This window comes from Oryctolagus cuniculus, chromosome 1 (assembly GCF_964237555.1).
Source record: "Oryctolagus cuniculus chromosome 1, mOryCun1.1, whole genome shotgun sequence".
Taxonomy (NCBI): Eukaryota; Metazoa; Chordata; class Mammalia; order Lagomorpha; family Leporidae; genus Oryctolagus; species Oryctolagus cuniculus.
The window spans coordinates 66,283,136-66,404,333 of record NC_091432.1 but is presented as its reverse complement, the minus strand read 5'-3'; the positions used below and the strand labels follow the sequence as shown (position 1 = coordinate 66,404,333).

Genomic DNA, 121,198 nt, shown 5'->3' with positions numbered 1-121,198 from the left:
GCCACCTGGTCAGGCAGAAGGCATGGGCGGAGTCGGGACCAGGTGGAGAAGAGCCAGCATTGTAACAGATACCATGCTGTAAGGAAGAAGCCCACCAGGACTCCAGGAAACGGGTTCTATATGAAAAGCAACTTTTCAAACAATCCCTGTAAGATATGGTGCAGCTCCTGTCAAAGCGTGGCCCTGCCTGGCCTGTGGCGCCTGGGCAGAGCAGGGCGCTGGGAAGACAGTGCCGCTGCAGTCGGAGACCTGACCTAGAGCGTTTGCTCTTTAGCCCGTCCAGATGGGCTGTATCAGCCCTATTCCCGAGCCGGTAGCGGGATTTTAATTGGGGAAATCAGTGGCTAAAACGCTGGGCGAGGTGGAAGGGAAAGTGGGCTGCTAGGGGAGTACAGCAGGAAGCTGTCACCGCTTCTGGGGTGGGAGGGTGAGGGCAGGAGGCGGGGCTGCCCCAGCAGGGGCCCTGGGTGAGGCACAGGCTGCCCATGGTGGAGACAGTGGGGAGCGAGTCCTGGTTCTCCCCTCCCCAGCAGCCCGCCCCGTTCATGCCGGTGCCTCCCGCTGGCAGACTGTCATTAAACGCTACCTGTGCAGGGATGTGGGGCAAACTGCATTGCCCAGCCATAGAGCAGAAGGCCAGGGGTTTCTGTCAGAGACAGAGGCAAGCCATCCGCTCCTCCCCCAGCTAAAAGTGACTGTTGCCCTAGTTATCCCAATTCAGAGCCCCCCCCCGCCCCGGGAAGGGGGGCATTGCCATCGGCTCTCACCTTTCAGCTCTCCTCTCGCACGCCCAGCTGTGCTGCGCCGTTAGCCTCCTTTCCTCTTAATTGAAAAGCGGAGAGAGGGAGACACAGAGAGCCTCCCTCTGCTGGTTCACTCCTCAGATGGCTGCAATGGCCAGGGTTGGGCCAAGCTGAAGCCAGGAGCCTGGGGACCCCATCCCAGTGTCCTCTGTGGAGTCCCCTCCCCACGCCATCAGTAGGTCAAATCACCCTTAGTCAACTGACCATTACCATGGAGACATTGGCATTTCAACAGCTCTGTGAGGTCTGGGGAGAGAAGTCCTTCTCAATCCACATACGGCCCTTAGGGCAATAGATGCAGAGAGGGTACTTGACAATGTGTACCATTTGCTCACACATTTAAAATCGTATTCATTCATTTATTTGAGAGCAGAGACGGAGGGGAAGAGAAACCCGTCTGTCTGCTGGTTCAGTTCCCCAGTCGGGGCTGCAGCCTGGAGCTGGAAACTCAGTCCGGTCTCCCACGAGAGTGGAAGGAACCCAGCTGGGTCATCACTGTTGGCTCTCAGGGTCTGCGTCAGCAGGAGGCAGAGCTAGGCAGCACGCCTGGGCACCCCGAGGTGGATTGTGGGTGCCTGAACCAGGTGGGCCATCTTAGCCACGTTTTTTAAAAAACTGGACAACTCCGGTGAAACTCCCACAGTCTGGTGCAGGGCATTTGCAACATGCTTGCAGCTAACAGGACTCACGTGGAGCCTGAGGCTCTCCTCTAATGCGGGGGCCAGGTCCGGGTGGTCACCCTCACGCCCCTGTTCCACCTCACTGTGCTGGAGGTCTCAGCCAGCATGATGAAGTGGGAAAAACAGATAGTAAAGGCCTATGATGGTAGAGGCAGAAATAAACACTGCCTCTACAAACTACATTGAAGACCCCCAAGGAATCACCAAAATTCTACTAAATTAATAAATCAAGTTGTAGGAAATATGATTATACAAAAATCAATTCTACCTCTGTATATAAACACTGAACAACTGAAATGAAAAAGATAATCCCACTTGTAATTGAATCAAACAACGAACTACTTATGTATAAAGTTAACACAATCTGTATATAATTTCTAGGCTGAGAAGCAAAAAATACTAATGGCAGTCATCAAAGTGGATCTAAACAAACAGCCATATCACATTCTGATAGCAGATCGATGCTGTTAAAATAGCCAGTCCTGCCCCAATTTTTAAAAAGATTTATTTGAAAGAGTTACAGAGAGTGAGGGAGAGGGAGAGAGAAAGCTTCCATCTGCTGGTTCACTCCCCACGTAGCTGCAACTGCCAGGGCTGGACCAGACCAAAGCCAGGAGCCAGGAGCTTCTGGATCTCTCAAGTGGCTCAGGGGCCCCACCACTTGGGCCATCCTCTGCTGCTTTCCCAGGTGAATTAGCAGGGAGCTGGATTGGAAGTGGAGCAGCTGCGACTCAAATCGACACCCTTATGGGATGCTGGCACTGTAGGCGGCAGCTTAACCTGTTGCACCACAGTGCCGGCCCCACTAAACAATTTCTAAAAAGAACAAACTTGAGGGACTGGCGCTGTGGTGTAGCGGGTAAAGTTAATGCCACTTTCGGTGCCGGCGTCCCATATGGGCGCCAGTTGGCGTCCCCGCTGCCCCACTTCCGATCCAGCTCCCTGCTGTGGCCTGGGAAAGCAGTAGAAGATGGCCCAAGTCCTTGGACCCCTGCACCCATGTGGGAGACCCAGAAGAAGCTTCTTGCTCCTGGCTTCAGATCGACCCAGCTCTGGCCATCATGGCTAATTGGGGAGTGAACCAGCGGATGGAAGATTTCTAATTTTCTTTCTCTCTCACTCTCTCTGCTTCTGGCTCTGTAACTCAAACTTTCAAATAAATAAATCTTAAAAAAAACTTGAGGGACTCTATCTATTCTCAAGATTTATATAAAGTACCAGTCACTGGAGGCTGGTGCTGCCATGCAGTGGAGTTAAGCCATTGCCTGTAATGCTGACATCCATATGGGTGCCACAGGCCGCTCCACTTCTGATCCAGCTCCCTGCTAATGTGCCTGGGAAAGCAGCAGAGGATGGCCCAAGTGCTTGGGCCCCTGCACCCACGTGGGAGATCTAGATGAAGCTCCTGGCTCCTGGCTTTAGCTAGGCTCCACCCCAACTGTTGTGATCATTTGGGTTAGTAAACAGTGAATGGAAGATTCCTCTCTCTCTCTCTCTCTCTCTCTCTCTCTCTCTCTCTCTCTCTAACCCTGACTTTAAAATAAACAATATTAAAAGAAGACAGGGAATGTGATAGCATTGAAAGAATAGATATGACGGGGAATGTGATAGCATTGAAAGAATAGATAGTTACATAATGAAACAGAGCTGGACCTCCAGAAACACATGTTTCTGGATGTGCTCAACTGATCTTCCACAAAGACGCAAAAGCCACTCGATTACTATTCTCAACAGTGTTGGTGGAGGGACTGGGACTCGTGCCTGCTGCTGGTGGGGTGCATCTGGTATGGTCACTTTGGAAGACGTTCAGCATTTTCTCATCAATTCAGACATACTGTTCCAATCCCACAGTACCAAATGAATGCTGATAGTGGCTGCCCCACAGCTGTCAAAGACTGGAAACCCAAACGTTATTCTGCTGAAAGTGTTGTCCGGCCATACTGAGGACTTCTCTTCTCAATAAGAATGAACCCAAAGCCGTAGCTTCGACACTGTCTGTGAGCGTCAGGTGCATTGCATTCAGTGAACCTGTGTGGCATTCTGGCACAGGCAAAACCACGGGCCTAGAAAGTGCCACGAGCTGCCTGTGGCTGGGGCTCGGGTGAAGATGGCCACAGGGGCAGGGGAGGGACTTCCGGGGGGCCATGGAACTGTTCCCTGTCACCCTCATCAAGGCTCAGGGAGCGGCTGGCGCTGCGGCTCACTAGGCTAATCCTCCACCTAGCGGCGCCGGCACACCGGGTTCTAGTCCTGGTCGGGGCCCAAGATTCTTTCCCGGTTGCCCCTCTTCCAGGCCAGCTCTCTGCTGTAGCCCGGGAAGGCAGTGGAGGATGGCCCAAGTCCTTGGGCCCTGCACTCCATGGGAGACCAGGAGAAGCACCTGGCTCCTGCCTTCGGATCAGCGCGGTGCGCCGGCCGCAGTGTGCCAGCTGTGGCGGCCATTGGAGGGTGAACCAATGGCAAAAGGAAGACCTTTCTCTCTGTCTCTCTCTCTCTCACTGTCCACTCTGCCTGTCAAAAAAAAAAAAAAAAAAAAAAAGGCTCAGGGAGCGGTGTGTCCCCCCACAAGTCGATTTTACTCTCCACAAATCGTATTTCAGTGAAGAGCAGAAAGGAGCTGAGTGGTGCCTGGCTCACAACTGGACACCCGGCCAGGCGGCAGCAGCCCTTCCCCCAGGTCACTCGCAGACTCGGGGTGGGGTAAGGCATGCACTGGCTGCCCAGCGGCCCTGCGACAGGACCTGCCATGTCCACACAGCCCGCCACAAAGCTATTGCAGAAGGAGGGGCCCTCAGCCAGCGGGGATGGCTGACACGGGGACCTGGCTGGGTTTCCGATGGGAGGAAGTGCTCGGACTGAGCTCTGAAGGGCAAGCAAGAGTCAGGAGTGGAGGGGCTGTGGACACGCCAGGCAGCGGGGACAGAGTATGGGGACTTCAGGGGCTGAGGCTCCTAGGGCCTTCAGGGCACTTCAGGGACTTCCATGTGGCTGGGGGGAGGAGACGCGGGGGCTGGCAGCAGATTGGACTATGGTGGGAGGCAAGGGACAGATACTCCATCCAAAGAGCCCAGTTTTTATCCAGAAGACAGTAGGGCGAATCAATAAATAGATTTATTTATTTGAAAGGGTGACAGAGAGAGAGAGAGAGAAAGAGAGAGAGATCTTCCATGTGTTGGTTCACTCTCCACCAAAGCCCACAGCAGCCGGGTTGGGGAAGGTTGAAGCCAGGAGTCCAGAATTCCATCCAGGTCTCCCCTGTGGGTAGCAGGGACCAAGCACTTGGGCCGTCAGTCACTGCTTTTTCGGGGCGTGCATTAGCAGGATGCTGGGTTGGAAGCAGAGGAACAGGGACTCAAACTAACACTGTGAAGTGGAAAAGGTTTGCTCCTCAGCGCCCGCTCACAGGCGCCGCGTGTCTCCACGCTGCTTTTGCTTTGCTCATTTTCAGGAGCCCCAGTTCCTGACTCTTCTGCAAGCCCTCAAAGTCTCCAATTCTGCGCCTGCACTGTGGCACACACAGTAGGCTAAGCCTCTGCCTGCGACACTGGCATCCCACATGGGCATTGGTTTGTGTCCCGGCTGCCCCTCTTCCCACCCAGCTCTCTGCTATGGCCTGAGAAAAGCAGCAGAAAATGGCCCAAGTGCTTGGGCCTCTGCATCCAGGTGGGAAACCTGGAAAAAGCTCCTGGCTCCTGGCTTTGGATTGGCCCAGCTCCAGCCATTGCAGCCATTTGGAGAGTGAACCAACAGGTGGAAGATCTTTGTCTCTCCCACTCTCTCTGTAACTCACTCAAATAAATGAATAAAACATATTTTTATAGTGTTCAATTCTTGGGGCCGGTGCTGTGGCTTAGCAGGTAAAGCTGCAGCCTATAGTGCCGGCATCCCACATGGGCACTGCTTTGAGTCCTGGCTGCTCCACTTCCAATCCAGCTCTCTGCTATGGCCTGAGAAAGCAGTAGAAGATGGCCCAAGTCCTTGGAGACCCAGAGGAAGCTCCTGGCTCCTGGCTTCAGATCAGTGCAGCTCTGGCCGTTGCAGCCAATTGCAGAGTGAGCCAGCAGATAGAAGACCTCTCTCTCTCTCTCTCTCTCTCTCTCTCTCTCTCTCTCTCTCTCCTTGTTCTCTCTGTGTGTAACTCTTTCAAATAAATTAATACATCTTTTAAAAAAAGGTCTCCAATCCTTAAGATGAAAGACAAAGCACAGAGGGTGTGGGAAGAGTTTGTGGCCAGATCGGAAGAGAGGCTTATCACTCATCCGCAGTGGCCTGGCCAGAGCTCAGTCCCAGGGCCATGGGAATGCAAAGGCTGCTGGGGAAAGAAAACGGCGCTTTCTACCATGATCATGACCATCTGCTGAGTCCTGGGACCATGTCTGTTTTCTTCAAAACTCTGTCCCCAGCTGTTTCCAACCTAGCGCTTGGTGCATAGTAGGTCTCAAATACTCCTGGGTTGTTGTCTAATGGAGAACTTTCCCATCTCCACCTGCAGGCGGCGCTCGGATGCAAGGTTGACGCTGGCTCGCTCCGACTCGGATTGGCCACCAGATGTCGCTGGAGCACTTCAGGGCGAGGGACTAACGGAAAGCTCTTTCAAGCCCTGTCCAGACAGGGCCCTGAAAGTCTTCTAAATGCAGGGCCAGAAGGCTATAACCTTACGTGATAGCCGAAGGGAAGTGGCCAAGAGTAACTTCTGTTTTGCATGTCTGCAGTGCCCTGCGAGACGCCTCTGCCCCCGCATTTGGTCTGGCCACGTGCAGGTTGGGGGTCAGGGCTTCAAAGATCTCTGTGCACCAGGACCGGGAGCCCGGAAGCAAACCAGGCACAGCCTCCGTCCTGGAGGAGCTCCCGCAGGAACCCTGCGCGGATCGCTGTGCTGAGGCGGGCCAGGAGCTGGAGCTGAGTGGCCCGGGAGAGCTCTGTGTTCAGCAGACCGCGGAGGCTCAGGGAGAAAGGATGTAATGTCCCCGCAGCCTCAGAGCTTGGGGCTCCAGAAACAGCCCCTGGCTCCCCGCGGGGAGGGTGGATGCGACTGCCAGCAGGGTCACAGCCTGCAGGAGGCCGGGGCGGGACCTGCAGTCCTCCCACTCCTGTCACTCACTTTCGTTTCTTCATCTCCAAGCTGCCACAGGCAAAGTTAGGAGGCACCGGGGCAGGGCAGCGGAGCGGAAGACCTGGGGGCACCTGCGGCTCTGGATCTGCTCCCGACACCCTGCAGGGCCGGGATGGGCTCCTGCCCTCTCGTGGTGTCATCCAGTAAAGGGTTGGCTGCGGTGGTCCGCGGGACCTGGCCAGCCAGGCGGGGCTGAGAGGCGGAAGCGACCCCGCAGGTGGCCCAGTGCGCTTCCATGGAGATATTAACTGTACCGGGTGCTTCTCCCGCCTGGGGAAGGCCATGCCCATGAATCAGGGCCTCGAGTCTGCCAGGCAGAGGCTTAATGAGGAAGGAGATGGACTTCAGTGAGAGCACACAGTGCCCCAGAGGTCACATGCCCAGCCCTGCCTGGACACAAGGAAGCTGGAGCCAGAGGGAGGCAGGTGTAGCCGAGGTCAGAGCGTGGGGGTGGCCAGGAAAGAAGGGGCAGGCTCTGGATCCCCTGCACCCAGCACCCCGGGAGTCCCAAGCAGCCAGTCGGTGCTGAGTTCAGACGCAAACCCAGCCCTTGGACCCTGGCAGGGCCCTTCCTGGTCCCCTCCCCAGATCGCAGTCCCTCTCACTCCTTGGGCTGCACTGACAGCTGTGATTATGGGGGGAGGAGTGGGAAAGGAAGGCTGGTTGGGGGCCCAGGGCACCTCCAAGAGGGGCTCTGAAGTGATGGGTGTGGTCAGCTGGACATCCTCCTCCAAGGTCTCTTCTGGGCTCCCACAGTGGCCCCTTTCCTTACCGCCCCCTCCTCCCCACCGCCCGTGTGGCTCAGCTGCAGTCTGATTCCTCTCTGTGTCTGCAGATCCAGCCCGAGGCCTGGCACCGAGGTGGGGCAGGCAGAAGGAGCCTGCAGGCTCTGGGAGCCCCACGGATCACAGCTCAGCTTCCCTGAAGTCAATGCTTCCAAGGGCAACAGGCCCCTGATGACTCTCTGTGGGGAGCTGGGAGCTGTGGCCCCCACCCCACCCCTTTCCACCGACCCCCAACCATTGCTGCTCCCCTCCAGTTCTCAGAGCAGCAAGATCTTCCTGCCTCCAGGGCTTTGTGCAAGTCAACGCCTCTGATCTCTCTCTGTTCTGCACATTCCTATTCATCCTTGGAAACTCAATTAAAATGTGACTTCTCTGAGAAGTCTCCAGGCTGTGCCAGGAGCCCTTACTCAGAGCTCTCACGGTTTCCTGGGCTGTCTTTTTCTAGACCTTGGGTCATTAGCTTCTCAGTAAAGGCTAGATCTGCAGAACAGACAAGGCTGGGGACCCTGGGACCCTTTGGTGGCCCCACAGGCCAACAGTCACTGACAGATCCCAGGCATGCGGGGGGGGGGGGCGCAACCCAGAGATGACATTAAATGGGCATCAGCCAATGGCACTAGAGGTAAACGGGAAGCAATCAGTAGGCACTCAAGTCCTTGTTTTGGACAACACTAACTTGATACTTAGCAGTAGCTCTCATAATAGAGCTTTGAAGATTTTTGCTGACAACAAACTTGCAGCTAATAGCATGTTTTATTTGCCAGGGTTTATAGCAGACTTAGGCTACATTACCGGAGGGCACGTGTTTGGAACCAGGGAGGTAATCTTTTAGAGACACGGATCTCTGTGTTCGGCAGACAACCACTGCTTGGTCCTAGGGAATTGTCAGGGTGCTCTGTGAAGGCCACTGACAGAGGGGAGTGCTCCTCTTCTCATGAGAGAAGGGCCAGGGCACTTGCTGGGGTAGGAGACTCATGCACTATCTCCTCGCTGTGCGGCTCCATCCTGGTCCCTGGGCAGAGCTGGGGCTGTCAGGGGCTCCCCTTACCCAGGCTCCTCTGTCCCAGACAAGGGTGCTCAGCGGAGGAGTGGGCGAGCTCCCCATTGTTGGGGGAGCCCCTTGAGGAGGCTGCCCTGCCATGCTTACAAGGCACAAGCTCTCAAATGGTGTGGGCCTAAGATTCTAAGATGCCAGAGTCCCAGACTTCTGTAACCCCAAATGCCAACAGAGTGAGCCTGGAGAGCTGCAGGGAGGAGACAAGACCCCCATCCCAGCCCTCCTGCCTCAGAGCCGCCAGGGGCCCCGGCTCTCCGTGTTTGATGCACCCCTCACCTCTAGTTGCTGCTTCTCACACACCCAGCATCAGTTCTTGCCCCTGTAGCCAGGAGGGACCTGGGACACGGAGCGTCAGAGGGTGCAGCAGAGGGGTGATCCCTCCCTGTCTGGTTAACAGCAGACCTTCCGCCCTGGTGGCCTGGCCTGAGGCTGGTGTCTGAAGTGCAGGATCCCACCCCGGCTGTCCTAACCCCATCTCAGACTACCTGGTTGGGCATTGCCATCTCAGCGGGAAGTCCCTCCTCATATCCAGCCCCATTCCTGCTTGGCACAGTCAGAGCCCATTTCTCCTGCATTCCAGAACCACACCCCCGCACCTCAAACCCAAACTGCTTCCTCCCAGGCGTCTCCCCCACCCCCCACCCCCAGCGCTCCAGGGGCAGCAGGAATGACACAGCACCGCTTCCAAGGGTAGAGGGTCCAAGATTATTGCAGACTTTATAGAAAACTGCCCAAGGGAGATTCAGATTTCTTGGGTGGGGGCAGAAAGGCAGGCCTCAAGCCAGGATGTCAGAGGAGGGAAGGGGACTTCCTGTGTGCAGAGGCAGCACAGGCCAGCCGTTCTGCCTGACCTAGGGGTGGGAGGCAGGGAGAGGCGGGCCCTCCCCACTCCGCACTTGTGCTTTGGGATCATGCAGAAGGCAGGGCGCTGAGGCTCTGGCCCTGAACAGGAGGGCTTGTGCCTGAGACAAGAGCAAGGCCCCTTTCCCTTCCAGGGGCAGGGTGCAGCTCGGGGGTCCTGGCGGCAAGGACTCCCCAGGGAGGACAGCAGTCAGCAGCCCCTAGTCCTTCAGAGCCCCCAGCCCTCCTCCGAGCCACAGTGCATGGGTGACCCGGGCTCTCAGGCCGCAGCAGCACACACCCAGGACTCTCACTTTCCCACAGGGATCTGTCGGTAGGCTCTGTGGGTGGCTGGCACCCGCACCTGTCCGGAGGACTGCAAACCGCATCCCGGGAGGACAAGGGGAGGGGCTGAGCACATCGCAGCGGTGAATCCCTCACCGCACCATGACCCCTAAATGTGGGGGTAGGAGGGGTGGTGAGAGCCTGAAACTCGGGTGGGACAATGAAGCTACGATGGGGGGGGGGGGGGCTGAGAGGCTGTGCAGTGAAAGGGGTGGGGGAGATGGCGGGAGAGGCTCCGGATGGCTCCACGCTGAGGCTGGAACGGGGTGCCTGTCCCCGGAAGGAGAGAGACAGACTACGCGCTGAGCCCTAAGCCTGGGAGAGACCTGAGCCGGAGCTGGGGTGGTGGGTGTCGAGGGAGGCAGGGGCACGAAATGCACCCAACCCTGAGAGCCCCAGGATGTTGGTCTCCACACAGGACAAGGGTCTCCGGGTCCACGAAACCTTCTGATGAGACCAGGAGGCGTGAGAGAGCTCCAGGCCGGGGCCAGGGCTGGGAGTCCGTAGAGCCTCGTTTGCGGCGCCGGAGTGCCAAGCACGGGTTGGGTGGAGCCGGTCTCCGTCTGAGCTCTCAGATCCAAAGATAGGGGCCCCCCCGGCAGGGACCCGGGCTTTCTCGGTCTCTGTTTCAGAACCTGCGGTGGGCGGGCAGGCGGGGTTTCTGCAGTTCGAAGGGGCGTCTCCGGGTCTCTGACCGTGGAAGCGCACGGAGAACAGGACGAGGGGTGCAGCTCGGAGCGCTCCCCAGCAGGGAGCCTGCCATCTGGGCCCAGGCGGGCCGGGGCAGGCTCCAGGTGGAGGCGCTCAGAGGCCGGAGGCGGGGGAGGCGGCGCGCGAGGCTGTGGGCGCGGCGGGCGCGCGGCGCGGGTCGGCGTCCTGCTCGTAGCGGTAGTGGTAGCCCTCCATCTGGTCCCGGCACGCCTCGCGCAGGTTGCGCATCCAGCGCTGGATGCCGCGACGGTTTAGGTAGAGCACCATGAGGAAGATGAGGCCAATGAGCGCCAGCACCAGCCCGAAGAACACGTAGGAGGCCTCCAGCTCCGGGCCAGCCGCTTCCTCCTCTTCCCCGCGCCCGTCGGGGTCGCCGCGGCCGCAGCGCAGCCGTGCCTCATCCAGGTCCAGCAGAGGCCGGTCGTGCAGTGCCCGCGGGCCGGCGCAGCGAAGGCGCCGCGCGTCGGGCGCGCGTTCCGTGGCATTGCGCAGCCAGGCCAGCAGGGGGCGCACGGCGCAGCCGCAGCGCAGGGGGTTGTCGGCGAGCAGCAGGCGCGGCCCGGGCTGGCCCGTGTCGCGTTCGAGCGCGCGCAGCTCGTCGGGGCCCAGGCCGGCCAGCGCGTTGAGGCGCGCGTCCAACTGCTCGAGGCGCGGCAGGCGCAGCGCGACGGGCGGCAGGCGGCTTAGCGCGTTGCCCGCCAGGCCCAGCAGGCGCAGCTCGGCCAGCGGGGTGAGCGCGGCGTCCAGCGTGTCCAGCAGCCCAGGGCCGCCCCGCGCCAGCGCGTGGTTGAGCTGCAGCGAGCGCAGCGCGGGCAGCCCGCGGAAGGCGCCGCCGCCCAGCACGCGCAGCGGGTTGTGGCTGAGGTCCAGCGCCGCCAGGCTGGGCAGCCCGTCGAAGGCGCCGTCCTCCACCACCTGGATGTTGTTGTGCGTGAGGCGTAGCGCGGTCAGCAGCGGAAGGCGCACGCCCACCGCCGCCGCCGCCTCCTCCCCGTCCGCGGCCGCGTCCCCGTCCCCATCCCCGCCGGCGAAGGCGGCGGCGCGCAGCACCGTCAGGTTGGCGCCCACGATGGTGAGGTTGCGCGCGTCGGGTGGCACGTCCCGCGGCGGCTGCCGGAGCTCGGCGCCCGACGCGCAGCGCAACAGCAGCTTGGGGCCGCCGAAGCAGTAGCACTGGAAGGGGCAGGGCGCGGCGGGCCGGCTCAGCGCCGCCGCCACGAGCAGCAGCCCCGGCAGCATCGGTCGCTGGAGCCCCGGCTGTCCCGCGCGCGGGGCCATCGCGGCCGCCCCCGCATCCAGCGCCCGGGTCCCCGCGCTCACCAGTGAGTTGGGAGCGCCTGGTGGTGGGGGGGCACGGGTGGGGCAAGTCCTTGACCCGGGGCGGCCGGCAGTCGCGGTTGGTTCGTCCGCCGTCTCCAAAGCCCGAGAAGCCTCGGCTCTCCTGGCTGGGGGGAGGGGGAAAAGAGCAGGGTCGAGGCGCGGAGCGGCGCCCCCCGCCCCCGGTGCCCTCTCGCCCTGCGCGCCGGCCTCAGACTTGCGCGGCCGTTCCGGGCTCCGAGCCGAGTGGGCAGGGTTTGCCTCCCCCCCCCCCCCACCCTCCCCGCCTCCCAGCCTCCTCCTCCGCCCTCAGCGGAGTCTCCGCGCCCTCCTCGCCGAGGGAGGCGGGGTGGGAGGCTCCGGAGAACCGGGGTTCTCGGCCGCCGCGCCCCCAGGCTCCCGCGCCGGGCTCTGGGGCCGCGGCGAAGTTTGGCTCCGGGAGGCTCCGGCCGGCCCCCGCCCCCACGTTTCAGCGGGTGCCTGGGCACGTGCGGGGCGGGGCGGCCGGCCCGGCCCAGCCCAGCCCAGGAAGCGAGAGTTCTGCGGGATGGAGGCAGGGATGAGGGGTGGGTTGAGAAAGTTACTCCTTTTTTCGGCCTCTTCCAAGTCTCTGTGAGCAGAGAGAGGGCGCGGAGGGACTGGGAAAATCCCCAGCCTCGTCCTCCTCCCCTGCGACCCCATTCCATTCAGCCCAGCCTTGTCACCGCCCCTGCAGGTCCCGTGCGACCACCCTCCTCTCTATCTTGTCCCACCCCCCGGGGAAGTCTGCCGCCCCTCCCCGCACCGCCCGGCTCTCCGCACCTCTGGCTGCTCTGCCTGGGCCGGGAGCTCTCCCGTCTGGTCTCCTCCGCAGGCTCACTGGTCTCCTGCCAAGCTCTCGCCTAGGCACAGGGACCCCGAGCGTGTAGTGATTCAGCTGTTTGCTTCGCTCCCGGCCCCAGCACCTTTGCACCACGCAGGACACTGCCTACCCGCCCCTCCTCCGCTCTGGGCTTCCCCACCTGTAAGTGGTGAATCCGGGAGGAGGCTTGGGGTGGGGGGTGGGGGGATGGGGGGGCGGGAGGGTGGGAGCACAGGAGCAACCTTGGCAGCGGGGAGTGGTCTCAGGGGGGCCTGGGGCTGAGGTGGGGGCTGAGCTGTTTATAGGTTTGTTTTGTTCTGGACTTGTATTTATTTATTTATTTTTTTGCAGAACTGGGAAGCTCCAGACCTGATTTAAAGAGACAGGCTCCTGAGAAGGGCGCATTCCTGGCCTTGGCATGAATTATTCAGGCTGGAGAAGCTGACACTTGATCCGCAGGCCATGCGCATATCAGCAGAGCTGGCTGGGCAGGAGGGCACCCTCCCCCAGGAACCAGACTCTTTGTCCTGAATTGGGTACGGTTGTGACTCCTTCCCCGCGGTTATATTTAACAGGTCTACCAACGGATCGATGCCACTTAAGGAGAAGAGGCAGCCCCTGCATTGACCTGGGGTGTGGACCAGACCCAACGTAAAGAGGGGAGCTGAGGCTGCTGGGGGTCCCCCAGCCCTCTCTCCCCTTCCCCTTCCTCTCTGGCTCCCAGGTGTTGGCACAGGAGAGCAGTAACTTGCTCATGCAGGGTTGGACACGTCTGTGCAGAGGCACTCATGAGGTTGTACACACGGGTATGCTTGTACACGGAGAGGCGAGGTGTGAGCTCATAGTCTCATGCTTCCTCGGACGTGCGTACACGCGCCCGGGAAGGCTTGCACACACTTGTGCACAGTTCCAGGCAGGCGCAGGTATGCTTTCTGCAAGCATATGCAGGCACGTTTGCACACGGGTGCATGTGCGCAGAGCGTCGAGTGCATCAGGTGTATGTCCACTTACACACTTGACAGTAACATTTCTTGCATTCTTAGTTGGGGCCAGCTCACACACCCGTGCAAGGAAACATAAGAGATTTGCCCTTGGTCTGTGGAGGGGCCTGGCTGGGGTACCTGAGGGCTCAAGAAGATGCCCTTGGGAGCTGGGCCCCTGGCTGTTGCGCTTGCCTCAACTCTGCCCCCTCCCCCATGCCCTGGCTCTGACACCCCCCTCCCCCCCAGTGAGAGGCATGGAGTCGTCTTCACTGTTGTGTTTGTGGCACACAGGCTAGCACAAGGGAGTGCTCACGAGTCGTGTGGACCCATGGAAGGACACACAGAACAGCGGAGCCCATGCCGTCTGTGTTTTGCAAATGGGGAAACTGAGGCTGGAGGGTCAGGGATCTGACCCAAAGCCAGTGGCTGATAGGGCTTGTCCTGGGAACCTGCCCAGCTTCTGCCCAAGGTGGAAGGCTGCAAGTGACAGAGTCCTGCACAGGGAGGCTCAGCCTGGCCCCAGGGGATGGAGATCGGAACAGTTGCCAAGGTTGGGCTGGTGTGACCTTGGACCTCCTCCCTCTGCACTGTCAGATTCCTCCTCTGTGTTCCTCTCAAGGCTGCCGTGATAAAGTGAATTGAAAGTGTTTTGGAAGAAGAAACTCCCCACCCACTAGGGTCTGCGAGCCTGGCACCTATTACCTGTGATGTCACCCGTTGGCCCCAGGTAAGGTGTTGTTCCTTTTAGGAGCTAAGTTGGCTCCCATGCCATTTTACCCTGTTCTGTGTCCCTCCTTTCCCCTACTCAGCAAGCGGGTGGTGGGTAGTGAAATGGGCGTCTCCCTGCTTGCCTCTGTGCATGGCCTGTCCCGCTTCCTCCCCTCTCTTCCTGCTTTGAGCAGGTGTTTCCCTTCCCAGTGCTCCTGGAACTGGGTCTACGAGCCATTTAGGGGAGTCTCTGTTCTCTGGAAGCAAAACCCTCACAGTCTTGGGGTTGTTAGTATTCAGTATGCAGTAGGTATTTAATAAATGCATGGCAAGTTGATTCCGAGGCTGTGTTTATTCTCTGCTGTATCCAGAGAGATTGTTCGCTCCACCTGGAGGACTCTCCCCTTGACTCTGTCCAGTCCAGCTCATGGCCCTCAGGGCTCAGCATGAGTAGGGCCTCCTCCAAGAAGCCCCCGTGGCTGCCTTTCTTCCTTTGAACTGTGTTTAGCAGAGGACGAGGGGCTGCCCTCAGCTATTGACTGTCAGCAACTGGGGCTCCAGGTAGTTTGACTTCCGGAGTTGTTAGCTCACAGCTCAGGGCTCAGCTCAGAGAAGGCATGAGGGAATGATTGCTAAGTGACATGCACTGCAGAACCCCAGACTTGGTCTTCCCATCCCTGTGAGGCGAGCTTCACCCCAGGAGACAGGCACACAGAAAGGCTGAGTGCTGCTGCCAAGGCTGCACAGCTGCCTGGGACCCGAGCCTGAGGGGCGTGGGCTCCCTGCTCACCTCTGTGGCAGCTGCAGCACTGCCCGGGTAAGCTCCCTCTCTCCTGGGCGTGTGGCAGGGTCAGACCCCAGGGGAACCTGTGGGCAAAGAACTCAAGTGCTGGGGATTTCCTTAGGGCTGAGGGGCATGTGCAGCCCCCCATTTGCACCCCAGCAGACTGATGGTCTGCCCGTGCCCAGATGAGAACCCCTGTGTCAGCCACACTGGACCTCACTGCTCTATTCCCACTCAGTCCCAGAGCCCCACCCTGAGCCTCCAGCTCCTTCTTTGAGTCCTTTTCCACTGAGCCTTGGCAGGGAGCCCAGAGAGGTCTGGGGACCTCCCCGAGGTGACCCAGCAGGTAGCCCTTCCCCGGTCAAGTGCAGCTCCGTGTCGTCATCAGAGGTGTCTCAGGACCACTGCCTTTCCAGACTTCTGCAGAACTGTGTGTGTGGATGGGATGGACAGGGGTGGGGGGCTTTCAGTCCCGTGCCCCTTCACTTTTTAGGGGTGGGGGTCAGGGAGGGGGAGGTACTACTGTGATTTGCCCAAGTTGATGCCCTGCCTTCTAGATGTATGACCTTGAACTGACTCCAGCCTAGTGAGGATCTTGGTTCTCCCATCTACAAAGTGATGGTGGGGTGGTCTGGGGTCCTTCCAGACCTGTGATCCAAGCTTGCTTTGTCTCCGGAGCCCTCATGCTGCCCCTCCATTCTTCCTTCCTCTGAGATGGGAGGAGGCGCGATGGGTGGGCCTGATGAGATACAGGTCAGCCATCTGGTGGAGGGGAGGCCCCGGATTCCCTCCTCCTGCATAGTGTCTGCTCGCATGGGGAGGGAAGACTTCACTGTGGGCCTCGCTGCTCCCATTTCTTACTACTCCCTCCCCTCCCCCGCTGCCTTGAGACACAGGAAAATCCATAGGCCCAAGATTCATTTTCTCCGTTGAGTCAGCAGAGGCCACGCTCTGCTTGTGAGGGGAGGGCAATGGGCTTTTAAATAACTCTCCGATATTTAATACCCTCCTCCTCCTCCACGCTGCGGCCCGGGCCTCTGGGGAAGGGCTGGAATAAATGAACTGGATGAGAGCTCTGAAAGTCAGGAATGCTCTTGCCCCCACCTCGGTCCTCTCCCCCCCCCCCCCGGGCCTCCCAGGCCATCAACAAAGCCAGGTCCCTCTCTGCCGTGGCACAGAGCTTTCCAGTTTACAAATGGTGGCCCAGGCTGGTTATCTCACTCACACACACACCATTGGGTTAGAACTGGAAGCTGAAGTGTAGAAGAGGGCGGGACTCCACTTCATTTTTGGTCTTGGTCAGTTGCTGGCTGGCTGTGTGACAGTGAGCAGGTCCCTGTCCCTTCCTGAGTGCTACAAGGTGGCTCAGCCAGAGGTCACCACCAGGCCCACACTAGCTGTAAAATTGCTTTGCTATGCTGTTCCACATTGCCTTCTCTCTGAGAGCCACTGTGTTTCCATGTTGCTCTTCTGGGAGCAGCTAAAGAGTGGAGCAGACTGAGGCTCAAGGCCAGGTAGGTGCTGTGTAGACTCCATTGAGTCAGGGGCAAAATCAGCTCCCTTTCTTCCCTTCCCCCTCTCCCCTGTCTGTCCTTTCTATTTCAAGTGAAGGTCAGTTTATACCCAGGCCAATAACCTATTTGAATCTTGATTTTCTTAAAACCCAGTACAGTGGGTGATGGCAGCCAAACCCTCTTCCTCAGCTCCACCGTGGCCCAGGCTCCTGCCAATGGAGGTCAGTCTCCTGGCTACACCAGTGGTCCTCACCCTTCAGAAGATGGGGATTGATGCCTTGGTTGGCTGTGTGGGACACCAGGGGTTTAACAACTGGGCTTGGGGTCACCCCAGATTAATGATGGCAGAGGGCCTGTATTTTATATTTTATGTTTCCCAACTTGGTGCTCATGCCACTGCCTGAACCAGGTGGGAAGTTGGGGGCTGAAAGATGGGAATGGAGAGACAGGTGGGTTCCTGCTCAGATCTGGGAGTGGCTGTAGTTTGCCCAACTTCCTTAGCTTCCTCTTGAGTCCTCATGATCCTCCTCAGCTGTCCTAAGGCTTCCATCTCTAGAATCACAGAATCTTTGAGTCAAAATCTTGAATTCTAAGCAACAGACCATAGAACCATGGTCTCTTTGAGTCAGTTCCGAGATTCCTGTGGTGTTAGTACTAAGAATGGCAATGAACAAGACACTGAGAGCCATGGTAGCCATACTAATGTATGACAGTCTTCCCAAGTGACTCCTGCCTATCCATATCCATGTTTTTCTGCTATCCCTATCACAGTGACTTTGGCTTGGCTGTGTGACTTCCTTTGGCTAGTGAGACATCAGCAAATGTGATGCAAACAGAGCATTAAAATGTTCTTGTGAGTTGGGGCTCCCCTTTTTTTGCTGCATGGAGAGGCCGTGTGCAGAAACTAAGCAAGCTTCTTAAAGGAAGACACCAGAAATGAGTCATCTCCGCTGAAGCCCCCTAGACTCCCAGGTTATTTTCTACCTGGCTCCAGCTGCCTGAGTGACAGCAGGTGGGACGGCAGAACTACCCAGCTGTCCCACACCCAAAAGTGCTGATGCACAGAAGCTACTAATTTTGGGGTGGTGTGTTACACAGCACTAGATAACTGATGCAGAGACATAGAATTGTGGAGTCTGGCTGTAGGGTGTGTATTCCCTAACAGTCACAGCGCCAGCATCCTGGGAGCATGAACTGGAGCCACTGATATAGAACCAGCGGAACAGAGGGGTCCTGAAACCTCACTTTTTTTAAGATTTATTTATTTATTTTCAAAAGATTATTTATTTGAAAGTCAGAGTTACACAGAGAAGGAGAGAGAGAGAGGAAACGGGAGGGGGAGGGGGAGAGGGAGAGGGAGAGGGGTCTTCCATTTGCTGGTTCACTCCCCAGATGGAGCTGTGCCGATCTGAAGCCAGGAGCCAGGAGCTTCTTTGGGGTCTCCCAAGTGGGTGCAGGGGCCCAAGGACTTGGGCCATCTTCTACTGCTTTCCCAGGCCATAGCAGAGAGCTGGATCAGAAGTGGAGCAGCTGGGACTTGAACTGGGTCCATATGGGATGCTGGCACTGCAGGCGGCAGCTTTACCTACTGTGCCACAGAACTGGCCCCAATATTTATTTACTTGAAAGAGTTACACAGAGAGAGGAGAGGCAGAGAGAGAGAGAGAGAGAGAGAGGTCTTCCATGCACTGGTTCATTCCCCAATTGGCTGCAACGGCTGGAGCTGCGCCGATCTGAAGCCAGGAGCCAGGAGCTTCTTCCGGGTCTGAGACCTCACTTTATTCAGCTCCCACCCATGGCTGCTGTCCGCCTTCATGCACAGACCAGTTGACGCACTCACTTCCTTTCAGCACCGAGCCCTCCCCCCACCTGCAGGGGTCCTGTATTCTTGGTGCTCTGTGGCAGGCAGTCCTCTTGTCCCCCTCCTCAGCTGGCTTCTCAACCCTTTTCCTTCTATTCTTCCTGTGTTGAGCTGCTTGCTGTGGTCCTGGGAGCTAAATGTGGACTTGGTAGAGATTTATCCTGATATTCAGCCCAGTTCTTTGCACAGCGCCTGGCACCAAGCTTATCCTGAAGAAAACCACGACTGCCACCCCCGCAAAACCCTCCTCACCTCTTCTGCCCCAGCGGCAGGGAGGAGGACCTGTCCATGGTGCTGAACGCCTTTCTCTGTATCAGAATGACTACTACTTACCAAGCCAGGGATTCTTCCCACGTCCTGGTGTTCTCTATTTTCCTCCCCCTCATTCCCCATGCAGATCATTGGCCTGGACTATTTCATGCAAAATAATATGTGATAATGATGAGGTATAATAACTAGGATTCGGTTCAACTGTATAAATCAGAATGCCCAAAGTAACAGTCTTATGATACCGAACCAGAGTTCTTTTTTTGTTCCCTCATAAAGGAAAGTCTAGATGTAGTCATCCGGAATCTGAATCTCCACAGTCACGAGGAAACCAGGCTCCTTCCAGCCTCCCACTCTGCCTTCCCTAGGATGTGATCTCATTCTTGTAGTCTAAATGGCTGCTCAAGCACCAGACATCACATCAGATAGAAGATGGGGGAAAAAATGAATACAGGTATCCTTTCTTGTATGGGTACTCCCACGATTTCATCTAACATTTTCGTTTGCATGGCCACACCTAACTGGCTTCAAAGGGTCTGGTAGATATGAGGAAATGTGCCCCGGAAATCACTGTGGTTTTTATTATTGTGGGAGAAAGTGAAATATGGGACAGGTGTTGTGGTATAACAGGGTAAGCCACTGCCTGCAATTCTGGCATCCCATATGGGTGCCAGTTCTAGTTCTAGCTGCTCCAACCCAGCTTCCAATCCAGCTCCCTGCTAATGTGCCTGGGAAAGCCACAGAAGTTGGCCCAAGTCATTAGGCCCCTGTACCCATTTGGAAGACCCAGATGAATCTCCTGGCTCCTGGATTCAGCCCTGTGCAGCCCCAGTTGTTGCTGCCATTTGAGGAGTATACCAGTGATGGAAGATATTCTCTCCCCACCCCACCTTCCCCCCTGCTCTGTAATTCTGTCTTTCAAATAAATAAAATACTTTTTTTTTTAAAAAAAGTGACATAGCTATTGAGAAGAACTAGAAGTCTCTGATGTTAGTCATGGAACAGTGGTCAGGGTATTATAGATATACTATTGACAGTAACAGCAGCTATGATGATGGTTGAGGTGATATTGGTGGTAGGGATGGTCATGGCAAGGAATGACAGGGAGGAGCGCGAGGATAAAGCTGCTGGTGACTATAAGCTGTGGTCCAGGAGCACCACTCACTTAAGCATGAGCTTGGACCAGGAGAGTATGCAGGAGATGGATCCAGTGACCACAAAGCATCTGGAGCTTTGGCGCCTGCTCCAAGCCACAATTTCTAGCACCTCTCTAGCTTTGCAGGTCATCAGCTGCTAGCCTTCTGCCTTCTTGAGTGCAAGCTACCCCTGCAGGACATGAATCAGATTCCTCCTGCTTAGGCTGGAAATAACTGGAATGAAAACTTGAGGCCTTGGGGAAGTGAAGCAGGAAGGGCAATATTGGACTTTCATTTATTAGACAGTGATGGAATTTGTTGTTATAGTACAGGAAAGCTTTGCTGTGGAATATACAAACACAGGGACACACACTGGTAGCTTCAAAAATAGAGACAAATCACTAAAAGACAGACATTCCAGGGGAGAGTTGCAGATACGCAGACAGGAAGGGACCCACAGTCACAGACACTTGACAGGTGTAGCTGTACTTCTCACAAGGATGCAGCGGGTCACCTTCTCACCATCACAACAGGCAGGCCACCTAGCATCTTAGTCCAAAGGAAACCTTTCAAGTGACCACCTGGGTCCCAACCTTGAAGATACCAAGGAGCCAGAAATGATGAGGATGGGGGGCTCAACAGCCAATCAGAAGGAGGCATTCCGACCTTCAATGCCCTGTGGAGTGGCCATGCCAGTGGACTATGGCCAGCACCAGGCTCTGGCTGAAGGTGACCAGAGGGGTGGGACTTGGGTAGGAGGGGGTGTGTCCTCCAGGCGGTCTCCCCTCAGGGTCCCAAGGACACACCTGGAAGCCGTTAGCAGAGGAGCCATCTAGCAGCAGGCTGTGGCTGCAGCTGCGGAAGCGTGATGAGAACATGTGGCAGCCTCCTGCTCCCAGCGCTGGAGCAGGGAGGACACCTTGGCCCTGAGTCGTTCTGGCACCACTGCCGCTGCACCCCCAGAATGCACAGCCAGGCACGACGTGGGCCCTGGAGCCCAGGATTGTTGCTGAGCACCCTTCCTGAGCCTCCGACGCCAACTCCCCTAACCCTCACGGTGACACTCCTCTTCCAGGAAGTGCTCCTGATGCTTCCTCTGACCCCTGCTAGTCTCTTTCTCTGCTCTGCTCCTACAGGACCCCACCCCGACCCTCCCACCCTTTCTATTGACCTGTGTGTTTATGCAGGTAGTGGCTCTGCCGGGTGCCACCCAGCATGCCCTTCTCTGCCTGGCGGGAGCAGCCTTCCTCCACTGCAGTCATGGTCTTTTCCTAGTGGTGTGACATTTGGGTCACGTCTGGGGTTTCAGCCCACCTCAGCATTGGGGCTGCTGTCTGGCAGCAGTGAGCAGTGGAGCGCCCAGCCGTGAGAGCCTGCTCATGTTGACAGACCGTCCCTTGCCACCAGCTGAGACCTTGAGAACTGGAGGCTCCCGCCATCCCCAAGCCTCTGGTCTCTTCCCAGCCTCAGCTTGGCCATTTGCCAGGATCGTCTATCGCTGGTTCTAGCTCTCTGGATTTCCCTGCCCATGTCCCAAAATGGCCAGGAAAGCATTCATCCCCAGGCGAGGGCAGCATTTCCCTGGGGCCTTCGATGGGCACCTCTCTCCTTGGTAGCTGTGGGTGGGAAAGACTGGCCTGAGCACTGAGAAAAGCCTGCCTCCCACAAGTTTAGATTAGCACAGGACCCTCAGGACAGCCTGGTGGACAGAATGTTCAGTCCTGAATTACTTTGTTGGGGCAGCCCCAAACTCTGTGCTTCCTCAGCACCCTTCTCCCACACTGCCTGCCACAGTCGAGATGAGCAGCTCACCGCCATCCTTAGCACAGGGCCTGGCTATGGCAGGGGCTTTAGCTTAGCCCAGCCAGTGTGTCCCAGGCCCTCCCTGGGGAAGGAAAACAGAAGCGAGTTGGAAGTTCAGAAAAGGAAAGGCTAAAAAGGAGCCCATAATGGGCACTAATTAGCCACTGGGAGAGAAAAGGAGGTCAGAGGACTGAAGCTACTTGGGAAAGAAAGCAGGGGGCAGGCGGGGCAGGGCTGGCCCCCCACAGGCCTATCGCCCGCAGGCTTCAGGACTCCATGCGTATGCATAGGCTCTCACAAGCCCTCTGGCCCTGGGAGGCCGCGTGGGCTGAAGGGAAGCGGGCAGGGTGGGGTGCGCAACTCTGGCGAGCTTCCGCTTTGTGCAGGGCACTGAGTGGAGCGCTTCACACACGACTGTGCTTAATTATCACGATGGCCCAGAGGTGTGGGTGCCTCTGAGTTGGCACTCAGGTTAAGTAGTTGACCCAAGACCCCACAGCTTAAAAGGGGCCGGGTGGAGAGTCGGGCTCAGGTTGCACTGTCTCCTTGCCCCCTGTGCTCAGCCCGGGGAGGGCTAGGCACATGAAATGTGCTGGGAAGGGCCATTGAACTTGATGGGCAGGAGAGGCTGAACCAGGGAAGGACACAGAAGAGGCAGCCAGGTAGAGCAGGCACTGTGGAGGCAGAGAGAGGCAGCACATGCCCATCTCATGGACACCAGGCAGAGATGCCTGGAGGGAGCATCTCTGGAGCCCAAGACTATGTCTGATGGGACACACGCAGCCTTGTGCCCGACCACAGGATGGGGAGGGAGAGGAGGAAGTGCGGAAACAGTGGGTTTCTTTTCCCCTCTCTACCAGATGGTTAAGCTGAAGTGAAAAACAAAATGAAGAACCTTTAGCCCTTGCTGGAGCCAAGCCACCCCTGCTGGAGCCGGGCGGATCACCAGCAGGCCAGCTGGCCCAGGGCCAGGCATGGTCCAGAGGAGGGGTGGGGAGATGTGGGGAGGAGAAGGCAGGAGAGGCAGGGCCTTTGTGGGCACCGTGACCTTCCATCCAGGCTGCATCCCCTAGCAGGGTCGCAGGTCCCCAGCCAGGCAGGGAGGCAGGGGCAGGCGTCTGATGTTACGATGCTGATTGGGATGCCTGCCTCCCATATCAGAGCCTGGGCTTTGAGCCCCAGCTCTGCTTCCAATTCCAGCTTCCAGGTAACATGCACGCTGGGAGGCAGTGGGTGACGGCTCCAGTGCTTGGGTCCCTGCAGCCCACTTGGGAGACCTGGATGGGGTTCCAGGATCCTGGCTTTGGCCTGGCCCAGCCCTTGCTGTTGTGGGCATTTGGAGGAGTGAACCAGTAGTTAGGCAATCTCTCTCTCTCTCTCTCTCTCTCTCCCTCCCTCCCTCCCTCCCTCCCTCCCTCTCTCTCTCCCTCTCTCTCTCCCTCTCCCCCTCTATCCCTCCCTCCCTCTCAAATAAGTAAAAATAAATATTTCTAAAGATTTATTTTAGTTATTCGAAAGGCAGAGTGACACAGAGAGAAGGAGAGACAGAAAGAGATCTACCCACTGGTTCACTCTGCCCTGCCAGTGGTTGCAACAGCTGAGGCTGGGGCAGGCTGAAGCCAGGAGCCAGGAACTCCATCCAGGTCTCCCAAGTGGATGGCAGGGACCCAAGCACTAGGGCCATTCTCTGCTGCCTTCCCAGGTGCATTAGCAGGGAGCTGGATTGGAAGCAGAGCAAGTGGGACTCAAATTGGTGCTCTGATGTGAGATGCTGGCACCACAGGTGGCACCTTCACCCGCTGTGCCTCAACCATTCTTTTTCTGGGAGAGAGGCATCAGTAGGGGACAGAGAAGGGACCCTCCTTTGTCCCTGCCCGTGTGCACCCCAGGAGCACCTGGGGAGGAGAAGCGACACGTCCTGGGTCAGGCAGACTGCACACAGCCACTGACCCAGTCCCTACACCCAGCACCCGAAGGTGGTAATTCCCAGGCCTGATTTGAGAAAAGAGGATGCGGAGGCAGAGAGAGGGTGAGTAACTTCCCTGAGGGTGCCAACTGAGTCAGGGCTTTCACCCTGGCTGGGGTGGCTCCAGGCCTGCTCCTTAATCACTGGGACCTGAGAGCAGCAGCGTGAAGCTCGCTCGTCTGCACCCACCGGCAGTTAGGGACCCCTCGGTGTTGAGAAAGATGCTGGCGGAGTGTCTGATTGTGCTCATCAGAGCCCAGCGTGGGCACACGCGCGTCTTGGAGATGGATCGCATTACCTTTGGCTGAAGGGCTCCGTGGGGCTTTCTAATTACAAATGAGTCCTCGGGAAGCCATTATGTTTCCTCTTATCCTGGCTTTTTGTATTCTCAATAATCTTAAGAAAATTTTGAAAATCATGATCAACCAAGCTTATTTTCTAGGTCTTAAAATACACAGCAATCCTTTTGTTAAGACCCAACATCATTATACTTTTAAAAAAGTGAGAGCTAGATTCAATGCTGTAATGCAGCAATTATTTAAATTCCAGCACCCACACCCATCACCCAGTAAATCTGAAGAGCAGGCTGCACATTTCTCTTTTGCTATAGAAACCCTCATCCAGTTAGGAAGCAGATTTGTGGCAGGAGGTTTCCACGTAAGTGGCTTCTTTATTTATTTGTTTTAGATTTACTTGAAAGGCAAAGACAGATATTGAGAGGGAGGGAGGGAGGGAGGGAGAGAGAAAGAGAGAGAGGGAATCTTTCATCTACTGGTTCACTCCCCAGTTGCCTGCAATAGGTAGAGCTGGGCCAGGCTGAAGTTAGGAGCCTAGAACCCAATTTGGGTCTCCCACATGGATGGCAGGGGCCCAAGTACTTGACCCATAAGCTGCTCCCTCCTAGGATGCACATCAACAGGAACTGGATTAGAACCCAGAGCTGGGACAGAACTAGCACTCTCATATGGGGTGTGAGCATCCCAAGTGGCATCTTGTTGCTGCACCAAATACCCACCCCCACTTAAGTGTTTTAAGGGGTTTTGGCTAATGCCAACTGTTGTAGGAAGTATCCTGCATTAACTTTCTTTCTTCTCTCTCTCCCTCTCTCTCCCTCTCCCTCCCTCCCTCCCTCCCTCGCTTTCTTCCTCGCTTTCTTTCTCTACCTCCCTTCCTTTCTCTCTCTCTCTCTCTCTCTCTCTCTCTCTCTCTTCTCTTTCTTTTGCAGATGTATTTATTTATTTGAAAGCCAGAGTTAGCGGGGAGAAGGAGAGACAGAGTGAGAGAGAGGTCTTGCATTTGCTGGTTCACTGCCAGCAGGCTTGAGAAAAGGTATTTGGCACATCTTCCAAGGCACAGCACTTTCACGGGATGCCCGGGGAGGGTTTTCACAGTGACACCCTGAGGAATCCCTTGCTGATGGCCAGTGAGTTGGGGAGACTGGGTCAGGGAGACCACAACACGGGGGGACAGACCAGTGTGCTGCTTGGGGCCGGGCCCCTATGGGCTCTTGCTCAATCTGACGTCCTCCTGAGGGACCTGGATGCTGCCAGCTGGAACACGCTGACCAATGTGCAGCCAGCAGTGATTGTGTCGGACGGTGCCTGGGTGGCAAAATTATCCGGCCTCACTCGGCCCGTGGATGGGGGCCATGTCTGGGGAGGGGCTGGAAGGCCATGTAGGGCAGAGAAGAGAGTGCTGAGCCCATCTACGGCCACAGCCTAGCACAAAGCAGCTCACCCGATGGTGGAAATCTTCAGGATGTCGGTCTCGTTTCACGTGGGGAGGAACTCAAGTCCGGAGAAGTTCACCATTTGCTCTGGGGCACACAGTGGGGAAGAGAAGGGCTTAGATGAAACTGAGGCTTGGCCGGCACCGCGGCTCACTAGGCTAATCCTCCGCCTGCGGCGCCGGCACACCGGGTTCTAGTCCCGGTTGGGGTGCCGGATTCTGTCCCGGTTGCCCCTCTTCCAGGCCAGCTTTCTGCTGTGGCCCGGGAGTGCAGTGGAGGATGGCCCAAGTGCTTGGGGCCCTGCACCCGCATGGGAGACCAGGAGAAGCACCTGGCTCCTGCCATTCGATCAGCGTGATGCGCTGGCCACAGCGGCCATTGGAGGGTGAACCACCGGCAAAGGAAGACCTCTCTCTCTCTCTCTCTCTCTCTCTCTCTCTCTCTCTCACTGTCCACTCTGCCTGTCAAAAAAAAAAAAAAATGAAGCTGAGGCTCATCAGACTCCACTCTTCCCAGGGAATGGAGCTGAGCTACAGAGTGTGGAAAGAGATGGCAAACACAGCTGTGGCACTAGTCCCGAATCCAGCGGCCAAGTGTGGCCTGGGCCCTTCTTTTGGGACCTGCCCTGAGCCAGGCTCAGGTGCGCAGGGGAACACTCATGGCCTCTGAGGCTCCTGATCGGAGGGCGAAGGAACCCCCCATAGCGGGTGACTTAAAAGAGCTGGATGCTGCAGCCTCAGGGAGTCCCAGCACATGCAGGGAAGCAGTGCCTAGCCGAGGTGTGGCGTCCCAGGGCGCACATGCGTCCTGGGGCCAGGCAGAGTGAACCAGTCAGTCATCAGGGGCACTGAGGCCCCATCCTATGGCCCAAAAAGGGGCAGGCTCCTCCTAACCTTCGTCAGCCCAGAAATGAGGGAGCAGGAGGAGAGTAGCAGCTCAGGAAGGCATCTGGGAGCCAGGCAGGGGTGCTGGGGGGTTGGGGACCTTGGCCTCCAGACACGCCCGTTGCACTGCAGCCCCTGCTGTGTCCTGCAGCTGTTCCTTCAAGTCTGAGGGCGGGGGGCTCGTGTCCAGGAGCAGTGGCTGCTTCAGGAACAGATGTGCCAGCGTCATTTGGAAGAGGGAGATGGGGCCAGCCCCAGCGTTTGTGCCCGGGGGTAGGGGGGAGATAGCGCGGGGACCAGGGACAGAGGCTTCAAGGTGGGGAACAGGGCAGGTGGGCTGGATGCTGAGGTCAGGAGACAGGGCCAGGGGTTGTGGCTGGAGCTACCATTGGCACTGCCTTGCCCCCTGCAGGCCTTGTGGGAGACTTTAACCTTCATCCCAAAGGCAAGGAGATGCCATGCAAGGCTTTTAAGCAGTGAGGTGACACAATTGGATTTGCATGTTGGGAAGATCACTCTCGGCGCATGATTGAAGGGGGCCAAGTGTGAGAAGACAGACGAGATGCCGAGAGGAGCGCGGGTGACAGACGCTGGCGCTCCAGCTGCGTGGGAGGTGCGGGTGGGCTGCAGGTACTGTTGCCGGTGACAAACTTGGATCTATGGGCTGGCTGCAGGGGGGAGGGCCCTGGATTTCTGGCAGGTGGAAGGTAGGACCTTCGTGGAGACTGGGAAAGGCGGGGTGGGGTGACCTCAGCCTCGACCCTGGCAGCTGGGTGTTGTCGGGACATCCCAGGGGCTGCATCAGGGCTGGAGCTGCAGAGCCGAGCAGGACCTGCAGCCACAGAGCGACCCTGGCCATTCATTCAGGGCATCTGGGATGCGGTTCTGACCCCTCCACCCCCCCCCCCCCAGCTCTGGCTCCTAGTGCCTCCTCATCACAGCACCTGCTATACCTGAACTGTCAATCAAGCTTCCTAAGGGCGGGAACCATGTCACCTCTGCATTCTGAGCCTGGCACAGGGGGTCCTTGGGGACAGTTTGATGGCTGACGCATAGATGATCCACCCGTGGTGAGGGCTGCTGTGGGAGCACGCCAGCGGGTCTGCAGTGAGTGGGGGAGGGGGGGTAGTCCCTCTGCACAGCACGAACCCTCTGGGGACCTGCTCAGCCTGGCCCCTGGTTTTGCAGGACCTGTATTGGTTCACCAGGAGGTGGGAGGAAGCGTGATTTCACTTACCACTGAGTCCAGGGCTTGGGCCCAGGCTCTCTGTGGCCTCCTCCTCCCTCGCAGAGGTTTCTGGAGGCTGTGCTGACCTCAGCAGAGTGCCCCCTCCCCCCATGAGCCTCTCCAGCCCCGGGGCTGCCACCCAGGCGTAGAGGCCTCGCTAGAGTTTCGCAGAAGCTGCTGAGGTAGCTCTGGCTTGGGCTGTGGGGCTGGCTGGCTGCCCTGCCCAGTCTCCCCAGCCTCAGCCTTGGCCTGGGTCCTCCTCCTCCCCGGCCGCCTCCATTCTACACCACTGCGTCTCTCACTGCGGCCTTGGCCACGACAGCCAGAGTGGGCCTCTGCTTGGAGGTTCTTGGGGCCTGCAGGAAGGGGGTGTACCCAGAAGGAGGGGGAGGGGGGCAGACGGGGAAGGTGCTGTGAGGGGAGGGGTCTGAGCAGGGGTATACAAGACACAGGCCGTTCCCACTGTGCTGTGAGACTACCCAGTCTCCTATTGCAGCCCTGGAAACGGCTGAGGTGCAGAGAGGTGGAGTGACCTGCCTGAGGATGCACAGCATGTCAAGATACCTCCTTGGACTTGGGAGGAGGGAGTGAAGGACCCTGGAGGCCAGGGGGTCATGACAGTGACTGGAGAAGGGGGCAGGGAGGCCCAGGGGCCTGGGCAGAAGATCAGGAGTGCGGATGGACGGAGGTCAATGTCTCTCCCTCAGCTCCCACCTTCTCCTGTCTTGTCTCCCTAGCCTGGACAATAAAGACAGTCTCTTTCATCAGATTGGGACATTCCTAAGGCAAGGAATAGCTCTCCCCTGGGACAGGCATCTCCCCAAGACAGGAGGCCTGGCTCCCCTTCCACACTGGGGCTGGGACGGACCCACGTCCACATCCCCTGTCCATCCACAGCCCCCAGCGGGAGGCAGTGCAGGGAGGCAGGGGTCGGAGTCTGCCACTCCAGACAGGAGGGATCTCGAAGTCTGCTGTGGGAGAGAACACAGCAGACGAGAGGCCAGCGGTCACTGGAGCTGGCCTGTGAGTACACGTTGTAATGGGAGGCAGGAGTGCGGGGCTATCCTACCCTGGCTCCGTGTGCTCTGCCCCAGGTAACCGCGGGTCACTGCACACTGCACCAGCTCCGACAGCAGCACTGCAGGAGCTGCCGGCTGCCCCAGAAAATTCACAGCCGCCTTTGCTTCCAACCCACGGTAGGATCTGGCTATGAGACAGGACCAAGACACCTGGTCAGTAGCGTCTCAAAAAATGTGGGATTTTTTTCTACTTTATTTGAAAGGCAGACAGACAGACAGACAGACACACACACACACACACAGAAAGAGAGAGAGAGAGAGAGAGAGAGAGAATCTTCTATTCGTAGGTTCATTCCCCAAAGCTCCACAACAGTTGAAGCCAGAGCCAGGGACTCCACCAGGTCTCACACATGACTGGCAGGGACCAGTGCTTGGCCATCACTTGCTGCCCTCTGAATGCACATTGGTGGGGACCTGGATCAGAAGCAGGGTACTCCAGGCACCCCAACAGGACACGTGGGTGTCTCAAGCTGCTGGGCCAAACACATGTCTCTGTCAGTATCATTTTATGCTTGGTTTTGAAACAAAATTGTTTTACTTTTTGGGACATATGTGTGTTCACTACAGAAAATTTGAAAAACTGAAGTTGAAAGAAAAATAAATGCACTCAAATTCAAATGGATGAATTTCCTTCTGGTCTTTTTTCTATGTATATTTTCTACTCTTTCTTATGTGTATTAAACTAAAATATACTCTATATTTTTTTAAAAGAAAAGCACAGAAAAACATTAAAAAGGCAGGAAAAAACCCGGTTCTGTGGTCCCTTTAGCCTATCAACCATTGTATGAAGATGTTGGAAGGTGAACTTGTAGTCATTTTTCTGTGCCTCACACTTTTTTTTTTAATTTATTCTATTTGAGGGGGGAGAGAGAGCAAGTGAGAGAGTGAGTTTCCATTTGCTGGTTCACTCCCCAGATGCCGGCAAACAGCACTCCCCCCACTAACCTGGGAGCCCAGAACTCACTCCAGGTCTCCCATGTGGGCGGCAGAAGTCCAATCACTGAGCCATCACCACTGCTTCTTGGGGTCTACTTTGGCAGGAAGCTGGAGTGAGGAGCCGGAGCCAGGCATCAAACCCAGGCTCCCCAGTGCGGGGCAAGGGTGTCTTAACTCTAGGCTGATCGCCTGCTCCCTCACCCTTTTTTCTTCCCCCCAGCAGGGCCCATATGAATGAATGCTTTGCATTTACAATATGGAAGGCAGCACTACATATTAATGACAGCAAGTAACCAATCGTTGTTCCAGTGCTGGCTCCGTCACTAGCTGAATGACTTTGGGAGGGCGACCTCATCTTCATTAACCTCAATTTCCTCAGCTATGAAATGGGGTCAACCATTATCTAGCTAATAGAATTGCTTTGGAAAATTGTGTATATAAAGTTCCTGGCAATGCATCTAGCACTTAGTAGGTCTTGGGCATTTGTCACACTCTTGCTGCACAGGACTAATCCGTTGCTTTGTATTTGAGTCCATCTTCCATGAGGTGAGTCCTACCTCCTGTTTTGAAGTCATAGATGGCCACATCCCGCTCCCAGTCCTTGGCAATTTGGCCAACAGGGTGCCTGGTTCAGGTTTTGGTTTGAGAGTTGGTGAGGCTAGGAGGAAGCTGTGTTGGGGTTCATTTCTGCTCATATGATGCAGTGGTCTCAATCTGCAGTGGGGGCACTGTTTGAGGGCCAAGGCCATGCTCTGTCGAAGCACTGGGACCAGCTCTTCCTATGGTGTGAGCTTGGTCATGCATCCAGCGGCCACTTGTTGGGTTCTCTGGCTTTCTCATCCTTCTGTGCTGCCCAGTGGAACTGCCAGTAGGTTTTTTTCTGTTCTCCTAGTGTGAGTTAGTTTCTGTTGCTTGCAACTATAAGAGCAACTTCCTAAATCTTTTCAATAATGAAGTACATTCAAAGCACTGGCTCTCATTCCTACCCCAGATTTTCATGCAGAGGAGTTGCAGATGTGCCAGCACTGGTGCTCAGTACTGGCCTTTGGGATGAATAACGGGGTGACCCTCAGATCTGTGTCTCCCTGCTCACTCAGAGCCGGTCTGGGAAGAGGAGGCACTCAGAGAGAGCTGTGGAAAGAAAGAGGAAAAGAAGGGAGGCAGTGGAGCGAGGGAGTGAAAGGGGGACTTCCAATGAAGAAGAAAGCTTGGGGGCAGTGTGTGCGTGATCTGCCCGAATGCCTTAGGCTCCTGGGCTTCTGCTTGATGGATCTTGTGATTGCAGCTATTCAAACAGTCTTGATTTATCTTCTTCCCTCCTGCCATCATACCCCCCTATGTTTCTGGCCCTACCCGAGACAAAACCCCTTAATGTCACCCAAGGCCCTTCCGTTTCTCCTCTTCCCCAGCATCTGATCAGTCCTGGTGAGTCCACCCCTAAACACCAGTCCATGCCTTGCCCGCAACTTCAGTTCACCCACCATCATCTTCCATCTGTCTGTATTTGTCCATGGGGCCTTTGCTGTATTTCAGGATCTGGTGTAGAGGAATATAGGACATGGCAGTCCCCTCTCTGCCCACACCCACGCCTTAGAGGCAGAAGATGCAGCTGGAGCGGTTGCAGGGTTTTGAATGCCAGGCTAAGGAGAGAGGCTTGGCTAGATTTGCATTGTTGAGTGATCCTGGTGGCTGGGACACCCTCATTTGAGGACAAGATAGTGATTTTCCAATTTGGACCTCTTCCAGCCTAGAGAACAGGGAGTTTGTTCTCTGCAGGAAGAAGGAAATGGGCCTGGGGTCCCTACTCCCCTGTCTCCTCTACATTCATTCCCGAGTCCAGGAGCCCCTTTCTAAAGGCCTGGGGCCTGGGATCCACCCCCACTACTCAAGGGCCAAGTCCAAACCTCAATCCCCTGTTATATAAGTGAATTATCTGCTGTCCCCAACTAGCGCCAGCCAGATCTCCTCCTCCTCCTAATTGATTTAATCTTCTCATACCAGAGAGCTGGGCAGGGTTGGGGAGATGGCGTTGATCAGGAGCCAACACGTCAGTGACGTAGATGCATTAATTACAGGGAATCTGGGTCACGGATTGGCTCCGAAAGGCTCTGATCCTCCTCCCCACTCATTTGGGTCTAGGGAAGGGCATTTTCATCAACTCCTCTTTGTCCTGCATGTTGAGATAAAGATCCTGTCTCTCAAATCCTCCCAACTCTCAGCCATGGACAGAAGTGCCTTGCATACCAGGATGAGCATAGGACACAGAGAAACTTACTCTTTTAGAATGAAAAGATGAACTGAATCTTAGGGTGGAAAGAGACCCTAATTTGCTTTCTTTGCCAAGCAAGTCTCCACTTTTCAGCTTTCTTGATAGAGGCTATCCAGTTGTGTACCTTCAGGATTGGGGAGCGCACTCCCCTACAAGAGCTCTGGCTTCCCACGGTGGTCCACCTGGGAGAAAGTCACTTCTTACATGGGGCTGGGATTCCAGCCTCATTACCTTCCCCCTGGAACCCAGCTCTGCTTCTGAAACTGCAGGACATGCCCCGGATAGCCAGCCAGATCACAGGACACAGATCACCCTCCCACCTCCCCCAGGTTTTCTCTTTTCCAGGATGAGCACTCCTGGCTCTTTCACCACTTCCTCACTTGGTGGTTTTTATGGATTACTCCCTACGGTATCTCCTGTATGCACAATCTGTGGCTGTCACCATTCCTGCGGATGCACAGAGCATAACACAGATGCAGGGCAGTGTGAACAGCTCAGGTGAGGGCAGGGCCATCACTCTTGTTGATCTTGTTATTAGATTTCCATTGATACAGGCTGAAATTGCCTGAGATCTTTCGGGGTCTTTGCACATAACACTTTCAGCTCAGCTGAAGCATTCAGCTCGCCCCCATAGGCGTTTTCTTAGCAGAAGCAATGGAAAGTCTCTAAGAAGAAGACCTCTGTGATATTAGGAACATCTCCATGTTTTTTCCCCACAATTCTTGTCTCCACCTACTCTGACATTTATCTTTCCATACAGTAATACAGTTATCCATCCAATCATTCATCTACACAACTATCCAATTATACATTAATGCATCCATCTACCAGCCCCTCTAACTACTTACCTAACTTTCCATTCAGCTGTTCACAGGTTCCTTCATTCATTTGCCTATCCAGGTAGCGATCTACCAATCCATTTCCTTTTCATTCAGTTTCTATCCTCCCATCCACTCATGTACTCTTCTGTCCATCTATTAATTAACCCACCAATTCACCCAATATACCCACTAACCTATGTGCATATCCATCCTTTCATCTACCCTTCCGCCCAGTCACCCATATATCAGTACTCATCATCCATCCATCCATCTGTCCATCCAACAGTTACCGAGATCCTATTACAAGTCAAACCTTGTGTTGAGCATTTGGAGGGATCCAAAACTGAATAAAATACAATCTTTCCCTCCCTCCGTCTCTCTCTCCCCGCCCCCACTTCTCTGTCAGTCTCCTCCCATCCCTTCCTTCCTCTCCCTCCCTGAGCATGTAAGAGGCAAATGATACTAAACAAAGAAAATGCTTGAAATATTCTGAATGAGGTTATGGAGGCTTTCCCGGCAGGGGAGACATGGGTTTGGGCCTTGATGGTATAGCTGTATTTGGACAAACATAGGTGCATTGGAAGTCATTCCCAGCAGAAGAGAAAGCACACCACAGATATGATGCCTAGAGAGTAAGATTCATGTCTTATTTCTTTGATCCCTGCCAGAACACTTTAGGAACCTAATACATACTTGCTGATGGGTATTATCCCTTCTTTCCTTTCCTGACAGGGGCATCCCCAACACTTGACTGGGACCGGAATTCATTATTTTCTTTTAAGGCTGGATGGCCTTGGGAAAGTTACAAAACATTTCTGGGCTTCTCTGAATTCAGGGGTGAATTTCTGTCTCTATCAGGTGATCCATTTCTCTTAATCTTAATTATTTATGCTCTGCTGTCTGCTCTCTTTGGAAAGATCAGCATTTCCACATATCTTAAATGTTATTTTCTTCTGTTGGCACCAATTAACATAATTCCTCCTGTCTTCATTTTTCTCCATTCCCAGGCAAGAAATTCTATGAAGCAGATGAAGGGGCAAGTTCTGTGCAGGGGAAATAATCCTGGAGTAGAAGGTGGGAGCTGTGAATTCAAGCCTGGCTTTGCCATGAGTTTTTTGTGACCTTGGGAAAGTCCCCTTTCCTCTCTATTTTAAAGGCCCTCCCCACCAGGTCTTAGCATTGAATGTAGCATTTGAGATTGTCCAGTCCAACATTATCATCTTGCAAATGAAAAAACAGGCTTAGAAAGAAAGGGCATCCCACTTGCTCTGGATCATGTCTTGATGAGTGGGAAAAACCAGGACTAAACTCCTGATTTCCAGTTCAGGGGTTTCTTTATTCAACCCCCACACTTCATTTGCCGTTCTCAGCCTCCGCACATCTTCAGGAGAATTTCCTTTCCCACCCTCATTTCCCAGGAAGAAGCGTGCACGTCTTCCAAGCGTTCTGGCTTTGTTACTGATTCATGCTTGGGTGGGGGCTGGGCAGGCAGTATTTAAGAGCAAGTCTTCCCAGCCTAACGGAGTTAATTATGTTCATCAGGAAGGGAGAAGAGAAAGGAACAAGGCGCTCTGGTTATCTACTGGGCTTTAATCAAATTGAGAAATGAGGAAATCCATCACCCGGAGGCTGAGGCAGTAGGAGAGCTTGCCTTCCGCTGGCTGAGTCCTGTAATGGGCTGGGCGCTGTCCAAGGTGCTGACATCTTCACTTGCCCCGAGTTCCTGGGAGGAGCTAGGAGAGGCCCACTCTAGGCAGAGGGACCGCAGCTTCTAGGACAGAGCCCAGCACAGACCAAGGGAGGGCCTGGACATGCTGAATTACTAGTCTGTCTCCCGATTTCCCTTTTCTGCATTCGTCTGTCTGCTTCATGGAAATTATCTCCTCTGAGACCTGGGCTGGGACTGAAGTAACATGTAGACAGGGGTGCGCCCTGGATTCTTTGATGTCAAGGAGAGGGGCCCCAAGTCTGAGGGTGGAGGCACATCCCTGACCTTGAAGGCCTCTCCCTCTTAAGGGGAAATGTGGCTCTGGTTTACAGACTCCTCAGGCCACTGGCAGGGGAGTAAATTTGACTGTGGGAACTCATCACTCCGGTGGAAGAGGATCAGTCTCCCTCTAACCCAAGTACGATATAAGTGAGGCAAGGCTTGTGCCTACATGGAGACCCAAATCTGACTGGGAAGACATGATCCTACTCAGAAATCTCCCAATCTGATTGAGGAGACATTTCCTGATTAAGGGAGAAATCTCATATATAAATAGGGTGACAGAGTAGACAATTGAGTTACAGGTGGGCACAGTTGTCAACCAAAGAGCTCAATTCTTCACACTTGTGCCTGAGGTTATTTGTGTTAGATATTTAATGTTAATCATGGAAGTCTTCCTGGTGGAGGCTTACTAAATCCATCTGGACTTAGAGGAAAGTAAGGGGCATTGCCTATGTCCCCTTTGGAATAAGTACAAGCCTGGTCACAGGGAAGGCTCTTGTTTAGTTACCAACCAACAGCAGGTAGGGAGCGATTGTACCCACTTGGGGCTTGAGAGATGGCAGAGTGGAGGTGGCACAGGGATCGGGCAGAGGGTTGCTGGAATGGGGAGCCAGGAGCTGGGTGGTGAAGGAAGTGGGGTAGATGATAGGGTGGGCAGAGGGAGCAGCCCAATGTGTGCCCAGGTCATAGAAACACACTCTTTGGAGCAACTCCCTTATGTTTTTGGAGCTGGTGAGAGATGCTTTATTGAATCTTGAATTGTTAAAGCTAGAGACTATTAAATTATGAAATCAGAGACTGCTGATCTTGTCAATGCACACAATAATGGAAAGTCAGAGAATTAAAAACGTGGCAACCCAGCAGAGCAGAATCTCAGTTGTGGAAAAATGGTAGAACTGTAGAATATCAGAGCCACAGAGCCCCAAAACCGTATCAGGAAATCTTCAAACCCAAGAATCTTAGCATCAAAAAGAAAAGAGACAGCAGTTAATTGACCCCTTCTGTTTGTGGTGCTGGGAATATCCTTGGAGTTATCCCATTTAATACCCACCCAGAGTCGTAAGCCAATCAGCTCCCTCCCTGCCCAGTGCAGGACTTCTGACAAAGGCTTATCAAACGCTGACTCTCACAGCCTGCCTGCCAGGGAGTTGTTCCGTCTGGGTATAGCTCTGACCCCTGCCAAACAGCAGCTAGAAAGTTCTCTCTTATATAAGCTGTCCTCTGTCTCCCTGGTGTGCTCCCACCCTGGTCCGGCTCATGTCCTCTGAGCCACACTGAGCAAGTCTAATCTCCTGCTCACATGACAGCTTTTCAGATGGCTAAAGACAGTCCTTATTTCTTTCTTCCCTGGGCTAAGCTGGCTTGTTGATCATGTAGCTATAAATGGGACAGCAAATCAAAGAATGCTTGAGCTGGAAAGGCCTTTATGGGTCACCTTGTCCAGAGACTTCTTTCACCACTGGGCAATGTGGCTGTATGGTCGGGAGCCTGATCCTCAGGGAGAGTAGAGCCTGGATCTGGAATCCAGAGCTGCAGCACTCGCCTGCAGTGCAACCTCATGTCTCAGGGCCCCAAGGCCCATGATCCATAACGTAAAGAGAGAAGGGATACCGGCCTGATGGGGTGGAAGTGAGGATGAACGAGACCACATAAAGGAAGCTCTCAGCAGCGAGCAGTTGATAAATATTAGCTGTAGTTATTGGAGGCCCAGAGCCGGCAGGGGCTTGTTCCAGATCACAGAGTAACGCAGAGGCAGAGCTGGGGTGAGACCAACGACTCCTGCCTCCTGGCCCAGGGCCTTTTCTGATTCCACTCTTCCCTTTGTCTTTCTCACAAGAAGGAAATACTCCCAGAGGGAGGCGGGGCTCTTTGCTTGCTCAGTCATTCAGGATGCAAGGAAGAAATAAACTGCTCTAGACCAGCATAAACCTTTCATTTCCCCAACAAGGAGGCCCAGGGAGCTGGAGCCAGGATTGCCTGAGGATTCAACGATGTCGCTGATGATTCAGGCTTTTCCCATTCTGGCTTTGAGGGAGCCCTTCCTTCTGATGCCCAGGCGGCTGGGGTGGCATCAAATACCACAACCCCCAGCAGGGAGAGAGGGCGCGGTGGCAAACGTCGACTTCTCCTCTCCTGCCACTCTCTTATCCAGAAGGAAGCTTTCCCAGCAGGCCACTCCCTTACATCTCATTGACCCAAACAAACCTGCACCTGCTCTTAGATCACATACTTCCAGGCATTTCCATTGCTGGCTGGGATCGCCCCTGTGGCTGGGCCTCTTGGTACCAGAATGAGGAAGAGTGGAGGGGCTGTGGGAAGGCAGCCAGCAGTGCCTCCCACACTCACCTTCTGTCTTCTCTCTGATTGCCCTCCACCCTCCTCCTCGCCTGTGCCGAGAAGTCTTCCTGGGTTGCCATCCCCTGTCCAGCGCATCCTCCTCTCCCAGGTAATTAAGTACCACCTAATTCAAGTTGCATTCACTTTGCCAGCTCTCTCGTCTTTTCATGTCTGAATCTTCCCTTTCCAGCCAGACTGTGGTCAGGGTGAGAGTGACAGCAGCTACTAGTGAATAAACGCCTACTGTGCAGTGGGCGCTCTTCTTGGTACTTGTGGTAGCTGCTTCCAAATGGACCCCAGTGGGCCCCATCTCCTGACTTCCCCTTTGTGTTCCCTTCCTGCATCACGCCAGGGGCGGTCCGTGTGAGCAGTCCAGTGCGACAGAGGTTACGGTGCGTCACTTCCAGGACTAGGTTCTCAGGGACAGCCTGGCTCCCATCTTGGCCGCACAGATTCTCTTTCCTGGGTCGTTCATGCTGGGGGAAGTTAGCTGCCCCGGCACTGGCAGCCCTTACGGAGAGGCCCACGTGAAAAGGAACCGAAGGCCTTGGGCAACTGCTAACAGCAACGGAAGCCTGACAACAACCACGTGGTGAGCTTGGAAGTTGCTCCTGCAGCCCCAGTGGGGCCTTCTGATGCATGTACCCCTGGCTGGGGTGTGCCTGAAACCTCGGAGACCCTGAGCTGGCATCACCCAGTGAACCCACGTGTGGGTTCTTGGCCCTCAGAAATGATTTAAAATGGGGCTGTGTTTGGCGAAGTGGTTAAGCTACCACGTGGGACACCCATGCCTTGTATCGGAGAGCCTGGGTTCAAGTCTTCACTCCACTCCCATCCCAGCATTCTGTTAACGCACAGAAACAGCAGGTAATGCCTGTAGTTGTTGGGCCCCTGCCACCTGAGGGGGAGACCTGGCTTGAGTTCCTGGCTCCCGGCTTCTGCCTGGCCCAGCCTTGGCCAATGCAGGTATTTGAGGAGTAAACCAGCAGATGTGAGATCTCGTCTGTATGTTTCTCTGCATTTTAAATAAAATAAAATGTGTGAAATCACAACTGTTTGTGTTAAGCTGCTAAATTGTGGGTCTGTTTGGTGCTCCACAGCAGACAGCTACTCTAGTGCTGCTCTATCACGTGACACCCTCACACTTCTGATGGGTGGAGCTTGCTTCTCCATTATACAGAGGAGACAACCGAGGCTCAGCGGAGTAATGACTTCCAGCCCTGTATTGAGCAGCAGAGCTGGGGTTTGCCATCCTGTTAGGTTCCAAAGCACAGAGGACCTGGCTCTGCCTTCTGGGCTGGGAAGTTCCAGAAAGCAGGGACGAGGGAGGTCTTGTCTGTCTCTGATGTGTTTGCCTGCCCTACCTCCCGGGTGTCACTCCAGCCCCACCAGCTGGCCTCGTTCGTGATTCCGGAGCAGAGCTGCAACAGGAGCCGTGGAGGAGTTTAACGGGATGCCTGGGTTCTTGAGTGACCTTGGACAAGTTCCTGTACTTTCTGGCCCTCCAGTGCTTTATCTCCTTCGTGGGAAGAGTAATCCCTTTGCTGCCTGCCTCACTCGTGGGAGCCGGGAAGGGATTCTGTGACACGTAAGGTGTGGCCAGCAAAGGAAGTTTGTTGGGAGGAAGCCCCGCAGTCTCCCTCTGCTCCCACCTGGTTCCACGTGCAGGGAATACGGAGGACCCCGCAGGGCCCCGCCCAGCCCCGCAGCGCCCCTCCCCTCACCGCGTGGCTGCCCCGCGGCACTAGTGGAAATTTCCCCTCCCACCAGCAGCCGCCGCGGTGCGCCCAGCCTTTATCTTGCCGCAGCTTCTGCCTGGGCCGCCCTCCCCAGCACTCTGCCTGTGCACTCCTGCTCATCTTTCAAGATTCAGCTTGGATGTCCCACTTCCAGGACGCCACGCTGGCCTGGCTCAAGGCCTCCTGCTTCTCCTGCATGGGCTCCCGAACCCCTGCTTCCTCTTCCACTCCAAGCCCCCGTGGCGCGGCCAGTAGCCTTCTCAACTGCAAATCCAGTCCTGTCCCTCCCTGCTTAAAATAACCAGTCAATGGAAGAATCCATCAATCAATGCTTCAAGGGCTTATTCTGGCCCTCAGGAAGGCATCCAAAGCCCTCAGCGGGAGCCCAAGGCTTGCTCCCTGCAGGTCTGTCCAGCCTCAGCTCTCCACTCTCTCCTGCTGCCCCTACCCAGCTGGCAGCCTCCAGCCACACGGCTCCTGCCGCCCTGTCTCAGACACGCCTCACCCTCTAGCTCTGCTTATTTTGTTGTTTCTCCTTCCTGTCCTCATCTTCTCTACCGGAGAAAAGCATGCTTAATTTTTAAAGTCAGCTCTGGTATAGCCTCCTCTGGGAAGCCTTCCCTGATGCCCCTGGGAAGAGTCTGTGGCTTCCTATTCTTCCCCCTCCTGTAGGGTGGGAGTTTGTCATTTTGTCTGCTTACACGGGGAGCTTCCTGGTCATGCGCCCAGCAGTGTCAGCACAGGGGCAGAGCAGTCAGGTAGGATATGCTGGTTGGGGAAGTGGTTGAGTGAGTGAATGAATGATTGAATGAAAGTTGAATGAACCCATCCTGAACCTCCGCTTCCTGGAGAGCCTCAGAACTTCTGTTTCCCAGGGCTAGCCCATTTTATAGCCAAAAGGGAAGCAGAAGGAAGGGACTGCTCTGGAAGAGAGAAAGAAAATCAATAAAAATGTAAATCTGGTGGAGCAAAGCTGTCCCAGGCTGGCTGTGGGGAGAGATAAGGCTGGGCCAGCTGAGCCCTGGCTGACAGCGGAGGAGATTAGGGACAAGCGGAGCTGGGGCCGGGGCAGGGCCAGGGGTGGGCCTCCTCCCCCAGCCTGCGCCTCTCCCCTGGCCCGCTTCAGTGCTCATCCCCGGCTCTCTCGGGGACGGACAGGAAGGAAACTTACCAGTCTCACCCAGCAGGTGCAGCCATGGATGAGCACATTATTCATGTGTCTCTACCAGTTCCTGGAAGCAGAGACCAGTCCAATCTACCGCCCTTTACTGGCAAATAAATGGGTGCAGAGATGTTACATCATTCGTTCAGGGTCACCCTGAGAAAAAGTGGCAGAGTCAGGATTTGAACCCAGATCTGACGATATCTGCAGCTCCAACCTTTTCACTCCACTTAGGGGTTCTGCTGGGACCCTGGACTCAGAGGAGGTCTACACCTGGGCTTCAGCAGGTCCTCAGCCTCTGAACTCGGAGTCACAAGTGTGTTTTTGTGCTTTTTGTTTTGCTTTGTTTTTGTTTTAGTAGTGAGTCTGTGTCAGGTTCCCCAAGGTGACTGTCGCCTGCCCCCATTGCCTATCCCCCAGAGTGGAGCTGCCTCCCTAGAGGTGGCGACCTTTGAGCTGGACCTGGAACTCTCAGTAGGACTTCATGAAGTGGGGCTGGAGAGACCACAGTGGGGTGGGCACGAGGAAGGTAGTGTGGGCAGAGGGAACAGCAGGTTCGGGGAGAGGACGCAACGCCTCCAGGCAGCGGTGAGTGCCCATGGGCTCTGGCTCTTGTCGCCAGCGTGCCATTCATGGTTCCTTGCCCCCAGCTGCTGAGGCAAAAGGGACTCGGGGCCAGCAGGCGGTGTCCGTTCCGGCCCTTGTTCTGCCCTCCACTCTGCTGGAACTTGCTACTATTGCTGTTAGAAGAACCTAGCGGGGAGACTGGGATGTCGTCTCCTCCCACTCCCCAGGGACAGGCTGGGAAGGAGAGCTCACAGATGCAAATACTTGTTGTGACTTCATGACCAGGGACAATGTGAGGGGAGGGGCCACTTCCAGCCCCCCTCCACCCCGCTCCTCCCCTTAGTTCTCTGCTCAGTCCATGGTTGGTATCTCTTTGAGGACTCCTGGGCACCCCCACTCGACCACTCCCAAGTGCTCCTCTTCTTCAGATCTCAGAGGCAGCCTCTCCGCGGAGCCAGTGCTGCCGGAGGAGCCGCGCCTCCCCGGCACGCAGTGCGTTTGGTTGTGCTTTGATAACGTTTGCAGAGGGAAGGCACCTTAACCACAACCGCGATCGCTGTTTCCACTCCCGCTTTCCCTGGGTCACAATTTTCCTTTCTCTGAGGCCTGGGATCTGGCTAAGGGGCGTCTAGTTGGAAAAAGATTTAGTTCGGATTCGTTGGGATGTATGTATGTGGTTTTCCGTGATCTGTGTGCCTAGATAATGACTGCCAGCCACCCCTGTGTAGAGCTGGCTTCCAGGAATATCCCTACCCACTGTCCACTCAGCACTGTCTCATTAAGGTGCCACATGCAAAGGTCACGTGGGGATCTGAGTGTTTTATGCCACCTGACTCCAGAAGTACATTGTCCCCGATACCCTGGGGCGCAGATTCCAGGAGCCCCAGTGGATACTAGGAATTGTGGGCCTCGAGTGCCTAACATCTACTGGTACAGGATTTGCAGAGAACCTGCACCCGTGCTCCTGTGTGCTAACTCAACCCTAGATGGCCGTCGATGCCCACTTTTATGTACAAGCAATGTAAATAATTGTTGCATTGTCTAGGGAATAATAACAAGAAAAAGAGTCTGCATGTATTCAGCACCGATGCACGTTTTGAAAAATTTATTTCCGGGCCAGCGCCATGGCTCACTAGGCTAATCCTCCGCCTGCGGCACCGGCACCCTGGGTTCTAGTCCTGGTTGGGGCACCGTGTACTAGTCCTGGTTGCTCCTATTCCAGTCCAGCTCTCTGCTGTGGCCCGGGAAGGCAGTGGAGGATGGCCCAAGTGCTTGGGCCCTGCACCGCATGAGAGACCGGGAGGAAGCACCTGGCTCCTGGCTTCGGATCAGCGCAGCGCCAGCCGCAGCGGCCATTAGGGGAGTGAACCAATAGAAGGAAGGCCTTTCTCTCTGTATCTCTCTGTCACTGTCTATAACTCTACCTGTCAAATAAAAAATATTTTAGAAAAAGAAAAATTTATTTTCGGGGCCAGCATTGTGGCACAGAGGGTTAAAGCTGCCACTTGCGATGCTGGTGCTGGTTTCAGCTGCCCCCTTTCTGCTCCAGCTCCTTGCTAACGTGCTGGGGAAAGCAGCAGCAGAGGGCCAACTGCTTGAGTCCCTGCCACCCACGTGGAGTCCCAGATGGAGTTCCAGGCTCCTAGCTGAGGCCTGGCCCAGCCCAGTCATGGTGGCCATTTGGGGAGTGAACCAGAGGATGGGATCTCTTTCTCGCTCTGTTTCTCCCTCACTCTGTTACTCCATCTTTCAAATCAATCAAGAACTCTTTAAAAAAAAAATTATACATGTAGATATTTTTCCATCCGTGGTTGGCTGAATCCAGGGCAGTGGAACGTGGAGCGGGTGGAGGAGCAGCAGCAGAGAGAGGGTTTGCAGAGTGCATGGCCACAGGCTGGCCTGGGAGGAAGGACCTGGGGGCGGGGAATGTATTTGGGGAGTGTGCAAGGCAGTTTCAGGTGCAAACACTGTGCTATTGTTCCAGAATGTGTGATGAATTTGGTCCCTTTTCTCACTAACTTTGTAGTCATCATTTTATATTCTTTTTCTGCAAGAGGGTTCCTGAGCTCGTGTAAGCTCCAGTTCCTGTCAGAGCCGGCTCCAGCCCTGGCCCCACCGTTTATTTGCCGTGTGATCTTGGACAGTTCCCTTACCTTCTGGACCTGGTTTCTTCTGTGAACTGCCAACGGCAGTTCGGGCAGGTGAGTGCGCAGAGGCCCTAGCCACCCGAGTCCGTTTTGGAAACAATCACTAGGGGAAGTAACCCAGTCAAACAACAATTACAGCAGGATATGAAGACAGGCAAGGATGTCATCCACCGGAAACGATGGCGAGCAGCGAGCCCAGGAAAACCTGAATCTCAGTAACTGGAAGTAATGTGCTTGCTGCCAACCTCTAACGCAGTTTGTAAGAGGATTTTTCTAACAGACGAGACATTACAAGGCCAGCGTTGTGGTGCCACCTGCAATGCTGGCATCCTATATGGGCACCATTGGAGCCGCAGCTGCTCCACTTCCCATCCAGCTCCCTTCTAACAGCGGAAGATGGCCCAAGTACTTGGGCTCTTGCCACCCAGGTGGGAAACCCAGATGAAGTTCCAGGCTCCTGGCTTTGGCCTGGCCCAGCCCTGGCTGTCGGAGCCATTTGGGGAGTGAACCAGCATATGAAAGACCCCAGCCCCTCCCCTCTTTCTCTCTCTCTCTCTCTGTCTCATCCCACTAACTCTTTCAAATAAATAAATACATCTTTAAAAAACAATAGAAGAGACATTATACAAGATGAAATTTTAGCACAAGCTGTATCCACAATTCCAGATTACTTCTGCAGATCCTGGGAAACAGGAGGGAAGGAGAAGGAATCAGACAGACTGGAAGCCTCTTCTTGGAGGAGACTTTGACGTTCTTGGCATGGCTGAACTGACGCTGGGACATTTGCTAAACAGCGGCAAGCAGTGACCAGGATGAAAAGGAAGGAGAACCTCCGCGCCTCCTCCTGTTCTTTCACGGGGGGAAGCCTCAAAGTCATGGTGCTGTGGCTGCTCCAAGGGCAAAGCCACGTATGCTCCAGAGCTGGGCACACGGGGCCAGCGGGGCTGCTGCTGGGGGCTCCGTCTGCTGCCGCCCAAGTCCCAAGCCCCAAGCCCCAGCCAAATGAGTTATGTGGACAGACTGGGCTGAGAGCAGGAAACGCTCTCCTATTCCCAGACAGAAGACTGGCCAGCAAGCAAGACAGGACCTGCCGCAGGAGGGGACTGGCCGGTTCTCACCCAAGCGTGCACAGGGTCACTCGTCACGCAAAGCTGGGCTTTCCCGCTCCCACGTTACAGGCCCTGGCGTCATGCAAACCCCGGGTGTCACAGAAGCGGACATTATCCATGGCACTGGGTGACACAGACTCTATTAACAGGCATCTTGGTGACGTTGGTGGCCCCTGGCCACCTGTAAGACCTCGGCAATGTGCAAGGAGCAGTGCACGTGTGCTGTGTGTTTGGTATCTGAAGTTAGACAATATCCAAGGAAGGGCCCCAAACTGTGGCTTCCTGAGGGCAAGGCCCGGGACTTGCAGACCAGACTCCCTGGGCCCCCACCCCCTGCCTCAGGCCTCCTGAGGGACCCCACCACTCCCGGAAGTCCCGAAGGTGAGGCCAGCTCCCTCTTCCCCGTGGGTCACCCCTCAGAGGCCAACTCAGGGCTCTGCCTCCAGGGGGCGCCAAACAGACACTTCTTGAAGGCTGCCAGGGGCCGGGGAGGTGACCACAGGGATGGTCACAGCTTTATGGGGTGGCAAGACCCTGGGCATGGGAAACACGAAGCGGCTGATGCTGGGAGTGGGGGCTCCAGGGGAGCGGTGGAGCTGGCTGGGGCCCGGCATGATGGGCCGGCTATGGACTGCCGAGGATGGGGTGGTGGCGGGGAGACCCTAGAACGACTCCCGGTAACTCCTTAGCACAGATGAGCAAACAACGGTCCTGAGAGGGCCAGTGGCTCGCCCGATATCACACAGCAATTTAGTGGTGCATCCGGAACAAGAACACAGGGCTGCGGACGCCCAGCCTCGGGCGAGGGGCCCAGAGGACCAGCCCTGGCGTAGCTCACACTCTGGAATCCTCGCGCTTCCTCTCTGGCTCCGATACCAACAGTTTCTGCTGTAGACCAGGGCTGGACCCAGGCCCGGACACAGTGGCCGCAGCCCTCGCCTCTTTATCCTGCTGCCTCAGTATGGCCACGACTAAGGCAAAGCAGACCATGGTGCCTGTTTTGAAGAAGAACTGGAGGCCGATGAACCTGGGGAGAGAATGAGGAGCCCTTGAACTCCAGAGCCCCCAGTCCAGGGCATGCACGTCCTTGGGCTGGGGCAGGGTGCAGGCAGTTAGAGGCATCGAGGCCTTGGGGACACATTGAGCTCTGCGGGGGCCTTTCCCTGGCAGGAGGACAAGCTCTGCAGAGGGAGCCCTGGGCGGAGGCAGCAGCCTGGGCGTCGGCCTACACTGTGACTGCTCTGTGCCTGGGGCTGGCCCTGCCTCTAAGGGGCTGGACAAGGCGGGACTGCCCCACTGGCCGCGAGGAAAGAAGGGTTCCCTCTGCCCAGCTGAAGCCATCAAGGTCTTTGCTGGAACTTTCTTCCTCTAGGAAGTCCCCCTAGATAGTCCCAGCCTGCAGGAACTCTGCCCTCCTCTCTGGAAGAGACCAGCTTCCCGCCCTGGCCGTGCGGTGCCAACAAGTCCTCCCCATGTTCAACCCAGGCCGCAGGCTCTGCACCTTCAAGGTCTTTGGAGCTCCCCACTGTACAGATAGGAAGACTGAGTCCCAGAAAGGGTGAGTCCTCTGATGAGGGAGACAGAGTTGGGCCTGGAACCCAGGCCTCCTGTGCCCTGGTCAGGGCTTTCTCCCCAGCCTCCTACCCTGAGTCTCTCACAGCAGGGCTGCTTGCCTGAATGGACTCTGTGGTCGGACAGGACTCTGTGAGCCGCGTGGCTGCAGGCTGCTCACCGGCCCCTCACATCCCTCACCCGTGAAGGGGGAGGCAGGGCCGCGAGCTCAGCACTGGTTGTAGCACCTGTCACCCAGCAAGTGGACTTCAGCAGACCTCCCCGTGGTGGTGTCCTGCTGGGGGCACTGAAGGCATTGCTGGCACAATGCCAGTGTCTCACCGGGTCCGGAGCAGGTCGTGGTCGTAGTAGCGGCAGACAGCTTGGCGCCCGCAGCTCAGGGCCCAGTGCACACACGTGGTGTCGATGGCACTGCCGTGGATCACGGGGCTGGGCATCCAGGCTAGGAGAGGAGGGGTTCAGGGGATGATAGTGGCCTGGCCTTCCCCTGCCACTGCTCCCCCTTCCCTGGCACATAAACCCACAGCTGGGGCTGTGGGGGCCCCTCAGCCCAGGAGTCTTTGGCCCTCAAGCCCACCGGTCACCCTGTGCCTGAGGGGGTCTCCCAGCAGTCTCTGGCTCCTTTTGCTTGCACAGGGTACCTGGGAGGGGTCTGGATCTACCCACCACCCCACCCCACCAAAGAGTCCAAGCAGGGAACTTACCCAAAACTCTAAGCAGCATGAACTGGATCCCCACAGCCAAAGCCTTGTCTTCTTTCTTCACTCCCCTAATAAGCAGGGATGTAGGGATAGGAGCATGGCGAGGGCTCCAGCCCCCATCGGGACTCCAAACATGCCCTTGCTTCCCACTTCCCCCACCCCCGCCAAGGTCTAGCCCGACTAGGGGTGTGGCAGGCCCTACACCCCATCTCCCTTCACCCTGCAGGGACTGGTCTCCGTGTGCCAGGACCCCCCCACCCCCACCCCGCTGACCATCAGCACTCTGTTCTGGCCACAGACACTGGCCCTCTTCCCCCGCCTGACTCCCACCTTCCTGCCATGCTTGGCAACACCTGGAGCTGGAACAGCCCGATGCGCCTCCGGCTTCCCCAAGCTCAGTAATTCCACAGCTTGGGATGCCATGGCAGTCACTGGCGTCTCCTAACTCACACCGGGGGCTGGCATTTATGGGTGCTTGCTCCAGGCTTAGTAGTCCCATCCTGCACCCCCTGGCAACCCCTGTGAGGCAGGTGTCTCATTCACCCCATTTTACATTTAAGGAAATGGACAGGTTAAGGGGCTTGGCCAAGACCCCACGGCTGACTCCTGTGTAAGCCAGGACCTCGGCGGCCTGCCGGGACACCTGAGCCCCTACTTTGTCCCCCCGCCAGCCTGTCCTACAGAGCTGTATGTCTCCAATGTATGCAAGGCCCCCTCCAGTGGACGCAATAATCCCAGCGCATGAAACCCTGGAATTCTCTTGCCCTGGGGCCCCCTTCTCCCAGCCGCCACCTCAGGGCACCCTGGCTTTGGATTCAGGTGACAATTTGTCAGGCCCATCACATACTCTCAGGACAAAAGCCAGAAAGATCTTAACTCAAAAAGCAGTGCTCGGCTTGGGCTGGGTCCACAGGAACTCCTGTGGCCTGGGCGGCATGCAGAACCACAGGCTCTATGCTACCCAGCACTTGCCCTGGGACTGGGGCCAGCTCCTGCGCTTCTTGGAGCCTCAGTTTTCTGATCTGCGAGATGGGCAGAAAGATCTCCCTTTGGGAGGTTGCGTGGGGATGAAGACAGAACAGGGAGGGGCTGGTCTGTCGTGGTGCCCAGGACGCCCGCGTGGCCTCTTCCTTGACCTCCCCAGACTGCCTTGTGCCCCCGGCAGCCCACGGCCTCACCCTGCTCCTGCTTTCACCTTAGGATGAGCATGAAGGAAGGCGTGTGCGTGATGGAGAACGCTGCTGTGCCCGCGCTGACCAGGAGCATGAAGGGCAGCACCAGGTAGCTGCAGGCCGAGTCGCAGGAGCCCCCCAGCACAGGGCCGCCCCCCTCCACGCAGCTGCAGTTGGTGTAGAGAACCTGGGGCTGGGGGGGGGGGTAGGCGGGGAGAAAGCAGGGATTAGAGCACTCAGGAGCTGGTCAAGGCCTGAGACCAGAGAAGGCCTGAAGGCCCGAGAGCCACAGCCAGATGAGTCCAGGTGGCTGGAGGAGCCAGGCAGGTGCAGGTGCAGAGGCATAGGCTATCTGTGCTCAACCTGGGCTGAGGCGTGGAGGGGGAAGGAAGCGGAGAGCGAGTGAGCACAACTTTGCCAACACTACACACCAACCACAGGAGTACACCCTGGGCTGGCCCTCGGCATGCTGGATGGCTGCCTGCGACTGCCCTCCCTCCACCCGGGGTTCCCCGAGAGTGGAATGACCTTTGCAGTGTCCTCAGGCCTGGCAGGAGGAAGGCCAAGCCAACAAGCCTGGGCTTTGCCTTTCTTCCCCATGGATCACAGCTTCCTGAGCAGTGTGTCCAAGTCACCTGGGGCCTCGGTAGGAGACAGGTGCTGAGGGATGGGTCACATCCGTACTCCGGGTGGCCATGTTGGCTGGGGGCAGCAGGATCCCTCTAGACCTCTCACCTCCCTTCTGGCAGCCAACAGAGACGCTTCCCATGTCACAGGGTCGGGAAGCCTTGGGGTCCATAATGGAAAGATTATGAGCCCGGGGCAGACGAGACCCGAGGGTGCAAGGGAGCCTGTGGCAGCTGCTTGATGGCTGGACTGATGGGGGAGGCAAGGGGAAGGGGGTGGCTGGACGACAGGGCTCTGATTTAGAGGTGGAGCCAGGGAGGGAGAGAACTTTGGGGTGGGGACTGATGCTCTCCCGGTGCCCAGCCGGCTGATGTGCGTGCTCAGGGGCCCTGTCACCTGTAGGGGGCCTACTGAACATGCACTGCTGGCCACTGCAGGACCTTCAACTGCAGGCTGAGCAGCCACCGGGCTGGAGAGAAAACGAGGGACAGGAAGTGGAGCAATGCGCTGTGGCAGGGTTACTGGAAGAGAGGCCCTGGAGGGTCCTTTTCGCCAAGGCAGAAGGTGGCCGGATGGACGCAGAGGCTGGAGGCTCTCCTCTTGACATTCCCCCCAACCTTTCATTCCCGTCCCATGGCAGGGAGTTCTTTTCCTGAATGATTTCACTCTCCTCTCCTGCCCCAGGTCCCTGAGCTCAGTGGCTGGCCACCTCTCCCGATCCTACCTGCTCGCTCACTTGTTGAAAAATGCTTATGGGTGTTGGCTGGCGCCATGGCTCACTAGGCTAATCCTCCACCTGCGGTGCTGGCAGCCCAGGTTCTAGTTCCGGTCGGGGCGCCGGATTCTGTCCCGGTTGCCCCTCTTCCAGTCCAGCTCTCTGCTGTGGCCCAGGAGTGCAGTGGAGGATGGCCCAAGTACTTGGGCCTTGCACCCACATGGGAGACCAGAGGGAAGCACCTGGCTCCTGGCTTTGGATCAGCACAGTGCGCTGGCTGTAGCAGCCATTTGGGGGGTGAACCAATGGAAAAAGGAGACCTTTCTCTCTGTCTCTTTCTCTCTCACTGTCTAACTCTGCCTGTCAAAAAAAAAATGCTTATAGGGACAGGCGTTTGGCACAGTGGGTTAAGTCACCACTGGGGATGCCCACAGCCCACGAGGGAGTGCCTAGTTTGAGTCTGTCTCTGCTTCTGATCCAGCTGCCTGCTAACGTGCACCCCAGGAGGCAGCAGGTGATGCTCAAGTACTGGGGTTCCTGCCACCCATGTGGGGGACCCAGATCAAGTTCATGGCTTTAGGCTTCAGCCTGTCCCATCATTAGCTGTTGAAGGCAACTGGGGAGTGACCCAGCAGATGGAAGATCTCTCACTGTCTGCCTTTCAAGTAAAGTGAAAATAAGTAACAAGCATAAAGACTGTCACTGAGTGCACCCGCACCGGGCCCAGAGTGACCCATCCCAAGCCTGGCTGCTCACAGTCTGCCTGGGGATGCAGACTCCTTAAGAGACAACTTCAGGCCGGTGTGACCGTCCCTGAGTGGCCTGGTCCCAGCTGCACCCTCCTCCAGACGCTACCTCCAAACTCAGACTTCTGTGGCTGGTCCTAACTGAAGGCCAGGCTGGGAGGCAAGAGCCTTGGGTTCCAGACCCAGCTCTGGTCTGAGACTCTGGTGCCCTCCAGGCCTCCACTTCCTACCCATACTATGGGCATAGCACAGGGATACGTTAAAATGCTTGTGGAAAAATGGAATTAAAAGATCTGTTGATTTTGGTGCAAAAATTCTGAAACGCATGCATAGCTTTTCATAATGGGCATGCCCCAGCGAACTATTTGAAGACCCCTTTTGTGATGTGGGAGTATTACTGAGTCTTAAAGTTTCCTGGGTGCCAGGCTAAGCACTTTTCATGGATTGTGTTCCAGGGCCCTTCATTCACACTTCAGTAAATTCTTCCTGGTAAGGCACTTAGCACAGTGCCTGCTCTGCAGTAGGCGGCAATAACATCACTCTGGTTTTCCAAACCAGCAAACTGGGGCCCAGGTCCAACGATTCGCCTAGGGTGACAGGGTCCTAACAGGCAGGACAGGGATTTGAGCTGGGCTGTGCCCAGGGACCCATAGGCACAAGAGTACATGGCCCTGTTGGCAGCCTGGCCCCCTGCCAGGACCTGGGGCCTCTGGGAGGGCTCTCAGGGAGATGAACTAGATGAGGACAGCGGTGTAAGGAGGCTCAAGGCTGGGACTGTGAAGATCCCAGGTGCGAAGGTTTACCCAGCCCAGGCTGTGCCTGGCTGGTTCTCAAGGCCTGTCAGCAGCTGGCGGGGCAGGGCCTCTCCCTGAGGAGGCTCTCAGGCTGTGGCCCTGATGCTTGGCATGATGGAGACTCTGGAGGAGGGAGATGTTGTCATGACAGGCAGCCTGGCACTGGCCCTCTACACACAGTCTTGTGGGTACTTGCAGGAGCCACCCCTCTGGCCTCTCAGATTCCCTGAAATTCCTCTGAGTCATTTCCTTTTCTCCCCTGCCCAGATGGCCAGGGCCTGGAGCTGGCTTGCTTCGGAGCCCTGGACCCAAGCTGGCAGGGAAAGCCTATGCAGAGAGTAACGTCCTACGTCTGCTAACAGGAGAGACCCATGGAGAGGGAACAAGCAGAGGGGTTCAGCGCGTTGGGCCCACAAGGGAAGACAGAGCCCCTGGCAGAGGTTGCTCCAGGGCCCAGACTCACCTGGCTTTTGTCCGTGGCCTCCTGGACCACTTGGCTTGTGCAGCCCGCGTGACAAGGCGTGATGTACTCCACGTGGGTGCTGGGGTCACACACAGGGTTAAAGCCATCTGCTGGACACGAACAGGCCTCCATGCAGCTGGGAAACAGGCCCGGCTCCGGCTGCATGCTGGAGAGAGACAAGGCCAGGCTCCTGAGGTTTGGCCCGGCTCTCCTGCTGCCCAGGCCTCAAGCAGGGGCCTTTGTAGCGCTGGGCCCATGACCCAGCATGGAGAGCCGCACACAGAGGTGTTCCACCACCCGGGCTGCCCCAGATGGGGCAGTGGGGAGCCCCTTGCCATAGAGGGACGTGAGCAGGGAGGTGGGCCAATGGGGGAAGTGGGTACTGGGCTGGACGAGAGGCCTCCAAGCCCCCTTTCAGCTCCCAGATCCTCGGGTCTTGGAGCTTCTTCGGCAGAGATCCCTGTTCCGCAGCGACCCTTCGAGGAGGAACCCAGATGTGCTCCTTCCAGAACTCAGTGCCAGAGGTGGACTGCGTGGGTCTTCAGGAGCTGGGGTTTGCCTCCTTTGCGTGTGGAGCCCAATCAGGACACCTGACCAGCTGTAGCAACTCCAACCTGTTCCTGCCTCTCTCTGGGCCTCAGCTTCTCTGTCCGCTGGGCGAAGGGCCCTTCCTCCCTGTCACCACCCTGCTCCGCGTGTCCACTCCCACCTGCCTCCCTCCCGAGCATCTGCTCCAGCTAGCCCGGGCAAGGTGGGGGTGGGGACAGGGAAGGAGGTCAGAGAGAGGCTCAGTTTGAGGGAGAGGCAGAGTTGGCTCTGGTTTCATGCTGGGAGGGAGTACAGCAAGCAAGTACTAGATGGCAGGGGTCCAGAGAGGCTGGTGCCCAGCGCAGGGCAACACAGGGGTCAGTGGCCAGGCTGGGCAGAGGGAGGCTGGAGGGCCCCCTCTCGGGTTGGGGGAGTGTGTGGGGCTGAGGCCCCGGTGGATCGGCGGGCCTGGCAAGCTTGGTGACATATCAGTTCCATAGAGCAGGGGTTAGTGGGTCTGGGGAGGCTGGGAGCAGGGCAGCTGTTGAGAGGACTGGTCGCTGGGGTGGGGGTGGGGCGTGGGGCAGAGGTGAGCTCCAACCCCTTCCTGAGATGTGGGTGCTCCATCTGTGTGGGAGAAAGATCATCACTTGGCACTGTCTCCTCTCCCACCCCATGGTCTTGGCACGTCTCCCCTGCAGGGGGCTGGGGAAGCAGGCTGGCACTGTCTGAGCTGAGGGCCATCGGGAGCATGCTCAGGTGCTCGGCCCAGGAGGAAGCCTTGCCCAGAGCCCTCTGCCAGCAGTGGGAAGGCCGATCGGGTGAGATGTGTGTGGGTTCTCCCTCGGCCCCTCCTCTCTCAAGACCACCTGGAGCAGGCAGCTTCTGTGGGGAGAGTCCTGGCTCCAGGCTCTGCGCTGTCCCAGCTGGGTGGGTGACTTCCCCTCTCTGATTCTCAGTATACTCAGCTGTGAAGTGGGCCCACGACAGAGATCCCATGGAATTCAATGGGATGTCAAACAAGAACTGCTCTGTTTCTGGCCGCATGGGTAATGTCAGCTCGGCAGGAACGTGAGGAACCTCCTCAACTTGCTCAGTTGGTCTCAAAAGGCTTTGCTGATGAATTAGAACCCTGAGCCTAATGCATAAATTGCAAAAACATGGCTGCGAACACAGGTGTGGTGAGACAGCAACGCCAAGGAGTGTGGAGAGGGGAGAGATGGGGCGTGGGGAATGAACTGTTTTCTATTTACTTTTAAAAAATTGTGGTAAAAATACCTATTTACTTTTTACTCTAAAAGTCACTAATTATCAGGCGAAGGGCTTCCCGAGGCACAGGGCACTGTATCCAGAAGGCCCCGTTCCAGAAAGCAGAGCTGCCCCCCTGCTTAGGAAAAGGAGAGGGGACAGGGGAGGGGGAGATGGGGAGAGGCGGTGAGAGGGGAATTTCGGACATGCGGGCGGGGAGCTAGGCCTTCCCTGGCCCTGAACAGAGGCTGGTGCCCAGCGCAGGGCCACACAGGGGACAGTGGCCAGCCACACAGATGGAGCCCCAGGTAGGAAAGCACGCACCTGGGCAGAGGAAGAGAGGCCCAGGAAGAGGTGGCACAGAGCAAGTCGGGGAACTCTGGCAGGATGCTGGGCTAACTTGGCCTGCAGCAGCGTCCAGGACAGGAGCCATTCTGGTGGGGAGCAACTCCCAACACCTGCTCCTGGAAGGCTCCCAGGGGGAAGCGCCTGTGTGTGAGGGACGGTGTGGTAGGGGAGGTGACAGGCTCCAGGGACCTCCCTGCAGGAGGGAGGAGCCAGGGGCTTGCCTCATGGGTGTGGACAACGAATTCTGGAACATCTGGGCCAAGGAACGGCGGACTTTCAGCTCGCAGGTTCTAAGAACCAGGCACCTGCGAGGTGTCCAGTGCCTGAGCCCCAAATGCAGCCTCCTGACAGGGCCATCCAGCACCTCCCCCACTCCTCCCACCCCAGCTCCGGGTGCTGTAGAGCCTGCTTCCTCCTAGGCACCCTTCCTCTGGCAGGGGCTCCCCTGCCCTGAGGCCTCAGCCATGCCTCCGCTGGGCCTACAGGCTGGGCTGCTTTGCCCTGGTTCAGCCTCCATCCCCCCACCCCCTAGGGATGAGACTGCCTTGCCCAGAGGGCCTGACACCTTACTGAAGAGGCTCCACCTAGCCTCCCCTAAAGCCGCCCGGTCCTGCCCCCCCCCCGCGCGCATGCGCACACTCACGCGGGCCTCTGGGAAATGCCTTCGATCCGGTGGGCGGAGCAGCCGGTGAAGAAGAGGGGCGTGGTGAGCAGCAGGCCCAGCAGTGCCCCCAGCAGGCAAAGGATGCCGCAGCGCAGCGGGCCCATGTGGAGGCGCTTGATCAGCACACCCCCCACCACGATGCCCAGGATGGCCGAGGGGATGGTGAGGGAGCCGATGAGCAGGTTGGCATAGGACGCTGTGATGGAAAACTGGCGCTCCAGGAACTTGGGCAGGAAAGTGGCCATGCCCGCCGCCATGCACGACATGCACACCTGGGACAGGACCACCAGCAGGAAGATGGGGTGGCGCAGGGTCCGCAGCAGCACCCTGGGGAAGACTGTTGGGGCGAGTAGGGAGCATTCAGCGCAGGCCCAGCTTGCTCTGTTCAGTTCCAGCTGTCCCACTCCTTTGCCTTCCACTTCCTTCTATTGCTTTCAGCTCTTCCCCATTACATTTCCCTCCTTTCTCCTTCATTCTATTCCATTTTTAAACTTCTGTTTCATTCCATTGCGTTAGATGGCCATTTATCCGCTGTGTATATCTCCATTCAATCTATCTGATTCCATAGAGAGGTATTTAAAAAAGTTTGCGGAAAATGGAATTAAAAGATAAAACTGATTTTGGTGCAAAAGATTTTGAACTCCAGGCCGGCGCCGCGGCTCACTAGGCTAATCCTCCGCCTAGCGGCGCTGGCACACCGGGTTCTAGTCCCGGTCGGGGCACCGGATTCTGTCCCGGTTGCCCCTCTTCCAGGCCAGCTCTCTGCTGTGGCCAGGGAGTGCAGTGGAGGATGGCCCAGGTGCTTGGGCCCTGCACCCCATGGGAGACCAGGAAAAGCACCTGGCTCCTGGCTCCTGCCATCGGATCAGTGTGGTGCGCCGGCCGCAGCGCACCGGCCGCGGCGGCCATTGGAGGGTGAACCAACGGCAAAGGAAGACCTTTCTCTCTGTCTCTCTCTCTCACTGTCCACTCTGCCTGTCAAAAAAAACAAAAACAAAAACAAAAAAAAAAAACACAAGATTTTGAACTCCATGTATGCGAACGGTTTTTAAAAGTTCATGGACCGGGTTCTAGTCCCGGTCAGGGCGCTGGATTCTTTCCTGGTTGCCCCTCTTCCAGGCCAGCTCTCTGCTGTGGCCAGGGAGTGCAGTGGAGGATGGCCCAAGTGCTTGGGCCCTGCACCCCATGGGAGACCAGGAGAAGTACCTGGCTCCTGCCATCAGATCAGCAGGGTGTGCCAGCCGCAGTGCGCCGGTCTTCCTTTGCTGTTGGTTCTCCCTCCAATAGCCGCTGTGGCCAGCGCGCTGCGGCCAGCGCACCGTGCTGATCCAAAGCCAGGAGCCAGGTGCTTCTCCTGGTCTCCCATGCGGGTGCAGGGCCCAAGCACCTGGGCCATCCTCCACTGCACTCCCTGGCCACAGCAGAGAGCTGGCCTGGAAGAGGAGCAACTGGGACAGAATTCGGCGCCCCGACTGGGACTAGAACCCAGTGTGCCGGCGCCGCAAGGTGGAGGATTAGCCTAGTGAGCCGTGGCGCCGGCCAAATAAAACATTTTTATGTAAAGTATTTTGTACTTCCATTTTCACAAACTTGCTGAAGTCCCCTTGGTGTGATTCTATCCCATGCCAACACTTTGGCCGCCTTTCCTTCACCTACTTTTCCCCTTGGCCCTTTCCATCCTGTCCTCCCCGTGTCCCCGGCACAGGGCTGCCTCCCCTATGCTCGTCTGTGTCTCGCCATAGCACACCACCTGTCAGTCTACGTAGTTGGTTCATTTAGCTATGCTATGGTCGCCTCGCCAGGACGTAAGCATCCTCCAGGAGAGGGGGGTTTGTCTGTTGTGTTAACTGCTAGACCTCCAGAGCCCGAGGCATCACAGGCACTCAGTAAATTCCTGTCAAACGAATGAAGGAATGAATGAGGGGGCATTCAGACCACTGTGTGATCCCATGTCAAGACGCTGGGCAGAATCCAGGCCTCCAGGAATGAACTGAGCGGGCTTGGCGCTGGGAATCCTCCTGGAGGTAGGACACTGTGAAGGCCTAGAGACTGGCGACAGCTGGTGAAGAGGGGTGGGGTGGGGAGGGGGGAGGAGGAATTCTGACTAAGTACACAGCAGGGACCCAGGCAGGGAGGCAGGAAGAGAAGTGACTCTTGTGGCACCGGTGACCTCCCCAGCATCCTGCTAGCTCCTCTGAAGGTGCTTCAGCCTCACTGTTCTCAGTGCAAGTTGCCCCTCTGGGTGTCAGTCTCTTCTGGGTGAGGGAACAAGTGATGTCCAAGAGCGCTTTCTGTTCCGACATGTGTGCCCCTCTGTCCCCTACAATGAAGGAGCAAAAGCTACGCTTCTGCCTGCCGCTGGCCAGACTAAGTCAGATCAGGGGTGTTCGGCAGGAGAGCAGGAAAGAGGGAGAAGGCAAATCCCTGGCTGGGCTGGGCAGGGTAAGAGAAATGGCCATGGGGGTCTTCAGGGCCCTGCGGGAGGTCAGGGGATCTCTTTTCTTCCTGCTGCGGCAGGCCCAGGGCCTCAGTCTGTCATGGGAAGTGATCTCTGTGTGTCCTCAGAGCATGGCCAAGTCAGCTGGTTCCCTAGCTCCCTGGACCGGGCCAGGCACTATTTCTGTGGGAGCCAGAAAATAGACAAAATAGTCCAGACAGGACGGGTGGGGACTGGGGCTGTGGAATTCCCCCTCCTCCCGGCTCAGGCCTACTCCCTGTCACTAGTCCCTGGCCACACACCCAGTGTACAAGGCCAGCATCAGAGTGGGGGGTGTGATGCTGGCCCTCATCCAGGTCACTGGACTCTCCCTCTCCCTCTCCATGAGCTGCCCCTGCCAGACCATCTGATGTCCCCAGGCAGGAGCTGTGGGGTTTTGCCCTGGCTTGGCCCACGGAGCTCCGGTGCCCTTACTGCACAGTGTCCCCAGAAAGGGTCAGGGATTTGTTCTAGTTGATCCAGAGAGGCTGGGGGATGGCCAGGAGCCCCCAAGGGTCTCCTGATGCCCAGGACAAGGGCCATTCCCCTTCTGTCTTCTCCCATTGCCCCTCCATGGCTAGGCATCTCTGACAGTTCTCACCCCCACCCCTGCACTCCCCACTTTGAGCCCATCCCCCCTCAGCATCTACAGCCAGTCTCCAGGAGAGATGGAAAATTCCTAGAGGGCAGGGCTCCTGCTCAGAGGCAGCTCTTCCTCTCTCCACAGGGCTGCCTTTAGCTCAGCAGTGCCTCCCCCATCAGACACTCCAGGGCCTCTTCCCCATGGGCTGGGGGTTTCACACAGCTCAGGTGTCCAGGTGTCCTCTGTCAGTTTGGGGTTATGTGAGGGGTCCCTCCCTTAACTCAAAGACATGTCTCCTCCATTAGACATGAACCTCCTCCAATTCAGGGACCATGTCTCCCCCATCAGCCAGGGGCCTTCGTGTCATTTCCTTGTTCCCCAAGAGTGTAAGGCTTCTTTAGCTAAAGGAAGGACCATGCTTCCAACACCCTCTGCCTCTCTCATGGACCCAGATGGTCAAGGCCAGGCCCTAGGTCCGGCTGGTCCCTGTGGAATTCTGCAGAAGCCCAGAAGCCAGGCTGGCTTCCCGGCCACAGGGCCTGTGGCCAGCCGTGCCCCAGTCTCACGTAGAAGCTCAGACTGCCAGAGAACACCCAATTCTACGATCCAATTTCAGCACCCCGCCCCAGCCTTGCTCTGGGCAAAAGCCAACACCATGATTAATAAGCTCTTCCATGGTGCAGTGTTCTGGGCCTTCCAGCAGCTGCGGGTGACCTGAGGTTAGGGAGCTCCGGCCCTTGTAGGCCTAGCCCCAGGGAGCCCACGCCCTCCTTTCCCCCAGGATGCTGGGGAACGAGGAGCTAGCTCTCCTCAACAGGCAGACCTGATTCCTTCTTGCAAAACTCTCAGTAAGGAATTAGCAAGCCCTGTGGATTTCACTTCCTAAAGCAGGCAGCTCCACTCTCCATCCCAGGGCATGGTCAGAGCAATCACAGCAGGGTAGGAGCACGCATGGAAATAATTATATCTTATGTAAGTGCAGATCTTAAAAATAGTATGCAGAGCCTTTTCCCTTCCTCATTCTGATTGCTTCTCCTAACAGTCCTTGAGAGAGGCAGAGTAAGGATTACTGGTCCCATCCTGAGGAGGAAGCTGCTTAGAGAGGGGAAGTCACTAGACAAAACTGTGCACTGGTCAGCGTTAGAGGCGGGGCTCAAGTCTACGTCTCCTGACTAGCCAGCCAGCATGCTACAAGAGCCTGGCACACAGCAGGTGCTCAGTGTCCTTTGGGATGGGAATCTTCAGAAAGGACCACCTGGTCACAACACAGACCTGGTTACTGCCCGCGTTCAAGGTGTCAGGGTCAGAGCAGCGTGCGTCTTACTTAGCTCACCATCTATCCCTCACTGCACAGGTACCTGAGACCCAGATAGAAGCAGGGATCCAGAGCAAAAACTCAGGCCGGCCAGCGCCACGGCTCACTAGGCTAATCTTCTGCCTGTGGCGCCGGCACCCCAGGTTCTAGTCTCGGTTGGGGCGCCGGATTCTGTCCCGGTTGCTCCTCTTCCACTCCAGCTCTCTGCTGTGGCCCAGGAAGGCAGTGGAGGATGGCCCAAGTGCTTGGACCCTGCACCCACATGGGAGACAAGGAAGAAGCATCTGGCTCCTGGCTTTGGATCAGCATAGCACGCCGGCTGTAGTGGCCATTTGGGGGGTGAACCAACGGAAGGAAGACCTTTCTCTCTCTCTCTCTGTCTAACTCTGCCTATCAGAAAAAAAAAAAAAAATCAGGCCTCTGGATTTTAGCCCAGAGCTCCCTCCACCCATGCTTTTGCCTGGGGTTTTAACAAATATTTCCTGAGGCCTCCTGCTGTAGGCTCAGTGGTTGGTAGGAGGAGCCACCACTGGCTGTGACCTTCAGGAGCTCACTACTTGGAGGCTGGGCTGGCCTGGCCTGGATTTTAGCTGATAAAGAAACCCTGAGGGCTCTGAGGGCCTACCAGGGAGAGGGAAGCAGCCTTGCCGGGTCAAGAGCCCAACACACTGGAGCAAGGAGGGCTCTTGAGCTTGACCTAGAAGAGCAGGAAAGATTTTGATAGACAACAATAAAAAGTGGGGGCCTACGCAGAGAGGACCACATGAGCAAAGACTGACAGGGAGCATGTGGTACTCATAAGGGCCAGAGTGTAGAAGATGAATCAAGAAAGGCAGGAAGGGACTGGCGCTGTGGTGCAGCAGGTAAAGCTACCGCCTGCAGTACCGGCATCCCATATGGGCGCCAGTTCAAGTCCTGGGCTGCTCCACTTCCGATCTAGCTCTCTGCTATGGCCTGGGAAAGCAGTAGAAGATGGCCCAAGTCCTTGGGTCCCTGCACCCACATGGGAGACCTGGAAGAAGCACCTGGCTCCTGGCTTTGGGTCAGCTCAGCTCTGGCCATTGCAGTCATTTGGGGAGTGAACCAGCAGACAGAAGACCTCTCTCTTTCTCTCTCTCTCTTCCTCTGCCTCTCTGTAACTCTGCCTTTTAAATAAATAAGTTAATGAATAAATAAAAGGTAGGAAGGGGCTGGAGCCTCAGGGGTCCCTCTGGCCCCACCTTCCCATAACCTGGTGAGAGCTCACTTACCTTTGATGAACTGGATCACGGTGAGGTCTGTTGCAATCTGAGCTAAGCCATCTTTCTTCTTTTGAGACTCCCCCAGGCTCTGCTCAGGGGGGGAGTCCTCACCCTGGAGAGACACACAGCCACGGGCAGTCAGCTGGATGTCAGAGGTCCTGCTCGGAGATGGCCATGAGCCAGCAGAGCTCTGGGAGAGGAGCGTCTGGGGTCTCTTACACTTCATCAGGAGCAATGGGGGCCTGCAGTGTTCCACTGATTCTTGGCCCCATGGATTTTCAACAAATAGTTTTGAAAGGGTGAATGAAATTCCTGTGATTAAACTTGTCATCATCACCACCCGCATCCACATGGCCAATGGGTCATCACCTTGATTAATATAACAACCATCACTGATACTAACATGAACATTACCACCATAACCCCCATCATCATTACTGTTTCTGTCATCTTAAACATCATCCCCATTCACAGCACCAACAGCTTCATGAATAAATGACCATTTATGATGATCATGACATGGCCACTGTCACGGCCACCCCCACCAGCACAGCCAGTACCATCATCACTGTCACGGAACCTTCAGGATCACCACCAACACCAGGACTGTCAGAATCATCTGCTTATTATCACTGTTCTCTATCACCAGCATCATCACTAACCTCACCACTGTCTTTACCAGTATCTGTGTCACCAACCTTGTCACCAACACCGACACCATCACCTCAACACTCACCAACAGCACTATCAACTCAACAGTCCTACCTGCATCACTGCCACTGTCTCAACAGCATCTCTAATACTGACATCATCATCACCGTCATTGTTACTGGTGCCATCAGCATCACCTATACTTTTCTTCTTCTTCTTCTTTTTTTTTTTTTGACAGGCAGAGTGGACAGTGAGAGAGAGAGAGACAGAGAGAAAGGTCTTCCTTTGCCGTTGGTTCACCCTCCAATGGCTGCTGTGGCCGGCGCACCGCGCTGATCCAATGGCAGGAGCCAGGTGCTTCTCCTGGTCTCCCATGGGGTGCAGGGCCCAAGCACTTGGGCCATCCTCCGCTGCACTCCCAGGCCACAGCAGAGAGCTGGCCTGGAAGAGGGGCAACCAGGACAGAATCCGGCGCCCCAAATGGGACTAGAACCCGGTGTGCCGGCGCCACAAGGCGAAGGATTAGCCTAGTGAGCCACGGCGCTGGCCCATCACCTATACTATCACCACCATCCTCAGTGTCACTGTCACCATAGACAACATCTTTACCACTCTCACTGCTTCTGCCACTGCCACCATCAACATCACCAACACGATGGTGGCCAGTGATTATGTTAGGACTGTCACCACCTGGAGAGGCACCTGGGGCAAGAGCCGTCCGTGAGCTGTACCTACCAAAAGGTTGGGGTAGTTTGGGCCTGGAGCCCTATCCTGTTCTCTGCTCTCTGGTGGGACAGGAAGGGAACTGGACTGGGCAGGGGGCCAGAAACAACAGCCCTCCTCCTCTTCCCTGTGAGGGTGCCCACGGAGGTGTCACCCCATCTGGGTGAGGATGGCCTACCTGCAAGTACTGAAGACTTTTATCCTGGGGAAGGGAAGACTTGGGGTGTGCTGGGGGGCACAGTGACCACCTTCTGATTGTTGGGAAAAAGGAAGGAAATCATGAGGAATTGTGGTTCATGTGCACGAAGCACTTAGGACATGCTGAGCACTGTTCTGATGACCAGCAGGTAACTCACTGAGCAGTTACAGCAACCTGCAGCAGTGGATACCACTGCAATGCCTTTGGTCCTAAGGACGGAGGAGACACAGCTGCTGAAGGGGCGGGGTGTTCCACCTGCATCCCTCCAATACAACACTGTGAGGCGTTTGCAGATGGGAACTGAGTCTTGGAGAAGTTGCTACCGACACAGGGTTTTTCCGATACAAGTAACCAAAGGGGCTCTGATTCATGGCGGTTTTCCATGCAGCCCAGCTCTTCACAATCAGAAGCAACCAGTTCCATGGAGGAAGATCTAAGCCTGGGATAGAGAGCTGTTGGCAAGAGGCTACCCTGGGAGGAAGTGAGTTCCCCGTGAAGGGTGGCGTGCAAGCAGAGGCTGGATGCTGTATGCCATGGGGGAGGGCAGGATGGGCTGTGGGGCTCACATGTGCTTCCCTGGCTCTGCCGCTCCTCTCCCTGCTTCTGTGAGGTCCCTAGGCCTCACCCTCTGGCTGGTGTCTGACACCTTCCTTCGCTTCCTGCTCTTATCTCAGTTTTTTTTTTTTTTTTTTTTTTTTTTTTTTTTTTTTTTTTAAGGGAACCTCAGGAGGCAAACACAGTTTGGAACCTCCATTGCCCTCTCCACCTGGGGGTGCCTGCCTCCCAGCTCCTCCACCTGGCTCCTTGGTGCTGGCTGTCCCAGCAGGACAATCTACTCAAATATTAATTCATGAGGTTGTTGCCCCGTGGGCTTTTCCCTTCTCTCCTTTATTCCAGCCGGGAGCTGGCCTGGGTTTCCTGTCCCCATGAGGCGCTGTGGCGGGGCAGAAAGCAATAATCACTTTCAGGATTTTCCTCTGGCTCACTCCCAACGTTTGAGGACACTGAAAGGATTCTGTTGGGTGTTGGGAGTGGTGTGAGGAGACAGGGAGGCCTTGGCCTTAGAGGGTGACGGGGAGAGAATGCCGTCTTCCCCACAACTAAAAATTGGAAATGAGGCTGGGGCCAGGAGCAGGCAGTCTGTGGGTTCTGAAGCCGCGGGGAGACTGAGCTGAGGAAGCTGTGTACCTGGAGGGACAGCCCAGGCTGACAAGGGAGGCTGGGCTGTCCCCTTCCCAGCCACACCAAGACCCTTCTGCTCCAAGCAGTTATTTACTTATGTATTTATTTTTCATTATTTTCAAAAATGTGCGGCCTTTTCTTCTTGTTTATTTTTTTAAAATATTTATTTGAAAGGCAGAGAGAAACTGAGAAATAGCTGAAGAAAGCTCTTCCATCCAACGGCCCACTCCCCAGATGCCTACAACAGCAGAGGATGGGCCAGGCCCAAGCCAGGAGCCTGGAACTACATTTGGTTCTCCCACGTGGGTGGCAGAGACTCAGGTAGTTGACCTATATCACTGGCTGCCTCCCAGGGGGCGTGTTAGGAGGAAGCTGGAATTGGACCCAGGCATTGTGATGCGGAATGCAGGTTTCCTAACCTCTGTTCCAAGTGTCTTAAAGGGAACCAGATGGACTAGGATGGCAGGTGGGCATCATCATGGCAGGTGGGCATCATCATAGCAGCCACTGTGGACTAACGCTGATGCCTGCTGGGTGGGGGTGGGGACCCCCTTCCAAGTCCTGGACACTGTGTAAGACCTCAGGTGGGGAAACCTTGAGAAGGCTAAGGTTGAATTTTTTTGATGACCTGGCAGGATGGGCAATCAGAGTAAAATAAGCTGATTTTTAGAGAAAAGAATAAGATTTTCTATTTCATGCACACTAATGCCTGAGTTTAAGTCTGTTCAGCCTCTTTCTCTCCTGCGGGGCCTGAGCTCTGCAGGAGCAGCAGCTGTGTTTCTCATGTTCTCTCCTGAAGCCCTGGTGCCCAGCACAGGGCCGGGGGTGAAACAGCGAGCAGCCGATAAACATCGATTCAGGGGAGGAGCATGAGAGATGGCTCAAACGGGTTGGGGTGCAGCCTGTGCCAGGCTCAGGAAAAATGAGAACATAGAGAGGCGATGCTGGTGTGCTTCGAGGGAGCTCCGAGACAGGCAAGGGGTCTACCCACACACAGCGCCCCTGGGGGCTGGCAGAACAGAGACTCCAGGACTTGCCAGGCCCCTGGGGTGTGGGCTGAGACCTGTGCAGACAGCTCACTGGCCCCGCCCACGGGGGAAATCTCATGCCACTTCACACACGAGCAGACGAGCTCCAAGGTTAGGCAGCTTGCTTAGCCTCACACGGCTGCAAAGTGGCACAATGAAGATCTGAGCTCGCTTGCCTCGTAGGAAACACCTGCTGTAGCCGCGGTGCCCGGTGAGCCAGTGGCCCTGCCGCAGGACAGGCAGAGCCAGGAGGCCCCTCTGTGGTGTGATCTGAAGGTGTCTGAAGTCCCGCTCTTTATTATTTCTTTAGGTGAGATATCCTGGGTCTGTTACTCATTTAGACCTAGAGCTGCACTGCCTGATGCAGCTGCCACCGGCCACGTGGGCCACTGAGCACGGGAAATGGGACTTGTCCAAGTGCAGCATGCCTTCAATGGAAAACACACATGGTGTTCTGAGGACTTAGCATGAAAAACATATTTCAGGGCCGGTGCTGTGGCGTGGTGGGTAAAGCTGCTGCCTGTGGTTCTGGTATCCTATATGGGCACCAGTTTGAGACCCAGCTGCTCCACTTCTAATCCAGCTCTCTGCTGTGTGGGAGACCTGGAGGAAGCTCCTGGCACAAGCTCTGGCTGCTGTGGCCATTTGGGGAGTGAACCAGCGGATGGAAGACTTCTCTCTCTCTGCCTCTGCCTCTGTGTAACTCTTCCTTTCAAATAAATAAATAAATATATAAATAAATCTTTAAAAAAATAAAAAGAAAGACATTTCAGGGGCTGGCATTGCAGCATAGCGGGTAAAGCTGATGTGTGCCTTGCCAGCATCCTATATGGGCAATGGCTTGAGTCCCAGCTGCTCCACCTCTGATCCAACTCCCTGCTGATGGCGTGGGAAAGCGGTGGAGGATGGCCCAAATGCTTCCCCATGTGGGGGACCTGTAAGAAGCTCCTGGCTCCTGGCTTCTGCCTAGAGCAGCCCCAGTTGCTGCAGCTATCTGGGTAGAGAACCAGTAGATGGGAGATTTTTCTCTCTGTCTCTCCCTCTTTCTCTGTAACCCTGCCTTTCAAATACATAAATCTTAAAAAAAAAGAAATTTCATTATTACTTTTTAATATTTATCATATGCTAAAACATGACTATTTTAGATATAATGAGGTAAATAAAGGACATTACTAAAACAAACTGCTTTCAATGTTGAGCGTGGCTGCTAGGATGATGTCTGTGGCCACCACACTCGTTTCTTTGGGACAGGCTGCCTTCAAGGAAGTGAGCAGCTCCCCATGCTCTTCCCTCAGTCCCAGCCAAGCTATGGGGGTTGGGGTGGGGTAGGGTGGGTGGGTGGTCCCGGAGGGAGCTCGCAGAGGGACGAGGGTCTGGGGATGCGGTGCTGCTGTGGCAGGGTGGCAGGAAGCTGTGGACAGCCTGGCCAATTCCAGTGTTTCTCACCTGGGAGAGGCAGGCCCACCCTTCAGAGAGAAGCAGTCTTGTGAGGTCCTCACCTGGGATTCCTTGTCCCCATGTAGACAAACACAGCATCATCTGTTCCCAGGTGCACCTCCTTGTGTCCACACTGCACGTTCACACCCACAGGCTTCTGCAATTACCACACAGGTCTACCTGGTGCAGGGATTATGACGGTGCCTACTGCACAGGAGAGAAGGCCGAGGCCCCCACATGGAGGGTGCTACCCAAGAGGCTACTGGCTGAACATCCTCCAGTGTCCCTGGCTCGCCTCTATCTCAGGCTGCGATCGAGAGGAGACAGGTGGAGAGAGACAGATCTCAGGGGCGGGCGAGGTGGGGAGGGCAGACCTGAGGTTTGGGATTTGGGCAGACAGGAAGCAAGAGGCTCTCTGAAGCAGGGGCACAGTGTGGGGTTGGTCAGCAGGCAATTAGCCCCAGCAGTTAAGTGCCTCGGTGTGAGTCCAGGCTCCAGCTCCTGCCTCCAGATTCCTGCCGATGCAGACCCCTGGAGGCCGTGGTCATGGCTCAGGTTTTTGGGTCCTTGTTACCCACATGGGAGACCTGGATTGTGTTTCTGGCTCTGGGCTCCAGCTCTGGCCCATCTCTGGCTGTTGCATGTATTTGGGAGAGTGAAATAACTGACAGGATCTCTCCTCCTCCAATAAATAAGTAAACCAGTAGGGAAAAAAAAAACTGTTTAAAAGTGTAGTGGTGGGGAAGGTGCCTGGCATATGTGGTGGCAGTGAGGATGCCAACCTGCCTATTGCAAGTGCCTCACAGGGGCAGTAGCTGGAGCAGGAGAGGGGCTGAGCTGGACCTGGGCCATTGGGAAGGGCCAGAGTGAGTGACTGGAGCTTCGTCCTGGGCCTGCGTACCCCTAGCTCCTACCCGGCCCTCGCCCCTGGTTTCCGTCTCTCGGCCCATGTCTGTTTTGAGCACTGCTGAGTAATAGTGGGCAGCAGAAACAGGAAAGCGTGTGCTGTGCTCAGAACAGGGTCTGCAGGGACACCCGTCTGGGCCGCGGTTTGTCCAGGTCAGCAGCCTGGCCTGAGAGGCTGTCAGGACTTCCCTCCCAGGGCTTCTGTGCTGACCGCTGTGAGCCTCTGGGACACGCTATATGCGGCTCAGCCACAGACAAGGGCCCTGTGGCATGCTGGGCCTCCAGGGATCCAGGAGTCATCCCGAGAGGGAGGTGAGGTCCCAGAGGGCTCTGTCTAGGACTCTGGCGGGTAATATGAAGCCAGCTGCTAGCACTCAGCGTCTGTCACATGTTTCCATGGACAGCAGCCACCTGAGTGGGCTTACCTGCTCAATGTCCGAGCCCCTGCAGGGGAACTGCCCGGAGATCAGAGCTTCTGCGAGAAACTACATGTGCTTCTAGCTCTCTTTTACCCATGTGCATGCAACTGGCCATGCCTCTTCCGGTTGGCTATTAGGAAGCTCCGAGCTAAATAAGCTGCTCTACTGGGGGTCCACGGAGTACATCTTCAGGATGCATGCATCTATGCCTTTCTCTCTCATTCAGTTAACCTTTTGTTCTCATTTATATTTTATCTGTTGGCAGAGGTCCTGGATGGGTTTTCTGAGGTTTGACTCCTAGCTCCACCATTTGCTAACCATGTGACCAGGTTGTATCATCTCCCTCTCTGTAACTCAGTCCCTCAGGTGTGAAACGGGGGTAGTAAGTGCACCTGACTCACAGGTGGGCTTTATGAGGATTACATGAGATAGCAGGCACAAGGGTCTTAGGACAGTGAAAGTCATCAAGGCTTTTTACTAGCATTATCTGTATCTGTGCTTGGTGTGAGCTGTCTCGAGCCTCCCCTGGAATGCAGTGGAAGTAGGATAGAGAGAAGTATATAAAACCACAGTGAGCTCTCCCCTCACTGCTGTCAGAATGGCTGTTGTAGAGGACGAGGAAGGTACCGAGTTCTGGCAAGGCTGTGGGAAAAAGGAAGCCTTGTACACTGCTGGTGGGAATGTAAATTAGTACAGCCACTGTGGAAGGCATGCAGAGGTTCCTCAAAAAGTTATGATCCAGCAATCCCACTACTGGGTGCATGGCCAAAGGACATGAAATCAGTCTATCAAAGAGACATACATGCTTCCTTGTTTACTGCAGCACTATTCACAATAGCCAAGACATGGAAATAACCTGGAAGCCCATCCACTGATGAACGGATAAAGAAACTATGATATATAAGGGTGTTTCAAATGTTCAAGGAAGACAGACTTTTAAAAGTTTATTTTGATGCAAAAATTTTTTTGAAATTCATGCATATGCTCATGACAAGAGCCTCGGATGATTACTGACATCATAAATAAGGCTGTCAATTGTTAAATCAGCAACAGGAGTCACTGTGCACTTACTCCTCATGTAGGATCTCTGTCCTTAATGTGTTGTACTATGAGAATTAATGGTAAAACTAGTCTTCAAACAGTACTCTATACTTTGTGTGTCTGTGTGGGTGCAAACTGTTGAAATCTTTACTTAGTATATACTAAGTTGATCTTCTGTATATAGTTGAAAATGAATCTTAATGAAGAATAGGATGGGAGGGAGAGTGGGAGATGAGATGGTTGCAGGTGGGAGGGAGGTTATGGGGGGGGGGAACCGCTATAATCCAAAAGTTGTACTTTCAACATTATTATATAAAAGTTTTCTTAAAAAAGAAATTCATGCATACAAGGGACCTTCAAAGAGCTCATGGACATGTGTATTATGAAAATACTATGCATGGATTTTAAAATATTTTTGCACCAAAATAAATTTTCCTTTTTCTTTTTAAGATTTATTATTATTTATTTATTTGAGAGGCAAAGATACAGAGAGACCAAAAGACAGAGAACTCCTATCTTCTGATTCACTCCTCAAATGCCCACAATGGCTGGGGCTGGGCCGAGGGTGAAGCCAGGAGTCAGAAAGTCAATTCAGGTCTCCCATGTGGGTAGCAGGAGCCCAGTTACCCAGATCAACACTACTGTCTCTTAGGATTTGCATGAGCAGGAAGCTGGAATTAGGAGCCAGGGCTGGGAACTGAACTCAGATATTCCAAGGTGGGACATGGACATCTTAACTTGTGTCTTAACTGCTAGACTAAATGGCTGCCCCTTTAATTCCAGTTTTCCATGAACTTTAAAAAGTACTCTCATCTATGTACAATGGAATACTTTTCAGCCCTGGAAAAGAAGGGAATTCTGTCATTTGTGACAACATGGACAAACCTGGAGGACATGATACTAAGCTTTAAGTAAGCCAGGTACAGAAAGACAAATATGATTTCACTTCTATGTAGAATCTAAAAATGTCAACATCACAAAAGTAGAGTAGCAGGGTGGTTGGGGTGTTGAGGAGTTGGGGTGGAGGGAGGATGGGGGAGCTATTTATCAAAGGATGCAGAACTTTAGTTAGACAGCAGGAGTAAGCTCAGGGAGCTACTGCACCGTGCATGGGGTGACCTCCTGACCATCGAGGTTAATGAGCGGGACTCAGTGGATTTCACAGACGCACACATTCTGTCAAAACTGTAGCCACTGAGGAAGATGGATCTGGGCCGTCCTAGACCATGTGATGCCTAGACTCCTGGAGTAACAGAACCTGAGTATGTGAGGATCTTTAAATATTAGCAGTCTGGACTGTAAAGGACCCCAGACACTCAGCCCTATCCCAGGGAAGTGACCCAAGGGAGGGCCTGGAGTCCAGGGTGCTTAGAAGCTGCACAGGGATAGGGTCCTCCATGGAAGGGGCCCTGCTCAACCCCTGGCTCAGCCCCAAGGACCAGGTTCTCGGAGGGCTCAGGGAGGGATGCTGGCCAAACAGGGGCCCTGCCTCCATAGGGAACCTGTAAGAGAGCAGGCCAGGCTTGACCTGGATCACTCCTAGGAGAGTGTCAGGGTGGCTACCTGTGCCCTGATATCACAGACAAAGGGGCAGAGCCAAGGGCGGGAAAGCAAAGCTTTGTCCTTCTTGTGCCTGTATGGCCATCACCCTCCTATCAGCCCCATCTCATCCTCTTCCCGATGGAGACTGTTGGCTCCCCGCCCCCAGGCAGAGAAGTGGGCAGGCAGCTGTGGTCATGGGAGGAAGCGGAGTGTCAGCCCATGTCCTGCACCTGACCCTCCTTCGCTCCCTCAGAGCTCCCGGGGGGCAGGGGCTGTGGGATGCACCCCCACACTCCCCTGTGGAGTTGCTTGGGTATTGCTACAGAGACAGGGAGCCACTGAGAGACGGTGTCTAACTCGCCAGAGCTGGCTGACCTGGTCCAGTCTGCTGCCTATTATTCAGATAGTGAGACTAAGGCCAGAGACCTTTTTAGGGGTCACAGAACCCTTATCAGAATCAACTGGATAGCTTTCAAATTGCATTTACTTCTAGGAAGGTGTTTAGCCTTCAGCCTGGGGAAAGGTGCTTGGAGGGATTTCAGAGATAGCCCCCGCCCCACGTTCTCCCCTTGCCCAGTCCCTCTCTGCACAGAAGGCACACAGCCAGTGTCTGAGGACCTGGACTTTCTGGGAGCTCCATCCCTTCCCATCAGTGGCCCTGGTGGGCCAGGACAGCAGCATCGCTGCAAGCGGCCCCAGCCAAGGCAGCCTGCAGGAGACAGGGGAGCGGTTCCTCCCACATCAATATTTATTGCCTCAGAGCGGCTGGAAGCAGATCATGATGTTCTCAGCCTTTGCTTCTTTTTAAAGAACCTCTCACCCCCTTCCCTCTGCACTCCCCATCCCCAATGTGCTGACAATGAATCCAGACAGCCAGACAGGTTCCCAGCCGGGGAGCCAGGCTTTCAGTGCATCACAGAGACATAGCTCTTAAAACCCCAGGCCCTGCAGCACTGCAGCTGCCACTCAAGGAATCCCAGATTCTCGGAATCCTCTAGGAATCTGACCTCGGCACTTGACACGCAGTGCAGAATGGGGAAGTGACAGGCTGCTCAAGGTCACGGGGCTGACATGGGACAGAGCCCAGCACAGTCTGCCAGCCCCCAGCCCCTGTTCCTTCCACCAATTTTTTACCCCATTGCCCAACTGGCCTGCTTCTCCATTCAAATTCAGCTCCCAACTCGGAGATTATCTGTACCTGGCAACCAGCAACCGCCTGGCCCTGCAATTGCCCTCATTTCCAATAACTCTTCCCTAAGTTCCGAGAATTCCGTCTCATCCAAATTTGGGCTTGAGTTAGGCAGAATCAGGAAGGAACACTTGCAGTCCCAAGCTGTTTTCTTGCCCTGAACTTGTCCTCCCAGCAGCACCTGCTTCCTCCTGCCTCAGAACGTGCTGCATCCAATGCATCCCTAGCACTGGCCAACCCTTCTCTGCCTTCCGTGTACCCTGTAGTAGTGCAGGGAGTATCCATGCACATCCAGTGCCGGCTCCTGGACTCAACCATATCCCCTCCCAGCGGCGGCTCCACTTCCTGCCCGGCCCAGAGCTGCAGAGGTCTCACTCGTCTCCCTGCCTGCACGCTCACCTTCTGCTTCACCATCCTTTTATCTGCCAGGCACCTGGTGGCCGAGCCATGGCACCCCTCTGCCCACCCCTCTTCCTCCAAGGGCCACCCACTGGCCTTGAAGCCTGCAGTCAAGACCTTGCCTGTTCTGGTTCCTATTGGCTGTTCCAGTGTCGTTTTTATTTGGAGCCCCCACGGCCATGCCCTGCGTCCCTGCCTGGTGAGTTTCCTTAGGGCAGCAGGCCTGGGCTGCAGATAAATTCGGGCTCCACTCCCCCGTTTCCAGACAGAACCACTGTCAGCCCTGCCTTTTGGGCTCAACCTTTCTTGCTCTGGGGAGGGCCTGTCCCACATGACGGCAACCATTGGGATGCATCAGCCCAGCACAGTCAGTCACTAGGGTTTTTCTGGTGGCAAAATATTCAGAAGGGTTTTTATAAAATATGTTTTTGAAATGAGAATTACTCAGCATGAGGAACTTGACTAGTGATGGTCTGTGATTTCTCAGGAAGCACCTCTAACACACGCCTTTTCAGAATACAGTGAAGTGAGTATGAACATTAGAGAAACATGGATGACGTTGCCAGTCATGACAAAACTGAACTTTTGAATCGCATCTCTATCCTCTCTCTTTTTGATTTGGAGCCAACATGCTGCTGCTTTTGTGGGTCCCTGGAGAACACCAAGGCCCTGGTCTGGAATTGTCTACCCTGCCCCCACAGCACACATATTCCCACCCTGTTACCAGCTGTGTGACCCTGGGCAAATCCCACCACTGGGCAGAGGCCCACCTGCCCCGAGAGCTGGGGTGGGGGGGGCAGGGGTTCCCGATTGATCCCTGGAGCATCAAACCAACAGCTGTCACTTGTCCTCGTGTCTCTGTCCTCCCTGGATGGTGCCCACTTTCAGTGTAGACACCATCCATGTGCCTGGGGCCTGGCCCAGAGCAAGCACTCAATGCACAGTGGAACCCGCCACTGTCCCTGCAAGGGCCAGGCTCACTTCTATAGGCAACACCTCGGCCCGTGCTGCTTCTGGGCATGCGATGCCCAAGGCTCTCCTCCCTGTGCTTCCTCACATCCCTTCCTGTGCAGCTCAAGTCCCTCCTTTTCAGGGAAATCTTCCCAGACACCCCTACCCCAGCCCCAGCACACACACTCTCAGCCCCCTCGCAGGCCTCCATGTTCCCACGGGCACACTCAGCAGCACAAAACTCTCAGCGACAGCACAGGGTGGGAGTGCTGCGGTTAGCACACATTGTCACCCCAGCTTGTGCTGGCTCTGTGATCCTAGGGAACTCACTTCCATCTTGCTCCTGGTCCCCTCAAGTCTGCAAGGGGCAGAGGGCAGTCACCAGGCCGGGATGTGGGAGGGCGCAATGGAGCCCAGACAGGAATGAGCTTGGTGAGTGGCGAGTGTGCAGCACCCAGGAGGCTGACACTTAATGTGACAAAGGAGGGCACGGGGGTGGAGGCTGGAGACCACACTGGGGTGGGGACGAGCCTTACCTTGCTGGCAGGTGATGCTGCAATTGTCAAGAGCTTTCGCCGGAAGTGAAGCTCACGCTTCTCCTTGGGCATCTCCCTGGGGAAGAAGAAGTAGGGGATGGCAGCCAAGGCTACTGCGCCTGCAGAGATGAGGAAGCCCAGCCACCAGGCACCCACCCAGCGGGGATCCTTTGAGGTCAGCTTGATGCCACCTGCAAGAGAAGACCATGGTGATGTTCAAGTCAGGACAGGCTCTCCATTCTAGCACAGCACCCTAGGACTGGCCCCTGAGGCATTCGGTGGCCTGGGTCAGGGGTCAGGAGAACTGAGTTTCAGTCTCGGGTCTGCTACCTACATCCTGTGTGACCTTGGGCAAATCCTTGACCCTTTCTGGGCCTTGGTTTCTTCAACTTACAAGGCAACTTGGTGTAGGGGTCGAGGTCATGGATGGCAGGATGGGCCGATGGGTCTGAATTCTACTGCTAACTTATAACCTTGGGCAATGTGCTTAGCTTCCTTGTGCCCCAGTTTCTTCCTCCGTGAAACACAGATATTAATAGTTCCTGTATCACTGGGGAGTGGTGAGCAGTGTGGAAACAAATGCATGTGAAATGCGTAGCAGAGCTGTGCTGTGTGGATGCTTGTTTTTCCTCCCCTGCTAAGTTACTATCACAATGATCAGCACGACATTAATAGTTAGAACTACTGTTGTGACTCTTGGACCTGCCTGCCCAGTAATATAAGCAGGAGTGCTTGTCATCAGTGCCTGGCCCTACAGAAGACCCACTTAGAATGCCCACAGGGTGAGGAGGGCAGACAAGAACGGAATCAGTCCCTTTCTATGTTCCCCAGGGTACTCTCATCCCCCACCAGGTTTATGAGGACTGGCTTATGCCAGATGGACCTTAAACCTCTGAACCCCAAGTCTGAGCTGGATATACCCTTCTTCAGTCTCCACAGCTTCTGCCCCTACTTCCTGAAAATACAGCTACATGGCAGCCCCCACTCTGTGTGCGGTCCAGGATCCCCAGGTGCCTGACCCGAAGGACCCAGCACATGCATCTGTCTAGTGCGCCATGAGTTTGATCTTTGCACTGATAGGGCTTGATTCCCTCCTCTCCTATCACCTGCCCTGCCTCTGGGCTGGGCCAGGGAGAGCTCACCTCTGCACCTCCCTGATTCCTCCGTTTTGCACACACCAGTCTGTGCCTGCAGCAGGCCTGAGCTGCCCATTCTGAGACATTCCCCAGAGAGAAAGAAGCTTCTGGGAGGGGGAAAGTGGGGCCCCTGAAACGCCACATCTGCCAGGATGATACCAGCAGTTAGAAACCACACAAGCGCCCCCGGCACAGGAAACCTGGGGAACTCTTGGCTCCCAGGCGCTTCTTTTCCGAGGAAGAAGGAGATGTTGCAATTGAGCACAGACTAGGCTCCTAGGCCTTGCTCCCTTAAAGAAAGGGAGGTTGGCAGGCTGTCCCTAGTGACTGTGGCACGGAGCCACCCGACCCTCTCCAGGCATGGGCACCCATGGGCAAAGGTCTGAGAAAGCCCACACAGCCATGCACTGGCACCTAAGGCCTCTAGACCTCCTGGAAGATCTGCCCATGTGGGACAGGACTCCCAGGTGGTAGAGGGCACAGCTGGGGCCTCTGGCTGCTTGCTGTGACAAACATGAAGCTGAGATGCCATGGGAGTCCCCCCTGAAACCCCCTCGTAGGCTCCAGAGACCCCAACCTTCCTCCCTCTTGGCCATCTTCAGACCAAGCTGTGGTCCCACAGCTTGGCCATTCTGCTGTTCATGTGGGTCAGGGACTGCTGCTTCACAGATGGTGACCCCACCACTTTCCCAGACTCTGGGGTCCCTCCGAGTTCACTCAGTAAATGTCACATTGAGAGAAGGCCAAGGATACACGTTACATCATGAGTCCTGCTCCTAGCTTCCCCCAAAGATGGGAGCTCCTTGCAGGCCAAGGGAGCTTGTCCCCTGTGTGGTCCCTGGCATGTGTGAGCATGGCTGAGGGCCTCATTGAGGATGGCCGTGAAACCAAGTGGAGCCTTATCCTGTCAGCAGTGATAGTGGCCAGCACGCCGTGGGGCAGCACCTTGCAGTCTACCTCTAGCTCCAGCCTGGGTCTGAGGGCAGCTATGGGAGGTGACCAGGACGGAGGTGAGCTCAAAAGATGAGACAACTGAGGCTCAGGGAGGTTATGAGGTTTGTCTGGGGCCAGTGGTGTCTCTGGGAGTTGAGCTAAGGTCCCTGGCTCCGTATCCCCTGTGATGCCGGGGCACTTAGCTAGTGGCTGCGTGCCTCTGTGGACAAACCTGGCTCCCGAGGCTCACCTTCTGGCATCCGGTTGATGTCCACATAAAGGCGCAGCATGAGGCTACCCAGCCCGAAGGACAAGCCTGGTCCCATCAAGGTCACCGCAAACAGGATCCCTGCAACACAAGCCTGGGTGAGGACCTGCCTTCTCCAGGGCTTCTCCAGGCCTGTACCAGCCAGATAGGGTGGAGGTCTGCAGCTCATTGCCTGGCTCTTTCCCTGGGTCTCCCTTGCTTCTCTGGGAGGCTGGCCTCACCCTCTGAGCCCCAGGGGTGGGGCTGGTTCTCACCGAGGTAGAAGGGCGAGTTGCTGTGGTGGGCAAAGTCATCGATGTAGGAGATGCCGAAGGGCTGGATGGGCACCCCGCCCACGCCGAGCAGGGTCTGTGCCGTGAGCATGATCCCCACCATGGTCAGATGCCGGTTCTCCGTGTAGCTGGAGCAGCTGCTGTTGGACAGGGCTAGGGCTGGGGCTGGGGTCGTGGGCAGGCACAGGGAAGCCTGGACGTCCTGGGGCGTGTCCTCTGAGAGAAGAGAACAGAACTGTTGACAACTGCCAGGGCCTGCACAGCACATCCCCGTGGAAGTGTTTGAAGCCTCTGTGCCTAAGCCATTGGATCTTTACCACAAACCCAGGGGATAGGTGCTCTCATGACTCTAATTTCATTGATGCTCAGACAGCAACTAGCAATGGGCAGAGCCAAGACTGGAACCAGACAGTCTGGCTTCAAGTCCATGCCCTGTATGCCACCTTTGTGGGCACAGGTATTTGAAAGTGGCTTGGCCATGGTGGCTTCTGCATTGGGTGGGGCAGGCAAAGGAGGTAGAGTCTGAACTGTGTTTAGAACACACAAGATTTTCCAGAAAGAGAGGAGGGAAGGGGCGTTCCAGGGAGAGGTCACAGAACAGGCAAAACCCAGGGCTGCAGAAGGGCACTGTGTTGGTAGGAGTTCAGAACGGCTGAGTCCCAAAGAGTAAAGGGCTGGCCCAAGGCCAAAGGCAGGGCTGGGCAGGGGCAGGGAGCAGGGGCTTGACCTGGGGAACTCTGGTGCCCCTGGCATTCATTTTGGGGAGGTTCAGTGTTAGCTGGGGACACAGCTGCAGAGCGTGGTGAAGGAGGATTTCCTATTTTAGTCCCTGAGGTTTGCTCCCTGTAGCTTACCAGTATTTGGCGAGCAAATAGGAGGAGACCCTCACACTATTATTATCCTGGGGTGGGTGTCAGAGAGGCCTTTTCTCTGTGGCTCTTCCATTATGGGACTCTGGGCTGGGGCACCTAAGCCCAGAGAGCCACTCCCTGGATTGGAAAGAGCTATGGGAACCAAGTTTAAATGAACCTGGACTTGGACCTTCCACAAGGCTGCCAAGACCTCATTGTGTGACTTGGGCAGAGGCCTTCACCCTCTCTGGGCCTGGGTTTCCTCATCTCTCAAGCAGAGCTTCTAGAACCAACAGACATCCTGGCACTGATGTTCCCTGAGATAAGAGATTTGGAAGCAGAGAGTCAGCATGCAGTGCCTGGGCTCTGGGCAGGGCCACCTAGCTGGGTCATCATTCTGCTGGCTGTGGGCTTGGGAAATGCCTCTCCTCTCTGAGCCTGGCTGCCCTCACTTGGGAGGACATGGCAGTTACTCTTTCCCCATGGAAGATGAATGTTGCCTGCACAGTTCCCCTTAGATGTCAGCTCTGAGGACTACTCTAGGGCAGATGCCTACCTCTTCCACTCCTGGGTCCCTAGCACCTCTCAGAGGGCCTGGCACACAAGAGAGCCCCCATAGACATTGGGGTAAATAGACACTCCTGTATGAATTATCCTGGGAGGCAGAGCAGGTTGGGGGCTCAGAGGCCACTAAGACTTGCCCTCATTTTGGGCCCACATACAGACAGGGCTCAGGCAGGGGAAGGCTTTGCTGGGGTTTCACAGAGAGCTGTAGCTGGGGCGGTGTTGTGTGGCAGTAAAGATGAACAAGGGCATAAGGGACCTTGCACAAAGACTCTGTAAAATGAAAATTCTGGACAAAGAAACATCAGGAAGTATTATTTTGGGGTATTTCGAGCAACAGTCTTCTTATCAACATTTGGCTTGGATCGAGGTGTCCAGTTTGTATGCTCCACACCCACTCTGCATTTTCCACAGCTCTGTCCCTGTCCCTCTACCTGCACTGCCCCCTTCCTACTAAGCTGCAGCTCAGGGGCTTCCTTATCCCTGCAACTCCTTCCAGCTGCCATAGTCCTGCCCCACTCAGGGTCTCTCCAGCCTCTCTCCGGCCATCTCCTAAGGTGCTGGGCTCTAGGCCTCATAGCAGAGTTGACCATGCTCACTCCAACCCTGCACTTCACTGGGCACATCAGCTTCATCCCATCCCCTGGTCCCGGCACATGGTGAAACTCCAGAGGTCAGAGACAATGGGAGAGTAAGGGAAGAAGGATGCTGACAGCACTTCTCCTCTGGGAAGCCTTCCTTGATGCCAGGCTCGGGTGAGGGCTCCTCCCCTGGGCTCATTCTATTGCTATCTGCTTACACAATTGACACTGGGGGTTTTGTTTGTTTTTGTCTCCTCTCCCAGACTAGGAGCTCCCTGGATGCAAGTACTGAGCTCACTGTGAGGGTCGGGCATAAAGTAGACAGCATTAAGTGTTTATTGGGTGGATCATTAGATGGACGGATGATTGGATGGATGGATAGAGTGTAGATGGATAGATGAATGGATGTGTGGATGGATGGATGGATGGAAAGATGGAAGATTGGATGAATGGATGGAAGGGTGGATGGAAAGAAGGTTGGATGGATGCCTAGATGGATGGACAGATGGGTGGATGGGTGGATAGATGGATGGATGGATAGGTAGATGGAAGGATGAATAAATGGCAGGATGGTTGGATGGAACATTGGGTGGACAAATGCATGGAAGGAAGGTTAGACAGACAGATGGATGACAGATGGGTAGATAGACAGATGAGCAGATAGATGGGTGATTAGAAGAGGGAAGGAATGAGGTAAACTCTCAAGTGGCTTGGTCATTCTTTAAGGGACAGGTATATGTCAAGTAGGCCTTCGACATAATCCCACGGGCTGGACAGGGCTTCACTATTCCTGTCTAATAGTCTTTCATATTTTATTTCTTCATTCACTCCTTGATTCCTTTTTCCATTGATGTCTTGGCTTCTTGTGAGGACTAAGCATGTAAATATCCACAAAGAGCTTAGAATCCTGTGTGGTGCCTAGTAAGCAGGGCACGATGCTGCTGTCATCATCCCACAAGCATTTCATAAGCTCTGCTGCATGCCAGGCCCTAAAGAAGGCTGCATTCTAAATCCAACCCCATCTCAGAAAGCCCTTAGTGACATTCAAGGAGTTCTCTTCCCCCTGCCCTGGGCCTGCACATCTCCACTCCCCAGGGGAGACCCACCTGGACTGGGGCTCAGTGAGCAGTGGGGAGGGAATGGGGAGGGCTAGCAGGTGTCCTGGGAAGCTGGGATCCATTCAGTCTGAGGAAGGCCTGAGGGTGAGCCCGGGTGTGTGGTAATACAGTTCCTCATCTGAGGCTGCTGCCTAGCCCCTCTGATCTTACCGGGGTTGCTGTGGTCATAGCGGTACGGCTCCGAGAGGAAGTGTGGGAGAGTCATGAGCAGGCCTGCCAGGGCCACCAGGACAGCCCCACAGCCGATCAGTCGCGGCCGGTGTACCCGGCTGCCGAAATAGCTCACAAAGACAATCAAGGTTGTGTTTCCCACCTGCAGAGGGACGAGGTGACCTGTCACAGGGGAGCAAAACCTGGGCCAGAGTCTCCGCCACCCTCATCCCTGTGGCCCACTGCAGTGTTCCCTTCTGTGTGATGGGCTGCTACTGCTCCATTAGGGGGCAGAAAGGAGGGCAGGGTGGGCAAAGCCAGGTCCCTTTCTCTGGGCCCTGTTAGAACAGGGAGGGGGCGGGCGGGAAGGGAAAGGGGTCCTGAATTTCAGGGATGTCTTGAGCGAAAGGGACAGAGTGTGTGGCTGGAGGGTTTAGGCTTAGGAGTTTAAGCCTCAGAATCACAGTCCCAGGATGCGGGTGCTGCAGGGATGTGTGATCTTGCAGGGCAGGGGTGGGCTGTGCTGGTATAAGCCGGTCAGCACTTCTGCTGGGGTACAGGCTGGTGACCAGGGGTGAGCCCCAGGCCCCTTGCTGGGGGAGTGGGGGTGGTGATGAGGTATCTATTTTATAGATGGGACCCTGAGGCCCAGAGACAGGAAGCAACTTGTAAGGTAAGGACCTGCCCTTCTGGGCCCTGAGATTTGGTGGTGGGAGGGGGGGTGGGGGTGCATTACAGAGCATTATGGGGACACTGTGCAGCTGGCAGGCCTTGGGGAGAATTCGTAGCAGTCTGCCCCGGGGTGGGAGAGGAGATAACAGTTGGTGGGGGAGGCGCTTGGTCACAGCTGGATTCCAAATCCACCCAAAGCCGCTCATCCACTCCTTCCTGCTTGGCTGCTGTCCCCAGGGGCAGAGGCCTGTGGAGTCCTAGACAGGATTCAGGGCCGCTGTCGGTGCCCCAAAGTCACACACCGCTCGCCACCCCTTGGCTGAAAGTTCTGCCTTAGATGTCAGAATGTTGTTAAGCCTCCCCTGCTACCGCTGAAGGGTGATTCTCTGAGAACCTCCAGGGGCAGGCAGTGGCCAGGCACCTGCAAAGGTAAAGGAACCAGAGGGACAGTGGGTGTCTCTGGGGACACCGACTCGCTCTAAAGTGTTCCATAGCACCCATGAGGGCAGGATAGCACCCACTATAGGGACACGAGGCAGGAGGGGTCCCTGCGGGCCTCTGTCCTGAGCACGTAGCTGGCAGGCTGCTGGGCCAGGATGTCTTAGCAGGAGCAAGCTGGGGAGGTTTCAGGGAGGGGACTGTGATGGGGGTTGCCTGAGGGCAATGGGCAGGGCAGAGTGCCTGGAGCAGCCTCTGGCTCCTAGAAACTAGAAACTAGACTGCTATCCTGGGTATGCTCCAGGGGGCACTAGGGAGTGCTGGGGGCTTCTGGAGATGGTACCTCATTGAAGGAGGCCAGCAGCCCCGAGGTCTGGCTGGAGAGGCCAAAGCGCTTCTCCACGGTGGAGATGGAGCTCTTGAGGTAGCCGGACACCATGAGCTGGGTCAGCTGCAGCAGGCTGTGGCACAGGACGAAGAACTGTCCCAGGGAGTGCGGGAAAGGGGGAGATTGTGGGGTGGGGCGGGGCAGGGAGGAGAGGAATGTGGAATAGAGGAGGGGAAACAGATCAGAGGAGATATAGCAAGAGAAAGTTAGTGTAATAGCCCATGGTTTCTCATACCAGCCTCAAAACTGGATCTATTCTTGGGGGCTTGGAGGCTACTGGAGACCCACATGATGGAGAGTGGGGTCTTCATGATGCCAGGAATTGGGGGGCCTCCAACCCTAAGAGCTCCCTGTGGCCTGGACCAGGTCTTCCTCCCTGCTCCACCTCCCTGCTGCTTTCTCTAGGGATCCATCCCAGATTCACCCAGATCCTCCCACAGTACCACAGAGCTGTCCCCTAGAGGAGCCCTGTGAGCCCACCTGCATACAGTTGCCCACCCCCACCTCCGCCCACCAGTGCCCACCTAGAAACCTGGCAGAGTTCCCCAGAGAACTAGGTTCCAAGGCCCCAGCCCCTGCCAGGCCCCAAGAGCTACCTTGATGTTGTAGAACACGCTGGGCCGCAAGTCCCGAGGGGCTGGGCTGGCATCCTCTCCAGCTGTGTCTTCTGAGGGCATGGTGGCCTTGTCTGGTGTGGGAGGCTCTTCGCCCGCTGGCCCTATAGGATGGACAACCCAGGAACAGGTGAAATCTCAGAGAACAGTCCTAATCCATGTCCCATAGACCTTGGAATCCAAGGTATTTCAGGGGGAGGGACTTCAGTGGTTGGAGAGAGTTTGAATCCAGCCACCTTCAGAGGTCTGGATTCCTAGCTCACGCATGGGAAGGGGTCTCCCTACCAGGGTGGGAGTGTCCCCCGTGCCATGACACCTAGGTCTTCGCTGGGGGGCACCTATTCGACACCTTCGCTCTATTCCCAGCATACACTCCCCTTCTAGGGAGCAGCTGCCCACCTCTGGGCACAGCACACCCGAGAGCAGTGGCCCAGCCACCTGGATGAGGCATGTAGAGTTTCTCAGGCGGCAGTGGGCCCACACCTATGAGACAGTGGGGACTTTGAAGGCTGAGTCTGGGCCCAAATCTCCTGGGTCTGTCTGGATCCAGGTGCAGGGTCAAGACCCAGTCCACAGTCAGGGCATCAGGCTCTTCCTGGAGACGCATTGGAACAGATACCACCCCCCACAGGGTGCACCCTGCATGGAATCACAGGGCCAGCCAGCCCGGTCCCCAGATCACACCACCACCCACGTTGCTGGCCAGCGCACAAAGGGCTCTCTGTGTTCACCCAATCCAACCCTTGCGCTGACGCCGGAGGCCCTGTCTCACAAGGTGTCTGTGGGGCCCCTGTCACATCCCTGTCACTGCAGCCAGAGGCAAGCTGAGCCTCTTCAAAGGCATCTCCTGCTGCTGACTCATTGGGGAGTACGGAAGTCCAGCCCTGGGAGACTCCACCCTCCATTTGACAGAGGCCCCAGGGCCTTCTGTCCCCCCACCCTGTTCCCAGGGCCCCACTTCCTGCCGACTGTCCAGGCCCCTCGCCCAGCATGCAGCACTTCCCCTCAGAGGACACAGTCCTGAACACCGACCTGAGGACACCTCTGACCAGGGAGGCCCTCCCTGTTTGGTCTTCATACCCAGAAGCAAACTTGGGAGGCGGCGGCCGAGACCCTGGACCACCAGATGCTCAACACACAGGGTGCGTGGGTGCCTGAGGTTTAAATCCAGACACAATTCACATGCAGTAAATCCACACTTCTCAAGTGCACAAGGCATGCTTTCCAGCTCATTCACAAAGTTGTACAACCATCACCAGGATCTCATTCCACACTGTCTCATTATCCCGTGAGAAACCCCACACCCATCAGCCGTCACTCGCTGTTGCTCCTCCCCACAGCCCCTGGCAAGCCACCAAGCCACTTGTTGTCTCGGGCTTGCCTAGCCTGGACATTTTCTATAAATGGAAGCATACAGTGTGTATGAGTCTTTTGCTACCAGCTATTTTTTAAAAAAGATTTATTTATTTGAAAGTCAGAGTTAGAGAGAGAGAGAGAGAGAGAGACTGAGGCTGGGATTCTTTCATCCATTGGTTCACTCCCTGAATGGCTACAATGGTTGAGGCCGGGCCATGCTGAAGTCAGGAGCCAGAGCTTCCTCTGGGTCTCCCACATGGGTGCAGGGATCCAAGCACTCAGGCCATCATCCGCTGCTTTCCCAGGCCATAAGCTGGGAGCTGGATCGGAAGTGTAGCAGCCAGGACATGAACTGGCACCCATATGGGATGCTGGCATTGGCTTTACCCACTGCGGCACAGTGCCAGCCCTGAATGGTATAGTACAATCTTGTCAAGGTTCATCTACGTTGCAGCAGGTGGAAGTGCTTTACCCCTTTGTGTGTCTGAATGATAATCCATCGCGGGGGTCGCCACAGTCAGCTCATCCCCTTGGAACTGACGGATGCTTGGGTTGTTTTCAGGTATGACAAACATTGTGCATAAGCATTCCATACAAACATATACTAGACACACGTTTTCACTTCTCTTGGGTGTCTATGTGAGTGTAGAATTGCTGAGTCATAGTACAATTGTAGATTTAACTCTGAGAAACTGCCAGTGTTTTCCACAGTGGCCGCACCATTTTGGATTCAGGTTTCTCTGCTGATACTTGCTATTGTCTTTCCAATCATTAGCATCCTGCAGGTGAAGTGCCAGAGCCAGAGTAGCTTCTATTTGTCACTCCCCACTGCTGGTCATTTGAGTATCTTTCTTTGGTGGCCTTGAGGAATGCAACTGAGGAAATGGAAGTGCGTACGTCTGGGGAGGAGTCCCTTTTTGAGGGGGCATAAACACTCAGAGGAAACAGGAAAATATAACAAAATGGACACCTGACAGGGAGGAGGTGGCGTGGGGGCTAGCCTGGGGCAGGGGAGTGTGGGGAGGCTCTGCAGGGTTACTGGGGTCAGGAGGCAGAGGAGCTAGGGTGGTTCAAAGCACAAGCTCCCAGGGGAGGCTGAACCTGGCTTCCCTTCCCTGGCAGCCTCAGGTCACCTGCTGGAGTCTGGGTTCTGGGCCACATGCGCCACACACCCGAGAACCTTCTCCCTGGCTCCATGCCCTCTGTGCTTTATTATTGCCATGCCTCTGGTAAGGACAGCCAGGCTCGGAGCCCTAGCTTTGCTGGGCCTCACTGGTCTTGGGCCTCAACCCCAGGGGTTGAGCTCAGCATCACTCAAGGCTCTGTGTACACAGCATGCTTCTCTGCCATGGCCCCCAGGCCTCCCTGGGTCACCTTGCAGGCAGCAGGGCCAGCCCTTCACGAGGCCATGCAGACCAGATGACAGGGCAGGAGCTGCGACTGGGGAAGAGGAGTCGCTGACCGGCAGCCCCAGCTCTGAAGGCCACCAGGGAATGGCAGGGGGAGAGGGGGAGAGGGACAGATGGACAGGGGCCAGCTCAGAACATGTGGCTCTCAGCCCCAGCCTGGATCCTTGGGGCTTCTTTATGCCCGAGACTGTCCCTAGTCCCAGAGTCCCCATGCCCTCAACTGCTCTCTCCTGGATCTGCTCCCCTGAGGGACCCAGTCTTCACCCCTCTGTGAGGCTCAGTGTCCGGGGCTTCTTTCATCCCTTAGAGATATGGCTGTTTCTGGAGGTCAAAGATGACACCTCCTCCTCCCAGCACCCCTGGGTGGGTGGGGGACACTGGAAGCTGCAGATCTGTCAGAGCTCTTGCTGCAGGCTTCCCCTGCTGGTCAGGTATCTGAGCTGTGCAGTGCAGCTGAATTTGGGTGGCGAGGGGCAAAGCTGCCCAGTCCAGCCTGTCCCTTGCTGGAAAGGCTCAGGAGCCCACCCCCCTCAGGGAAACATGGAGTTGGCTGGAGGCTAGATGTCCTCAGACTTGGATTGGAACCCTGGCTTTGCCCACTATGTGAGCCAGGACCCAGCCCTCAATCTCTCTGAGCCTTGGTCTCATCTGTGAGGTGTGGATGACACTGTCTATGGTTGAGGTTGAGGACATCGCACCCCCAATTCAGCCCCCTTGCATTTGAGCCAACAGCAGAAGCAGGTTGTGAAGTGTCAGAGGTCACCCTCCTGCCTTTCTCCCTGCAGCAGGACCCATGGCCAGCTGTCCTCCCCGTATCTGCAGATGGGGAACGAGCTGACATCTGATGATCAGGGGCAGAGAGGAATCCCGATGCACAGGCTCTATGGAATTCCCTTATCACTGTGAGAGTGGACCCCTCACCCAGCCACACTCCCCCACAGGTGCCTGTCTGCATCATGCCGACTATCCATTCGGGCTTCCTGTTCCCATGCATGTCCTGTTTCCATGCTAGTAGAGAAACTAGCATGCTCTTCTCTTGTGAATCTGCCTTTTGTTACGGGTGCCTCAGCCATGAGCCTGGCAGTGGAGGAGGGCAAAAAACCTCTTCTCCCCTGACACAAGGTGAGGCACATGAGGCACACAGTGGACTCTCCAAAACAGCCATTTCCCTCCCCTTTCCTGATAAATCTTCAAGAGCCTCTGAGGCTGCTCGGCCCAACTGGATCCACCCCATTCCACACATACCTGGTCATCCTCCAAGGTATTGCCTCCATTCTGACACAATCACCATCGTCTCTGCATCATCTCGCCCCCTCAGCCAAGCTGTGGTCAACCACAACGCCTGAGGGTTGGGACCCCTAGCTCTCTTCCTGCAATGACCCAGGTTTGAAGCCCCCAGCTGCAGTCCTGCTGTGTGGACTTAGGCTAGTGGTCTCATCTCCCAGTGCTGAAGGCATTTATGAGAACCAAAAGCATCCACCCCCATATTCAGCCCAGGCACTAAAAACCTGAAACCACACCTGAGCACCTACATGAACATGATCTTGCTATACCATTGCCTTTGATACCATTTTTTTTCCCTTTCCAGACTGTACAGCCCAAGCACATAGTTTGTACATGACATGAAATCTTTTTGTTTTTTCTTTTTCTTTCTTTTTTTTTTTTTTTTTTTGACAGGCAAAGTGGACAGTGAGAGAGACAGAGAGAAAGGTCTTCCTTTTCCTTTGGTTCACCCCCCAGTAGCCGCTGCGGCCAGCACACCGCACTGATCCGAAGCCAGGAGCCAGGTGCTTCTCCTGATTTCCCATGCAGGTGCAGGGCCCAAGCACGTGGGCCATCCTCCACTGCCTTCCCTGGCCACAGCAGATAGCTGGACTGGAAGAGGAGCAACTGAGACAGAATTCAGTGCCCCGACCAGGACTAGAATCCTGTGTGCCGGCGCCGCAGGCGGAGGATTAGCCTATTGAGCCGCGGTGCCGGCCAACATGAAATCTTAAGAGACCAGTCTACTCCCCCAAGGAGACTGTCAGTGCTGGCCTCAGCTCCCATGACCTCTCCCCCTGAATCTCTCACCTGGCTGTAATTTCTACCAATCACAAACCATTCAATTGGGATTCATACCCAGTTCTTCCCAAATGGATCCACCTCCCAGGCTGCACCAAAAGGCTTTAGCACAAACTTCCATTTCTAAATCCTAAATGCTGCCTTACCTCCCTGCCCAGAGATGGTGCCAAAGCCCCGAGCAGCAGTGTTGTCCCCTACTGTGGCCAGCAATAGACTTGATCTCATCAAGAAGCTGTGTAGGTCAAACCTAGGGGGTCCATATCGACATGACCCATAGTGGAGGCTTCATGAGTGTGGCCCTCTTGCCCGTCGGGCAGCCGGTCCACCTGCCAGCTGTCTGATCTCTGCCACGACCACTCACATGCCTCCATATTTATTCTGTGGCAGCAACAAGCATTGCCACATCCAGAACCAGAGACTCCGGCAAAGTTCAACAGCAGTGTGCTGGGGGAGGGGAGGAGAGTCAACAAGGGCCCTGGCTGGGGACAGGGCACCCTGGCTCCCGTCATCCTGACAGGATGGCCAGATCTGACAGCAGAGCCAGACTGGGGAGCTTGTCCTGGGGGAAGCAGGGGCTGTTACAGTCCCAGCATCGCTGTGTGCGGGGACAGGCTGGTCCCGTAGGCCTCTCCGAGCACCCTTTGAGGGTGCTGCTGTGACTCCACGGTGCACACAAGCAAACAGACTCAGGGATGGGAGGTGATTCTCTGGGGGCCCAGGGCTGGTAAATCCTGAAGCCTGAGCTGGGATTCATGTCTGTCTGACTCCTGGGCCCCCAGTGGCAACCACAAGGTGGTGCCTGCAATGACAGGCTTAGAACAAATGTAAAGATAACCCCATGGTTGTTTTTCTGGTCCGGCTTCCCTTCTGGGAACTGTCAAAGTGACAGCCTATCCTTCAGCTCTCCATTCTCTGAATAGTCAGTTTCTGGGACGGTCAACACCCTCTCCCAGTGACTGTTAGCTGCAGCTGGGAAGGAGACCACGGCAAGAAGGACATGTGGCCTGTGGTCAGGGGAACTGCACACACTGGGGTCCAGGACCCACAGCCAGGCCTGGATTTGAACCTTTTGGAGAGGCTGAGCCACAGCCCAGGAAAGCTCTCAGTCCTGATGCCTGCTCCAGGCTGGCCTCCAGAAAAGGGCCTGGACCCGGGAGCCGCAAGTTGCAACACTTTCTGTCTAGAATGTTCCAGCCTGTCACTTGGTAGAGAGCAAGACCCAGGACCACTTGGCCCTGGTGTGCCCTTGGGCTACCAAGCAGATCCCTGTGTGTTGTGAAAGCAGCCGTGAGACACCTGTCCTATTTCCACCTGCACAGAAGTCACCCAGAGAACGTCTTTCATCAACTACATGGTGACTCACAAGCGCCAGCTTTGTCAGCCTTTGCCCCAAACTCACCAGGACACTAGGCCCCTGGCCCCCGGGTGGCAGTGAACTCTGGTGGGCACCCCAAGGTGGCTGGTGTCCTCTGGGCTTGCTCTGCCTGGGAGCACATGTGGCCCTGAGGCCTGTTTTTCTCGGGCTTGCACAATGCTGGCTCCTGGACAGCCTTCAATCAGTTGCCAGCATTTAAAAACCAGGAAATCCCACACAAAACTTCAGATGTTTTTTTTTCTTTTTCTTGTCTTGAAAGACCAGCAGATCTGGCAACGCTGAGCCCCTATTCCCACACAGCCATGCTCAGTTGGACCTGCACGTGGCAGTTTGTCCCGTGGGAACCTCGCTGGGAGTGACCACCTACCTGCTTCTGGGGATCTCGTCACCTGCCTGTGGTCTTCCCCAGTTGTGAACCCCAGAAACGGTGGGCATGGGGAATCCACAGGACAGGGTTGGGCTAACCACTTTCAGGGGTGAGGAAATGGGGCCAGGGTACCAGTATTTGCTCAGGGTCACCATGGCAGGTTCAGAGCTGAAACTCTGAAGGAAGATTCACATGTATGCCTCCCTGAGCCAGGCCACCAAGGATCAGAGACAGGCAGCCCAGCGTCCACCCTCAGGGAGCCCCTGGTTCATGCGCGTGGGAGTGGGGCAGACTTTGAACTTTGAACCCTGAGAGGTGCTCAGAGTGTAACACTGGGTGTGTCAAGGCTACAGAAATACACCAGAGGGATCCTTGCTGAGAAGGGAGAGCTCTGGAAAGCTTCCAAAAGGAACAAGCCTCAGAGAAATGGGCAGAGTACAATAGTGGCAAGGCTGGAGCACCAAGAGGTAGGCCGGGAGGTGGGGTGGGATGTGTCGGGAGTTGGGGGGACCAGGCTGTGACCTGCCTTGATTGCCAGCCTGAAGGGCTGGGCTCTGCCCTGTGGCTGGAGATGTGTTGGATTCCCCTTCCTGGGAAGGCCACCATGGCTGTGCAGCAGGGTAGAGATGCCAGGCTAGAGGCAGGGATGGGAGAGAGGGGAGAGTGAGGTCCAGGGGCACACAGGGTAACAGGGCCAGGGTGGTGCAGCGGCAGTGGCAATGGATTGAGGAGCAGGTGCTCCCACAGTGGGAAGGAGTGATAGGGCCCGGAGTTGGGGAGCAGCACCGGAGCCAGGGGCACCATCATTGACTGCCAGGCCCACAGGGTGGTGGCAAGTTCACCGTTAGTCATGGTGAGTTTGGGCGGCAGAGAAGCACCCAGGGCTGATGCCCAGGAGACCATGGGCTCCAGGAGAGGGGATGTGGGTTGGGGGCAGATCTTGGGGGGTCTGGGAGCTGTGGATGAAGTGACAAGTGGCCACACCTGCACAGAGGGAGTGAGATGCCTGTACCCTGTGCCTGAACTGAGGAGGAACCACCCAGGGATGGTGCCAGTGGGAAAGTCACCAGGCTCCCTCACTACCATGCCTGCTGCCTGAGCCTGGAAGGGAACAGTGGCCAGCAGCAGATGTTGGGCCAGCGTCCCTTGTGAGGGCAGATGCCTCTGGTCAGATATGGCGGGGACCGGGGAGGCCAGCCTCCTGCCAGTGACCTTCTGCCTCATGCACTGCCTGCCTCCTGCACTGTCCTGGCTCCCCTTGGCCACTGGTTCCCCTGCCCGGCTCCTGCAGCACTGGGTGGCCTGGGTTTCTCTCACAGTAAAATCTGGCATTGTTTACCCCTGTTTCTGCCTGAGCAGGCAGTCATCCGCCCCGGGCAGAGGTTGTACCCACTGTCCTCCTGCCTGATGGGGCAAGTCAGGTCCCCTTTGACACCTTTGGGGTCAGAAGACTTTGGAGTCAAATATTTGATCTGCCACACTGAAGCTGTGTGGCCTCAGGCAGCTTGTTTAGCTTCTCCCCGCCTCAGTTTCCTTCTCTGTAAGTGAGAGAAGAGTGCCTCTCTCAGAGCATTGCTGGTGGGATTGAAGGAGAATCCCCTGGCCTGGCACACCAGAGTCCTCAACACTGGTGAGCTCCCCGCTCCTCTGGCTCCCTCTGCAGCACAGGACAGACAGGTACAGCACAGGACAAGCAGGTGAAGTACAGGACAGACAGGTGTGACACAGGACAGACAGGTGAAGCACAGGACAAGCAGGTACAGCACAAGACAAGCAGGTGCGACACAGGACAGACAAGTGTGACACAGGACAGACAAGTGTGACACAGACAGGTACAGCACAGGACAAACAGGTACAGCCCAGGACAGACAGGTGTGACTCAGGACAGGCAGGTGCAGCACAGGACAAGCAGGTGTGACATAGGACAGACAAGTGTGATACAGACAGACAGGTACAGTACAGGACAAACAGGTGCAGCCCAGGACAGACAGGTACAACACAAGACAAGCAGGTGTGACACAGGACAAACAAGTGTGACACAGACAGGTACAGCACAGGACAAACAGGTGCAGCCCAGGACAGATAGGTGTGACTCAGGACAGACAGGTGCAGCACAGGGCAGACAGGTACAGCACAGGACAAGCAGGTGTGACACAGGACAGGCAGGTGCAGCATGGGTCAGACAGGTATGACACAGGACAGACACATGCAGCATGGGACAGATAGGTACAGCACAGGACATACAGATGTAGCACAGGACAGAAAGGTGTGACACAGGACAGGCACCTGCAGAATGGAACAGACAAATGTCTCAGTTATCCTGGCTCCTGGAGCTACTCCTCCCTCAGGGACACACCCCCGTGACCCCTACTCTCTGGTTTCAATAGGTTGTCACCACTCCTCACAACCTCATGTCCCCTGCCACCTTTGAGCCTTTGCCAGGCTGTGCCTCAGCCTGGGGTGTCCTTCCACACAAACCACTTCTCAGTTTTCAAGGCCTGCCCAGGTCACAAACACAATTGCTGAGTTGAGCTAAACCAAATGAGAGAGAAGGAAGGCTGGAGCAGGACAGGAAGGAAGGAGGTCTCGGCTTTGGGCTTGGCTGTCATTCCGGGGAAATTCCTCCTAGCAGGCCCCTTGGGTGGTCAACGGGCAGCTGTTGTGGCCTCCCAGCTGTAGCTCCTTGAGGGAGAGCAGGCCACATCGGGGAGGGGCCAGGCATTGTCTGGTGGTTTCCGAGCCGGGTCAGGGACCCTGCGCTGGGACTTTCTGTTCCCAGTTCTGGCCCCTGCTGCTCCCTTTAGACCCCTGATGACCCTAAACATAGAGACCAGAAAGAGCATGGGGGATGGTGCTCCCAGAACCCCTGGGAACCCAGGCCGGTCTCCTTGGACCCCAAGCAAGCAGTTCAGAGAGAGGGCCACGCTGCTTTCCATCTACATGGTTGCTCTCTGTGGCTAAGCTGCCTCCAAACGGGGCTCACAGCACCCCAGATACCTCCCTCTCATGAGTCCCCAGCCCTTGAGAAAGTCCAGCTTCCAAACACAGGTCTGAGCTGCACAGGCCCCACAGGTCCTGGGGAGCAGCTTGGGTGGCTCTCTGTGGCTCCTGCCCTCAGTCTTTCTTCGCCAGCACAGGCCTGCAATAGACTGGTCAAAGACCAGCGAGGGCCCTGCCTCCTATGGGAGCTTCAGTTTGAGCCTGGTTCTGCACTACCCTGTGGCCCAGGGTTGGTCACTGGGCTGCTCCTGGCCTTAGCTTCCTCCCCTGTGAAATGGATGCGAGAGTGCTTTGTACTCATGAAAGTGGGGTTGTTATTGCACGTTCCCGAGAGACAGATTCTGGGGTTGGCACTGTGGTGTAGTAGGCTAAGCCTCCACATGTGGCACAGGCATCCCATATGGGCACCAGTTCAGGTCCTGGCTGCTCCTCTTCCAATCCAGCTCTCTGCTAATGGTCTGGGAAAGCAGCAGAAGATGGCCCAAGTGCTTGGGCCCCTGCACCTGCATGGGAGACCCAGAAGAAGCACCTGGCTCCTGGCTTCAGATTGGCCCAGCTCCAGCTGTTGTGGCCATCTGGGGAGTCAACCAGCCAATGGAAGACCTTTCCCTCTCTGTCTCTCAAATAAAATCTTAAAAAAAAAAAAAAAAAAAAGACACAGATTTTCTGCACCATTGAAGCATGGCCAATGCCTCTCTGTTACCTTCTATTGCTCCCAACGGCCTTCAAGACAATGTCCAAATACCTACTCTGGCATACAAGCTCCTGGTGATGGAGCCCAGTGACACTGCCGAGGGTCCCCCCTACACCACTTGGTCTGGGCAGCTCAGTGTCCCCATGAACATGCAGGTCAGGTCACTTCCCTGAGCATTTGCAAATGTTGTTTCCTCCCCTAGAATAATCATGTGCAGGGTCTGTGGAAGTGAGGAGAGAGCCCGAGGGAGAGGGCACAGAGAGGAGAGAGCTTTGGCGCCAGGCAGACCTGGGCCTGATCCCCACTCCAATCACTGCCTTCCTATCCCTGTTTCCTACATAGCTGTCCTAAAGCTAGGGGAGCAGAGCTTGGATTTGAACCCAGGGCTGCTGGTTCTTTCCCTAACTGGCTCACACAGGGGGATGGGGAGATAGCAGCAGCACCACTGGGGACAAGGAAGGATGACCCACAAAGAGAGGTCAAACAGCACCTGGGAGCTGAGAGGAAGAGGTGACCTCCTGCTGGGGAAGTTAGGAAAGCTTCCAGGAGGAGCTGGCATTTGGAGGAGTGAGAAAAGACAGAGAGGAAATCAGTTTCTTTGAATCCCATTGTGGGAGTGGCGGGACACGATGCCGGGGGTCCTCGGCGAGTTGGCCTGGGGCTCTGTGGGAGCCAGATCTGATCCTCATCCCTTTGGTATCTGCACATGGCTTGAGCAGCTGGCTCTCTACCTGCAGCCTGGCTCTGTATCCTGCCCCACCTGCATTCCCACATCCCTCCGTGCCCTGTGACCCTGACCACAGTGCATGTTAGGGCTCAGGAAGCAGGGTATAGAAGTGGCTTCTGGTGGTCGAGGGGCGAGACGCTGGGGCCAGCTTCCTGCTGCAAAGCATGTGCTTACGTGTTTGTGTGCATGTGTATGTATGTGCATGTATGTGTGTTTGTGTGCCTATGTGTGTGCGTGTATGTGCACATGTGTGTTTGTGTATATACGCATGCTTGTGTGCCTATGTGTGTGCGTGTATGTTCATGTGCACATGCACATGCCTGTGTGTGTTTGTGTGTGTGTGTGTGTGTGTGGTGGTGGAGTGGGGAGTGGGGAGCTAGAGTATTTGGTCCAGAGCTGGCCCTGCAGAGGTCAGGAAACTGTCACGGGGAGGGGGGCGCAAAGCATGATGGCCGTACACCTCCAGCCCTCCCCCAACACCCAGCCAAGTTGTCAGCGGCACACTCACAACCCCAAGTGACCCTCCCAGTCTGATTTCCCTTGCATCTCCCTAGAGAGGTCCCTGAGAGGAAGCACCCGCTGGCCCTTCCTGTCAGCCACAGTCCCCACTCCATGGAGTCCCTGCCTGCCCCATGGACCATGCAGCCCTCACTGCCGGGCTCCCAGGAGCAAGTGCCGCCCTGCCTGAGGGGGTGTGAGGGTCACCTGGTGGGAGCAGGTGACACGCAGGTGTCGCCCCTCCCAAGGCCTCCCCCTGCCTCTGCCTGCCCAACAAATGCTCAGTGCTGTGGTTCCAGAAACACCATCCTGGACCCACTGCTTCCTTGTCACTCTCTGAGCTTGGCTCCTGGAGGGTTCAGGACGTTTGCTGTCTAGCCTCCTCCCAGCCAACACAGGTAGGTCCCTGTGGGTCTTGGCACCCGCTTCCTTGTGGGGCACACCTCTGGGGTTCTCTGTCTGCCCTCCCTGCATCCACATCACTCCCTGCCTGGGCCCAGCCACCACTTTCTGCAGTGTCACTCATCTGCCCTTCCCGCCGCGGGCTCAGAGTCTGCCTTCTCTGGACGGGTGCTTGCTCGCTGACCACACTCCTCTCTCCCTCTGCTCCCTCGCCCCTGGAGGGGGCGAGCAGGACGTGATGAGGGGCTTCCCAGCCTGCCTTCCTCTTGTCTCAGTCTCAGTCCCCTCAAGGAGGGGCGGCTGGCTTCCCTGGCTCCAGCTGAGTAAACAGCACCCCTTCCTGCCCCAGCGGTCATTCCCTCTCAGCACACCTCCGCCGCCTCCTGGCCACGTGCCTGACTCTGTGTAGAGCTGCTGCCTGCCCCCATTTTGGGCTCTACTGCCCCTCCCTTCTCACACAAGCAGGCTCCCTGGGTTCTGCCCGATGCCCCTTCCCAACCTTGTTCCGACTCACCTATCCTAGGTCCCATGATGGCTGGAGTGAAGCAAGTTCCAGCCCTCAATTGGATCTCAGGACCTGGAGCTTAGCAGGGAGGAAGTGAGCCTTGCCAAGGGTTCTGGAGACTGCAGCGGATGCACCCACGGCGGGAACCGCAGGCACCCGGCGATGTTTCCCAGGTCACACGGACCAGTAGTCACTGCTTCCAGGCGTGGGTTAGGGAGTCCTGCTCAGACTCAACCCACTCTCCAGGCAGCTGTCTTCCTGGGAAACTTGCTCCGGCCTCTGTGTGCCTGGCTCCTGTGCTCTCCCGGCAGGGGCAGCCTGGGGCCAGAGTTGTAGAGGAGGCGGGTTTGTTTAGGTCCTGCCCCCTGCTGGGAAAGGGCTGTGGTCCCACCCCCCTGTGGCTTAGACTCCGCCTGTTTCTTCCCAGCCTCATTCTAGGCATTTCCCTTGGATATTTCCTTCTACTCTGTTAGCACTGGGGGAGGAAGGAGGACTCGGGATGTCAGTGGGCCTCCCTGATCCTCTGTCTGAGCCCCTTCTTCCCCCAAGCCCTCATCTCCTCGCATTGCGCCACCCCATCTGCCCTTTGCCCTGTGAGGAAGGGAGGACTCTGTCCCCCAGAATGCTGGTGGGGCCCGCCCATCAGTCACAGCCATGGGGGCGGGGAGCAGAAGGGCAGCAGCGAGATGACCAGACTCTTCTGACTTGAGCCTGAGGATGGAGCCCTTGGAGCCAGGCAGACTGGTGTCATCCCAGCCATCTCATGCTTCTCTTCTGAGCAGCCTTGGGAGAGTCCCTACAACTCACTGAGCGTCAGTCCCTTCATCTGTGAACCAAGGACAACAATCCTTGCTGGCAGGGCCCCTGCGGAAGTTCCCTGATGGAGAAAGACACCGCGCCTGGAGGCCTGGAATTCAGGGAAGGGAGTGGCAGGGGTGAACTTGGAACCTCACAGCCAGGGAAAACAAATCCCTTTCACTTTCCCAGCACACACAGTGTGTTCACAGCGTGGCCTGGGGTTGGGCGTCTGTTCCTCCACTTTACAGATGAGGAGCGAGGCTCAGGAATTAGCTGGAGTCATCCAGCTAGCCAGTGGTAGGGCCATGGCTTGGACAACCTCTGTGTGGTCTGCGCACATGGGTTTGCATTCTGCTTTGTTGCTTGCCAGTGTCTGGTGTGGGCTGCTCCCTGTTATGTGTTTTACAAGCTTTTCTCTCTGTCCAGGCTGTTCTTTCTGAGGAAGATCTCTGGGTTTCTCCAAATCCAAGATACAAAAGTGAGCCTGATGCCATTCCAGGATAGGACCTTTGCATGGAGTGGGCATGTGAGGTTTGGGGTCTCTGAGGTACCCAGATAAACACCCATCAATCACAATTGGCTCCTAGTGGTTGTGTAAGGGCGCAAGTCACAAGGAGGGCATATCTGAAGTAATCACACTCTACTGGCACCCAGCAGGCACTCAGCAGACAGCTGTTGTGTGGATGAATGAGTCTTTGAGAAACTGGAGGTGTAAAGGCACGCATGACCACTGCCGTGGGAGAGACCAAGAGTTGACATGGATGGGTCAAGATGCCAGCCCCTGATCCTGCTTGAGAAAAACAAATTGGGTCTGTCTATACTTCCTGAGACTGAAGTCAGTGCTGTGAGTCTTCACAGAGTTGGCAGACACGGAGACTTCCAGCCTCCAATTGTGGGTACCTTGCCGAGAGCAAGAAAGGCCCTTTAGACTCACCGGAGGCTCCATTGTCCCATCTTGGCCTCAGAGGCTGAAGAAGTTGTGTGCAAAGTCTAGGTATATTCTGGGGCCAGCATGGCTGGCTAAGTTCATCTTGCCATTGCTGGACACAACCCTGCTCTGTGCCCTGCACGTGCTGTACTCTCGGGCCCGAGTGGCTTTCATTAATTACTGCAGCCCCCCCAGGCTGCCACAGCCTGGGCCAAGGATAGGCCTGATCTCAGAGCTGTGGACCTGGAGCAAGCGTAAGCCACCTAGGACCCTTTGGGACTGAAGTTAAGAGGCCTGCAGACTGGCTCCAGGCTAGTCCTGCAGCCAAGTCCCCCTGTGGATGGCCTAGGCTCAGGTCCGCACACATGGGCTTGCACCCAGCTCTGTTGCTTGCCAGCATGTAGTGCTGGCTGCTCCCTGTTGTTGAGTTTTGCAGAGCCCCATGACATGTGCGGCTCCAGCACCAGCTGTAGATTCCCACAGTTTGCAAAACTTGATGCCTTATTTAGCGTCTCACGCTGCTGGCAGGGCTTCACATGATCTGCAGAGCTCTGCGGCTCCCAGGGCCTCATGCCGTTCGCACGCATGTCTCAAGCTAAGCTGCTGCTGGTCAGAATCCTGGGCGGCGTGCAAAACCCGAGCCCTTCCCCTCTTCCAGTCAGCCCAACTACAGAACTACATTTCTGTAAGCAGATGAAATACAAGAGTTCTCATTTTGTCCTTTGCAACTATCTAACAAGGATGGTCTCTGCTTCAGGCTCCAGTTCCTCCTTGGCTCCAGCTAAGACCTCCAGAATGGCCTTTCCCAGTCATCTTTCTACCATCCTGATCATTGCCACACCAGTAATCTCTAAGTTCCAACTTTCCCTACCGTTCTCTTCTGAGCCCTCCCCATATCTCCCTTAATGTTCCATTCACGCAAGTTGTGCTTTTTATTCTTGTTCTTTAAAAATATTTATTTTTATTTATTTGAAATGCAATTAGAGAGAGAGAGAAATATCTTCCATCTACTGGTTCACTCCCCAAATGGCCACAACCACCAGGGCTGGGCCAGGCTGAAGCCTGGAGCCAAGAGTTTCATCTGGACCTCCCACATGGGTGCAGAGACACAAGCACTTGGGCCATCACCCACTGCTTTCCCCAGGTCATTAGCAGGGAGCTGGATGGGAAGTGGAGCAGCCGGGACTAGAACAGGTACTTGTATGCCATTTTTGCAGGTGGTAGCTTAACCTGCTACACCACAGCACCAGCCCCAAGACCCCAGTTCTCATCCTAGTCCTGCTCCAGGCCTGCTGCAGGCAGGCAAATCCTTTGTTCTGTCTGGGTCTCAGTTTTCCCATCTGTTAGATGGAGATGGGACATCATAGCACTCACCTTTAGGCCTGAGGATCCCTGTGTAAATGCCCAGAAGATGGGGGGTACGGGTAGAAGGAGGAAGAGAGACAAGAGGCTTCTTCCCGAAAAAGGCTGCAAACTGCCCTGTCAGCACCTTTGTTCCCACTTCCCTGTGGCCTGGCCACCAGGCAGCGGATATCTATAAATGAGCCCTGGCCAGGAGGACAGTGAGGACCTCAGTCGGAGCCTGGGCCTGCCTTGCCCCTGGGAACTGCCCTGGGGCCAGATCCCCTGCCTGCAGAGATACTCTCATGCTGGCACTCTGGCTCTGCCCAGGGAAGGCAATGTCGTACTTATGTGCCTCCCTGGGGAGGACACTGCCACTCAAATAGGCCATGTGACTTCCCGTGGCTACAGGATGAGCAAATGGCAGCGCTGGGGTCTTATGAGACAGGACAGCAGGGGGGATGCATGGTCCTCATCAGGTCAGCATGAAGTCTTCAGACTGGGGACTGAGGCATAGAGAGTGAGGTGACTGTAGGCTCCTATTTCCCTGGCTGGTGGATGAGGAACAGGCCCCATCCTGCCAGGCGTCCAGGGCTTGCCTCATTTCCTAGCCTGGGATCAGGTGGGTATCAGGCTTCGTGGCCCTTCTAACCGGGGCTGTCCCTAGCCACTGGGCTCTTCCTGCCCACCCAGCCTTGTGACAGCCATGCTGTACTCTCTGTGGCCGCCAGGACCCTGCTGGAGAGCCCCACACCCATCCTTCAGCATCTCCCTGGGGAATCCACCTCCTGCCCCTCCAACCCCCACCCCTACAAGCAGCCTGCCCCTGGGTGTGACTCCCTCCACCTCCCATCTGCCTCTACTTTCAGCTAAGTCCTGACCCAGTCAGAAGCTTTCTGGAGCTTTGGTACCTCATCTGCAAAGCAGGGATGGCAAGTCGCCTCTATCAGGAGTGTGCCTGGCCCTTCCCCCCATGACAGCTTTTCTCTCCCAGGAGACTAAACTCCCCTGAGGCCTGGATGGGTGACCTGGGGTGGGCCACTTGTCCTCTCTGGTCCCCAGTGCCATTCTCTGTGAAATGCCCACCCAGAGCTGTCATAAGACTTGGATGAGCTGGTGGATGCACCAGTGCTTACCGAATTCTGTGAGCTGCACACACATAGGCCATTATAACTATGGAAACAATGGCGTCTGGTGATCCTGCAAACAGAGGCTGAGGAAGGAGCAGACCATGGCAGCTGTGTGTCAGGTCAGTCTGCCCCCATGGACATCCCCAGGGAACAAGGGCCCTTGGGTGGGAGGGAGGTTCAGCAGGCTGGATGGTCACTGTTAACAGCCATCTGGGAGCTGGGGTTGTAGCTCAGCAGGTGAAGCCACAATGCCTATGACACCAGCTTTCCATATGGGCACCAGTTCGAGTCTTAGCTGCTCCACTTCTGATCCAGCTCCCTGCCAATATGCCTGGGAAAGACGTGGAAGACAGCCCAAGTCCTGGGCCCCAGCACCCACATGGGAGACCTGGATGCCATTCCAGGCTCCTGGCTTTGGACTGGCCCAGCCCTGGTTGTTAGAGCCACTTGGGGAGTGAACCAGCAGATAGAAAATCTCTCTCTCCCTCTGTCTCTCCCTCTCTCTCTGTAACTCTTTCAAATAAATATATACACACAAACAAGGTGTTTGTTGTGATCTGTGCCACTCACAGGGCTCTAGACTGGACACTGGCTGCCCTGTGGCCCCCAGCCCTAGCTCTGCCACCAACAGGCTGGCAGGGGACAGATCCACTTGCCTGCCCAGTCCTCAGTTTCCTTCTGTAAAATGGTCAGTGGTGGAGGAGGTAGGGGGAAGGGTCCCATTCTGCCCTGTCCCTGTCTCTGGAAGACCACATGAGCCAAGGATGACCCTTGTGATTCAAGTGTGGGATTATAGTCATTAATAATTTGTCCCCTTGGAGAGAGAACACGGTGGGGGTAGAGGCGGTACAGACCAGGCTGGGAGGGGAGATGGGGGTAGGGCAGGCATGGGAGTGAGGTGGGGACTGGGGCCGGATAGAATCAGCATCTGCTCCTGGAGGGGGATAGTTTAGAGCTAGGGCCCCAGTTCCCTGAAGACTCTGCAACACTGCCCCCTGGGGGCCAGAGAGGAGGTCTGTGCCTCTGGCTTTTTCTCGCGGATGCCAGTCAGGGAAGATGGATCTTTCCAAGGACCAGGGTTGCAGAGGCTGAAGTTGACAGGCTGGAAGGAGCCCAGTGACAGCAGCCTGTGCCTGTCCCTGCTTCGCCTGTCCACTCACCAGTCTCCCACATCTGCCCCTGCTTCCCACCCTGCTGTCTCTGCCCCTGTCTGGGCCATTGGCATCACTTGTCTGCTGTGCCCCAGCCTCCCTGCCCCTGCAGTCTCCCAGCCACTCCATCTTCCTTCAAGCCAGCAGGAACCCTACAAGCCCTGAATCTGACCACACCCTCTCTGCTCCAAGAGCTGCTCCAGGGGTGGCATTTGGTGTAGGAGTTTAGATGTCCTCATCCTATATTGGAGTGCTGGGTTCAAGTCCCGGCTTCTTTTTCCAATACAGTTTCCTGGTGCACCTTGGGAGGTAACAGGGAGTTTAAGCATCTGGACCTCTGCATCCACGTGGAAGACCAGGATAGAGTTCCTGGCTCCTGGCTTTGGCCTGGCTCAGCCTTGGCTGTTGCAGGTACTTGGGGAATAAACCAGGGAATGGAAGATTTCTGTGTCTGCCTTTCAAATAAATAAATTAGAAAATAAATAAACTGGGGCCAGCGCTGCGGTGCAGTAGGTTAACTGTCTGCCTGCAGCACCATCATCCCATATGGGCGCCAGTTCTAGTCCTGGCTGCTCCTCTTCTGATCCAGTTCTCTGCTATGGCCTAAGATAGTGGAGGATGGCCCAAGCGCTTGGGCCCCTGCACCTATGTTGGAGATCTGGAGGAAGCTCCTGGCTCCTGGCTCCTGGCTTCGGATCAGCTCAGCTCCAGCCGTTGTGTTCATTTGGGGAGTGAACCAGTGGATGGAAGACCTCTCTCTCTCTGTTTCTCCCTCTCACTATCTGTAACTCTACCTCTCAAATAAATAAATAAAAATTTTTTGAAAAAGAAAGAAAATAAACAAATCAAGTCCTGCCCCAGCTCCTCAGTGCCTCCAGGACAATCTTCTCAGGCTGCAGTGAGCAGTGCTTGTCTGTCTAGCTCATCTTCTGTGGGGTCACCAACCTCACAAGTGGGGAAGAACTGGAGTAGGACTGAGTGGGTGTGACTTCTGGCTTCTCTGATTGCTAGCTATGTTACTTCTCAGAGTATGGTCTTTGTTTCCTTGGGGTAAAAGATATGTTGCATACAATGTACCGCCAGCTCCTGAACTTTTCCATCTTCCCAAACTGATTTATACCCACATGCTCTTGAATTCCTTACACCTCCTTTCTCACCTGGAGGCTACTAAGTGACCTTGTGTAGCCTGGCAGGTGGGTAATAGGCATGTAAGCGATATTCCTTCTCTTGGGGGAATGCACGGCCTGCTCCTACCATGCCCGGGATTCATCTCTGGCTCCCGTGGACTCTGTGACAGCTGCTGGGAAGCTGGCCGAACGTGCATCTGGAAAGATGAGTCACTTCCTTCCCTGATGGAGTTAGAAGCCTAAGAGGGGTACGGATGGAAGCAGGGCCAGTGCAGGTGGCTACACCCCCCCCCAACACTTCCCCCAGGGGTCTGGTGAAAACCACAGAGCCAGGAGGATTCAGGGGGCCCAGGGCCATGTTTGAGCCTTCTGACTTGCCTCTGTTGTGTCTCTCTCAGGAGAGGCCAGCACAGGCTACCTGGTTTCCCACAGTGCTGTGTATTCAGAGCGTTGTCAGTGTGCATCACACTGCTTCTCTCCTTCTCAGGTTGCACCCCAAACTTGCACATCCGCCTTTCCACGCACACTTTTCCTGGATGAACTCACCTCCAGGACTTGAAAATTCCCTGCCACCTGAGTCAGTGGTGCTGTTCTTAAGTAAACTTCTGCCCTTCTGGCCTCTAGGAGAGCACAGGTGTCTCCCTGGGAGAGGGGAGCAAACAAGCCTGAGGTCTCTAGAAAGGGGAGGAGGTGGCCGTCTCCAGCAAGCAGGCCTGCTAGTTTTGTCAGAGCTAGGCAAGGCAGGGGGCCTGTGAGCTGCGGAATCTCCTGCTGAGGGTCCTTTGGTTGGGGATTCTGGTTCCTTAAGCTGAAGAGAACCTTCCAGGTTCCAGGCAGTGTATCACAGAAAACCATTCCAGGGTTTGCAGCATCCTAAGCCTAAACGCTAACAACCACCAGCTGTGTGGCATTTGGCAGTTCATTATTCTTATAAAAAGCATTTTAAAATTTATTTTTGTTTAATATTTGAAAGGCAGTAAGAGAGAAACAAAGAAAACCCATCATCTGCTGGTTCATCCCCCAAATGTCTACAACAGCCAGGGCTGGGCCTGGTCCAAGGTCAGGAACTCAGAACTCAATCTGGGTCTCCCATGTGGGTGGTAGAAACCCAAGCACTTGTGCTATCAGTCACTTCTTCCCCAGGAGCTGGATCAGAAGTGGAACAAGGTCTCCAACCAGGGGGTCCCAGGGGGTCATGGCTGCTGTGCCAAATGCTTATCCCTGCTTCATTTTTCAAAGCCTGATTTCTATGACTATGAAAGAGATGCAACGCTTATGACTAAGACACATTGCATGTCAAGCACTCTCTAAGTCGTTTACTTTCATTCACTCAGCTAATGTGCCCAACAGTCTCTTATAATCCCCATTTTCCAGGTGAGGAGAATGAGGCCCTTGCCCAAAGGCAAACAACTGGTAAGAGGCAGACCAGGAGCTGAACCCAGAGCATCTGGCCCCAGAGTTCAAGTCCTTCCCCACTGCATTTAACTGTCCCGAAGGCTAGTTTGAGGACCCAGTCACTGCACTAGTCCTTACCCCATGGCATGGAATACCGAGCTGTGTGCTGCACTGGAACCTTTGGTTGGGTTCCAGGCCTGTTCTACTGATACCACTGGGGTGAACATGGGCTTGTCACTTTCCCTGTCATACCTCAGGTCTCCCTCCCACTACAGGAAAGACAGCTGGTGACTCCTCGCTCTGTGCTCCTGCCCAGACCTCTCCTGAGCTTATGTCTATCAGTGTCTGGGGGTCCCCCAGGCACCTCAGGCTCAGCCAGGAGCTCATCACTCACTTGGAAGCCTGTCCCTCCCAGGTGCTGGTTCTGAGTCCCCAGTCTTCTCAGGATCAGCCCCCCCCCCCCCCCCGCCCCGCCCCGACCACTGTCCCTTCCCAGCCGGTCCTTCACATTCCCCCTGCATCCGGGGCCCACAGCCTCCTGACTCTTCCGTGGCTCCAGTTTCTGCTGTTCTAAGTCACCCTCCACATTCTTTCCCAACCTGAACTTCACTCCGCCAGCCTCAGAGTGACACTGATATCAGCCTCATGCTTGGTACTTGTCCCTACATATCTGTTTCCTCCCTTTCCAGTCCCACGGCTCTCTGCAGGCCCCCACATGTACACTATGTGCCTGGTGTCTCTGCTCAGATGTTCTCCTGCCTTTGTCACCTGACAAATGCCCATCCATCAAGGACCAGCCCCAACCCACCCAAGTGCTTCCTGATGCCTCCAGAAAGAACACAGACAGTCAGGATCCTCTCCAAGGTCTCTGCATGTCCTTGGTCAAGGAGCAGGAAGCAGCCCTGCCATACCAGGGAGCTTCCTGCCAGCTGATTCCTCTGCCTCTTGCCTTCCCTCCTAACCCAACTCTGTGGCCCTCCAATGAATACCCAGCTCCGAATTTGCTTCCTCCTCTGAGATCCTGGACTAAGAATGGGGCAACCCAAAAGGAGAGAGCAACACAGAAGACTCAGCTTTTCCAGGGGGCAAACTTCAGAGGTGGTGCCATCCAGGGGTGCCGTAGCCTTTGAGTTTAAAGACCTCCATGATCAGTGTCTTACTACACCATTGCTGTGCCAGTATGACTGGAAACAAGCAGAGAGAAGCAAAGTCACTTGTCCAAGGATGCCCAGCAGCAAGTGGCAGAGCTGGGATTTGAACCCAGGTGCGTTCAACCTGCAAAGCAGAGCCTCTTCCCCTTGAGCCACACTGCCTCTGGATGGTGACGGTGAAGAGGACTGGCAGCCTCACGTTCAGGGCCCATCGTGGGCTCCCCTCTGCAGAGCTCCAGGAGCCTCTCTCTGCCCCTCGCCAGGAAGACAGCACTGGCTCTCCTGGGGTGTGTTTGCAGCTTCCCTTTCCTCCTTGGCACTTGCTTTCCCAACCTCGCATCTCTCGGAGCCTCGTGCCCTGCGAGGGTGAGGAGAAGCAGGGGTGAGATGGAGCGAGACAGAGCGGCAGCAGCCCCAGTGTTTCCAGGGCAGCGCGGGTATGTGAGCCTGGGCAATTTTGCCTTCTGAGCTTAACAATGTTCCCGAGCAACGTGGAGACATTTCTGGATCTCTCCCACTTTGCAAAGAGGCAGAAGACTGTGAGTCCCAGGAGAGGGGAAAGCGGGGGGATGGGGGCCTTGTGTACTTGGGGGGAAGTGTTCATGACTTCGGCTTGCATCCTGCCCCTCTTTCAGCCACGCACAGAGCCTGCACTCAAGAAGTACCTGATGAACACACACCTATGCTACCGAAGAGGAAACAGGGGCTCTGAAGTGAGTCTCACCTGATGAACACATGCCTGCTCCACCAAAGAGGGAACAGGGTGAGTGAGCGAGTCCCAAGCTTAAGCCCAGATCAGTCTGGCACCAAGGTCTGAGTGCTTACCCACTCCTCGCCTCCCCGCCCATTCGGTGGGCACCACACATTCTGGATCTCAGTGTCTTCTCGAGGTCTCCCCCTACTCTGATCTTAAATGAGGTTGGGTGCCCCTGCCTGCCCCTCACCCACCTCAGCACCAATTCTGCACCCTTCACCGCACTCTTCCCACCCCCTTCTCTCCCACCCCACACCCCAGATCCTGGGTTCAGAGGCTCTTCAGCTCCTCCCCTGTTGACCATCCTCCTCCTCTCCCCTTCCTTCATCCTCTCATTCCCTACTGGCTGCTTCCCACCAACAACGGTGGAAAATGTGCTCAAATACTGAAAACTACAATGGCAGGGATTTGGCCCAACAGTTGAGATGCGAGTTAGGACACCCACATCTCTCATCAGAGTGATGGGGTTTAATACCCAGCTCTGGTTCCCAGCTCAACGTTCAGACAATGCCGACTCTGGGAGACAGCAGTGATGGCTCCAGTAATTGGGTTCCTGTCACTCATGTGGGAGTCCTGGCTTAGGTTCTTGATTCTCACTTTAGTTCTGGCCCAGTCCTGGTCATTATGGGCATTTGAGGAGTGAACCAGCAGATGGGAACCTCTTTCTCTCTCTTACTCTCTCTCTCTCTCTGCCTGTCAAATAAATAAATAAAAATTTAAAAATAGAATGCAAATACAAAATTCTCCTGACCCCTTGCCATGGTCTGAATGTTTGTGTCCCCCCAAAAATTCATGTGTTGAAACCTCACCCCCAGAGCACTGGTGTGCAGCAGCCTTTGGGAGATGATTTTTTTTAAAGATTTTATTTATTTATTTGAGAGGTAGAGTTACAGACAGTGAGAGGGAGAGACAGAGAGAAAGGTCTTCCTTCTGTTGGTTTACTCCCCAAATGGCTGCAATGGGCGGAGCTACGCCAATCTGAAGCCAGGAACCAGGAGCTTCTACCAGGTCTCCCACGCGGGTGCAGGGACCCAAGCACTTGGGCCATCCTCCACTGCTTTCCCAGGCCACAGCAGAGAGCTGGATCAGAAGAGGAGCAGCCAGGACTAGAACTGGCACCCATATGGATGCAGGCGCCGCAGGCGGAGGATTAACCTACTGCGCCACTTTGCCGGCCCTGGGACGTGATTATGTCACGAGAGTGAGGCCCTTACAGAGGAGGACTGAGGGAGCCTGTCACCTCTTAATCATGTGAGGACACAGCTGGAGGAGGCCATCTGCGAAGCAGAGCACAGCCCTCACCAGACACTAAGTTAGCTGTCACCTTCATTCTGGACTCCCCAGCCTCCAGGCGTGGGAGAAGTAACTTCTGTTTAACCAGTTTAAAGCATTTTGTTATAACACTCTGAAGGAACAAAGATTCCTGTCGTCTGCATCCAACTACCTGCTTCTCATCACAACCAAACATCCTGAAGGTGCCGCCTCCTCTCTCTCCTCCTGCCTCAACCCTCTGTACCCACTGTTCCACGTTCATGCCCAAGTCACCAGTGACCTCATTCTCATTGTTGCCAGAGCCCGTGGACTCTGCGTTCAGCTCTTGCCCTTCCCTGCCAGTCCACAGCACCTGAGGCTGCTGCGCTCTGCAGCTCCTCTGTGATTTCATCCTCTCCTGCTTTCGCCTTCCCCTCTGGCCACTGTATTTAGTTTCTTTCGCTGATATTCCTTGTCCTGTCTCCATCTCATATCATCCTCCCTAGGTTCTGTCCTTCTCACTCCATACCCCTCCCTAAATGAGCTTATTTATCACTGCGATAAAAATACATCTCCCAAATCTTTGCCACTCAGCCCTCTCCCAAGAGCTCCAGATGCAGACCCTCAAATACCTGCCGGACATCTCCACGTGGACGTCCCACAGGCTCCTCAAATGCAACACATTCCAAACTGAACTCATTGTTTTCCACCTAAACCTTCTCACCTGCACTGTCCACCACTCCCCACCACGTTCTCAGCCTCAGTCAACATCACCACCTGAGCCAGGACACCAGTGATCACTTTGGACTCTTGCATGATCACCAACAGGTTCTGATGATCCTATGTCTTGAAGATTTCTCCAGTCCTTGATAGTCAAGAGGCACGGCGTAGGGGATGTATTGCACACCAGCATCTGCCTGCTGTTGGTCCCAAAGAGGGACAAAAGCAGTTACTCACTAAACCTCTCTGAGCTTCCTCATCGATAAGGCACGGGCAATAAAAACTGACGCTCAGATTAAATGCAGGATGTGACCAGCAGGGCACAGTCATCAGCACTGGCAAGCGTTCAGTGAAGGACAGCATCTTCCACGGTCAGCATCATTACTGCTCCCTATCCCTGCCACCACGCCCCGCGGCGGGTCTCCCTGCCTCTGGGCTCTGCTGCTCTCATGCATTCTCCTTGCCATGGCAGGCGGCTCTTGGAGCTGGTTAGGTCAGTCCCCTGTCTAAAGGCTGGTTGTGACTCGCCAGGGACCCTCTGCTGACTTCTTATTCTTTAGCCTGGAATTCAAGATCCTTCTCCCTCTGGCCCTTTCCAATTACCCTCATCTTTGAGATCCCCAATCTCTCCCTGCATATTGTACCCCAAACTTCTAGCTGCCCCTCTAATGAACCTCCTGCTTTTTCATTCCTCTGTGACTTTGCTTACCTCCTCCTTTTTGGCCTGCCTGTAATTTGTGGCCCATTTGCAAGATGTCTTCCCTGATGCAAGCCTGCTTTGCTCTCCCCTCTGGGCCCCTCAACTCTGAAAGGGGCACAGGTCACAGTGGATGTGATGGCCAGTTTTTCCACTAGCAATGGTCAAGCACCCAGTCAAAGCCAGCTTTATTCAATGTAGAATGAATGAGGAGCCTCGGTTATCCTAATCTTTAAAATAGCTGCAGTGGCAGCCAGGCCTGGTTAATCCAGAGGAGAGAAAGTGCACTGGGGGCTGGAGGAAGGTGCAGTCATAGAAGGTTCCCCGGGGGAGGTGGGACTTAGAACTCTAAGGCATCTGAGCAAGAGCAAGCCAAAGAGGGGTGGGGGAAAATATGGGGAGCACAGTGGTTCTCTGCTGTTGCATTTGTTATTCCAGGGTCAAAGCACACAAAAGGGGTGCCTGGGGTCGAGTCCTGGCTCTGCTCTGGATTCCAGCTTCTTGCTAATGTGCACCTTGGGAGGCAGCAGATGATGGCTGAATAGTTGGGTCCCTGCCATGCACATAGGAAACTCAGATTAAGTTCCCAGGTCTTGGGCATTTGGGGAGTGAACCAGCAGATGATAGCTCTCTCTCCCTCCTTCTCCCTCTCAAAAACATAAATGAAAAAGTTTTTAAAAATTTTTACAAAAACTACCACAAAACAGAGCTTTACATTCATCTAGAGGAGTTTTACAACTTTTTCTTATTTGCATCGCTGGCTGGTGCAGAGGCCAGGGTGAGAGCAAATGTGAGACTGCAGGTCTTGCCCTGTCCTTGGCTTGCTGTGTGACTTTCGGCAGTCACCTCCACCTCTGAGCCTCGGTTTCTTCACCTGCCACATAGAGATGCCAGTCATTGCCCAGGGAGGATGATTAGCCTGTTGTTCTAATTATCAGTAAAGCCCAGTGGGAACTGCTAACCAGCCACTGGGCATCCCTGAAAGGGATCTCTGGGGGCCAAGGCTCTGGCAGGCTAGGCAGGGGTAGAACTCAGGGATTTAATGGAATTAGCCCCAACCTGGTCTTTCCCATTGAGGTGGCACTGGTTGGGGAGAGGAAGGCGCAGATGAAGTGCCTGGATCGGCCAGGTGAGCTGGGCTAACTTGCACAGATCTTTAGCATAAGGGCTAAGAGCAAAGTGCCACAGCCAGTCAGAGCCCAGGCAGGCATTAGAGTGCCTTCCCCTGCTCTGAGAGGGCTCCAAGACACGGGAACTGGGTCCAACTCTTTTTGTTCTTAGAAGATTTAAGGCTGGCTGGCTCTGCTGCTAGTTTGCCATCTGTGTGACTTTGGCCAGGCTATAGCCCTCTCTAGAGTCTCCCATCCCCTCAGCGAAAACAGGGGAACTGGAGCAGTGGCTCTCTCTAGGGCTGTGCTGTGTTCTGTAGCAGCACTGGAGAGAAAGTCTGAGGTTGTCGGCAGAGCCCTCATGCAGTCTCATTTGGGGAAGGCTGGGCAGCAGGGAGCTGGGCCCACTGAGATGGAGGTTTCATAGCAGAGGGTCAGTGAGGGTCGGCAAGGGAAACAGATGAACACGTGGATGACAACTTCCAGCACTTCCTGGGCTGCTGGACAGCAAGCGTCAGCCTCTTCCCTAGTGGACCCTGAGGAGCCGGGGGCCAGAGCAGGCATCCAGCTCTGCTGGAGCTCTGCCACCGGCTCTCCGTGTGACTCTGGCCAAGTCACCCCTCTCTCCTCTCTCTGTTTTAAGTTAAAAAGTGGAGCTGAGAGGGAAACAGATTGGACTGTAGATGATCCCCAGCTTACAATGGTACAATGTAGTGATTTTTCTTTTTTAAAACATATGTCATTCTGTTTCTTTAAATTTTTATCTATTTACTTTCACTGTGTGTGTGTGTATGTGCATGTGTGTGTGGGAGAGAGAGAGAGAGAGAGAGAGAGAGAGAGAGAGAATGAATGAATGAATGGATGTCTTTCATCCTGGAGCCTGGAACTCAGAGTCTCCCATATAGTTGACAGGGATGCACATACTTGAGCTATACCTGCTGTCTCCTAGAATGAGCAGTAGCAGGAACTACAGTGAAAGCAGAGGAGCCAGTACTTGAACTTAGGCACTCTTGATATATGATGCAGGTTTCCCAAGTGGCATCTTAATAGTTGCACCTAACAATATTTTAATTTCACAATAGTACAAAAGTGGTAAGCATTCAGTAGAAACTGTGTTTGGGATTTTGGGCGCTCTTTCCCCAGGCTAGAGATGTGTGGCCCCATATTCTCTCATGACACCTGGCAGCAGGGGTGAGTGCAGTTCCGTCAGCCCTGTGCTGCAGGGCGAGCAACCAGCACTGGATGCTGTATTTTGTGTCTTCACTTCCCATCGTGTCTACACAGTGCCCATCTGAGGGTGCACACAATATAGTCAACAGTGTCTCATAAAATCAGCTTTGTGGTAGATGATTTTTGCCCAGCTGGAGGCTACAGAAGTGTTCCAGGCATGTTTGAGGTGAGATTGGTTAAGCGATGTTGTTTGCTAGGTTAGATATATTAAGTGCATTTGTCACTCATAATATTTCCAGGGTACAATGGGTTTATTGGGCTGAAACCCACTGGAGGCCAGGGAGTATCTGTGTATTCCTTGCTTTCAAGCACCCTTCTGGCTCTGAGGTCCTGTGAGTACCTTCAGCCTTACATGACCCAGTCAGTGGTGGGAAAACCTCCCACAAATGCAGGAATTTTCAGGACAATGTGGTGTGTGTCAATTTACATGCTAAAAGAAAAAAAAATCCCTGCTGACTAATGTGTTGTGGGAAAAAGTTCAGCTTAACTCAAGTTAACCTTTCCTTCCATTCATTTAAAAACACTTATTGTGGGTTTATCATGAAAACGTATGTGAAACACCTATGTTCAGGCTCTGAGGCTCAGCAGCCAGGAATGTCCTTCAGGCAGGTGTGCCCAGCCCTTCTCTGCCTTAAGTTATTTCTTGCCAACTGCCTTCTAACCAGCTACAGTCTCTCTTTCTCATAACCAGGCCACCTGAAGCTGTTCTAAAGCACCCTCGTGACAAGACAGAATGCAGACTTGTCTCTGACATCAGCCTCTGTAGCGGAGAGAGGCTGAAATCCCCACCCCCCACCCCCCACCCCAGGTAGAAACCAGAGCCTCCACATTCTCTAGGTAGCCGTGCTTGGTGGAAAGAGTCAAGGCCAGAGCCAGGAGGCCTGGTTTCCAGGACTGACTCTGACATTGCTCTGCTGTGGACCTGGGGCTGATCCTCTCACCCCCACCTCTACCTCCACCCCTACCTCAGCCTGATTTCCTCATTTGTAAGCCAGGGGAGGCAGGAATCTACAGGACCAGTTCTACCCTTACATATTCTGAGACATGAAGAAGATTTGGTTAGGAGAGAGAGAAGGTGGAGGTGAGTTGGGGAAAATCAAGTGGGACTGCTCCAGACACCACTGGGATAGAAGAGGCAGTGACCCAAATGTCGACATAACCTGACTCTGGATGGCTGGGTTACTTAGAGGGTCAAGTCCTAGGTCAAAGATGTGTCAACACCTTCCTCAGCTCAGTTCTGTGGGTCGAAAAGCTCACTTCAGAGGTCTTAGGGCTTCCCTGAGTGCTCAGTTGCTTGCAACAGCTCCTAGGGAGGGGAGCTCCTCTTGGCAGCAGCTGGTCTTCCCTCATAACACTGGTTCTAAGAGTTTTCAATTTCCTGTGGCACCCTCTGAACCAGGGCCAAGGAAGGCACCAGGTAGTGGGCATGAAATGGCTGGACAGTGACACCTGCTGAGTCACAGCAGCCAGGAGCAACAGAGACTGATAGAGTGACCTGGAAGTACCCTGAAGTCTGTTTTTGCCCCATGGGGTTGGAATTCAATTTAGACTCCACTGGAGAAAGGATTCCTCCTATCAAAGACATACAGACGTTCCTTGACTGATGATGTGATTATGCCCCAATTAAGCCCATTCTAAGTTGAAAGTCTCAAGTTGAAAATAGATTTAATATACCTAGTTTATCAAACATAGCTTGGCCTATTCTACCTTAAATGTACTCAGAGCACTTATATTAGTATACAGTGGGCAAACTCATCGAAGAAAGCCCATTTTATCGTAAAGTGCTGCATATTCCATATAACCTACTGAACATTGTAAGCAAAGTAAAAGAACAGAATGGTGTATGTGTGCTCATCATTAACATGTATTAACGCAGTTAAAGTTTTTACTGATTACAAATCACTTTTGTACCATCATAAAATGGAAAAATCCCAAGTCAAACACTTGTCAGTCGGGGGCCACCTGTAACATGTCTTAGCCCTTTCAGGGTGTCTGACAGTCTGGGAAACTGAGGAATTGCCCAGGACATGGGGCTTTCAGTGCTAAAACCAGGGCAGTCCTGGACAAATCAAGATGGTTGGTGACTGCATGATATGACAAAGGGACAGAAAGACAGGTCATGGGCACCAGGCAATGCGGGGGCAGACAGACAGCCCTGGGCACAAAGGGCAGCCATCCCTGGGGGAAGCTGGCCACATTCTGTAGTGCAAAGCTGAAGATACCTCAAAAAGGGAATTCGCCAGTGAATAGAAACCTAGCTATAAAGACAAAGGCACAGATTCAGACCTGACTGCTGGCCCAGGCAGAATGAGATGAAAATGGACTGGGGCCCAGAGAAAGAGGAATTGAATCCAGGGAAGAACAATAACAATTCTGAAAGAGCTCCCTGGGTCTTCAGAGTGTCTTAGCTCAGAGTCTTTATCAGAGGCCACTGACAACCTTCTCAGCTTGGAGGTATGGAATTATGAGAGTCAAGAGAAGCTTAGCGTGAATAATGCATAGAGTTTTTACTCCAGAATTGAACCTCAGTCCTTCTCAACCAGTGATTCTAGTATCTTCATAGAGCCCCAGGTTAAAGAATCCTATTCAGGAACTGGGAAGAACTATCTGGACTCAGGGGGCTTTTATCAAATGACTATAGTCAAGATGCCACTGAGCAAGACTTGATACATGAATATCACCATGGCTAGAATGTTCCTTCACTCCTGGGGGAAGGAAATAGGCTAAAAATGCAGTCATTGTTAAAAAAGCTTTTAAAAATTGTTTTATTGAAAGGCAGAGTGGCAAAGAGAGATGGAGTGGAGGAAGAGCATGTGTGCATGAGAGCTCCTCCATCTGCCAGTTCACTTCCTAAATGCCTGCAACAGCTGGGACCAGGCCAGGCTGAGTCCAGGAGCCAAGACCTCCATTCAGGATTCTCATGTGGATGGCAGGAACTCCAGTACTGGAGCCAATATCTGCTGCCTCCCAGGCTGAACATTAGCAGGAAGCCAAATTGGAAGTAGAGGTGGGACTCAATCCCAGGCACTCCAATATGGGATGTGGGCAGCCCAAGTGGCATCTTAACCCACGGCACCACAACACCCACCTGTATTTTTCTTTTACATTTATTTTTTATTTATTTGAACGATAGAGTTACTAAGAGAGGTAGAGAAACAGAGAGAGGTCTTCCATCTGCTGGTTCGCTCTCTAGATGGCCGCAATGGCCGGAGTTGTGCTGATCTGAAGCTAGGAGCCAGGAGCTTCTTCCGGGTCTCCCATGCGGGTACAGGGACCCAAGGACTTGGGCCATCTTCTACTGCTTTCCCAGGCCATAGCAGAGAGCTGGATGGGAAGAGGAGCAGCCGGGACTAGAACTGGTGCCCATATGGGATGCTGGCACTTTAGGCCAGGGCTTTTAACCCGCTGTGCCACAGCATCGGCCTCACCCATCTGTATTTTTTAAAGTTTTTATTTATTAGAGAAAGAAAGAGAGAGGGAGAGAAAGAGAAAGAGAGAAAGAACCATTGGCTGGTTCATTACCCCCAAATGCCAGTGATGGCTGAAGCTGGGAGCTGGGAGCTGGGAACTGGGAGCTGGGAACTCAATCAAGAGCTCCCATGTCCTCCAAGTCTTCAAGCCCCCTGAGCCCTAAAGGAAGTACAGCTGGGTCTGCGAACATGTGGCTTTGCTGTTTTAACGCACAGAATCATGATTCCCAGTATCCTGGTCCTACACTGAGAAGGTAATCCTGCCTTTATGTCCTCTGATCATCTACAGTGATATCCTTAAAGGCAAAACATGTTATCAGCATCCTCTAGCACTTGACTAACTGGTGTTACCCTTCTATTGCCTGCATTATCTAAGTTGTATTCTTTGCTTCCTATAGCTGATAGCTGAAGAACACCTCTCAGTAGATGCCAGGCTCTTTTCCTATGCTCTGGCACTGAAACATGCAAATACGAAGCCACATGAAGTGCCCTTCCTGAAATTTAAAGGCCAAAGAGGACACTGGCCATGTCTTTGTAAACGAGACCACCAGGCCTTCTTCACTCAGACTTGGTATTCAATTTAGTTTACTGTAGATTTGAAATTACTTTTTTCATAAAATAAAAGCACAGAATGCAAAAAAAAAAGTCTTTCATGTCGAAGTTAGGGACTCAACCACTGGAGCCTACTGCCTCCGAGAATGTGGAGGAAGTGGAGTCAGTAGCCAGCCATACACTGAGCCCAGCTACTCTGATGTGGGACCCATGCATCTTAACTGGTTTCCTAGTCAATAGGCCAAATAGTTGCCCCCAAACTATATTTTTAATTAAAGCACACAGAGGTCATAAACTGTGGGGAACATTTATAATAAAATCTGAACCGCAGGATGGGGAGGTTGTTGAAATATGGGAGAGGCAACAGGTATCAAAAGGGCTCTCCTGAACAATGGTAGCTTGGGAGTCACTTTCAAATGAAGCTGCATGTGTAGGCGTTACATGTTTTTGTTTGCTATGAACATTCTTCCCCCAACAAACTCCTTTTTTAAAATATATATTTATTTATTTATTTGAAAGACAGAGTTACAGAGAGGCAGAGGCAGAGAGAGAGAGAGAGGTCATCCATCTGCTGGTTCACTCCCCAGATAATCGCAACGGCCGGAGCTGCACTGATCCAAAGACAGGAGCCAGGAGCTTCTTCCAGGTCTCCCACGCGGGTGCAGGGGCCCAAGCCCCTGGGCCATCTTCCACTGCTTTCCCGGGCCATAGCTGAGAGCTGGTTCAGAAGTGGGGCAGCAGGGACTTGAAATAGCACCCATATGGGATGCTGGCACTGCAGGCAGCAGCCTTACCAACTATGCCACAGAGCCAGCCCCACCAACAAACTCTTACAAGGCATAATATGATGCCCTTGGGCAGAGGCTGCCAGTGTTTGGTCCGAGTCTTCTCATGGATATGGTTGGGGGTGGTCATCACTCACACTAAGCATCAGGCTGCTCAGTGTAATCTCCCTATCAGTTCATTCATTTAAGCAGCTTTCACTGAGCTTTTGGAAGGTGCTGGGCCATGCCAGAGGGAGAGACACAGAAGTAAGTCATGACAGGCACTGCCCTCAAGGTGCTCTCAGTTGGGGCTGGTGTTGTGGCACAGTGGATTAAGCCCCTGCTTGGGATGCCCATATCCCATTTTGGAGTGCTGGTTTGAGTCCTGGCTGCTCTGCTTCTGATCCAGCTCACTGTAATGGGCCTGGAAAAGCAGCGGAGGATCACCCAACTACATAGGTTCCTGTTATCCATGTGGATGGGTGTTCCTGGCTCCCGGCTTTGGCCTGGCCCAGCTCCAGCTGTTGCAAGCATTTTGGGAGTGAACAGTGGATGGAAGATCTCTCTCTCTCCCTCTCTCTGCCTTCTAAGTAAACATACACACGTACATACACACACACACACATATATATACATACATATTTTACATATATATCTTAAAAATATGCTCTCAGTGTTGTGAGGGAGAGAGCAAGGGCACAAAAAGCAAAAGCAAGTGGGTGCTATTTCTGCAGGGCACAGGGGTTGGGGACAGTATAGAGGCTATAATTCAGCCTAAGGGAAACCTGTCTCTCACGAATGTTTTCAACCTATGGCCCCTGCTGCTGCGAGTCTGTGAGTCTGTACAGCCGGAGGAGGTAGATGAAACAAACAGAGGATGCCTTGAGTTGCTGCCACGGAGAAGGAGGGTTTTCATTCCCGTGCCACTGGGGTGCAGCTGGCACCTATGCTGCTGCCCGTGTGGAGTGGCTGGTATTTAGCCTGCATAGCCTCCATCAGATACAGCGTCTCACACCCTAAGGGCTTAACCACTCAGCCTCCTCATGGACTTAGATCAAGAAGGAGCTAGTTAGAGCAGGGCTAAGTAGAACCACAGTGCTCCACAAACAGGGAAAGGAAAACCATCCTCAGAAAAGTGAATGAGCAGATGGAGGTAATTTTGTGGCATATAACGGGAAGAGAATATTCCTTGGCAAACTGTTAATGCAACCCTTCAGTGGAATTTTGGTTTTATTTTTTTCTTTTTTAAAATTTATTTTCATTTATTTAAAAAGGAGGGACAGAAAAAGGGGATGGAGAGAAAGAGAGAGATAGAGAGAGAGAGAGAGAGAGAGAGAGGTTTATCTTCTATCTGATGGTTCACTCCCCAAATGTCCACAACAGCCAGGGATGGCCCAGGCTGAAACCAAGAGCCCAGAACTCCACCTGGGTTTCCTCATGGGGGACATGGACCTGAAGACTTGAGCCATATCTGCTGCCTCCTAGGGTAAGCATTAGCAGGAAGCTGAGCAAGGGCTCAAACCTAGGCAATCCAGTGTGGGATAGAGGCATCCCAAGCAGTATCTTAACTGCTGAGCCTATGCCCACCTTTAAATGGAACGTGGAACAAGGGAATTAGCAGAGAGTGAGAATTTCAGCAAATAGTAAAAGGGGGCTTCATATATGATTTTAAAAGTCACAGTTATAACTTTTGGTCAAAATCATGAAGCAGGGACTTCTAGTGAATTCTAGCCTCTATTCTTGCTCCCTCCGCCTGTTGCATACTCTACTTTTAAGCATTTTTCTTTCTATTTTACTACAAGCAAATATATCATCATAACTATGGCTGTTTTATACCTAAGTTTGACTAGATGGCCATATTCACACTCTTCCTGATAGAATACTATAATCCTCTTCTTCAGTAAACCCAATCAGCAGTTGATCAAGTTGTGAAGGTGGGAGAAGGAGGTGCATATTTGCACGCTGATGGGATGACTCAGGGGAGAGCAGCAGCTGGTGCTGGAGGAGACTGAAGAGCTCACAGGTGGTCATAGGTGGGAGGGTGGAATGTGGGGTGCAGAGCCTGGGGATGGCTGTGGGATGGCCGTTCACGGAAGCCATGGAAGCACCCTCTGGGATGGCTGGCTGGACAATAGGAAGAGGTTCTGGTGGACAAAGGAGAGAGGAAGTCATCTAGAGAGAGAGGGAACAGAGCAGGAAGGTGGTACATGAGGGATTGGCCGCAGTAAGTCCCACTTGAGTCTGGCTTGCTATCTGAGGAGACCTAGTATATGAAACTCAGATGAGGCACACTCACATCAGGGCAATGCTACCTTAACATCCACATCCTTTCTACCTCAGAGTGCAGTGCTCATCCTGGGTCACCGTCTGTCTGACTAATGGTCCTTTTTTGCTGGTCCTCCCAATGAAGCGGTTTTATTTATTTATTTTTAAACTAATCACTAGGATAATTAATTAAGCCAGTTTGTTTTACAGGTAGCAGTGGTCCAACTATTTTTTCCTCCATGATTTGTATGTAATCACAAATGGCTGGCTAAACTTCTTGGCCAGAAAATAAAAGCTCAACATGATAAAGATTGTCATCGTTCATGCATTCTGGGCATATACTATGAACCTGCTGTGTCTTATCTTTTTTGTCTTGATGTGGCTGGGAGTGGGAGGAAGGAAGCTGAGAACATGTTCTTTATGTGTCTTCATGACTATTTCATGGAGACCAGTCACATTGGGAAGGCCATTCAATGGGGAAAGACTGTTCTTGGGACAGTTGGTGCTGGGACGACTGAATTTCCACACATACAAGAATTAAGTTTGACGCCTACCTCACACGATCCAAAAAAAGAAAAAAAAAAGCATAAAATGGATGAACAACAAAAATGTAAAAGTAACAACTAAAACCCTAAAACTCTTAACTGAAAACCAGGGTAAATTTTCAAGACCTTTAATTTGGCAATGGATTCTTAGCTATGACATTAAAACATGAACTACAATAGAAATAAATGGTGCATGCTTCACCAGCACATATAATGAAATTGGAACAACACAGAGATTAGTATGGCCCCTGAACAAGGATGACATGCTAATTCATGAATTGTTTCATATTTTTTAGTTTTTTCAAATGTCAATTTGGACTTCATCAAAGTGAAAAACTCTTGTACATCAAAGACATGCTCAGGAAAGTGAAAAAATAGCTTATGAAAGGGAGAACATAGTTTCAAATGCTGATAAGGATCTCATATCCAGAATACAGAAAGAACTCTTACAACTTAGCAACTTAAAAAGTAGGCAGGGGACGGTGCTAGTTTGTGTCCTGGCTGCTCCTTTTCTGATCCAGCAATCTGCTATCGGCTGGGAAAGCAGTGGAAGATGGCCCAAGTGCTTGGGCCCCTGAATCCACGTGGGAGACCCAGAAGGAGCTCCTGGTTCCTGGTTTTGGATCAGCCTAGCTCTGGCCATTGTGGCCATTTGGGAAGTGAACCAGCAGATGGAAGACCTTTATCTTTGTCACTTCCTCTCTCTGTCTGTAATTCTGCCTCTCAAATAAATAAAAATTTTTAACAAAAAAAGTAGGCAAAGAGTTGAACAGATGTTTTTTTCAAAGAAGATATACATATGGTCAACAAATTCGTTATTGTAACTAGGGAAATGCATATCAAAAAACACTTCCTTCCCACTAGGATGGCCATGATATTCTTTTTTTTTTTTTTTTTTTTTTTTTTTTTGACAGGCAGAGTGGACAGTGAGAGAGAGAGACAGAGAGAAAGGTCTTCCTTTGCCGTTGGTTCACCCTCCAATGGCCGCCGCGGCCGGCGCGCTGCGGCCGGCGCACCGCGCTGATCCGATGGCAGGAGCCAGGAGCCAGGTGCTTTTCCTGGTCTCCCATGGGGTGCAGGACCCAAGCACCTGGGCCATCCTCCACTGCACTCCCTGGCCACAGCAGAGGGCTGGCCTGGAAGAGGGGCAACCGGGACAGAATCCGGCATCCCGACCGGGACTAGAACCCGGTGTGCCGGCGCCGCTAGGCGGAGGATTAGCCTAGTGAGCCGCGGCGCCGGCCCTCCATGATATTCTTTTATAAAGAAAAATATCAAGTTTTGGTGAGGATGTGGAGAATTTGGAAGCTTCAGACACTGCTGGGGGTGGGGGAGATGTAAAGTGATTCAACTACTTGAAAAACAGTTTGGTGGTTCCTTAAAGAAGACCTCAACACAGAAGTATGATATGACTTCATAATTACACACCTGGAAATAGACTCAGAAACACTGACAACAGCTACTCAAACAAGCACAAGTGTGTGCGTGTTCATAGCAACATGACTCATAGTAACCAAGATGTGGAAACAGCCATGCCCATCAACCAACGAATGGGTAAACAATTAGTGGTACATTCAAACAGCAGGGTATCATTCAGCCATCAAAGGTGCCACAATGTGGGTAAAACTCAAAAACCTATGCTAGTGAAAAAAACTAGGAACATAAAGTCACCTGCAAGTGATCCCATGTATATGCAATGTCCAGAACAGATAAATCCATAGAGACAGAACATGGGTTGGTGTTAGGTAGAAACTGGAGAGAGAAAATAGTATATATAATGGAGAGACGTTGTCTAATGGGTAAAGGGTTTTACTTTGGAATAACAGGATAGAGTGGTGGTTGCACAATGTTTTGAACACAATAAATGCCACTGAATTTTTCACTTTCAAATGGTTAATTTTCTGTTATGGGCATTTCACTTCAATAAATTATTTTTAAGTGCCACAAAGGATGAATTCTAAGTAAGTTTAAAGCTCTTCCAAACTTGGGGGCCAGTGCCGTGGCTCACTTGGTTAATCCTCCGCCTGCGGCACCGGCATCCCATATGGGCACCGGGTTCTGGTCCCGGTTGCTCCTCTTTCCAGTCCAGCTCTCTGCTGTGGCCCGGGAGAGCAGTGGAGGATGGCCCAAGTGTTTGGGCCCTGCACCTGCATGGGAGACCAGGAAGAAGCTCCTGGCTCCTGGCTTCGGATTGGCACAGTGCCAGCCATAGAGGCCATTTGGGGGGTGAACCAACAGAGGGAAGACCTTTCTCTCTGTCTCTCTCACTCTCTCACTGTCTAACTCTGTCAAATAAATAATAATAATAATAATAATAATAAAGACTCTTCCAAACTCTATAAAAGTGTTGAACTCTAAAATTGGCTTTAGTTACCATGTATGCATAGTGGAAACAGTTCATGCAGTCATGAAGCTGTGCTTCCATCACAAGAATGCTATTTATGATGATACAATTTCTTCTGCACTTACTTAATACATTCTCATGATTTATTTATTTATTTGAGAGGAAGAGAGAGAGAGAGAGCATTCCCATCTATTGGTTCATTCCACAAATGTCTATAATGACCAAAGCTGGGCTTGGACTGAAGCTGAGAGCTAGGAACTCATTCCAGGTCTCCCACATGGGTGGTAGGAATCCAATTACTTGAGCCATCCTATTCCCTCCAAAGTCTGCATAAGTAGGAAGCTGGAGTCAGGAGCTGGAGCTGGAGCTCAAATTCAGGCAGTCTGTATTTCATATATTCTTGATGACAAGTAATACACACCAAGTTTATATTTTGTGCTTTCTATTTATATTTCAAATAGCATGGTTTGCTTTAATTTCTTTTATCTTTACCTTATGCTTTCTTCAAAATATATTCTCAGATTTGTTTGAACTAACCTTATCTAGTTTCACTTTTAAAGATTTCATCATTTCTACATAAGCTATATTTTTGGTTTTAAACAATAGGTTTAAATAATCTTCTTTTTCAATGTTAACTTTACATTTATAAAAGTTGTATCACTGAATGCTACTTTCACAAATATGTGGAAATTGAACAATTTCCTACACAACCTATATAAGCAATGGATCAAGGAAGAAATCACAAAGGAAATTAAAAAATATTTTGAGATGAATGAAAATTAAAACAACAATCAGAGCTTATGTGATGCAACTAATGCAGTGTTTACAGGGAAAGTCATAGCTATAAATGCCCATATGAAAAAGAAAAAAAATTTCAAATCAGTGGCTTTTTACCTAAAGATATTAGAAGAGAACAGCATGGCTGGCACTGTGGCTCAATAGGCTAATCCTCTGCCTGTGGCGCCAGCACACCGGGTTCTAGTCCCGGTTGGGGCACTGGATTCTGTCCCCATTGCTCCTCTTCCAGTCCAGCTCTCTGCTGTGGCCTGTGAGTGCAGTGGAGGATGGCCCAGGTCCTTGGGCCCTGCACCCGCATGGGAGACCAGGAGAAGCACCTGGCTTCGGATCAGCATGGTGCGTTGGCCACAGTGGCCACTGGGGGTGAACCAATGGAAAGGAAGACTTTTCTCTCTCTCACTGTCCACTCTGCCTGTCGAAGAAGGAGGAAGAGGAGGAGGAGGAGGAGGAGGAGAAGAAGGAAGAGGAGAAGGAGGAGAAGGAGAGCAAACTAAACTCAAATAAGTCAAAGGAAAGAATCAGAAAGACCGAGCAGAGAAGGGTCTGACACTCTTGACTGTCCTGCCTGGGGATGGGGCATGGTCTACCACCTTCACATTCATTCCATGAGACCTTTCCAAGTTCCTCACAGCACGAGGCCACACATACAACATTCATGCAATAGGTTTGCCTACATAGAACACTGGGGATGATCTTGACTGCTTGTTTTCCCTGATGGTCATGAGGGATGGATGGGAAAACAGGAATCACATTCTCTGCTGGTGATGAAGCTCTGAGACCCAGGAGGCTTCTTAATGATGCTGCTGCTTTCATTATCAGTAAAACCCAGGGCCCCATCTCCCACTTCACCCTAGGAGGCTGGTCCCAGCTGGCAGGTGGCTCTGTGGTCCCACAGGAGCCAATTTGAGGGAGGGGGCCCTAGCAGACCTGGCTGCAGGGGGCCTGAGGGTTTAATGGGCCATGACTCAGCTCCTACTTAGCTCTTCCAACCAACGCCAAGTGTGATGTCTCCCCAGAAGACATCAGGCACACAAGTTTTGCAGGTGACTGAGGCTGGGGCTGGATGGGGTGGGACACTATCTCAGAGAGGAGCCCAGGAACTACCAGGAACCGGGAGCCTGTGCACTGGGGCCTGTGTGGCCATGTGTCAGGTGTCCTGCATGCCAGGGCCAGAATGTGCAGCCACAGGCAGGAGGCTGGCCATCTTGGAAGAGAGTTTCTCACAAGGAGGCAAAGTGGATGACAGGAAGAGAATGGGACTATTTAAAGAGGCTCCTGTAAGAGTCACAAATGAGGAAATTGAGTTCAGAGAGGGAAAGTGGAGGTGCTGGAGACAGAATGGAACCTAAGTCTGATCCCAAAGGCAAGGACCCTAACTTCTATGTGTCCTGCATGTCCAGCTCCTTTTCCCATAAGAACAGCATGGGATGATGGGAGCATCCCGAGAGACCTGCATGGATTTGGGGGGCTGTAGTGACTGTACAGTGACTTACCCCCACCACTGCCAAGAACAAATACACCATAGGGGGCTCCTCAGAGACTTGGGCCATGTGATGTCCAACTCCAAACCCTCACCTGGCCAAACACACAGGGGATGCTCAAAGTTGTTTATTGATCTGGAGGGGTTGATATCTCCCAAAAAGCCCTCATTTTACAGATAAGAAAACAGAGGCTCAGCAACCCATCATCACAGCAAGTATGTGGCAGGGCTGCTCCAGGAGCCAGGACTCTTGAAGGGCTCAGAGCTTTGTAGCTGGCCAGATCTGGGAGCACCTTCTGTTCTCACCCCTCACTTGCTGTCCTGTGAGCCTGTCCTTCTCTGATCCTCAATTTATCCATTTGTTGAAGAGGCATCACCACTCCATGGCAGGGCTGTGTGCTGCAAGGAGATGATGGACATAAATGCAGCCTTAGGTTGGACCCTCAAGTGATAGGTTTTTCTGTCTCTCTCTATCAAAGACACCAAAATTGGCTGGTAGACAGTTCCAATAGGGAAAATCCACCAAAGAAATGGTCTCCTAACACATCATTCACCAAAAAACAAAACAAAACAAAAAAATGACCAGACAAAAAAACCCCACTTAACCCAAACCACAAAATAAATGTAAAGAAGCCTAAGATTTTCTAATTCTTACCATGGTGCTACATCAGTGCTTTTTAAAAATATCCAGCACTGAATTTCATTGCTCCTGTCTAGCACTGTAAGCACACACCTTGTTTGTCTGCTGGACAGGCCCACTCTGCTAGAACAGCAGCTTAAGGGCAGTGCAGTGGAGGTGTGGTTAGGGAGTGGATGTGGTGTCCCAGTGCCTTTGGAGTGAGCACAAAAACCAAAACCAATTGGTCTGTCCAGTGACCAAAGTCAGTGGGGCAGCCTGGGCTCAAGACTCGTCTATCTCTCGTTCAAGGTGAGCTGATCATCCAGCCCAGCTGATCATCTTGTTCTGGTTTCATCATCCTCTTGCTGTGTGACCTTGGGAAAATCACAACCCATTTCTGAGCCTCCTTTCTGTGTCCCCATCTATATAATTATGGGGGTGGACTGAAATGATCTCATCATTCCTATTTTATGATTTTTCAGTTAAATGAGGCAAGTTTGCTATGTGCTGGCTGCTGTCTCTGGAGCACCAGGCTCCTGAGAAGGCTTGTGGTGCGTTATTAAATACAAATGATCAGACCCCATGATTGCTCCCACTGCCCATCCCACCTGGTGAGGCCACAGACTCATCAACAGACAGAAACAACCTGATATGATCATAAGATGTGACCACAACGAGGACAAAGAGAAGCACAGGAACTCCGAGAGCCTGTAGAAGAGGTCTCTGAGTCAGCCAGGACCAGCAAAGGCCTCTCAGAGGAAGTTAGGGCTGATTTTAGCAGGAGATGCAGGTGCCATTTGACTACAATAGGGAGAAATAAGACTGCGAGAAGATGGCCTTGAATGGCAAGCTCAGGACACTGGGTTCGAGCCCTACCTTTCCATGAGTTTATTGGTTGGCCCTGAGAAGACACTATTTCTGGACTTCAGATTCAACGTCTGTCTCCCCTGCTTTTAATAAAAGTTAGGCAGAGTCGGGGGAAGAGGTTAAAATCAGAGCCTGGCTTTCTGCTATTCACACTCCAACTCAGCCTAACTCAGTCCATAATCAACTTCTCTGAGCATAGCAACACACAGGAAATGTAGTCTGTATCACACTGGGCATTAGAAAAACTTGATGATTGATTGGCTTAGCAGGTTACAGCCAGTCAACTGAGAGTTAACCCTTTTAAATTGAGGTGCCACAGTTCTGCTTTCCTGCCTGGATAGACTGACTTCTAGTACATTCTCTGAAGGGCACATTCACAATGGAGTGGTTTGCCCATGTGTCTTTTAGGAAGAGAGTTCACCAGCCTTTACTCTCTAACGGAGAACCAGGCCATTCTCCCCACTCTTAAGAGACTAAGAAGAAACTCTGAAATTTATGGCTGCAGCTAACAATGTCAGCCAAAGCAACAGAAAAGGAAAGAGAAAAAATTTTGCCCCAGTCTCTCTCCTCAAGAGAACTTGAGTTTCCAGGTTCTCTGGGGAATAGGCTATTGTAGAAAGAGCATTTATCTGGGAGTCAGAGACCTGGACTTCAGTCCGGGCTCTGTGGGTGACTGGCCAGGTGAGTTTGGGCAAGCCCTTGTCCTTTAAGAAGGGCATTTTATATACAGCTTGGCACTTCTGCAACTCAATGACTTGAAAAATTTTACAAGAAGAGAAATGGGACAGTTCTAGAAACATGAGGGAGGGAGCGATTTTGGAATCATAAGTGTTGAGGAGGCAATAACACAAACGTGAACTTGAACTTGCTCCTGGATTGTTTACTCAAAGAGACAACCCCATCATACAGAGGAGTCAATATTCTCCCTCTGCGGAAGACCACCTGTTTGGTGGGTGCCCACCTGCCTTAGGTGCAAGGGAAGAACGACCTCCAGGACAGGGGCTTTCATCATGAGAACACAGTGTTCTTTAGCAACAATGGCTCCCAACCCTCCCAAGTTCCCACATTACTGTGGTGCTTCCTCATTGGGGGCTGGGGAAGTCTGCAGGACAGGACAGTGCTCACTGCTTGCTGAGCAGCAGTAGCAGCAAGAAGGGAGCAAACATCCATCATACTATTCCCCGGGGATGCCCTCTAACCTCTGTGTCCATTGTTGGGTACAATACACCTTGAACTTCACCTCTAATCTGGAAGTGACTCTCCTCACAAAAGATGCTCTTGGCCATTCCTTCTATTGTAATTGAAAAAATCTTACACATAGCAACAAGGTGAGATACTCAGCTGTATTTGTTCTTGCTTATTTTTTGGTTTAAGGCAGTCCAATATAATAAAGCCCACAAATTATTGAATTAGGTAGACACAG

General features: G+C 54.4%; 2 protein-coding genes, 1 long non-coding RNA gene and 1 other non-coding gene across 7 annotated transcripts; 2 read left to right on the top strand and 2 right to left on the bottom strand.

The window, feature by feature from the left end:
- Positions 1–9,131: 9,131 nt before the first annotated feature.
- On the bottom strand, positions 9,132–11,612 carry TPBGL (trophoblast glycoprotein like). Its single transcript, XM_002708501.5, has one exon. It carries the CDS (start codon positions 11,610–11,612, stop codon positions 10,428–10,430), a length of 1,185 nt encoding a protein of 394 aa, XP_002708547.1. The 3' UTR covers positions 9,132–10,427.
- A 159-nt stretch (positions 11,613–11,771) lies between these two features.
- Positions 11,772–44,094, top strand: LOC138847110 (uncharacterized). Of its 3 annotated transcripts, none has more exons than XR_011384720.1 (4): positions 11,772–12,654; positions 12,844–13,028; positions 14,095–14,202; positions 42,310–44,094. It is a non-coding gene; the product is annotated as an uncharacterized lncRNA (long non-coding RNA). The 3 variants fall into 3 exon arrangements; XR_011384721.1 differs by lacking the exon at positions 42,310–44,094 and adding an exon at positions 24,740–26,432; XR_011384717.1 differs by lacking the exon at positions 42,310–44,094 and having other exon boundaries at positions 14,095–15,396.
- Positions 43,024–91,705, bottom strand: SLCO2B1 (solute carrier organic anion transporter family member 2B1). 2 transcript variants are annotated; one of them, XM_008263935.4, is made up of 14 exons: positions 91,299–91,705; positions 78,875–78,996; positions 78,234–78,371; positions 76,781–76,943; positions 73,499–73,732; positions 73,227–73,325; positions 70,908–71,098; positions 58,714–58,816; positions 53,069–53,426; positions 50,302–50,467; positions 46,980–47,149; positions 45,788–45,852; positions 45,405–45,525; positions 43,024–44,538 (listed from the first exon to the last, which is right to left on the bottom strand). In XM_008263935.4, exons 1-14 carry the CDS (start codon positions 91,312–91,314, stop codon positions 44,346–44,348), a joined length of 2,139 nt encoding a protein of 712 aa, XP_008262157.3. In that variant the 5' UTR covers positions 91,315–91,705; the 3' UTR covers positions 43,024–44,345. The 2 variants fall into 2 exon arrangements, with proteins under 2 accessions (XP_008262157.3, XP_008262153.3); XM_008263931.4 differs by lacking the exon at positions 91,299–91,705 and adding an exon at positions 83,868–84,059.
- A 22,151-nt stretch (positions 91,706–113,856) lies between these two features.
- Positions 113,857–113,960, top strand: LOC127485001 (U6 spliceosomal RNA). Its single transcript, XR_007912214.1, has one exon. It is a non-coding gene; the product is annotated as a U6 spliceosomal RNA (small nuclear RNA).
- Positions 113,961–121,198: the final 7,238 nt, after the last annotated feature.

What these genes read in the sequence shown, in the direction of transcription:
- TPBGL (XM_002708501.5), bottom strand. Translation starts at nt 11,612, where the DNA reads ATGGCCCCGCGCGCGGGACAGCCGGGGCTCCAGCGACCGATGCTGCCG.
- SLCO2B1 (XM_008263931.4), bottom strand. Translation starts at nt 83,946, where the DNA reads ATGAGATCAAGTCTATTGCTGGCCACAGTAGGGGACAACACTGCTGCT. An exon ending in CACCATCTCTGGGCAGGGAG is followed by an intron (nt 78,997 to 83,867) that starts GTAAGGCAGCAT and finishes TCCATCCTATAG; the next exon opens with GGCCAGCGGGCGAAGAGCCT. An exon ending in CTATGACCACAGCAACCCCG is followed by an intron (nt 73,733 to 76,780) that starts GTAAGATCAGAG and finishes CTCTTCTCTCAG; the next exon opens with AGGACACGCCCCAGGACGTC.